We start from the raw sequence: 116,236 nt of genomic DNA on the forward strand, positions 1-116,236 counted from the left end.
ACCCGGATCTTCGGCGTGACAAGCGAACCACTAGGCTACCCCACCGCCCCTCCTGCAGGAAGATACATAATAGGTCTTCGATTTAAAGACGTTATTATATCTCTCATGTTGGCTCTCGCTACTTTTAAGACCTGTTAAGAAAGAATATATCATTTGTTTTCAACAATAGTGCCTATAAGTACTAAAGAATTATCATATCGTTTCAGCAGTTTAAAACGGGTTTTAAAATCGACCCCAGTACATGGTGTAGTGGATAGAGTGTCTAAGAAGATAGCGGTTCGATTCTGAGTTCGAATCTTACGAATAAAAGTAAACGGTGGTACTTTTTGTTACCGTGCCTTGCGCCACTGCGACATTAAGCTGATACAAGAGGTGGTGGGGGTGTTGCAGGTCAATAGTCAGTGAAATGTGGGTCGTTTAGTCAGTAGTCATTGTTTTCTTGGCTAGGTCAGTGAAAAAATTGACTTGATTGGAGGGCAAACAATAAAATTGAATCTAATGAGTGACTGAGTGAGTTTAATTTTTACGCCGCACTCAGCAACATTCAAGCTATATGGCGGCGGTCTGTAAATAATCCAGTCTGAACAAGACAATCCAGTGATCAACATAATGAGCATCGATCTACGCAATTGGGAATCGATGACATGTGTCAACCAAGTCAGCGAGCCTGACCACCCGATCCCGTTAGTCGCCTCTTACGACAAGCATGGGTTGCTGAAGATCAATATTCTAACCCGGACTTTCACGGGTAAAATTTGAATCTAAATGTGAAATATGCGCTTAGCAGTTATTGGTTGACATTTTACGGTAACCATTTATGATAAAAATTTGACTCATCTTATGTTTACGATATATTTGTTTTTATTTGTTTTACTCTACAAAATATACCCTCTCAGGGCCCACATGGAGAAGTACTGGTAGGCTATTGTAGTACTGATTTGTTTGGTTTGTTTGTTTCGAGCGGTGAGAATCCGGGGTTCTCACATCTGCTTCCGAATTGACTAGGAGTGGGTATTGCAGAGAATTTTCATATTGCGATATATTGCGACGCGAAAGCATGTATTGCGATTTGTATTGCAATATATTGCATGAAGTATTTTTAAACAAAAAAACTACTTATAATCGAGTTACTTCTTGATTTATAGAGCAAAAACACAACAAAATCACTAGGCTTGATTAAGCTTTAATAACAACTTTTAATCATGATAAAATAAAAATGTGACTAATATTTGGCACAAATGAAACAAGGACATATCCGAACATTTCCGAGTGTTACGAAGTTTTCCGAATGCAAGTCAAAATACCGGTTTTCGATCAGCGTATCGCAATACGTATCGTTTTCATGTCTGAACCGGTAAATACCGGTAAAACGGTTATATTGCGCAGCCCTAAAATTAACCAGGTTTCACAGTCTTAGTAATATTGTTGGTAACTCTATGTACAAAACAAACCGCATGCATTTATCCCGATATCATAAAGCCGTGTTTAAATAAGGTCTAACAGGCAATTAGACAGGGGACGCAATGTCTCTCCCCTTCAAATCTGTGCAAATCACCAATGGATAATGGCGATATACTTCGTCCAATATTTCATATTTCTTTGTTTTAATTTTATTTTATCAAACTTAAATATCTAAGCATATGAGATTTATATACTATTCACACTTTGCTAAGGATCAAATCATTGATCCAACAGAAAACTACGATGTGGGGTCACATTTGGTTTAAATATCTAAGCTTATTGTAAGCATGGATCCTAGGTTTCAGTATGTCACTGCAGCTTGTGGATCCCATACCTGCTATTGACAGGTGTTGTGTACTTGTTAATGACCCGTGCCATGATTTGCAAAATGGTTTATTGGTACCATGAAAACCATTTTTATGGTTACTCATGTATCAAGTGCATATGGTTAGCTTGAAGTGGCTGTTTTCCTAAAGATGTGTTACCATATCATTATTTGACTAGTTTTAAATGGATACCTTTTCAAATTGTAAATCTACGTTTAAGTAAAGTTGCGTATTTTTGTGATCCTTAGCAAAGTGTGAGTAGTATATTATAATCCAGTAAACGATAAATTGGAGATACACGATGAAACAGTAACTATAGATGATTTTTAATTTCATTATAAATTTTGAATTGTATTTTATCAAATTGAAATATCTAAGCATATAACATTTATATTATAACCCAGTGAACGATAAATTGGAGATACACAATGAAACAATAAATGAAGATAATTTTAAATTGGATTATAACTTTCTGATATTCTTATTTCATAAACGAAATCTGGATTAGTAAACAAGCAAAACATTGCTTATATGTACACCGCTCCAGACAAAATCATATTACAGTTGGTACTTTTAGATAAGCATGTTTATGGTGATTAAATATATATATATTAAGGGCACTATATATAAGGGCAAATCCGACCTTTGGGCGACAGTACCACACACACACACACACACACACACACACACACATATATATATATATATATATATATACATACATATTTGCACAATATATAAATATCATCTGTAACCGTAAGCTCGAATCTGTGGTGTCCTTAACGGTAAACGCCCTATCTCAATTTCAACATTTCATCCAAAAGTATTCCGCGGAATAATTATTATAGCTGCTATTCAAATACCTTTTTTTAACAATAAAATCGTGGCACTTCCTCACTGTACGAAGAGTTACGACATAAAACTGTTTTCAGGTCAGAACCATGGATATGAAAATACATATTGTTACAAATATTTGCAAAGTTTCGGCATGTAAATTGAAAAGGTAAGGCTTCTTCGAAATAATACCCCCAGTCTGCTCGACCGCCTCCGTGGTGTAGTGGTTAGAGCGTCCGCTCGGAGATCGGAAGGTCGCGGGTTCGATCCCCGACCGCGTCATACCAAAAGACGTTAAAATATGGTACTTGTTGGTCCCTGCCTGGCGCTCGGCATTAATGGGTACAAGGACTGGTCGGCTCGGAGTCAGTATAATGTGTCTGAGTGGGGTATTCATGCTTCACTGCGGTATGGTATCTCAGTGGGCTAGCACTATAAAACCAGCTTAAGTCTGGGCTAGTACAAGCAGCCGCACATACACATACACACGCATGCACGTCGTCATATGAGCGAAATATTCTCAAGCACGACATTAAACCCAATTTCACCTCACCTCACCCTCGCCTCACCTCACCCAGTCTGCTCTGTCTTATACATGTCGATTAAATTTATCAGCGTTAATTCGCTACAATTATTTTTAATTAGTAACAAATACTTGCCTCCCAAGTCCAGTCTTGTAGATACATGACGATGTTTGCAGGAGATGCATAGTGTCCTAAAACTAGATCAGAAAGTCGCTCCTCAGCGTATCAAGACGAAAGCAAAAAAGAAAAGTTAAATTTGAAAAACAATATACGGTCATATTGATATCACGCGGAAATGCCATTGGCCGATTCCGCTTCCCCGATGTTTCTTCAAATCTGAGTCTGCTTGAGTTGAGACAAATAATCGTTGAGAAACAAATGTTGCAGTTATTGTTTGATTTCTCAACGATTTTCTCTCAGCGACATGTCGTATGTTGAGAGAAGACACGTTTTGGCTCTCTGATGTTTGGTCGAGTAGTGTGTATTGATGTGGGAACAGGGGACTGCAGATGACACGGGAGGGAGTGGGGGATGTTGTACCTTGGGGGATGGGGGAAGGGTTTTACAATCGTGCCATCTTTACGACATTATGCCGGAAGCAGTCTCCATTCCAGAATGAATCATAGATTATTGAAAGCAATCATAGATGCGTTTGTTACCTCGTCTCTATTGTGTTAACGAATGCATTGAAATAACTTTGACAATGCATGCGTGCTTATTCATAATGTTGCTTTAAATTAAATGTTCAAAATCCGAGGCATATATGTCACCCTCGTTATATGTGTGTTCCGTATTCATATACAAACTTTGTTGAAACACGTGTGCCCAATTCAAAATCATTGCTGTTTAGTAAATGTACACAATCCGAGATAAAACGTATTTGTTTTCTCGTTTTTGGGGTGTTCCGAATGCACTGAAGACACTTTGGAAATACACATCTGTCCCCAATTCAAACTCATTGCTGTGTAAATGTTCACGCCGAGGACCCGGGTTCGAATCCCAACATGGGTACAATGTGTGAAGCCCATTTCTGGTGTCCCCGCCATGATGTTGCTGGAATATTGCTAAAAGCGGCGTAAAACCAAAACTCAGTCAGTCAGTCAGTCAGTGTAAATGTACAAATTCGAAACATGTTTGCTTCCTCCTTTATTATAATATTGGTGTGTTCCTTATGCTTTAGGGGCCATGTGGTTAAAGCGTTCGCTCGTCATGTTGAAGGCCTGAGTTCGATTCCCAAAATTGATTCAATGTGTGAAGCCCATTTCTGGAGTCTCGTGATATTGCTGGAATATTGCTGAAAGAATTGCGGCGTATAAACCAACTCACTCGCTCACTCAATGTGCATGAAAACTAACTTTGACAATGCACATTGTCACGCACAATAAAGAAGTTGATCACCCATAAAGACTTACATTCCTATAACTTTGACAATACATACATGTCCCCTATTCAAATTGTTGCTACCCAATTTGTTGGGGTAGCTTAGTGGTTAAAGCGTTCGCTCGTCAGACCGAAGACCCGAGTTCGATTCCCCGCATGAGTACTTTGTGTGAAGCCCATTTCTGGTGTCCTCCGCCGTGATATTGCTGGAATATTGCTAAAAGCGGCGTAAAACCAAACTCACTCACTCCAAATGCACTAAAACGTGTGGGAAAGTTTTGAGAAATGTTTCATGTTTTGTTTTTGTTTCATTGCTTATGGTGATGTTTGTTGTGCGACTCCACACTCAGCAATACTCCATCTACGTGACGGCAGCTAGGGTCATGTACTAGTACTTTGTTGTCATGGTTACGGAAAGATTGTTGACAGACAAGAATCGTCCTGTCATTAGAACAAATTTTAAGGGACGATTCTCAAACAAACTGGCATGTCTAAACAAGGGAATTGCTAAATCGATTTATAGTTTCAGAAGTTCCATTTACAAGTATCACGACGTGAAAGCTTTATGTTGTGAGTGAGTGAGTGAGCTGGTTTTAATTCTGCTTCAAAGGATCGTTCAGATGTATCACGACGTGAAAGCTTTATGTTGGAGTGAGTGAGTGAGTGAGCTGGTTTTAATTCTGCTTCAAAGGATCGTTCAGATGTATCACGACGTGAAAGCTTTATGTTGGAGTGAGTGAGTGAGTGAGCTGGTTTTAATTCTGCTTCAAAGGATCGTTCAGTTGTATCACGACGTGAAAGCTTTATCTTGGAGTGAGTGAGTGAGTGAGTGAGCTTTGTTTAATTCTGCTTCAAAGGATCGTTCAGTTGTATCACGGCGTGAAAGCTTTATGTTGGAGTGAGTGAGCTGGTTTTAATTCTGCTTCAAAGGATCGTTCAGTTGTATCACGACGTGAAAGCTTTATGTTGGAGTGAGTGAGTGTGCTTTGTTTAATTCTGCTTCAAAGGATCGTTCAGTTGTATCACGGCGTGAAAGCTTTATGTTGGAGTGAGTGAGTGAGCTGTATTAATTCTGCTTCAAAGCATCGTTTAGATGTATCACGACGTGAAAGCTTTATGTTGGAGTGAGTGAGTGAACTGGGTTTAATTCTGTTTAAAGGATCGTTCACTTGTATCACGGCATGAAAGTAAAGCATACAGCGATGTCGTTGACGAGTCAACGAAAACGGGAATGGTTTCAACAAACATAATCAGGGCCAACTGCGGCGCCTTAGTCCATAAGGCCACCCTTGCCCCCGTTAAATGAAGCAGATAGTCCCATAATGAGGTCGAAGATGTGTACCGGGTACAATGCGGGTGTAATGCAGTTGCGGTGCGGGTGTACCAAGGGTAAAAATCAGAACCATCCTTTGATTCGAACCCGTGAAGATCCGGGTTAGAATTGGTCTTCAGCAACCCATGCTTGTCGTAAGAGGTGACTAACGGGATCGGATGGTCAGGCTCGCTGACTTGGTTGACACACATCATCGTATCCCAATTGTGTTGATCGATGCGCATGATGTTGATCACTAGATTGTCTGGTACAGACCCGATTATTTACAGACCGCCGCCATATAGCTGAAATATTGCTGAGTGCGGCGTAAAACAACAAAGCAAACCAGCTTTGATTCGAATCCATGAACAGCGAGTGAATCACACCTGTCATACTGATGTATGATTATCTACACGAGACATTCTCTCCCCTCTTGAACTCGACTACTTACTACAAATAGTGACTACCCTGTCCTCACAGATGGCTGTTCGATTAGCCTCCAGAGATACTCGAGGCAGGCAGATTCGCCCATTTTCATCACTAGAAATTGTTTCATTGGCTTGTATTTAACGCCGCAATATTCCAGTCAACTCTCGTTAATCCGACACTTGTGGTCGCAGAGAAATATGTCGGATTAACGAAAATGTCGGATTAATGAAAATGTCGGATTAACGTATTTGTGTGAAAATATAAATGTTGACTAAATGTCATGATCGTCATACTGTTGCATGCATATCAGAAATGGTAGATCTAGTTATCTTCATCGTATGTAAAAATATTCACAGAAATAAAAAATACTAACAATACATACTTGTTATCATTTATTAACATTCATAGATGGCATAATGCGAGAATGTCGGATTAACGACAGTAATTATCACTGTTTTAAATGGTTCCCTAATTTTTGTCGGATTAACGTGATTGTCGGATTAATGAGTGTCGGATTAACGAGAGCTGACTAGGTTAAAATTGATCTTCAGCAACCCATGCTTGTCGTAAGAGGCGACTAACGGGATCGGGTGGTCAGGCTCGCTGACTTGGTTGACACATGTCATCGTATCCCAATTGCGTAGATCGATGTTCATGATGTTGATCACTGGATTGTCTGGTCCAGACTCGACAGTGAACAGACCGCCGCCATATTGTTAAACAACAAACAAACAGCAGAATGTATCAAGCAAGGATGATTGTATCCAAATTAAGTGAAGAAAAAAATTGAACACCACACACACACACGCACACGCACGCGCACGCACGCGCACGCACACACACACACACACACTTTGTGTAATCCCGCCACACTAATTTACACAGAGCGCACAAAGGTTAACTTTGTATACGGGGGCAGTAGGGTAGCCTAATGGTTAAAGCGTTCGCTCGTCACGCCAAAGACCGGGTTCGATTCCCCACACAGATACAATGTGTGAAGACTACCGCTAAAATATTTGTTCTAAAGCCTGGGCATGCGCAGACATTACATTCAGATCAATCAAAAAGCGGCTAAATGTTATCGACCCTTGCTGTCAAATGTACACATTCACAGTACAACACGTCCAACCACTCGCCATTTTCTCTTTTATCGGCGCATTCAAAAGCAAGCGTGATGCATTGTTTGTTCTGCTTTGAACCGGGTATTACTTACGAAGTGGGGCTCTCAGACGGACACACTTCGAGCTTTACCGTACGACCCGGAGTCACGGCTGTCAAACGAATCATCATGACTATAACGTCGATCTGCATACCGTACTACCGCGGTTATCTCCCTTCTTTATACAAATTACATGCTGATTATTATTTCAAGTCATGCTTGTAAACATTTGCATTTCTGAAGGTAAGAATATTTTTACTCGACCTCAGTTGTCTCCCTTTGTAGCCGTCGCAGTGCAAAAATGTAATCGTATGTGTCATACCTTATTCAGGTTACGATTGAAAAGGCTGTATATTTTCAAAGGTATATGAGTGTTCGTATTGAATGGGTGTCTGTTTTGAAAGGCACTGCATGAGTTTATTCAAGAGGCAGCTAGCCTATGCGTGTTTTGCTAGCAACGGAATACCGGTGTTCTACTCAAGAACAACTTGTCAATGTATGTGCCCTCTCCTCGTACTGGATAATTTTTTATGTCGAAGTGGACATTGAGAATTTGTTACAAAGTGTTGAAGACATTTGATCAGGTATGTTGTTATAAAATCCGTGTACCTCTTGTATACAGTTAGTGTTATTTGATAGCCTGTTGAAAAAATAATGTCAATAGGGTGTTGGATGTCAACAGTATGTCGCATTTGATAGTGTTAAACAGCAGCCTTGTTTGGGTTTTTGTTGTTAACAACGTTGAAATATTCGCGTTATATGAGGACAGTGTATGTAAATGGGGATCGACTATACAATCCAGTGACAGATTATGGTGTGTGGTCTTGTGTATGGAGCACAGGTCACGAATCAGCTGGGTGGCCGTGTTTGGCAACTTGACTCCTGAGAGTTTCTCGGACTTCTTTCCTGCTCCACAACGAAACACATGTGACACATGTGGTCTCACCTCAGGCAAGTGAGTTTGTTCAAATTTGCGACTGTTCACCCAGCAGAAAATGGGTACCCGGTGGGATACGTCATATGACTATTAACCTTGTAGCGCCTTACAGGCAGGTTGGGTTATCCGGAGTAATAATGTCCATTTTGCTTTATACTCTTAGAGTGTGAGTATGGTTTTACGCCGCTTTCACTAATATTCCAGCAATATCACGGCGGGAGACACCAGAAATGGGCTTCACACATTGTACTCATGTGGGGAATCGAACCCGAATCTTCGGCGTGACGAGCGGACGCTTTAACCACTAGGCTACCCCATCTCCCCGTATACTCTTAGAGCATGCCCATGTTTCGAGGGGTTTAGCGTTATACAAGTGGCATTATTATTATATCATTAGATCTAGATGAGCAACGATTCACGAAAAATGAGATGCATTAATTCATTAATCACGTAACGAACCTGACCATGATTCATCTAGTTACAACAAACATAGATTGGTGGGAATAAGTTGTGACCCAGAATCTCCATTAGAGAGTTTATTTCCCTTTGTAGGCCATCGGCCCATGTACAAAAGTATATACAATTCATATATACATATGTATGGCAATTGACAGGTATACGTGGATTACTATTCAACTAGTGCAGATTTACATTTCAGAGCTTCCTTCATAAACTGTGCACATTTAATCAGAATACTCACATCATGTGAGGTCAATAAGTTATGGAATTACAAATATTTGGTAAAGAATCCCAATTTGGTATATACCTCTTTCTTAAAGAAACATATGCATCACATTCAAACATGAAACTCATGTTCAATACTATTATTATTACACACTCTACATATTCTATTTATAGTAAAAGGTTCTTTTTGTCTAACATTACAACGTAAAGGAAGCTCATTTAATCTTAACAAACACAAGTATCTTCTTACTCCCATACTATTAATATTTGATACATAATATTCAACTGTATACAATGATTTAATAAACTTATAATGTACAAGTCTCGATGAAACATTAATATTGCTAAAAATGTTTTGTTGTCCACAATCTTCTAATCTCTGCTGAAATAACGACAAAATATATGTGATATCTCCAATATCTTGACTAACCCACGCATATCCAAAACCATACATATTCCACAATAACCTAACACAAGAAGCCCATGGGTGTGTTACAATGCAAGATAATGATCTGATGCTGAAATGCCCTGTCATGTGTTATGGTAACTGATATGTCCACACTGATATTGCTCAGGTTGGTTGTTTGTTGTTTATGCGTTTATTGTTTATTGACTGATCGCTAAGACCTACCTACTCTACCTCCTTCACCTATCCGGTATTGGATGGTAGAATTAATACCATCCTGGTCGACAATGCACGTGTCATCCTATCCCGATGACGTCACAGATCCTTACTGATCATAAGGGTAGATTTAATGATGATTAAAATGTATCAATAATGTCCAATTGCCAAGCATCCTGCAATTTCTCTCTTATTATGTTTGTTTGATTGACCAGACAATCCAGTGATTAATATTATGAGCATCGATCTACGCTATTGGAATACAATGACACAGGTCAAGCGAGCATTGCTTGCTAACCGGGATCACCGCTGGTGTTAACTGTGTACTAGTTAAATACCTATAAAAAGTTCTATGTATATGGCCCCGTGAACACCTGAATTAGAATTGGTCTTCACTAACCCATACTTGTCACGAGATCGTAAGATGAGAAGAAGAAAAAGGTTTATCATCCAAAACTGTGTTCCACTGGAGATATTGCTTGTGTAAGATCAAACGATTTATCATCCCAGACTGGGTTCCACAGGAGATATTGCTTGTGTGAGATATAGAGTTTGATACTAAATCTTTCACGAGTTTAATAAAAATGGTATTTCACGGAAGCGAGTTTATTACGCTCCAAAATAGATTCATAGAAACTGCCTACAGTGTGATGACTCTCAGCTTTCTGCGAGTCAAGCAAAGTTCTAAAACCATTGTGACTGAGGTATTAGCATTGTGACGTCATAATGTAAACCATTATGACGTCATAGGTCTAGCGGTATTGCTACTAGTGTAATATTGCCGTAAAAATATTACACTGCAGTATCCTATACGGGCGAGTAGTAACATACGATATCTCCAAGGAGTAGATTTTGTACAATGCCCTGACAATGCTATGACGTCATGAACTTCATGACGTCACAATGCTATGACAACGCTGCACTGCAAATCTAATGGTAGTACCGTGTTCAGATATGCACATTTTTCATTCAAAACTAATGAAGAGCGATTTTTTATGATAAATATATATAGTCTCGACCTCGTGTCTTCTGATATCAAATGTATAGACACTCGTTGATAAAAGTAAAAATATCCTCGGCAAGTCTCGGATATGTGTAACTCTATCAACTGATATGTTGATATAATTGATATCTGTAGACACTTGGGTGAGAATCTCTATTTATTGCCGCTTCACACACTGAGTGGTCAGGCTCGCTGCGAAGATCTGTAATCATGATGTCAATCACAGGATTATCTGGCCCAGACTCGAATACTAGTATTTACAATTACCTTAAACAACAAACACACCTGAGTGACAGAGTGGCAAAATATTGTCCCTCGGAATAACTCTATTTGTAAATTACTCATATTTATTTCAGTTGTTGTAATTGTTTCCTTTCTGTTAACACAGCCATGTCGAGGAGGTCGGACAAGAAACTCACCGATCGGACACAAACCAAGGTGACCGCATACAGTAAGTGAATAAGTTACTCCCATCATTTTTGGGGAAAACAGTGACAGAGTTGCGTCCCTTCGTTGAGTGAGGATCCGTTGATCTTTGGTTAGGATCCCATGTTAGCCTTGAGTATGATTTTTGGCAACAAAGTGGAATAAGGCGTCGCTATAAAAACTTATCTCCCTTCGCCATGCGAGAATCCGCTTATCGTGTGTTCGAATCGCCCTGGTTATCAACCTTTGAAATACACAATGCCATTTTAGAAAGTGGTCAAATGTAACATATGTTATATTTGGGATTCCACTTTCTTAGTAAAGTACAGATTCTAGTACTTTTTAGGTTGAGCCCCATCCTTTACTAAGAAAGTGTAATCCCAAATATAACATATGTTACGTTATCAACCTTGACTGACTTATTCAAACATTGACGGATTTGTTTTTACATATACAGCAAACATCTTCACACATGTGACAAGTTTTATTCGTAGGTAATATTACAATCAGCACTTTGTTTTATGAGTGAAATTTAGTTAAATAATACTGTATTATCCCCAGGGAAGGATAACAATATATGGATAAACAACTTCTCTAATGCTGTGAGAGAGAGGTTTCGGTGTAGGTTCTCACACCGTTATCAAGCAAGTGGACGGTGTTAAAACCTACACCGAAACGTCTCTCTCACAGCAACAAAGAAGTTGTTCATCCATATATTGTTATCCTTCCTTACTGCTCCAACTTCTAAATGGCTTTCAAAGAAGTTATCCCTAAGGAAATTCGAATTACATCGTTGACGAATATCTTGTTAATTTATATAATATACGTTATACATACCATTTCCAACGCCTTCTCTTTCAACATTATTTTGGTGAGTGAGTGAGTTTAGTTTTACGCCGCACTCAGCAATATTTCAGCTATATGGCGGCGGTCTGTAAATAATCGGGTCTGTACCAGACAATCCAGTGATCAACAGCATGAGCATCGATCTGCGCAATTGGGAACCGATGACATGTGTCAACCAAGCCAGCGAGCCTGACCACCCGATCCCGTTAGTCGCCTCTTACGACAAGCATGGGTTACTGAAGATCAATATTCTAACCCGGACCTTCACGGGTCATTATTTTGGTATTGATATGTATTCATCTCAAACAAACCCACAAGCACACGCACACATTCCCACAAGCATACGCACACGTGCCCACAAGCATACGAAAGCACATAACTACTACTCACAGATTAAAAGAAGTTTCCCAGAACTCGTAGACTTAATAATCCGATAAACAGGATCGGCAGTTTTTGTTAATTGCTTTACCCAGACGATTGTATCATTGGATATAATATCAATCACTGGATTGGCTGGTCCACACTCAAGCATTTACTAGCCCACGTCATATACCTGGAATATTGGAGCCGATTGCGGTACTGAAAAGAAAAGACAAAAAAGAAACATAACCAAGTTTTGTCAAACAAATATTGCAACAAAGATAACGAAATACCCAATTAAATACTCACCTTTCAAAGCACGCAAAACTGTAATCACTGACGATTGTTTTAACTTCACTGAAATAAGACAGAAAGCTCTTCGATGTCTTCTGGAATGTTGAGTGAGTGAGTGGGTTAAAATTTAACGCAACATCGGCAATATTTTAGTCATATAGTGACGATCAGGAATGGTTGGTTGTGTGTGAGGTAAATGGCTGTATATTGAGTGAGTATGGTATTCAGGCGCGTGGGCGTTATTTAAAGAATATAAAATGGGCTCCAATGATCGTACCCATAGAGAAAATCGAACCCCTGTCTTCGGGGTGACTGACGAACATTTAAGCGACTAAGTTACCCCAACGTCGCATACAGTATTGCAACCTTGATGATTGGTTCCGTAAACTCCTCAAATCTATCAAAAGGAAACGAAATAAAACTTAATATTTCACGCTGCATTTCGTTGTCGTGTTCAGTATGCCTACCAAATGAATATGAAGTGTGCAATTAAAATGTGATTTTATCTGATCCATAATTGTTAGCAATTCAGCTAGTACAAACAAATTAACGACTTGCATCTTGTGAAGGTAACAAAAGTAAATGAATTTGAGGCAAATCCATCATGGAATCAGTCAAAACGTTTTTGATAATCCTTATGATTCTAGATATGTTGCTATTTGTTTTCATTTTAAACTATTTTATCATAGAAGTAAAGTATTTAAACCTGCACAATAAAATTGCTTTGAAATGATTGTCGATCAAACCACAAAATGGCATTGTGTATTTCGATCAAACCACAGGTGAGTTGAAGGATGTGCAATGACTAAAACCCAAACAGGGCCCCTGACATCGAGGTCTCGTGAAACAAGGGAGGTAATTAAGAATGCATTCTCGCGAGATGTGGTTGCTAGGAAGCAATATGGCGGCGTTTTGAGAAGCTTTCTTCTGATGGAAAGGGAAATAGAACGAAATCAAGAATAACCTGATTGCGTATGCTGTGTCTATAAAATATTTTAAAATGAACAGCAAGCTGAATCTGAAATCATCGAAGAAAGATCGACCTAAATCATCTGGTGGGTTTTTTAATTTATTATTTTGAACGTATTCTTGAATGGCATCGATACAAAATGTATGGTAATGACTTTGATAAACTTTTCAGTGTTATTGTTATTAATTCTTTGTATATCTTTTCATGCGTGATGATACTAGTTATGATGTTATCAGTGACAACTAGAAGTATGAAACAAATTTCATTGTTTTGATTTGTCTGTCGACATTATTGACACCCAGGCACATCCAAGGGGTGTATTCAGTAAGGTGCTCCTTTTATTAACAGAGTTTGCGTCCAAATGTAATGAATATTGACATGAACTGATATTATTATTCTCATGAACTAGCTACTCATCTGCTGAAAAAAATAACCCGGATCCATGTTGATAAAGGCAGACCAATTTCATCTGCCTTTTTTTTACACATGCATAAAGCATAATATTTGGCATGTTTAGTAAGTTACTGCACTAAAATCTGGTGTTACTCACAGCTGATTGATGGTGATGTGAAAATATTTGTGATGTTATTTGTGGTTGTTTGCAAAATTAGTGCTCAATATTTTGCAGTTCCCTATTCTCTTTACCATGGTTACTTGTTTCCTGAATGTTTGGGGAAAATGCTACAATGGTCATAAGAATGAAACCTTTTTTAAGTATATAGCCTGTGACCTTGTTGTATCACGGTATTTGACATATCCATAATTGTAAATAAAATTGTGATCTTATAAGGCCTATTTTATTATGAAGTCCGAATCAACGACATTTAATCAACACATTTGTGAAAAAAATATTATTTTAACTTTGATAGTTTTTCAGCAAGAGCCATTAGATGAACGAAGCCGGTTAATATTTACCAAAGGAGAGAACTCCATCGTATCGCAGTTAAAACAATAAAATTTATTCCCCGGGAGATAAATATAGCTCATGACATCACTTCCGCTGTCTTAAATGGCAACCATGATATGCAGACGACCTAGTTCTGATTGAATGGAAAGGGTCCTATTCGAAATGTAAATATTATAGCAGGTACTTGATGGATGGTGGTCAGACAGATTTTAAAAGATTCCAGAGTTTAATGTTAATGTTTCTGCTGGACAATACATACAAAGATTCGATACATCCTGTTGGTTTCCAAAAAGTAAACAAGCAACTGACGTCTGGCTGTCGATTTACATATGCAAATTACCGCTAGGAGGCATATCTCGTGTGGAAAACTGGATATTATGAATGTCGTGAATCCGCTATACAACGAGGTCCGAGTATACATGTGTTAAAGACTCAATATGATGAGAAACAAATAACCATTATCGACTACCTTCATATACAACTTTCAGAGACGTTTACATTTAAATTGTAAAACCTGCTAGAAGTTTTACATTTGAATTGTAAGACCTTTGTTTTACAGCTGAATTGTATAAAAAGCCATTTAAAATGCATGTAAGGTTGATAGTGAAAATAACCTACATCCTTCATAATCTATTTAGAGCTGAAGACATAACTGCACAATCCATGATCATGAAACCTGATTGTTTACAACCGACAATAACCATCATGCTTGGGGGAGTTCACAGGACGTTTTAATAAGTCTCACCTGGCTTACACTTGGCCTAGTTTCACGGTGATCAAATTAATTAGGGTCTGCATAATAGGGATGTCACGATACATAAGTTTCATGAATCAATACGTATCACAATTCCCATGTCACAATTCGATACGTATCACGATACCTATTTTCACGGCATTATTGCATAAATTTAATTACATTTTGAACATTAATATTTCATATTCTATAATTGTCCATGAAAAGATCAACATTTTTTATTTTCAGAGATTAAAAAGTTCTAATTTCCCATCTTTGTGCATGAAAAACAATCATTTCTAACTCTCATAACATCAAAAAACAAGATACAATTGCAAAATGTAAACAATAGATAAACATATTTAAACCGATGCTTTCAAAACTAAATATTGATACAGTTTTGAATGTATCAATAATTGTATCATCTTAGAAAAAGTATCGATGTATCGTGGCATCCCTACTGCATAACACACCCATCTCACATTCAAGTGTGTCTGATTCTCATAGTCTTTCTCTTTCACAGTGTCAGCAAATTTGGTTTATACCATGACTCCTGTATTATTTCACAAATATAAAGGACATTTAAATGTATTCTTAATCTTTCTGGTATTTCTTGGATATGGATGGTTGATAAGCAAGTTAAAACACTCCTTGGGTTTTTGTCCTTTACTGGAGGTTTTTCAACATTTTTCAATCAAAATCAAGGAGGAGTGTTTTAACTGTAACTAAACCATCCAAATAATAATCTCATGTAATCTTTTACAATGAATCATTATCATTTAGAAAAATGGAAATTAATTTCAGGTTATTATGCTAACATATAAATTATCACCACCAATTTGATGTATTCCATGTCTAAATGAAATAACATTTTAATCCATAGTCATAGTGTCTTAAAATAAAAAGACCCAAGTACTTTGGTAACCTCCCATTAAATGACCAGCAATGGTATCTACCAGTGTTAGAAATTAATGTTATTAGTTTTAATTCCACTATTCTGGAAAGCATAGATACTGACTGACTACTGGCTGACAAAATTCAATCCCTTTTTTGCCAAAAAACTTAACTTGAACTCAAAGACTGTCAAACAAAGAATCATTTTTTTCTGTTGCCACAACTAATGATTCCCTTATTTCTTTTAGAATGTATGCAAACAAACTGAGCAGCACCTCCTTGAAAATCAAGAATAGAACTGGTCTTCATTTTCCCTTATCTTACCTTCATGTAAATTACATTAATTTCATTGGTCAATGACGCTTTAACAACTTTCCGTGTCACCCCTCCCAGGAGGGTAACAACTGGAAAAAATATTACCCGCTGCCACAGTAACCGCCAAACTCTCTGCCGAGACGCTGTATCGCTAACAATGGTATGACGTCATAAAAAAAACGCATGCAGTGTACAGAGTCCAAAACCATTCAATTAGCTGTTTTTGAGTTCACTATGTACACATTTATTTTACCGACTTTCACTGCTTTATTTAAACTATTGTATACATTGACTCTTTTCCAACTTAAACATAATTAACCATTTTCATAGCAGTTATAATCTTGTCAGAATAGGTTTCACTGATTTAAAAATCCAGTCAAGAGGCAGACTCCATTTTGTTTACATGTAATATATTGGGTAATGATCTTCCAAATAAAATAAAAAGACATTTTGCAGTGTTCACGAATGGTGTTTCAAAGTAACAGGACTTTTGGTCCTGTAAGTTTCAGATGTCTGTCTGACCCATTGAAAATTCACAGGACCCATAGAATAAAATTAAACACACATTTCAGATTTAATATTTCTTATATTGGCATTTCAATTATTAACAAACATAAGATTTATAAACAGCAAACAAGTGTCACATGTCACATATAACAACTTCAGTCAAAGTCATTGTGAAATATACTGTCAGAAACTGGGACCGGCGGGTTGTAGATTTCTATCGGACCGTTGGCGAATCTGCCGGATTTGTCAGAGGGTCAGACGCTCTTCGTGAACACTGCATTTTGTACATTTAACATGGCGGTAAGATAAATACATTGTATGCTTCTCCCTCAGGTAATATGGTCTCATATATACGCCTCTTTGTAGCAGCGTTATCCCTTGCCTACCGAGAGAAGCATACAGCTTATAATGTTTGTCTTCTTCAGATTTTGTTTGGCGGTGGGGTAGCCTAGTGGTTGTAGCGTTGGCTCGTCATGCCGAAGACCCGGGTTCGAATCCACACATGGGTACATTGTGTGAAGCCCATTTCTGGTGTCCCCCGCTGTGATGTTGCTGGAATATTGCTAAAAGCGGCGTAAAACCAAACTCAGTCAGTCAGTCCGTCAGATTTTGTTTGTGTGTTAAACGCCACACTCAGCAATATTCAAGCTATATGGCAGTCTAAAAATGTTGAAGTCTGGACCAGACTATCCAGTGATCAACAGTATGAGCATTGATCTATGCAACTGGAATACAATAGTCTTCTTAAGAGTTAACTAACATTAAAGGTTTTGAATCTTTCAACTGTTTAAATTCTAGATTAATTCTATTTTCACCTTATTTTATGAGATCCTCCCAAATGCAATCAACAACTTTGATGACCTGATAGCTTTTTGTCATAAGGCCTAAAAAAACATCAGACAGATGATGGAATGTAAATCACAGATTGCAACAGGTTGGGTAACAAATTACAACACTCTCTTCATAATATTTAAAACAGCCAATTACAATGTTCACAGACGTCGAAAAGATGTGAGGCAAAGCGAAAACAAAATAATATGATCAGACAATGTAAGTTATGACAATGTGGAGAAGCTTTATCAATTTTCAGCTGGTTGGCCTTGAAAAAATATATATATAAAAGGAAACTGTTTGGCGTAAAGTGTTTCGCCATCGTATTAGTTCTAATTGTTAACAACTGTTTCAGTTGGTGAACACACAATTTACATCACAAATATGATAAAGTGAGTCTTCACATGGATTAGTACAGTGAATTAGGATGTGTAACATGATGTTGCCTAGTTAGTGGTGCAGGTTAAATAAGTTATACATTTTTAGAATTTAGATAAGTTTAGAGTGAGGGCTGGCCTCAAACTGAAAAAAACACCAAAACAGAATGAAGGTGACACTTCTGATCTGAAAAATATTGAATTATTTACAAAATTGCTGGAATGAAAATCTTTGCCAGAAGTCTTTGCTTTGTAACATAGTTATCATTAGATCTTATTACCAATATATGGCCTATCATTAGCTCAACGTACCAATATATGGCCTATCATTAGCTCAACTTACCAATATATGGCCTCATTAGCTCAACTTACCAGAGATGGTAGGGTAGCCTAGTGGTTAGAGTGCTTGCTCATCATGCAAAAAAATCAGGATTGATTCCCAAGTGGGTACAATGTGTGGAGCCCATTCCTGGTACCCTTTGCCATGATATTGAGGAATAGCTAAAAGCTAACTCCTTGCAATGACCTGGCCTGATAACACTCAGCTTCGTGTTATCCTACCATAAACAATGGTAAATTTAACCAACCGTCACAAAACAAAATTGTAAATCATAGTCCACAAGGAGCAGTGATACAAAATTTTAAAAACAATGTACAAACATGCAGCCTATGTATCATCTGTTTAATGGGCAGCTATCAATTTGGTTGAATATTTTACTTTGTAGTCGTTTCTGTGGCAAGCCCACATTATGTGCATCACACTTTGGTGTAGCAATAATGGTGATGTCAGTTTAGTGACCAACTCCATAGTCCAACAGATAGAACGTCAGACTAGAGACTTTAAGGTCCATGGTTCAATCCCTGGTCAAATCATACAAAAAATACTTGAAAATATGGCACTTGTTGCATTAAGCTTAAGCACTATTAAACAAGGGCTGGTAGGCTCAGAGTCAGTATACTTTGTCTGAATGGAGTGAGTGAGTATGTTTTTACGCCATTTTAAGCAACATTCAGGCAATATCATAGCAGGGGACACCAGAAATGGGCTTCACATATTGTACCCATATGGGGAATTGAACCCGGGTCTGCAGCATGACCATTGAACGCTTTAACCACAAGGCTACCCTTGTCTGAATAGGGTGTCCGTGTCAATCAGCTGAATCAGGGCTCCAGATAATTTTTCAACATCAGGAGTACGTACTCCTTTTTTTTTAATATATGAGTACTGGAAAAACTAAAGAGTACATTTAGACAGTACTGAATGGAATTTAATGGAGTACCAGTAATCTTGTGTTTCGTTTCATATATGCACCACAACATTGCTATTCAGTACTCTTGTGTAAACAGGTAGAAAAACATCAAAACAAAACTTTTTCAGATAAATACATCTGTAAATGATTCTAAGACCGTACACCATTGCTGTTGCGCGTATCTGCTACGTTTTCTAAATTATTTCCTACAGTATCGTGCTTATATTGTATCCGTACATGAGCCGATACTGCCCTTATCTGGAGCCCTGTGAATCATGGTATCTCAGTGAGCTGGCCTTATAAAAACAGCATTAGTCCATACTAACACAAGCTGCCATACAGGTGCTTGCATATTGCATATGTCACTACAATAACCGTGACCAGGTCATTTAACCCTGTTACTTGACCTCACTCATCTTAGCTGATTGCACCCGTGAAGATCCAGGTTAGAATTGATCTTCAGTAACCCATGCTTGTCGTAAGAGGTGACTAACGGGATCGGGTGGTCAGGCTTGCTGACTTGGTTGACACATGTCATCGTATTCCAATTGTGTAGATCGATGCTCATGCTGTTGATAACTGGATTGTATGGTCCAGGCTTGATTGTTTACAGACCGGCACCATATAGCTGGAATATTGCTGAGTGCAGCGTTAAACAACAAAACCAAATACAGGTAGAAGCACACCTAGTCTCCAAACAAACTAACAAAACTTAGTTGATTGCACAGTGACAATGAACAGATTGTCCACTTACTGTATGATTGAAGCATTCATAAAATCTTTGATTGTAGACTATGTCCTGACATTTCATTTGCCAACCCTAAACTACACAGAACTAAACAAAGTTTGAAAAATGATTTCAGATGGTAATTTCAAATTCCTTCGTGAAATTTGCTTAAACAAAGATGAGGTTGTCCACAGATTCTTTCAGCTATTCAAGAAATTCCTATAGAATATTTTTTGTTTCCAAGGCAACATTTTTTCTGTCAGTCTGGACCATATCTCTAAAACTAATGCCCTTTCATGTAATATTGCACTAACCAAGACCAAATTGTCAACTGGTTTCCTTAGATATTTAGGGATTTTTAGGAGTTTATTTCCTATTTTCATGGTAACAAGTTTGACTCACAGACCATGTTTCCAAAACTGCCAGTTTTCTTCACACTATGACCAAATTATTAACTGAAACTTTTAATTCAGAATTTAACTGGTTGTCATATCTCATATCTTTACAAAAATGGACATAACACACAAATACAAAGTTCAGAATTCCAATTCATGGTGTTGTGACAGCTGAATAACTAGACCTGTGTATGGACAGGCAGATTAAAAAGAAATACTGTCATGATATTTTTATGATTCAGAATATATACTGAGGGAAACAAATAAGGGATCACATGAAAGGACAAGTGTTCCTTTATTTTTTTCCAAGGTTTCTTCACAAGCTTTGTATCGCATAGCTTGTAAGGAAACCTGGAAAAAAATAAGGGAACACTTGCAATTGTGCTTTCATGTGATCCCTTATTTTTTTTCCTCAGTATATCATGAAAGTGGGATCATGAAGAATTCAATAACTTTAATTTCATGAATAACAAGATAACTACATTTTGTAAGAATTCAGAAAAAAACGTTATTCACTAAATGGGCTCCAAAATTTATAGTCATTTAGCATAAATCATTAAAGGCTGGAAAACTACACTTTGTAACAATTGAGGAAAGTTTGATCATGAATAACTTGGCAACAATTGTTTTGTAACAATTCAGAATACATCATGAATAACTGGACAACTATAATTTGTAACAGTTTATGAAAGTTCATGAATACCCAGACAACTATAGTTTGTAAGAATTCGGAGGGAAATACAATATAAATGGGCTCCTATATCTATTTAGCAACTGATGAAAGTTTGATCATGAATGGCTGGACAGCTATAATTTGTGAGAATTTATAAAAACACCCAGAAAGTGATATTCTGTAAGAATTTGAGAAAAATAAGAAATAACTGAACAGCAATATTTTTCAGACAGGTCATGAACATTTGATCATGAATTCTCTGACAACTATAATTTGTAAGAATTCAGAAAAAAATGATAAATAACTGGACAGCAATAATGTTTAAAAATTGAAGAAAGTTTATATAATTTTTATAAATTGAAGAAAGTTTGATCCTGAATAGCAAGACTACTGTATTTTGAAACAATACTGACAAACATCATTATAACTTGACTACGCTATTTTGTTAGAATAAAGAAAAGTACAGGTCACTATAATGAAACTACTTTATTTTGTAAAAAGTAAAGTGTTCAAGTATGAGACTACTCACCTCCAGTTGAGCGAGACACTGCCAGTAGAACAACCTCCCATAGCCCAGTCTGGCAGACTGTGAAGCACCTGTCACGCATACACACAGGTATATAGGGACTCTAGACAGGACACAACATGATGTAGGCAGTGTGGCCACAGTGTTAAAACATGGGTACACATGAAGTGCTAGTGAAGAAAGTAAACTGCACTTTCTTCCTAAATTCTAGTTTAACTTTTTAATCCACTTATTGGACATAGGATGGGGGAGAAGGGCATTTATGGATGTGAACTTCTATATTGTGAGGAACATGATGACTCAGAGTATATTCTCACTCCTTCATCAAGTGAATGAAAGCACTGAAGCAGAGAGCATGTATAAACAACAACAATAAAAGCAACAATAAAAGTGACAAGATAACAAACAACCCATGCTTGTCAAAAGAAGGGGTGGTGGGATGGGTTAGTGGTTAAAGCGTTCACTTGTCAAGCTGTAAAGCCGGGTTCGATTCCCCACAATGTGTGAAGTCCATTTCTGGTGTCCCATACTGACTCACTCGTTCACTCACTCACTCATTCACTCATTCACTCACTCACTCACTCACTCATAAGTGGCAACTAATGGGATCAGGTTGTCAGGTTCGCTGACTTGGTTGACACATGTCATTGCGTCCCAATTGCATAGATTGATGCTCATGATGTTGATCACTGGATTGTCTGGTCCAGACTCAATTATTTACCGACTGCTGCCATATAGCTGGAATAGTGCTGAGCGGGGCATTAAACAACTAACCAACCAACAAACAAATCATGTTGTGCTATCACCTAATTTTGCAATGTCCATCATTGTGTCTACATATAGGTTCATGTTAAGTATCTATTCATAGGTAGTCTTCCAAACTCTACTGATAAGTGACATTAGTACCAAGATATTTCCAAGGCTCAATATCTAATGACTTTATGACTGAGGGATGTCAAGCACTACGCCCACACACCTTACACCCCTATAGCTTTAACGCTCCATTCCTACAACACAAGTGTTTGCTATCAACCTCTGTATACAAGCCCACTCACGTCTTTATTGTCTTCTACTAAAGGTGTTTACATATTAATTCAAGCTTATTTATGACATAGTTACTGCTTGTTTATGGAAACGTGGTTACCACGATAGTGTGATCTGGATGTATGTACAGCGGTTCAGTGGTATGAGATGTTGAAATTTAATCATGAAGCATACTACTTTATGAAGGACAACTTCTTGTTTTTTACATAGAACGACATTTCAGTGTAGATTCTTTGACCATTATCAAGCTAAAATTACTATCAAACAATTTGTGAAATTTGCTGTTCAGAGTTGTTTCCCTTGCTAGTGTCAGGAGCCATATAGAAAATTATGGACAAAGTATAAAGATACATATTTATCAGGGGCTAATATCATTGCTTGTAGATGTACAGACATTATTTTTAGTTGTTTATGCCACTTATAAGGCTTTTGTCTTCTTTAAACTAAATGACACATTTGAAACCATCAAAATTGCAGTATTCCTGCAATAAAACCTGATTTGGCAAATTTACATTAAATGACTGACTCTGTATAACAAGATGAAGAAGAAATGGTTTGGCCTGTTGAAATGTCTGATGTCATGATCCACCAAGTATCCCATATTCCTCTTCATTGAAAGTGAACGCCCTGTTTACGACCCCCCAGAGAACTCTTATCAAGCCCCTGATTGATACAGCTAAGTTTCGATGACCTGTGAAACAATGGCTATAGTTCTGTCAACAATGGGATACATTAGTTATAACAGCCTGGCTTGGAGGTATTCAGGACACAATCAGGGATGTTTGCAAACCAGACAGGAAGGAGGGACAGTTTGTGATAATATGGCTGGTCTTGATCAGATTTATTTGACTTGTTGATTGGAAAATAGCATTTGGTAAATATTTGGAATTGCTGTAGGGATGCAGGGCTTGTTGGATGGAAAATAGTATTCAGCAGAACTGAAGGTTGAGAAAGGCTGTTGGAGTTGTTGATGGAAAATAGTATTTGCAAGATGTTTGAAATTGCAAGAGGAATGTTGAATTTGTTGCACAGAAAATAGTATTCAACAGATCTGAAGTTGGAGAAGGGATCTTGGAATTGTTGTGTGGAAAACAGTAGTGAAATTGGCCAGACATGATGGACTTGTTGGATGGAAAATAGTATTGGACAGATGTCTGAAATTGCAGGAGGGATGTTGAGCATGGATGGAAAATAGTATTCAACAGATTACTGTCGGGATGAGATGTATTTCACAAATATTTCCATATGCAGAAGTACCTAGCAGTTGATGAAAAGTTTCTGATGGAAATATTTCTCCAAATCTTGGACTTCATTTCATGAAGATGATGGTTCCATGTGAAAAATTCAGCTGAATTTCTTTGACGGAAATGGATTAATCTGAACTGTGGGAAATCAACTCTTGGCCATGGATTCATATTGGTGTAGTTGCACCATGGGCATATTTAGGATCACCTTCCGATGGAGATAAGATTCGAAAGAAAGGGAAATGCCTGATAATTTGAATTGATACAACTGAATATTATTGCTTATACCTCCTCTCTGTCCATACATACAGACTATGCCTACATTTCTCATGTCAGCTTGTTACAGCTTGACATCTGGAAGATTTTTTCAATTAGTTTTCCTGAAATTAGTATATGTTGAATTTACTAATTAGTGGTTATGAATACTGTTTTGAACTGTAACCATCCTAAATTTGGGGAAACGTTTGTCCTTGTGGCTAAAAGCACAACTGTTGTGCAGAGTTACTGCCCTTTGCCATCCCTGGATTTGAAGGTCATCTGATAAAATCAAAGATTTACCAGATTTTCCCATAGTCTGTCTGAACCATATGACCAGAACTTCAACAAATTGATAAAGATCTGCCACCAATGACTGTTGTTTGAACTTCACAAGGCCTTCAATGTTCTGTTTTCCAAAATGACCATATAAAGACTTAAATCATTTAATCATTTGATGAGTTATTTGAAAAGAACTGCTCAAGATGTCGTCATCTGTAAACTATCGTAAAACATTTACACGATCTAAATCTGTGCCATCTGAAGCTAGTAATCAGGAGAAAAAATCTGTGCGGAGAAAGCGGAGTGAAGGGGCGTTTCCCCCTGATGGAGAAAGTCCTGGCAGTGTCACATCCAAGAGAAAGTCGACCCGACTAAAACTGAAGGGATCCTGTCACACAATCACAGCCATAAGTAGGTATTAAGGCTAATCACTGTTTCCATTTGAATAATTTTGTCCCCTGTGGGTTAAATGAAAGCTACCAAATGAAATGTGGTTTACAGGTAGGGCTTGGACGGGTGGGTAATGAGTTGGACCCGGGTACCCGTCTCAATACCCTGACCCGTTATTATTATCATGTGACTAATAGATTAAACAATGCAATACGTTATTCTTTCATGATGAAAAGGTTGAAGGTTGAAATCTTTGAAGATTTAGACATGATTACAGTTACCTCTTTTTGATATAATATATGTGTAAGATATTGAAAAACTCAATATTTTAGCCTCCGAGCTGAAAAATATATTGACATTTCTTCCAAATTTGATGTCAGGAATTAACATAACAGGTATCCGGGTAGAGTAGGGTAATAGAGGGTTGGGTACCCGGGTAGAATATCTGGCTCCATCCCAGCCCTATTTACAAGGTTTTACCATGATTCACAAACATGGGGTTCCCGGGGACCCCTAATTATTAGTTTTAAGCATCCTTGCAGGCAATATGAGGGTCCTGTGAAGGTAATGGTGTAGGGAACTGTATGTTTTGATCATTTCTGTAGAGCCTGGAATGAATCATCGATCATGTGGACTGATGGGTGAAATGATGCACGTAACTGCTCTGAAAGAAACAACCAAACACTTAGCCGAGTCATAGATGTGTTGTGGGTACAGTGAACAATGTTGTGGGTCCCTCAGTGAATTTTTGTTCTGCCTCCATTCTCTACATTTGTGCATACTGGACACAAATTTGTGAGTCACGTAAAACCCTGTGTTCAGAATCTGTCTTCAGAAACCCATGCTGTTCTTACAGTATGCAACTTACTGTATTGGTTGTTGAGGCTCGTTGATCCCCGACCGTGTCATACCAAAAAACGTTAAAATATGGTACTTGTTGGTCCCTGCCTGGCGCTCGGCATTAATGGGTAGAACAAGGACTGGTCGACGCTCGGAGTCAGTATAATGTGTCTGAGTGGGGTATTCATGCTTCACTGTGGCATGGTATCTCAGTGGGCTAGCACTATAAAACCAGCTTCAGTCTGGGCTAGTACAAGCAGCCACACATACACACGCATTCATGTTGTCATATGAGCGAAATATTCTCAAGCTCGACGTTAAACCAAATTTCACCTCACCTCACCTCAGGCTCGTTGACTTGAGTGATGCATGTTATCATATCCCTGTTGCATAAATCGGTGCTCATGATGTTAGTCACTGGTTGGTCTGGTCCAGACTCAATAATTTACTAACTGTTGCTGGAATATTCATAAATGTGCTGTAAACAGATAAAACAAACCCAAATGTTCTTTACGTTTGAAGGGCGGTAGGGTAACCTAATAGTTAAGGCGTTCACTCGTCACGCTGAACACCCGGGTTCGATTCCTCACGTGGGCACAATGTGTGCAGCCCATTTCTGGTGTCCCCCGTCATTATATTGCTGGAATATTTCTAAAAGCAAGCTGACATAGATAACCTCTTGGTCATGTGGACAAGGCATCCAACTTTGGATAAGAAGGTCTGTGGTTCGAATCCCAGTACCCAGAATCCTGCTACATATGTAACATTGTATCTTTTACAATATAGACCATAACCCAGTGATCTTAGGGGCTGCACTGGAAACTAAATATGAAAAACATATTTTCAGGGAGGTTCGAACCCTCCCCTTTTGACAATGTCTAAAGACCACTTTGAAGTTAATGTTTTGCATTGGCGGAGCCAAGTGGGGTTCAGGGGGTTGAACAAGTTGAAGGACACCAGGACCCATGTTACACTAGAGCACCATGTGGGAAATATTATTAAAAAGAAATATGTTAATTTTTTCATATCAAAAAACAAAATCTGTTTGGTTTAAACAAGGGTTGACAACATAGCCTGTCTCTTGCAAAAATGCCTTTGTGGAAACCACATCATAGATTATTATACTGCCTAAAAATTCATTCATTCATTCAAAATCACCCTTGTGAAACTGGTATGATTTATACCATTTATGATTTACCAAATTCATTCATTCATTCATTCGAAAACACCCTTGTGGAAATGATATGGTTTATGCCATACCTAACAAAATTCATTCATTCATTCATTTCATTCAAAATTCATTCATTCATTCATGATTTATACCATTTAACAAATTCATTCATTCATTCATTCATTCATTCATTCAAAAACACCCTTGAGCAAATGGTATGATTTATACCATTTATGATTTAACAAATTCATTCATTCATTCAAAAATATCCTGGTTGAAACGACATGACGGATTATACCATCTAACAAATTCATTCATTCATTCATCTGAAACTAATGACTGTCCATTTGTCTTCATTGTTCTTCATTTTCCTCTTCAGCAACGTTAGACTTAGAGATAAATCTTTATGGGCTAAAAAGTTAATTCACCATAAAAACAGACTTCAACACGAGAAAATAAACAACACCCCACTGTACCTGAAATGTTAGCGTCTATTCCTAAATGGTCATACTAAATCTTTATTGCCACTTTGCCCAGTCAGTCAAATATTATATTGTAGAGGTGACATTAGTATTGCTGTTGAGACAGACCACCCACTAGGATGTCAATATGGATTCTTCCTTCTTTAATGGAGTGAAAAGTTGTCATTCCCTTCATGGAAGTACAAGATGTCTCTAGTATTTTTACTGTTCAATGTCAACAGATTTTTGAATTTCTAATTTTAATCATCTTAAGTGTGATAAATGATTATTCTCGTCACGATATGGCTGAAATATTGCTCTCACTCACTCACTCACTCACTCACTCACTCACTCACTCACTCACTCACTCACTCACTCACTCACTCACTCACTCACTCACTCACTCACTCACTCACTCACTCACTCACTCACTCACTCACTCACTCACTCACTCACTCACTCACTCACTCACTCACTCACTCACCCTCACTCCACCACTCACTCCTCACTCACTCACTCACTCACTCCACCACTCACTCACTCACTCACTCACTCACCTCACTCCTCCACTCACTCACCACTCACCACTCACTCACTCACTCACTCACTCACTCACTCACTCACCTCACTCACTCACTCACTCACTCACTACTGAAGATTCTGGTTAAAATTGGTCTTCAGCAACCCGTCCGACCACCCGAGCCAGGCTAGATTTCTGACAGACGGTCTAAATTTACAGCTAGCCAGGCCGATGGTCTGCTCAAAATTTTAGATAACATGTTCCATACATCTGAGTAAATGTATTTTTAAAATTGAACATTACATTTAGACTTGACATTAGTTGACAATTATCTCAAAACACTGTGTTGACATATATTATCACTGAAACAACAACATCTATCAATGCGTGAAGTTCTGCTAACTCGAAGCACAGTGCTTACGATTCAATATCACTGACATGTGACACCTATCAATGCATAGAGCTGTACCTTAACAATATGGTTCAGTAAATTATTCATCGTAACTAAAAACTGAGTTATTTTCTTTGGATTGTCTGATCTGGTTATATCCATTTTGGGTTGGTAACATTTTGAAGTTACCAGCCCTAATGTCTGGCTGTGTTTTGGGTTTATTTCATACACTGTGTAACAAAGGAAACAAGATAATGAACATAATTGTCTAGGATAAAAATCTACCATTTTATTACAGCCTGCTGGCCACTTAGATATGTACAGACACGTAATGCCATGGTTATCCCAAAACAATATTTGATTCTTTAACCTTTAGACCACTTCAGTGAGTTGCTGTTAGTGTTGTCCAGATGATTGAGCAGGTCTGGCATTCGGAACCAACCTGAGGGTTTTATGAGCTCACTGCATTGTCTGGCTTTCATTAAAGTGAACTGAGAGGTGTGTGTCAGTCAATTAATGGTAATTCCTGCTGATAGACATATTGGACAACTCTTTGTGCTGTCGGGAGAGACTGGCTGTGTTATGTCTATAGCCAATATTAACACCAGGAAATGAAGGTTGGACATTGCTGGGGTGTAGGGTAGGGTAACAGGGGGTGTGGATGTGTTCGAATGTGAACCTGCTGGAAGGTCAGTGGCTGGTTCTGAGACTTTTGTCAATCCAGGAAAGTGAAGTCTTCAACCAGAGACCATATCGGTATATGGTTTCTGCTTCAACAGAGCTCCACAGAATGTTATGTGGGATGTGGTGAAATTTCTGAGAAGTCAGTGGTCTGGTTCTGAGATTTTTGTCAATCCAGGAAAGTGATGTGGTCTTTAACAGAACTCCACAGAATGATATATGGGATGTGGTGAGACTTTCTGAGAAGACAGCTGTGGTCTGGTTCTGAGATTTTTGTCAATCCAGGAAAGTGATGTGGTCAGCAGAACTCCACAGAATGATATATGGGATGTGGTGAGACTTTCTGAAAATTCAGGATCTGGTTCTGAGATTTTGGTCAATCCAGGGAAGTGAAGTCTTCAACAGAGCTCCACAGAATGATGAATGGAATGTGGTGAAAGTTTCTGAGAAGTCAGTTGTGTATTTCTGAGATTGTTGTCAATCCAGGAATGTGAATTTGGTGAACAGAACTCTGTAGAAGAATATTTGTGGATGTGATAATCCATTCAAAGGTGTCAGTGGTATTTTTCTGAGATTGTCGTCAATCCAGGAAAGTGGCGTGGTCAATAGAACTCAGGAGAACAATATATTGGATATGGTGAGACTTTTTAAGAAGTCTGTGGTATATTTCGGAGATTGTTGTCAACAGAACTCAGAAGAAGAAAATTTGTGGATGTGATAATCCTTTCTAAGGTGTGAGGATCGTTCTGAGATTGTTTGGAACCAAGAAATTTGAGTGGTCAACAGAACCCTTCCAGAAGGATTTTTAAGGGAGCGATGAGATTTTCTGATAAATCAGTGGTATGGTGGTAAGATCATTGTCAACTCTTACAAACCTGGTATTTATGGCAACATGTGGAGACATTAACTCCTATTAACACCTATTTGAACCCATTGGAGACTTTTCCAGGAATCCGTCATTTCAGACCAGAACAGTTAAAGCGGTTTGAAAAGGTTTTAGAGTAACCGTGTGAAAGCATCTTCTGGCGTTTTAGTGAGACTTGTGTTCAGAAGAATTTTAAAGGTAATTGTGAAGAAGTCAACAGAGGTATGTTTATGGAGATAGGTTGAGGAATCAATGGAAGGAGATCGTTGTTAACCAAAGGCGATAGTTTGAACCATTCACTGATGGTGACAGTGTCTGTACTGAAGTGAATGAGAAAGTCAGAATTGTGGGAAATCACCAGTATGTACTGGGAACCATCTGAGATTTGCCAGTGAAACTGAAGAGTTTGAGCAATTTGGAATTACATGAGAATTATATGGACATTATAAGACTTATATGGGAATTATATGAGAAGTTCTTAAGTTAGTGAAATCAACAGTGTACACAATTATGAATAAATCAAGAAAATGAACAGTCTCAACTATAACATGTTGAAAGGAAATGGAAGGTTAGAGTTGCTCTGGGTCAACACTGACTGAACAGGAACTGGACATTAGAGTGGTGACATGATAGCTTCAACTGTAACATAATAATAATAATAATGTGGGTATTTATATAGCCACATCCAGGTACTAATAACACAATACTATGTGAAGAACATAGAAAGTAGTAATGAGGAGACGATTTAAATGTGTCCAAAGATTCAGCCTGCACTGGCAGCTGCGTGTTTTGGAGTCCTTTAGGAATGACAAGTAGCTGGTGATTCTTGAAGATCTGTTTGGACTATAAACCGCAATTTGGACCTGTACTTGAAGATGTTTGGGAAACGTAAACACTGAAATGTACAAGCACATGTTGGATTCTTCAGTGAGATTCTTGTGGAATTGGCGGTATAGTTCTTAGACAATTGTTAATGCCAGGAATTCAGTTTGTAACAGAATGGTGATGGTGTTGAAAGGTTGAACCACCAAATGCCTGTTTTAAACTGTCCACAGACATTTTCAGGAATCTGGAATTTTGATGTCAGACTATGTGAGGCCAAGGAAATGAAGTTTGAACCAGACATAATATAACACTTGCACTGAAAAAACAACAGTTTTGATAGTCCAGCAACTGTTTGAAGGGATTTATTTTTATGTTTTGCCTCCTGCTGAATCCCATTCAAGTATCTCCAACTTTTTGTGAATTTAACAGTTTGCAATGCAGCTAATTTAGTAATCTAATATATCTCCTGCTGTTCTGTGTGTTGGCATTTAATCACACCTTCTCAACAGTCTCCAGTTTTCGTCATTTAATCAGTTCACAATGCATTTTCCACTGAAATGAACAGCAGACAATTTACCAATCACTATCCCCCAGGTATATAAATCATGTTTGAATATTTTATGCAGTATATGATTGATTTGGAAAATACAGGACTGTAACATTATAGGATAGACATTCTCTTCATGGATTCAATGTTAAGGAGTATAGGAATGTATCACAGTGTCATGTAGTTTTGAATCCTCTGTCAGCTTTGTTTGTCCGCTCAAACACAGCCATTATAGATGACAGTGGATCTGTTACCAAAATATGTTGAGATGTGTTTCCTGATTTCCTGCACAGAAGAGTTCTAACTGCACTTCCTTCCTCATGTTACCTTTGTTTCCATGGAAACAATAATTTTTGGATCTGTTGATGCTGTTTCATTCATCAATATTTATTAACCTGACTGTAGGACAGTGTGCATGGATTTCCTGTTTCATTGACTGAAGATTGACAGCAGGAGGGAACCAAGTTTCAAATATTTGTTCAGGGATGTGGATATTATTTCTGTGAAACATTACATAAAGAAGAAGCAGCTTGTGTGAATTTCATCTAAATTCTACAAATCCAAGATGGCTGCCAATTCGAAGCGCAGCATGTCTGTTCAGTTCAGCCAATCAGCAGTCAGCACACTGTTGGTAAAACACAGCACAGTGACCCCTGGTGGATTGAGGAGACACTCGTTGATGCCAGCCTCGGACAAACACAAACATGGAATGTCCCATCTTGCAGTTCCAGGACAGATTGGCCGACGAGGGTCCTTGTTTTCACGTAGGAATAATACCAATAGATTATCAATAATGTTTCTACCATTGCCTCAGTTCACCCAGCAGAAAGTGGGTACCTGGTGGGATGAGTCATATGACTGTTATGCATAATAACACATATTAATGGGCTTGGGAAGCAGGAAGTGACGCATAGGGCTGGCTATATCGATATATAGTGTAGAGATGGCATTGTGTCTTCATAGTGTTTTGTAAGTAATCCATGCATAAACATGTCACCAGTGATGTGAAATATGGTGATTATGTCTCCCCCCGAAGTGTCAGGAGACATATTGTTTTTGGTTGAGTTTCCATCGGCGTCGGCGTCAGTGTTGGCATCAACGTTCCCATTGTTTCCGGATCATAACTCTAAAACTACTCGAACAATCTTCACCAAATCTGGTATACTGCCTCTCCATATCATGTAGATGTACCTTTTGGGTTGAGGTTTGTTTTCAATGTTATCTTTTTCATGGCAACAATTTGGACTTTGTCTTTTTGAAGGGTAAAGTTCATTTCCAGAGCATAATTCTGAAACTACTTGACCCATCTTCATGGCAACAATTTGGACTTTGTCTTTTTGAAGGGTAAAGTTCATTTCCAGAGCATAATTCTGAAACTACTTGACCCATCTTCACCAAATTTGCTATACTGCCTCTCCATATCATGTAGATGTGCCTTTTGGGGGTTTGAACTTTTCTTTCAATTATATATTTTTTCTGTTTCAATGGCAACAAATTTGGACATGGTCTTTTTGAAGGGTAGGGTTTGTGTTCCATTGAAAAAGTTACATCCATAACTGAATGTGATAAAATTTGATTTTGATTTCAGCATTTCTTTAAAAATATTATTGACTAGAGACAACTCTGTGACTGAAAAACAACAGATTCATGCATGCATTAGAAATAGAATCATTCAGAATTCTGAATGTGTTGTAAAATATAACTGTGGAGTTGTTGATTTGTTGATAAGTAATTAAGTTCAATTGAATATAAACATATTAAATGAAGACTTTACAAACATAATAACATACTATCAATAATATGTATTTTCATACTTAGAGATTTGAAATTGAAGGAATCAAATGAATTGTTTGAGGTCTCAACGTTGAATTGGGGGAAGGGACATCTGTTTTTACGATTAAAACAATTTTCTAGTTTCTTTCTGAAATATTTGGCTCAATGTTGAATTGGGGGAAGGGGGAGACATCTGTTTTTATGAGTAAAACAATTTTCTAGTTTCTTTCTGAAATATTTGGCATTTTTGCTCAAAGTTACTTCTAAGATATTTCTTGATAATCAATCGATATTCAGTTAATGATAATCTATCTCTGTGCTATATATTGATAGCCAGCCCTATACATCACTTCCTGCTTTCCAACCCCATTAACTTTACACGACTTGATATAACTCATCCTCGATAATCTCCAGGGTATACGTTACGATAACTCTCCACTATACCCTGGATGCATCTATGGCTTGGCCCAATGATTTTATTACCTCCCTTCTCACAGTAGCAAATCAGATAAGCCACCGTCACAACCGAGCTTGCCAGTGTCAACAAAAATAGCTGTCGCAGCCACCAAAGTTTGTTCGCAGTGTGACTCAGATTTGGGGGGAAAACATACAGACAAATAGACAGGTCTGAAACCTTAAAAATATATATGCAAGAACTGCTTTTTCGGAGTATCTGCAATAAAATATTATTGTGTTGACAAGTTTAATCGGTTAGATAATTTAAAAAGCTAAAGTGAGTTGTGATTTGTACGCTCAACTTCCCAGCGTAGACACCTGATTGGATAAAAAGCCAGCCAAGGAAGGTAATAAAATCATCGGGCCGAGCCGTAGATGCATCCAGGGTATAGTGGAGAGTTATCGTAACGTATACCCTGGAGATTATTGAGGATGGATATAACTGGAATATGCACAAAGCAGCATTAAAACAAACTTACTCACTCACACACAATCACTCACTCACTCACTCACTCACTCACTCACTCACTCACTCACAACCCGTATTGATCCTTAACATACACATTCTCCCATTAACACAACTAAGAGGCAAATATAGACCCCCAGCTAGTCACATCTCATTCCAAAGACTAATTTCCTCCAAACTTTGCCCTTTACGGCAATATTCACACACAACAAAAGAAACTACATAAAATAGATTTTTCACTTAGGTGTGAATTCTCTTGGAAACAACAGGCTATGCAGTGTTATTGACATGTAATAGGGTGTGACTGGCCACACAATAGCCTGAATCTTATGCTAAGTGTTTTATATGCCATATCCTCACTTGTCAGATTCGCTGCTATTGTAAGATTGGATGAAAAGGCATTGGGTCCTCACTGCTACCCAAATATGTTTTACTTGAGTGAGTTACGATGGTCTCCTGTCAGATGGGGCTTATTGGGCTTAATCAATTATACATCATGCTGTGATTTATCTTGAATACTGCATGGAATTTCACAGTGCTTAAAGGGTGGTTGGGTAACTTAGTGGTTAAAGCGTTCACTCGTCACACCGAAGGGTTCGATTCCCCACATGGGTACAATGTGTGAAGCCCATTCCTTGTGTACCCCGCCATGATATTGCTGGAATATTGCTAAAAGCAGCACAACACCATTCTCACTCACACACAGAACTGTAGGTACTTTTTTTATTCTGGGGTTTACTTTTAACTATATTCCTATGTTTGAAATTAGTTTTTATTACAGAAGTATGTTTTATTCAAGTGATGCAAACCACTACGATGTAATCGTAATTGCTACAAATTTTAGCCTCAAACTACGCCAATACGATTGCACTAGAAATTCTATGAAATTTGAAGAAAATTCATTAAAATTCGGATATGTAGACAAAAATATATATATTCGTCAATTAATATACATTTTTGCCAAAAAGAGATGACAAGAAGGAATTTAATGCTGATAATTTGGAAATCTGGTGTTGGAGGTATGTGAAATTGAAACTTCACTCTTGATTAGTGTCATATTATCTTTCTCAGAATCCATCATGATTGTAAGTATTTGGTTGATTACTAATTTTATGGTCAAACTACTAATTTCGATCCTTGAAACTACTGTTTGCAACACTTTGGGGTTGGCATCTCTGGTGGTTTATCATGGTCAGTGAGCCTTGATTTCTTGGCTGCTGAATCAATCCTGTATGTATCTGTTCAGATTCTAGTACTTTACTAAGAAAGTGTAATCCCAAATGTAACATATGACCACTTACCAATTGGCATTGTGTATTCATAGCTTTCCCCGTGAGAACAGTGGCAATTTACACTTATCAGAGGGGTACTTCATGGTCTGGACTACCAGTTATCTGAACTCCATTTTGATTTTTTTTGTGGTAGCCGCATTTGCTGAGCGGATTAGACGTCTGACTTTGTGTGCTGGTGATTAGGTGCCTGAAGGTGTGGTTTGAATCTCGGATGGGACTCAACCCAAGAAAAGTACTCAGATTTTGTACTGTACTAAGAAAGTGTAATCGCAGATATGACATATTACAAAACACTGCTTGAACATAGTTTAGAATGAGTGCATGAATAAAGACGTAGCTTTGTGTATTGTGTGAGTAAATTAACACTCTATTTCATCACAATATTCATGTACAATAACAATGGCAAAATTTCCATATAATCCTTTATATAAGTTTGATAATCATTTGGGGGTGGTGGGGTAGCCTAGTGGTTTAATCGTGGGCTCATCATGCCGAAGACCCGGGTTCGAATCCCCACATGGGTACAATGTGTGAATCCCATTTCTGGTGTTCCCCGCCTTGATGTTGCTGGAATATTGCTAAAAACGGCGTAAAACCAAACTCAGTCAGTCAGTTGATAATCCTTTATAGTTCTTCCCATCAACGATATTTCCGATTATTAATCTCTCTATCCAGCCCTTGTAATGCAGGTGTCAGATGTTTACAACTTTAATGAAAGTCACAGATGTGTGGTGCTAATGAAGCTAGAACCATAATCTGGTCAAACCGGGATTCAAACAACTCAGTGTCACATATCTAGCGTGTCTAAGGGAGGCAACTCACCACAACGAATAGCGATGACTGAGACAATGAAGCCACCTCTGCCCCCCCTATATTCTTATGAACCCTGTATGTTTCCGCGTGTACTTATTATTATTCTGCATGTGTGTTAATCTTTACACTTTTTAACACAAATTGTTGTATACAGATGTATCCATTCACCCAAAGTGTTATCTTGTGTTATTCTCACAGATCAACTGGGTGCTTTTGCAAAGATTTGTATGATATCTGCAAACATGTATCAGGGCTGTTCATTCGTGTATTTGGTGAATTTAAATTTTTAATGAATTTAATTTGTTATTCATGTTGACAAGAATCGAATGTTAATTATTTTGTAAAAAGGAGTGTTTTGCTTGAATTTGGGTGTTATTTGTCAAATCTAAATAGGCAAAATGGAATATATCAAAGCTGGGCAGGATCATACCCAAGACATATATTTTGACCATAACGTGGTCATTGTCATTGTCATGATAAATGTCAAAACATGTCAAAGAATATATTTTGTTATTGTTTCAATGAATACACTGAATAATACTTCAGCTTCTAAATTTGTTACCAATTCTTCGTGATTTGAATCATATTCTCTGCCCTACCTCATGTTTAAATTTTGGTCCAGTTACATGTTTTAATTTCGTTTTCGAAACTATTCCATTCATTGAAAAATTACATTTTAAAAATATTGTTTTGTATTGTATTATTTGATTATCCACTGTCCCCATCTGTTGAAAAAAAGTATATTTTTTTAAACCAAGTAATAATAACTTAATGGTGCTGATTCTATCGATCACTGGTAGCCCTGGACCTTCAATAGCTTGAATATTCCTGTTTACAGCATAAACTCATTGACTGCAGCAAGAGTGAGGGTAGCCCAGTGGTTGGTGTGCTTGCTTGCTTCAGTGAGAATATTTGGTTTGATTCCAAACTGCAGTGAAAACAACTTTCTTTCTTAACTCGCTGTCAAATGTAGATGGGAAGTGGGCTAGCCCAGTGGTTAAAGTGGTTCGCTCATCACGCCGAAGACCAGGGTTCGATTCCCCACATGGGTACAGTGTGTGAAGCCCATTTCTGTTGTCCCCCGCCATGATATTCCTAAAAACAACGTAAACCAAACTCACTCACTCACTCAAATGTAGATGGCATAGCTGAGGGTAATCATTTTTGTTCCTACTACCAGGGAAACAGGTTAATACAAAGTCTGTGTATCATGAACATGTCTCCAAAACACGACCCAGTGATTTTTTGGTTGTCAGTGTAAACAGAATCAATGCTGCATGAAAACACACATCTTGTGTTACAGAGTAAAGAATTCAATCACAATTTAAGTTTCACCCCTGTCACCTGCCATGGAAGTTCTATTTCAATTGGTGATTTGTATAGAGGCAGTGAGTTGTCCCACTGCATGTCCTCAATACTATACACCGTAAACACTTCCACAGTGCTCTCTCTATCCCTCTACCAGGGCCAGTAGTCACTCTACCTCTGGGCTAATAATCACTCTACTAATGGGCCAATAATCACTCTATCACTAAGCCAGTAATCCCTCTCCTTCTGTGCAAGTAATCACTTTGCCACTGGGCCAAGTAATTGATCTACCTTTGGGCCACTACTCCATCTACCACTATGCCAGGAATCTTTCTACCACTAGTCCAGTAATTCATCTACCCCTGGGCCACTACTCCATCTACCACTATGCCAGGAATCTCTCTACCACTAGTCCAGTAATTCATCTACCCCTGGGCCACTACTCCATCTACCACTATGCCAGTAATCTCTCTACCACTAGTCCAGTAATCCATCTACCCCTGGGCCACTACTTCATCTACCACTATGCCAGGAATCTTTCTACCACTAGTCCAGTAATTCATCTACCCCTGGGCTCACTCACATGCCCATGTAATCAAGTTTATTTTACTTCCACCATTCAGATACACTTGAGTTGCTCATCACACTGAAGACCAGGGTTCCATTCCCCACCCGGGTAGTCTATGTGGACCCTATTTCTAGTGTCCAGTAGACGAGATATTGTCAGTATACAGCAGCTTAAACCACACACTCATTGTATTCTGTCTCAAACAATCAATACATTCCGGCTAAAACTTTTCCTTACAAATCTCCATTTCTTAATCTAGTTTGTTTGTTCCAATTTAATTAAAAAGTCAGATTTAATTTCAGAATCAGATTCTGTTTTCTTTATACTGACCAACTACATTATTCATGAACATGTCAGATAATAACCTCTATTTTAATCAAAGAATATTTCCCTTTGTGTCATGAAATAGGAAGTTTCTTGTCCAGACTCGCTCACCCCTGCTGGGACCAATATTAGATGTTTTATGGTAATGCTAATATAATTATTTCCAGCTAGTTTTCCAAGTGTTGTCCCATGGCTTGAGTGGTGAGCTGTAGGTGGGTTTACTCAAGGACTTTACGACAAGTAGGATTAAACAGCATTGACTTTGTAATGTTTGCTAATCCTTCGTATGGTAATACAAAAAGTTGGACTCAACATCAGGCGGACCGACAGGTGGAAGTGTGGATTGTGTGCATGGAAACATTGTTGTGATATTGGATAACGATCAGTCAGGTTTGATTCAGATCTCTTCCTATGAAGATTAAGATTATTTTATTGGTACATTTTTGGTTGCAGGCATGAGGATATGGGATCTTGTGGTTGTAATTGTGTCGTTATTGAGTGAGGTCTGTAGGTTCTGTCTTGTGATTGCTGGTGAGACATTTCCATTGAGATATTTCGTCAACTTGTCACTGTGAGCTTTACTGAAGTATTATGTATTGTTGTTTGTTCCTTGATACCTTGCTTGTACAAAGCTCAAAACATATGTTTATATATACCGGTATGCTACTCAAAAGGAGTTAATAAATGTTGTCATGTATTCATAAGACTAGGTTGCCATGGTGATACCGAAATGCTCAAGATTAAAGATCTCTTCATCATATAATATTTTATTACCTACGAGAACGAAAATATCGGGGTTCATATTTTTCATACGATGCCCTAGGGCAAAATATCACTTTGTCATGGTGACGCGACGTCATGAGCAATGCTATGACGTCACGTTCCTTCTATGACGTTGCGTTCTACATGCGGCAACGTCGGATAGCCAGCCTATGTTTGAAAGTAGATTTGGGTTTATTTTCCTCAATTTGACGACTTCAGTAATAAACAGAATATTATATTCGTGCCCATATCATACTATGTTTACGACACTCGTGACTAAATATCGGTATATCCCTCGCTCTCGCTCGGGAAATACCAATATCTAGGCACTCGTGTCGTAAACATAGTATGACATAGGCACTCATATAATATCCTCTATATACTTACAAATTGAAAGTTAGAGATGTAATTTTACTCAATTAATAGCTTTTGTAATCAAGTATGAATACATTTGATCAATACATAAATGTACAAGATCAATAATTTCATAATCATATAATCTTATTCTTAAAAAAGGGATGGTAAAAATGTAATTTCATGAAATGAAAGTTTTTAAAATCATGTCTGTATCAATACCTGTAAATTGCCCAATTTGTCATATGACATTTTTCACTACAAGAACACAGCGACAAACCCCTGTCTAGGCCTATTGTAACATTAGATTCAAGTTGACTGATAATAATGCTAAAATACATATACTGAAAGGAATTAATAAGGGATCACATGAAAGCACAAGCGTTCCTTTATTTTTTCCAGGTTTCTTCACAAGCTGTGCAATACAAAGCTTGTGAAGAAACCTTCGAAATAAATATTAAACACTTGTGCTTTCATGTGATACCTTATTTGTTTCCCTCAGTATATTTATGTGGCAAGAGCTCGGAGGATTTGGTCGACAATACAACATATGAGTGTAAAAGTGACAGCAGATGGAGGTTAGTAGCCAAGGGGATTGCATTGTCCTTACATATAAATTATAATATATTTGGATATAGTTTGCAACATAAAACAAATCTTCTTTTTTTTTGTTTGAAATTTTATGTTATGAGATGAGAATGAGATTACAATATGGATGTGATGCAAGAAAGATGTGATGTGATGAGATGTGATGATGATGTGATGTGATGTGATGTGAGATGTGATGTGATGTGATGTGAGTGAGTTGGGTTTTACGCCACTTTTAGCAATATTCCAGCAATTTAACGGTGGGGGACACTAGAAATGGGCTTCACACATTGTGCCCATGTGGGGGATCGAACGCAGGTCTTTGGCGTGACGAGCCAACACCTTAACCATTAGGCTACCCCACCGCCCCTGATATGATGTGATATGATCCTTAATTTTTAAAGTATTAGAAGTTTCAGATTTCTCTCTGAAGTGGTTTTACAAATCATGTATGAATACTAGGGCGTCAAAGAATCCACATGAGGCGACTACAAATAGTACAATACATATCATGAATAGAGGGCAATGAATGCAAATGTTTCAGATGAATACCTGAACATGTCACTCGTTGATGTCTTAATATTATATTCAGTTAAATAATAATAAAATATATACAGTTTCGACCGTATTGACCATGTTGACGGTGGTAATATATGACAGCAATATCCACTGACCACATTACTGTCAAACTGAATATATGACAGTGTTATCTATGTTTACTGTTATCCTGGCTTGATATGTAACATTTTGCATATCTCGCTTTGGTAAATAATAGACATACTCAAGTAAAAACATTCATTTAAAAAATATTCATGAATATTTGATTTTAGTGATCATGAATAATGAATTGAATTAAGAAACAAATAAACTTTAATTCACAAAATACACTTGTGAATCGTAAGCCCTAATGAATACCACATTGAATTGAATTGTCTAGATTATGTAAAGTATTAAATTATGTGTTTACACATGTGAAATCTTTGATCTACAGAAACATCACGACACAATGGAAAGCACTGTTTAAGCATATTTGGAATGTTAGATTAGGAATTATTGAAAATTTTGCTATAATACATGTTTAGGCATGGATTGGCAATAGTTATCTTCACGTGTCACTATGAAGAAAGTAATTAGCATGAGCTTACCTTATAGTCCTGTGAACTGTCCATACTCTCCAGTCTCAATCTGATCCAGCAGCCGGGAGACTCTCCAACATATGGAATAATCAATATAAACATATCGACTATCAGGAGTCCCCACTGTGACTTCATTCCAACTTCGCTGTGGGTACCCCAAGGTAGAATTAGTTCCAGGTACCAAATACTTGTTGATACTTTGTACTTGCTGTATCAGATGACTTAAATTCTCATTATGGCTCGGTATAACTTGACTCTTTACTTCACCATTCCAACTCCACAAGTTGTAATCCAAGGGAGAATCAGTCCCAAATACCTACCATTAATATTTGTTAACAAGCTGAAACTGTGGATCCCTGTAACTTGGCTGTTGTCATCATGCTAGAATGCGCTGGGACCTGATGATGCTTTTAGTAACTGTTTTTCTTGGACCAGACGTGATTATTTTTCAGGCTACCTTGATGGAGCAGAAATATTGATGACTGAATCAGGTAGAAAACATAAAAATCTCTTCCAAATAGTTTCCATAAATAACTACAGTTTGGGAGAAAACAGGTCCATCTTTTCCATCAGGTTTCAGACAAGTGGTGTTCTGTATGACCAGGTTGTATTCAGCACAAGGATTTTCAGTTAAGATTTTTCTACGTCACTATTTAAATAATTAATTCCGTAAAGATTGTACTAATTATGTTCACTGTCTGTAACTAACGAGAAAATTACTGTCATACTATCTTAGCACAGCAGTATCTGAAACCAGTTCAAAGTGAATACGAAAGTTTCAATGACTCCAGCTCTGTGTATCTATATTTGATGAGTTTGGGATACAGACAGGTAAATAATTTATACCTGTTGCAGTAGTTAATTAGCGTTGCCCTAACTCAGTCTGTCTGCAGCCTGCAGTAAAGATGATGGGGACGATCAGACAGCATTCAGTTGCGTTCGATTTGGATTCGGAAACATCTTCATCTCCCACAGGTTGTATAAGTATACAAAGATGTGTGTCTTTTCTTATCAAAAATGTTTTCATGTCAGCATGGATTTTTTAGGTCATCGTGTGGTTTAATGAGAGAAAGACAAATCCTCTATTTATCGTGTATTTTCATGAATTTTACTTCACTTTGAAACCATATTGTCACTGAGGAAGACTCAAAGTGGTTCACTGACTGACTGAATATGTTTTTACGCCAGCTTTTAGCAATATTGCCGCAATATCATGGCAGGGGACACCAGAAATGGGCTTCACATTGTACCCATGTGGGGATCGAACCCGGGTCTTTGGCGTGACGAGTGAACGCTTTAACCGGTAGGCTACCCCACTCAAAGTGGTTCAATGGTGGTGGTATGGCCAAATTTTTAAAGCAAGACCTGGGTTTGTTCCTCACATTGGTCTGGTGTGTGAAGCCTATTTGATGTTGATCACTGGATTGTCTGGTCCAGACTCTATTATTTACAGGCCACCATCATATAGCTGGAATATTGCTGTGTGTAGCTATTTTATACATTCAAACATATAAGGTATGTTTGTTGTTTAATGTCAGGGTTGGTATTAAACAAGCTGTCTGATAGTGGTCTTAAAATACTTGAGTCTCGATCTTGTAGACACACCCAACAGATCAGTTCATCAACCTCAAATTCAGGATAAAATGCCGTTCACCAACATCGATGATGGATCAAAAGTATTGCTCCTACTGACACCCTTAAATTTTAAAGGTCACATCTAAACATCATAACGACTGCCCAATGGAACATAAAAGGAAACAATTTCTATCCCAGATTCTAAATCTCAGATAAATCTCACACCATTTTCATTAGGCTGGTGACAGTTTAAGTGCCAGTACTATGTCATCCTTAATTTAGAAATCTGCTTTCCTGACTTCGTTAGCAACCGGCGCTAATCTCAAAGAAGCAGCCAACGATTAGGCAATAAAAGCACAACAAGGAATACAGCATGGCAGCAAGATTAATAAGTTTATTTGACATTCAAGGTAATTGGTTTAGTCCTATGGAGACTCCTGCCTTAGCGACCAGAGTCCACAGAAACAGCAGCAGATCAATAGCTATAAACGTTCAATAACGCTACATGCATGATCCCTATAGAGGGACTTGTGGTAAGGTATGCCGTACATGGTCAGTGAATATTATAGGCGGATTACCTCTGTCAGAGACCTGTATGTGCATATTGTATGTGTACACTGTTTGTGATTGTGGTTTGTGTATACTCTTTGTGTATCATGTGTTCAACATGCTTGGATCAGAGCTGAGGATTGGAATAGGATTTGTGGTATCAGGATATTCTTATTGGGTAAAAGTATTCATGGCTTTGTACATTTTCAGATGGATGCTTGATAATCAGATGGATTATGTCTCTGAGATGAATATTTGATAATAAGTTGTGTGGACACAGGATTATGTCTATCTCAGATTGATAATTAATAATAAGTTGTATGGACACAGGATTATGTCTATCTAAGATTGATACTTGATAATAAGTTGTGTGGACACAGTTGTGTGGATTGATACTTGATGATAAGTTGATTATGTCTATGTCTCTAAGATTGATACTTGATGATAAGTTGTATGGAGACATGATTATGTCTGTGACAGACTGATACTTGATGATAAGTTGTATGGAGACATGATTATGTCTGTGACAGACTGATACTTGATGATAAGTTGTATGGAGACATGATTATGTCTGTGACAGACTGATACTTGATGATAAGTTGTATGGAGACATGATTATGTCTGTGACATTGACTGATACTTGATGATGAAGTTGTATGTTGAGACATGATTATGTCTGTGACAGACTGATACTTGATGATAAGTTGTATGGAGACATGATTATGTCTGTGACAGACTGATACTTGATGATAAGTTGTATGATAAGTTGTATGGAGACATGATTATGTCTGTGACAGACTGATACTTGATGATAAGTTGTATGGAGACATGATTATGTCTGTGACAGACTGATACTTGATGATAAGTTGTATGGAGACATGATTATGTCTGTGACAGACTGATACTTGATTGATAAGTTGTATGGAGACATGATTATGTCTGTGACAGACTGATACTTGATTATAAGTTGTATGAAGACATGATTATGTCTGTGACAGACTGATACTTGATGATAAGTTGTATGGAGACATGATTATGTCTGTGACAGATTGATACTTGATGATAAGTTGTATGATTATGTCTGTGACAGATTGATACATGATATTTTGTATGGACACATAGAGAATCTCACCTGAGTGTCTTTTGATATCAAATATATCACTACAAGTTGATACAGTTGCAAATATCTGAGTCTTGCCAAGGATATTTTTACTCTTATCAACGATTGTTGATATGTATGTGATATCAGAAGACATGAGGGTGAGATTCTGTTTATCGTAAAAAATCACTCTTTATTAGTTTTCAATGAAAACTGTACATATCTGAACACGGTTCTGCCATTAGACTTGCAGTGCAGTGATGTCATAGCATTGTGATGTCATCAAGTTCATGACGTCATAGCATTGCACAAAATCTACTGTCAAAATGATATCTCCTAGGAGGTAATGTTTGTTCTCACACGAGCAATATCTCCTGTGGTACAGAATTAGGGATGATAAAGGATTATACCTGTGTCAGAATGATACTTAATAATAATTTACATGGACACAGGATTATGTCTATGTCAATAGATGGGGTCTGATTTGTCAACGCTTAGATGTGGTCGACTTGATTGGTTGGTATGTCTGTTGCTATGTGTCTGTATCAGTAGATAGGATTTGATTGGTTGCTGAAAATCAGTATCTTTGTCTGTGTCAGTAGATAACTTGATTGGTTGGTGTAATATCTGTTGCTGTTTCTGTTTCAATAGATGGGACTTGATCGGTCAGAATATCGGTTGCTATGTCTGTGTCAGTTGATGCAACTTCATTGGTTGGTATAATATCTGTTGCTATGTTTGTATCAGTAGATGCAACTTGATTGGTTAGTATAATGTCGGGGAGACGAGCTAGTCGCCAAGGAAACCGGAGATTATCTGTTCATTCGACCTCACGTAAGTCATGTTTCAAAAGAAATATTTTTGAAAAATGTCATTGATTTCTCTTTTCAATTTTACTTAATCCACTTTGAAATAACCAACAAGTCACTTCATTTATTCTAGATCGACTGAATAAAGGCAAAAGGAGAGATGGTACTCCCGAGAAGTCGGCCACGCCCTCCCAGGAGGAGAACAGTGAGAACCGACCACCATCACACAACGTCATCTGGAATGAGGAGATCGAAAAACTTCAGATCAAAGAGGATGAACTGCAGAAGGTGGGTCTAAACTAGTGGTGTTCCTAATTGAAATAATCGAAGATTGGTCGAGACCAAATGACCAAGCAATCGATCACATTTTCTCATAATCAAAAACAAACGATTTTGGAACTACTGTTTTTATGTTTGAAACACTTGACGATGGAACATATCTTAGAAGTTGTCAGGGCTTGAAAACGTGTATCATTCTTAGAAAACTCACTTCACTTGCTGAAAAGTCATGACTGAATATTTCTTGAAGACTCTAGGAAGTTTATGTTCATGATATATTAGTCATCACTTTAGCAAGTAGCAAGCTGTATCATTTTACATTTATGTGAAGTTCACAAATGCAATTTGCGCAGTTTCTAAAACAAAAACAACAGAAAACCGCGTCATACTTATCTGCAATAACAACCTGAATAGGAAAATCTGAAAAATGTCGCTAACCAATTTTGTTCGATGATTGCTCGTAGGTAATAAACCAATCATCAATTGTGAGATTTCAACCTATTCCCAACACTAGTCCAAACTTCAGGATGCTGGGCAGGGGGCCAAGGAAATCAGTGAAGAGGTTAGGGGATTGGTGGTTCAGATTGGGTAAGGATATCTGTAAATGGTGTGAGGGTAGGGATGTCAGTAAGGATGTTGGTTGGGGTAGAAGTGTCAGTAAGGAATTGTTGGTTGAGGCAGAGGTGTCAGTAAGGATGTTGGTTGGGGTAGAAGTGTCAGTAAGGATGTTGGTTGGGGTAGAAGTGTCAGTAAGGATGTTGGTTGGGGTAGAAGTGTCAGTAAGGATGTTGGTTGGGGTAGAAGTGTCAGTAAGGATGTTGGTTGGGGTAGAGGTGTCAGTAAGGATATTGCTTGGGGTAGAAGTGTCAGTAAGGATGTAGGTTGGGGTAGAAGTGTCAGTAAGGATGTAAGTTGAGGTAGAAGTGTCAGTAAGGATATTGCTTGGGTTAGAAGTGTCAGTAAGGATATTGCTTGGGGTAGAAGTGTCAGTAAGGATGTAGGTTGAGGTAGAAGTGTCAGTAAGGATATTGGTTGGGGTAGAAGTGTCAGTAAGGATGTAGGCTGGGGTAGAAGTGTCAGTAAGGATGTAAGTTGAGGTAGAAGTGTCAGTAAGGATATTGGTTGGGGTAGAAGTGTCAGTAAGGATGTAGGTTGAGGTAGAAGTGTCAGTAAGGATGTAGGTTGGGGTAGAAGTGTCAGTAAGGATGTTGGTTGGGGTAGAGGTGTCAGTAAGGATGTAGGTTGGGGTAGAGGTGTCAGTAAGGATATTGGTTGAGGTAGAGGTGTCAGTAAGGATATTGGTTGGGGTAGAAGTGTCAGTAAGGATGTAGGTTGGGGTAGAAGTGTCTGTAAGGATATTGGTTGAGGTAGAAGTGTCTGTAAGGATATTGGTTGGGGTAGAAGTGTTTGTAAGGATATTGGTTGTGATAGAGGTGTCAGTGAGGATGTAGGTTGAGGTAGAGTTGTCAGTAAGGATGTAGGTTGGGGTAGAAGTGTCTGTAAGGATGTAGGTTGGGGTAGAAGTGTCAGTTAGGGTATTGGTTGGGGTAGAGGTGTCAGTAAGGATGTAGGTTGGGGTAGAAGTGTCAGTAAGGATATTGGTTGTGGTAGAGGTGTCAGTAAGGATGTAGGTTGGGGTAGAAGTGTCAGTAAGGATGTAGGTTGGGGTAGAAGTGTCAGTGAGGATATTAGTTGAGGTAGAAGTGTCAGTAAGGATGTTGGTTGGGGTAGAAGTGTCAGTAAGGATGTAGGTTGGGGTAGAAGTGTCAGTAAGGATGTTGGTTGGGGTAGAAAGTGTCAGTAAGGATATTGGTTGAGGTAGAAGTGTCAGTAAGGATGTTGGTTGAGGTAGAAGTGTCAGTAAGGATGTTGGTTGAGGTAGAAGTGTCAGTAAGGATGTAAGTTGAGGTAGAAGTGTCAGTAAGGATATTGCTTGGGGTAGAGGTGTCAGTAAGGATGTAGGTTGGGGTAGAAGTGTCAGTAAGGATATAGGTTGAGGTAGAAGTGTCAGTGAGGATATTAGTTGAGGTAGAAGTGTCAGTAAGGATGTTGGTTGGGGTAGAAGTGTCAGTAAGGATGTAGGTTGGGGTAGAAGTGTCAGTAAGGATGTTGGTTGGGGTAGAAAGTGTCAGTAAGGATATTGGTTGAGGTAGAAGTGTCAGTAAGGATGTTGGTTGAGGAGTAGAAGTGTCAGTAAGGATGTTGGTTGAGGTAGAAGTGTCAGTAAGGATGTAAGTTGAGGTAGAAGTGTCAGTAAGGATATTGCTTGGGGTAGAGGTGTCAGTGAGGAATGGGATGAAAGTTGGTTTTGGGTAGAAGGTGAGTGTGGTCAGGATGATGTAGGTGGGGTAGAGTGCCGCAAGTGTCAGTGTCACAAAGGATGTTGGTTGTGGTAGAGGTGTCAGTAAGGATATTGGTTAAGCAGTAGAGGTGTCAATGGGATAAGTGATAAGGATATTGGTTAGAGGTTGGGAGTAGTAGAGGTGTCAGTAAGGATGTTGGTTAGGTGTAGAAGTGTCAGTAAGGTGTATGTGGTTGGGGTAGAGGTGTCAGTAAGGATATTGGTTAGAGTAGAGGTGTCAGTAAGGATGTTGGTTGAGGTAGAAGTGTCAGTAAGGATATTGGTTGGGGTAGAGGTGTCAGTAAGGATATTGGTTGGGGTAGAGGTGTCAGTAAGGATGTTGGTTGGGGTAGAAGTGTCAGTGAGGATATTGGTTGAGGTAGAGGTGTCAGTAAGGATGTAGGTTGGGGTAGAAGTGTCAGTAAGGATATTAGTTTGGGTAGAAGTGTCAGTAAGGATATTAGTTGGGGTAGAAGTGTCAGTAAGGATATTGGTTTGGGTAGAGGTGTCAGTAAGGATATTGGTTGGGGTAGAAGTGTCAGTAAGGATATTGGTTGGGGTAGAAGTGTCAGTAAGGGTATTGGTTGGGGTAGAGGTGTCAGTAAGGATGTTGGTTGGGGTAGAGGTGTTTATAAGGATGTCGGTTGAGGTAGAGGTGTCAGTAAGGATGTAGGTTGGGGTAGAAGCATCAGTAAGGATGTAGGTTGGTTTAGAAGTGTCAGTAAGGATGTCGGTTGAGGTAGAAGTGTCAGTAAGGATGTAGGTTGGTTTAGAAGTGTCAGTAAGGATATTGGTTGGGGTAGAAGTGTCAGTAAGGATATTGGTTGGGGTAGAAGTGTCAGTAAGGATATTGGTTGGGGTAGAGAGGTGTCACCACAGATATTTGTTGGTCAGTTGGTGTTGGACCTGTCAGGAAGGATATTGGTTGGGGTAGAGGTGTCACTACAGATATTGGTTGGTCAGTTGGTGTTGGAGGTGTCAGCATGTTTGGAAGGGACATAGGAGGATGAATGTGTCCTTAAGGTAAGCTGTACTAGTTAGTCTGCCAGACAGGGTAATGGTTTTATGATAACTGGGGAAAGGGCATTAGAGGTCTGGGTTAACAGAGAGGGCAAATAGGTAACAGACAAATGAAATCTGTGCTGCATTGTTCAGACTGTTGCAAGTTGACACCATTTATAAATGTTTCCTGATCATTCACTGCCATCATTTTGAACTCAAATCAAAATACAAAGAAGCGACCAGTTTAACATTGAAAAAATGGTTGAAAAAATGAGTGAAAAGTATCAACACAGGTAGCACTTGTGAAATATCAACAGTTAGTTACCCAAAATTGATGGAATACTATTATGATCCATATTGTTTCATCAGATCCATGAACCTCGTCCTCCAGCTGAGCGCAAGAAGACGCCTGTCTCATCAACAGTTACAGTCCGAAAACTGAAGCCAGCTGCCGAGCTCGAAAAGCCAAAACCTAGATTGTAAGTCCTGTCCCTATGTTATCAGCATTTCTTCTGACTTATGACAACCCATGAAGATCCACATTAGAGTTGGTCTTCAGCAACCCATGCTTGTTGTAAGAGGCAGCGAACTGGATCAGGTGGCTGATGCATGTCATTGTATCCCAGTAGATTAATGCTCATGATGTCAGTCACTGGATTGTCCGGTCCTGACTCAATTATTTACAGACTGCCATCATACGGCTGGAACAGGGCTCCAGATAACTTTTGGGGGTGCGAGTGTACTTACGCATCATATTGCAAGTGGAGGTGTACTGAGAATTTTGAAGGAGTACTGACATGTTTTTGTGTGAGCGAGTTGATGTGGTTTGTCTGGACGATTCATCGATCACTATTTCCAACCATGTATTTGTATTTGAAGACGCGGGAGAAATAACTGAGCGACCGTGTGATGCGCGAAATGTCAGGTCCGACTGGATATAAATAGGAACAGTGTAGTTTTTAGCCAATCGAAAAATAGTGACGCATATCATTGCATGGCAACGCAAGTGATTCCTACTGTCGGGGTTTCCTCATGTGTCAAATCGTGTTTCGCAAAAGAAACTTGACAAGTATTTATCCGAAATAGATTTCCATTAGAGGTACAAAGGTGTTTATGTGCGTACACGATACGCTTGAAATCTTATATTATGTCGTACTTAATTGATTTTGAGACGTACATTACGCCTGTACGCCCCTTATCTGTAGCCCTGTGGAGAATTGCTGAGTGTGGCATGAAACAACATACAAGACTCACTCTCTTAACACCCTCAGATAATCTGTCTAATGGTGAGAGACTGGGTTGTGAAAAAATTCCAGTTGTGAAATCTGTAATGAAAAATTCAATAATCTTGACAGGACTTAAATACATGTCCGCCTAATGCAAATAAGAAGACTGAGATAATATTTGGTACTCAAAGTCTGTTGCATTACACATAATATTTACTTTCCTCGAATGAAAATCACATTAATCTTGAGTGTTTGAAAAGGGTTTGGTTTGTGGAGTGTCTTCAGGATAAAAAATCTGTAAAAGCAGAACTTTTTGTTGTTTTGCTTTCATTGAAAACAAATATGGTACAAGTTTAAACATTTCAGATAAAATGTTTGTGCATAGTTTAGATTATCAGTCAAAGTAAATATTTTTTTCATTTCTTATGACTGCATTGGTAAACAGGTTTATTTGTCCATAGGAACATGAGAGCGTGAGTCGACAAAAGCTCAAACTATTAGAGTGGGTGAATGGTGGCTCAACTGCATGAGGCTCTGCAATTCACTGAGTTGTCTCCCTTTCCCATACTACAGTCAATCATAGGTTCAAATCTTGGAATCTCACCAATAATTATCCTTGGTGCAGGGATTTATGGGACGAGAATTCCTGCGTCCTATATGCACAAAAATTGACGATGGATGCAACATAATTTCTTTGCACTTCCACATGGACGCAGAAAAAATACTTTTTGGCGAAAGATCCAGTCAAGTCACAATTAGTTTATCACAGAGTTCGCTACTAGCCGGATTATGGTATTATTTGCAATTTAATTACTGTAACAATGTGATGATCATGATACACAATACAATAACAGTAACTAAATTACAACAATATTACAACATAGTATTAATAATAATATTTAAGTGTCTGGACCCCCATTTTGTTGTCCAGGCCCCCATGAAAATTAAGAGTATGAGTCCCAGGGACCCTCAGATACAGGAATCAAGGTAGATCCCTGTTGGTGTGCCAATTATACCAATGTTCATACCAGTACATACAGTCAACTGGGTTTTATCTCACATTATGTGAGAACAAAGAAATTTCAATCAAGTTTATTAAACAGGAACGATTTTTTATGCATAGACAACTTCTTTATTAATGGATGCCATGTTTCTGTGTAGATGCTAACACTGTTGTTATCAAGCAAGTGATGATAACAGTGCAAGCATCTAATAATAGTAAGTCCATTTGTATAGCGCGCCCTATATCCAATCACCAAGTGGTTGCTCATGGCGCTGACATATATACATATTTACAGCTGGAGTTCATTTATATGTTATAGTGCTTCTTGAACAGGAAAGGTTTTAAGTTAGACTGGAAGCTGGCTATTGAGGGGGATTCTTTGAGAGACCAATGCAGATTGTTCCAGAGGATAGCTGACAAGTAGGAAAAACGTCGATGTCCGTATGTCTTCAGACGTGTATTTGGGACGATGAGCAGCAACTGATTGGCTGATCTAAGAGTCCTGGTTGGAACCTACTCTCTGACAAGACTAGAGAGATAGGATGGAGCTGCATTGTTAAGACATCTCTACGTCATGTTAAGTATCTTGTATTCTATCCTGGCTGGGAGTGGTAACCAGTGCAGACGCATGAGGATTGGGGAGATGTGGTTCTGCAGATCAATCTGGCAGCTGCATTTTGGACTTTTTGCAACCTGGAGAGCAGGTCTTTGCCGATAATTCAAAAGGACAAGTACACAAGCCTGGCCAGAGTCTACCGCTCCAAGCAAAGTGTCCATTACATGAAGTAAAGTTGTCTCAGTGCTGTGACTGCTCCGATACGCTGACTGAAATTCATCATATACACTGTGGTTTTTCAAATAAGCAGTAAGGCGAGTCTTTACAGCCATTTCCAGCACCTTGGACACAAAGGATAGATTTGTGACGGGTCTGTAATTGGCCAAATCATCAGTGTCAAGGCTTGGTTTCTTCACCAAAACGTCGCATCAATTCCAATAAAGAAGTTGTCTATCCTTAAAAATCGTTCCTGTTCATCATACCAGCTTGTAAATGCCTCTTAAGGAAGTAAGAAAGTGATTGTCGAAGCCCTACTCTGCCACTCTTGTGGTGGGCCAGTGGTTGATGTGTTGCTTAGTGAATCATTCTAAAAACCAAGGTTTGATTCCTGACATTCATAGTGTGTAGCCTGTGCATGTTGCCCATGAAGAAGAATGTTCCCTACTACTCTGCATAATGTATCCAATTTATGCAATATTTCAAGCATTCATAAAGTCAAGCCTAGGATTCTTTCAGCGGACTGATTATAATATTACATTTAATAATAATAATAATAATAATACCTCCTGATCTCTTGGTACCAAATCAAGCACTCCGAGAACAACGGGGAGTCTGACAACAGTTTACCTAGGATGCAAGCTAGACATTTCGTCAGACTCCCTGTTGTTCTCGGTGCCCTTGGTTTGGTACCTCCTGAATTCTTGGTGCATATCAGAAGAGTGCCCGGGTTCTCATCTGGGAGTACAGCCCTTCTGACACTCTGGGTAATGCAGAAGGCTGCAGTGTTGGGGAGTCTACATATTCTCCAGAAAGTTCTTGGTGGGTTCAACTAGGAAGCGTTTCCTTGGAGAAGTCCCATTCGCTGTCTGGGCTGCATGCCCAGATCACCCGAACCCTCTCTGCTGCATTCTATCTTTAATCTGTAAAACATAATATTGGTAATGAGGAGGAAATTCTTTAACCACTAGGCTACCCCTAGCTGAAGAGGAAGACATGAAAAATTATCCAGTGTGCGTGTTTCTGTTTGCAGCGTGACTGTCGCAAAGCCAGCGCCACCAGATGCTCCAATCAAACCTATCGACCACTCAGGTAGGATAAACTCAGCTAGATTTCATTTTGAAAAAATGCATATAAGAGTTGAATAGTCTGCCATTTTGTTCGATTTTTAATCGGTCTGTTATTGCTTTTGGTAACCTCTGGTAAACTAATCAGAATCAAGTATTTTGCAAATTGATGCTATACTGACACATTTGTACTGCTTTCATATTTAATAATCTGAAACCAACAATTGGTAAAGCAGGAATTGTACAGGTAACACATGTACAGAGAAATATGGGTTCAAAGTTTTCTCAAATGGGCAATGGAAAGCTAGGTTCCCAACAGCCACTAATCCAATGCGAGTTTGATTAATGTTTTCAGGATTACATGTGGCTGCCAAATAAGCAACATTACACACACAGTCTTCAACTTAAGCCCTAGTCCAGCACCAGATTCCTGAAAACTTTGGTTTTTCAGCTTAAGCCTCTAGTCCAAAGCCAGATTTTGAAAAACTTTGGTTCTTCAACTTAAGCCACTAGTCCAAAGCCAGATTCCTGAAAAACTTTGGTTCTTCAACTTAAGCCACTTAAAGCCACTAGTCTTTGGTTCTTCAAAGCCAGATTCCTGAAAAACTTTGGTTCTTCAACTTAAACCACTAGTCCAAAGCCAGATTCCTGAAAAACTTTGGTTCTTCAACTTAAGCCACACTAGCCACTAGTCCAAAGCCAGATTCCTGAAAACTTTGGTTCTGAAAAACTTTGGTTCTTCAACTTAAGCCCACTTAGTCCAAAGCCAGATTCCTGAAAAACTTTGGTTCTTCAACTTAAGCCACTAGTCCAGTCCAAAGCCAGATTCCTGAAAAACTTTGGTTCTTGTACTTAAGCCACTAGTGGTTACACCTGAAAACTTTGGTTCTTCAACTTAAGCCACTGGTCCACACCAGATTCTGAAAAACTCTCCTGAAACTTGAGAGTCATGCAATGGAATTCAAACTAAAGACCTTTCGATCTGAAGTTGGACATCTTGCCCACATAACAAAAAGACGCCCATGAGCCTACAGGGTAAAGATGTCATCTGTGGATAAATCCACACCCTTCGGGGGGCGGTGGGGTATCCTCATGGTTAAAGCGTTTGCTCGTCATGCTGAAGACCAGGTTCAATGCCCTACATGGGTACAATGTGTGAAGCCCATTTCTGGTGTCTCCCGCCATGAATTTGCTGGAATATTGATAAAAGTAGCATGAAAATAAACTCATTCACTCACTCACTCACACATCCTGCTACATTAAGGCTAGTAGACTCTCAGGCTTCTCCTGGTATAATTTGAGGACATTCTGGCATTTTCTGTGTGTTGTAGGGTTTGCTGGACCTCGTTACAACCCTGATGGCAGCGTTATCAAGCACAGCATTCTGGGAAGCTACAACGATTTCCACAGGCAAGCTGTCAAGAAGGGAGACCTCATTGTAAGTGTCTGTGTTTTATGATTGATTGATTGGTGTTTTACGCTGCACTTAGCAATATTCCAGCTATATGGCGATGGTCTGTAAATAATTTTGGACCAAACAATCCAGTGATCAACATCTTGAGAATCGATCTACGCAATTGGGATACGATGACATATGTCAACCAAGTCAGCCTGACCACCCGATTCCGTTTGTTGCCTCTTACGACAAGCATGGGTTACTGAAGACCAATTCTTACAAAATCTGCCTTTCTCACTCGTTTTTCACTCGTTGCAGCTTGTAAGTGAAAGAAAGACAAAGGGACAGCCATTGATACTATGTGTGAAACCCATTTCTGGTGTCCCCTGTCGTGATCTTGCTGGAATATTGCTAAAAGTGGCATCACACCAAATTCACACAGTTTACATCTGAGCTTAGCATTCACTACAGCCTTGGACCAGTGAAAATCTGGGTTGGAACTGATCTTCAGTAAATAATGCTTGTGGTCAGACTCACTGACTTGGTTGACAACATGTCATCATATCCCAATGGCGTAGATCAATGCTCATGCTGTTGATCACAGGATTGTCTGGTCCAGACTTGATTACTTACAGACTGCCGCCATATAGCTGAAATATTGCTGAGTGCGGCATTGAACAGTAACCACACAAGCACAGCATTTTGGCCCATATATCGAAATATCCACATCATGATAATTGCGCACCCTTAAGCATCTACAGCCGGAACGAGCTGTTTTAGTTTGTTCTGAGATACAGAAATCAAATATACTATTTGAATGCTTCACTCACTTGCACTGATATCGTCATACTGGAGTAGTGGATCTGATCTTTATGTAATTGCTCTGTCATATTGAAATCTGACCAAGACAACTGACAGCATGAGTGAGTGAGTGAGTGAGTGACCAAAGTGATATGATTACATCAACCCCAATTCTGTGACCTCTGACTCTCCTGATGACAGGATATCCCGAGTCCACGTGACGCTGACACCCAACCCTCAGCTCCAACACTCAAGTATGAGAGGAAGAAGAAGATGGTGAAAGACAACATCCACTCCCAGGCGGACGAGAACAATGCACTGAGGAACTGGCACCTCAGGATGATGCAGAGGAAGAAGCAACAGGGATACATCTCAAGTGAGTTGCCCCATTCTGTGTCTCGGCAAATCACCATCAGATAAGAAGTTCAACTATAACAGTCTATACTGGTCCAAAATTAACATATGTCATAAGTCGAATAAAAATAATATGAAATAAAATGAATAAAAGTCAATGCATGGGGATATACTTTGCTGGACCTGATGTTGCATGTCTGGAGTTGGATCAGGTTCTGTTTTCAGGAAGTGATCTTACTGTGCAACTGTCGTAAGTCTTGATAAAGTATGGGAGTTACAACTGTTGTATCGTCTTGGCCTTGGCTACAAATAAATATATTTTCCATTAAAATCTGTCTAAACAACAGGGCCACGATTGTACAAAGCGATCTCAGTGCTACGACCATCGTAGGCCTATGTTAAGTATGGGAGTTACAACTGTCGTAGCGTTAAGATAGTTTTGTGCAGCCGGGCCCTGGCAACAAATGAAAATATTTTTCCATTATACTCTGTAAACCAACCAAAGCGGTCTTGTACAAAGCGTAGTCTCATGGTGCGATACCATCGTAAGCCTATGTTAAGTATGGGAGTTACAACTGTCGTAGGGTTAAGATAGTTTTGTGCAGCCGGGCCCTGGCAACAAATGAAAATATTTTTCCATTATACTCTGTAAACCAACCCCCTTGTACAAAGCGGTCTCAGTGCTACGACCATCGTAAGCCTATGTTAAGTATGGGAGTTACAACTGTCGTAGGGTTAAGATAGTTTTGTGCAGCCGGGCCCTGGCAACAAATGAAAATATTTTTCCATTATACTCTGTAAACCAGCCCCGTTGTACAAAGCGATGTCAGTGCTACGACCATCGTAAGCCTATGATAAGTATGGGAGTTACAACTGTCGTAGCACTAAGACAGCTTTGTGCAAGTGGACTGTGACATGTTAACCCTGCCATGATATATTTTCCTTAGATATATGATATATGTGCATGATATATCAGTGAGGTTGTTTACAGAGCTGCTGCAGAAGTCTCCAGAAGACCTGGCCATGAACCAGGCAGACAACTTCCGCTTCATCCAGGAACAGAGATACATCATAGACAGGACCATACCCGCCATGGACTATGGCAAGGGATGTAAGTCTTCCTTCTCATGGGCGAGCAAGCGAATGTAGTTGTACGCCGCTTTTAGCAACATTCCAGCAATATCACGTTTGGAACACCAAAATGGGGTGTACCTATGAGAGGAATTGAACCCGGGTCTTCAGCATGACGAGCAGATGCTTTAACCATTAGGCGGCCCTACCGCCCCACCTCATGGGATCCAAGCACTTGCAGCACTGCTACACATCCTGACCGGGGTCTGTTTCTCTAGGCTGTTTTAATGTTGTAAAGACGATCTGAGCTTCAGCACTTCAACACTGACTTACAACAGTCGGAATGCTGAGATGGCTTTGTGGAATGAGTGAGTGAGTGAGAGTTGGGTTTTAGGCCGCTTTGGGCAATATTCCAGCAATATCACGGCAGGGGACACCACAAATGGGCTTCACACATTGTACCCACGTGGGGAATCGAACCCGGGTCTTCGGCATGATGAGCGAACGCTTTACCACCAGGCTACCCCAGCGCCCCTTTTGTGGAATGAGCCGATGATGATGATGATGATGATGATGATGATGATGAGTGAGTTTAGTTTTACGCCACACTCAGCAGTATTCCAGCTATATGGCGGCGGTCTATAAATAATCGAGTCTGGGGTAACTAATGATGTCACAATGTGTTGCACAGTAAATCACTGAAGATTTTATTGCAGACCGAGTGGGCAGTGAGTACTGGAAGCAGCAGGAGAGGTTCGGTGATGAAACGGTTGGAATACAGTGAGTTCACCTGCTATACAATCCACGAATTGAACCTTATTTCACTTCTTATCATAATCAGCATCACTGGGACCAAATCTGACATATCAGCCCTTTTGGCCTAGAGGATCTACTTAAGTGAGGAGCTATTCGGGGGTGTTTTTTCAGTAACATATGTTAATTTCAGATAGTACATGTTAGTCTATCCTTCAAATTTTTTTTGTGGACTAAACAGGGCTCGATTTAGTGCTTTGTTACTTGCACTGGTGCAACCCAATATTACAAAGTGCAACCTAGTTTTATTAGTCTAACTTGCACCAGGTACAAGTCAATTTTTGAGTTGGTAAACTTCTGAATAAAACATCTAAATAATTCAATAACATATTTCTGATGTTACATATTGCAATAGAAACAGTGCAACTGGAATTTCACTGGTGCAACTAGGTTCTTATCTTAGGTTGCACCTGGTGCAAGTGGGTTAACATCTCTTAAATCGAGCCCTGCTAAGTCTCCTGACATGAAAATATCTGTAGGCATCATTTCCAGTCCATTGTGACTCATCGTCACATGAACTATTGGTATCTGAGCGTAACAGATGATACAAAATTTCAGACAACATGCCAAAGTTACTGACTGAAGAGGTATTGGAGGGACTTCCTATAAATTTGCTTCTTAACCTTCTGTTAAGACCAAGACCCATTTACTCTTGTGCTAAGCCAAACAGTGTTAGTGTAGGGTAACATTCAATGACAGATTTATATAAACTTGTTCCTGCTGTGTGGAATATATTCAAAGAGTCTTCACGGTACATGTTACTGAGCTTCATTTCATTGATATTCCTGATTTTACATCAAACCTGGTATTTGTCTTCAGTATGGCCTTGACCCAGACAGAGAAAGGTTACCCAGTACCCGTGGAGCATGTGGGACTTCCTCAGACCATTCGGAAGGAAAAAGGTAAAGTGGGGATGGAGAAGACTCCTTAAGCCTTGCCAGAATATTTCTTGTTTTGCGTCATTTGGTATGAAGAAAACTTATACTATTCTACTAAAATATTAACAGGTCTGAAGGACAGTCCCGTTTTTATAATGCCAGCCCTTTTGAAATTTTACTGGCCTCAGGCCTAATGACCAGCAGCACTCATGACATGGCGTATGGGAGGAATGTGCAGAGTGACGCGGGTTAAAAAGGAGGGAAGGACGCATTTAGGATGACCATGGTGAATCTTCGTTTTTTGTAAAGACCAGCAGATCCTTGTAGTTAAGGGAGGCAACTCTGCACATTCATTGGTGGAGTATTTGCAAACTGGTCCAACCATGAATCAGTTGATAAGATAATGTCATCAAGGTCATCAAGGGCACACAACTTGTGTGACATGTAAAATTATATTTTAAAACTTCCCCTTTCCCTCCTCCATGTGTTACAGGCTGCCCCTGGAGCCCCAGCTACACCGTCCCTGTGTTCTACCCCTGGCACAAAGCCCCCTTCTACGAGAAGCGGAAGAAGCAGCTACAGTCCGTCATTGACGAACTCGATCCTCATCAACCTGTGAGTTCACTTCCTGTACTGAACAGACAGGGGCGGATCCAGAGGCGGGGTGCGCACCCTCCCTCTACCCGTAACCTTTGGACTTCATGATTTATGTGCACCCCCTTTCTCCGAAATCCTGGATCCGCCCCTGAGAGACATGTTGCTTTTCACTAATTTCTTACATAGAGATTATTAACCGAGTGTGTTTCCGTATCATTAATATCATATATTAGGAATAAAAATTGTAATCTCATTATCAAAATTACTCTAAAGAAAGAGGCAAATTGTATGTGTATTTATATGAAGAGAATCGAGCATTTGCTTAAGAATACTTAGCGATACACCAAGGTGAAGGTCATTCATGACGGCGGCATATGGTTGTGACTAGTCACAGTGCAAACATAACTGATGCTTAAAATAAGATCTTTCTGTCTAAAAAGAACAAGAAAATCGGGTTTTCCTGGCAGTGTTTCTATTTTCATTGCGGGTAATCACCTCATCAATATCAGTTTCGGATACCTGATGGAATTGATTCGTCGTCTGTATTGTGATCGATAGATCGAAATCCTTGGTTGGTACCTTTCTTCGACGACTGCCTCTCAGTCGTGCCTCATAATCCGTACCTTCAATATGAACGAAGTTCTCCATTTCATGTTTTCCAAAGTCAGTTACTGCAGTAACGACTCCAGAATCTCTGTCATCAATTTTTGCAGAATCACCAATTTTGAGAATGGGGGCAGCCATCTTTGTTTACAAACTGGTCCACGCAATGTAAACTCACGACGATGTCATCAATGAAATGTTAACGTTTAAGGATTCGCATGGCGTGTATGGAGTTTTGTGAAAGTAGTTCCTGGATTGACGTAATTTGCATAGTTATCAGATTTGGATACCAAGTTTATCAGATTGCTTTATTGCACCGATAACACCCTCCATTACATGATAATGTGGGTTACAGGTGTCACTAGATTGGAGTAGAATGTTCACTTTCAAAATCCTGTAAACGCTGTTCACACTTTACAAGCACTGTTCTCGCTCAATGCTATCTGAAATGTCAATATGATCTGTCTTGACAATATGATCTGTCTTGACAATATGATCTGTCTTGACAATATGATCTGTCTTGACAATATGATCTGTCTTGACAATATGATCTGTCTTGACAATATGATCTGTCTTGACAATATGATCTGTCTTGACAATATGATCTGTCTTGACAATATGATCTGTCTTGACAATATGATCTGTCTTGACAATATGATCTGTCTTGACAATACGATCTGTCTTGACAATCTGTCTTGACAATATGATCTGTCTTGACAATATGATCTGTCTTGATGATCTGTCTTGACAACAACTGTCTTGATCTGTCTTGACAATATGATCTGTCTTGACAATATGATCTGTCTTGACAATAAGATCTGTCTTGGCAACATGATTGACAATATGATCTGTCTTGACAATATGATCTGTCTTGACAATATGATCTGTCTTGACAATATGATCTGTCTTGACAATATGATCTGTCTTGACAATATGATCTGTCTTGCAACTGTTAGTATGGTAACCTGAAGAATAATCACAGATTTTCCGACATCCCGAGCGACTAAATTTTTTGTGTGATCCAAGTTTGTTTCAACGCTTATTAAAATGAGGCAGATAATCTGTAGGTGGTCCAAGATATTTTTTATAGATTAAACTTCTTTTTTATTTCCCTCAGTTTAATCCAAATTAATTTATTTTATCCATAAAAAATATCTTGGACATCTGTATACAACTTCTAAATGCTTCTAAAAGACATCAGTCTGTACCGCCTCCGTGGTGTAGTGGTTAGAGCGTCCACCCGGAGAGCGGAAGGTCGCGGGTTCGATCCCCGACCGCATCATACCAAAAGACGTTAAAATATGGTACTTGTTGGTCCTTGCCTGGTGCTCGGCATTAATGGGTACAACAAGGACTGGTCGGCTCGGAGTCAGTATAATATGTCTGAGTGGGGTATTCATGCTTCACTGCGGCATGGTATCTCAGTGGGCTAGCACTATAAAACCAGCTTCAGTCTGGGCTAGTACAAGCAGCCGCACCTACACATACACACGCAAGCACGCGTCATATGAGCAAAATATTCTCCAGCGCGACGTTAAACCCAATTTCACCTCACATCAGTCTGTAAAATGTTGAGTAGGTTCTGTAGTCTTTTGGTAATGTCACACACTTGTAATTCCTACATTATCAAAAGGTAGTCATATCTGTGTAGCAAGGCATGGAGTCATCCCACAGGTGACATCCTTACCTTGTCAGCTTGATACATTGTCAGATAATTGTTTAGCCTGTATGACACTGCAAGGCCTACATTAAACTTCTTTCAGTCTTGCTGCTTTTGATTCAGCCTTCAAGAAGATTAGTTGGGTAGTATGTAATTGGCATGTATCATACAATGGTCACATATCTTCTTCCAGGATTTTAACCACTTGGAGGTGATCGGCACAAACAACCCCTTCAGGGGCAGGGCGGAGATAGAGTCGGACTCTGGGCTCACGGAGAGAGCTGAGTCGGAGGACCGCTACCTGGGTCTCGAGGATGGGGACGAGGGAATACAGTGAGTAGACCACACCCCAGTAGTAGTAATCAGTAGGGGGATTGGAGGATGCAGAGGGTTGGTAATTTACTGAACAGCCAAAGAAACACAAGTTTCGAAAAAATGAAATTTCATGAAAGGTAAGCGTTCATGTTTATGGAACTTTCATGGTAAAGTGACGTAATGATCCCAGATGAGATGATGTCATGCAATTTGACGTCCATACGAACCATTCGCACAAACACACCAACAGTGTTGCAAAACCATAATTTAAGCATGTGCGTCGACGGTTCTGGATGGAAAGCATGCATTTCACTCAGAGGTATTCTTTATATAGGCTTGTGTCAAAAAACAGTTCAGTATTGACGCTAGGAGGAATACACGCCACACAAACGATGCCTAGACTAACGACTGAGCAGAGAGGAATGGCCATTGGAAAGTTGCACGGAGGTAGTTTTGCAACCGCTAGGCAATTGGGCTGTCATCTTACCACATTACACGACTTGCTCAACGTCATCAGCAAACCGGGGTTGCTGCTGATCATCCCCGTACCGGACGGCAATGAGTGACAACTCATACACTAGATCGGTTCATCCGGGTCACTCATCTAAAGAACCCACTCAAGCAGAAACAGCAGCCTTAGTTCTAGGGTCAAGGGGAGCAGTGTCCAGCGATACGATTAGGCGTCGTCTTCGGGCTGCTGGAATCCACTGCCGACGGCCATATGTGGAGCCAATTGTGACACGTCAACAACACCAGCAGCAGCCCTCACACAGTAAGGGTGTTTATCATCTGGCTCAGAACAACGTTAACATTTTTCCATGACCGTATATAAACAAAATCTGATCAGGTCCTGATTTTCGAAACAAACTTAAGTCTGAGTTTTGACTTAAGTTAGAGTTTTTACTCAAATTCGAGAAAGCGCAGGAAAATGCATGTTCCCAGAATGAACTGAAATCGATATTAAACTCAAACACAGTAGACAATTTGGTTGGATAGATTTTTTGGTGGATAGATTACTTAAGTTGTTTGGGCTTTCTTATTTTAAAAATGCAGTTGAGTTAAAAGTTCAGCTGTTTCAAATTGTCAAACTCAGTTTGAAATTTTGAATAAAAACTTTTCTTTTTTCTCGAGAAATCGGGGCCAGGAACTTGTGGTCAGTGAATGAATACACAATGACATTTACACTTTCTCAGTAAAGTACAGATTTTAAGTAACGGTGACTGTGTGTTTTAGATGGCAAAATTTGTGTGCTGGCGATTAGGTTCCTGACTCTGGGAGTGTGGGTTGGAATCTGTACTTTACTAAGAAAGTGTAATTACAGATATAACATGAGTTCCATGGTCAGTAAATGGTTGAGAGATATTGTTTCAAATGATAGACATAGTTTGCAAAGTTTATAATGACAGCATGGTATGTGTCCCAAGACTAGGATCGTGTGAACTGTGTCCCAACTACATAGGTTTCAACATCAAGTAGATCAACCTAATAATTTTACTGGTCATAAGCGTGCTTGTTACAAAGCAAACATTCTTTTGAGATTTTATTTCGTGATGAAAGTTTCAAACATAATCAGAGGTATAAAATGCTAATTTTTGTGCCAACTCAATTACAGGTAATTACAAGCTTCCAGGATATAACTCATATATATTCCTTCCCTGATTGCCGTTCTCAACAAGATTCATGTGTTATTCCTCCAGAGACCCACTCAAGGACCATCCGGATGTCTACCCAGAACCGGTGTTCGGACCATCCTTGCAGATCGCTGGTCAGCCGGCCCGCTGGACAGGGGACAGTCATGGCTTCATCGGGCAGCCTGGTATCCAGGCCCGGATCTCGTTCGAGTCATACACGGGCGAGCGCATCACTTCCTACCTGGAGATCGTAAATGATGGGACCACATCTGTCTACTATGACTGGAAGGTAGAATGTTTTGAGAGTAACCTGTGGGATGAGATGAATTACAGTATATCTGTCCTAATGGAATTCATTTTGTAAGTTCTTGGCAAGAATATTTCACCATTAGTTCACGAGGAACTGATATTCTGTTACCACTATATGTCTGAACAAGTACAAGCAGTGAAAGACAGAAACGCAGTTGTTGCTGTAAATGTGCTGATCTTTGAAACTTTGTTAAACCCTATTTCACCTCACCTCACCTCACCCCACCCCACCACACCATACCACCTCATCATCACCACACCACCACACGACACTACACCTTACCCCACACCCAAACCACCTCACCTCACCTCAACTCACCCCATCTCACCACACTACACCTGACTAAACCTCATCACACACACACACCACACTCAACCACCCAATCTTACCTCACTTCCCCCATCTCACCTCACCACACCATCCAGACTCACCTCACCCAATCTCACCTCACCCAACTTCACCTCACCATCTGATCTCATCTTACCCAACCTCACCTCATCTCACCCCACCGTCCAGACTCACATCACCTCACCTCACCCAACCTCACCTCACCTTCTGAAATCATCTTAACCAACATCACCTTTTCTCACCCCACACACACCTCACCCCACCATCCGGACTCACTTCACCCCAGCTCACCTCATCTCTCCCCACACACCTCACCACACACACCTCACCACACCTCACCATCCACACCCAGCTCACCTCATCTCACCCCCACTCACCTGACCTCACCTCATCTGTGTCTGTTTCAGCAACTCCCCAAGGACAATCCGTTTGAGTTGGTACAGGCCACTGTCCAGAGGTTCTACTTCAACAACAGCAGCGGTCAGTGACACACACATACACACAGTCAGATCTGTGGGATGGAGTCTAAACATACAATCTGGTGTAGTTCCAGGTCAATGGGGATAATAATAAGGCTGCCATGTTATAACAGTAATATTGATGACAACTGCATAAAACAACAGTCGCTCACTTTTAAGGCTTGGGTAGGAAAATAAGGACATTATTATCTTTTTATTATTTTTACTATTGGATATTTATATCATATCCTCGCCTAGTGGAGTGCTGGTATTTTTTCCCTCAATCACTGGATGCTCAAAGGCACATCTTATTATCAATCTCAGCTCCCTGGGGATCATACAACTCTTCTTGCCACTAGGCGCACCGAGTTAATGCGGCTTTCCCATCCTTATGATGCAAGTGTTGTCACAGACTTGAAGCAAGACCTGTTGTCATATGAATTTACAAATTATTATTCAAAATCTGAGATAGATTTGTTTTTCCTCATTCCTGATATGTTCCAGATGTGTAAAAACCTCTGTAAATATTCTAGTCATTTCAGTTTCAAAATGTTTGTTTTTTTAATATTTCTTTAATATTGTTTGTTTGCATTAAACTAATCTGAGACATGATGTTCATGCTAGCATATTAAAGTATCAACATCTCCAGTCTATACAAACGTATAGTATATACTGTCACTAAGCATGCTGTTTTTACTGTGTATGCTTTTTCAGGTGTAATTCTGCCTGGAGAGACGATGAAGTTCCCGTTTGTCTTCAAGTCTCCCAACGCTGGAGTCTTCACGGAACAGTGGAAGTTTGAGACTCGCCCCGTCGTCTGTGGCGGTGCCGACCTCATCGTGTCCCTGAGAGGGGTGGCACTGCAGGAGGACATCTACCAGAAACAGAGACAAGAACTGGAGGTGAGAGTCTTGATTCCTTGAATTTATGTTTAGAGGTGTCTATGTTAAACCTTTTTATGGTTTAGTGCAGAATGTGAGTGAATCGGAGTGTGAATGAGTGTCTATGTGAGTGTCAAATCTTGGAAAAATATCGGAGGACACATCATCATATCTTTAATATGAACTTCAGTGACATAATTAATATGTATAACAATTTCCTTTTCAACAGGTATAATCTTGCTTGTTTCTTTTAAAGATGACTATCTGCTCTTATATGATTTGGGACCGCCTCCGTGGTGTAGTGGTTAGAGCTGTCCGCCCGGAGAGCGGAAGGTCGCGGGTTCGATCCCCAACCGCGTCATACCAAAAGACTTTAAAATATGGTACTTGTTGGTCCCTGCCTGGCGCTCGGCATTAATGGGTACAACAAGGACTGGTCGGCTCGGAGTCAGTATAATGTGTCTGAGTGGGGTATTCATGCTTCACTGCGGCATGGTATCTCAGTGGGCTAGCACTATAAAACCAGCTTCAGTCTGGGCTAGTACAAGCAGCCACACATACACATACACACGCATGCACGTCGTCATATGAGCGAAATATTCTCAAGCACGACGTTAAACCCAATTTCACCTCACCTCCTATATGACTTGGGCCAAGCACTACCCTGGGTGTCTGGTATTGTTTATAACAGGGACTCAGAAATGAAATATTAATTACAAAAAAACAAAACAATGAGTATCACTGTATGAAAAAGTTCAGGTCGACACCTTAAATATTCAGACATTTTCTAAAATGAAAACAAAGGGTTGAGTCAGTCATTAATGAGAACCCACCTCAGGAACTTATTACATGTCTTGAGCATATTTTCATCCAGAGCTGGACCCGTGAAGATCAGGGTTAGTATTGATCTTCAGTAACCCATGCTTGTCGTAAGAGGCGACTAACGGGATCGGGTGGTCAGGCTCGCTGACTTGGCTGACACATGTCATCGGTTCCCAATTGCACAGATTGATGCTCATGCTGTTGATCACTGAATTGTCTGGTCCAGACTCAATTATTTACAGACCACCATCATATAGCTGGACTATTGCTGAGTGCAGCGTAAAACTAAACTCGCTCACTCACTCATTCACTCACTCATCCAGCGTTGTCATGGTGTTTCCAGCAAGATCTGCAGGCGAAGCAGGCTAACCAGGTGGTCACGCAGATCCTGGACGAGCTGATAGATGCCATCAGGATGCCCGACCGTCCACAGTCGCCCGTCGACGCCTACATCACGGAGGAGGAGATCTTCAGGAGACACAACCAGGGGGTAGGTGCTAGTTTACCCATTCCGACATCATCTGTATTATTACATGTGTCACAGCAATAGAAATACATCAGATAACAGATGTGTATGGTTGTTTAATTTGAAAGCTCAGTTCTGTAATTAGTAATTAGTAAATGTCTACTACTAGTACTAGACGGAACGTGTTTCTAGGCATCATTTTCAGTAGAGTTTACTTTTGTTTTATGAACAACTATTAGCAGAGCTTGCAAGACCAAGATTTACTGGCTTTTGGAGTCTTAACTTAAAAATCAGCATTGAGATTCACAATAATATTACATATGCGTATTATTAGGGGTGGACGATAATACCAGTTAACCGGTATATTGCAATTCGAACTTCACAATACGATATATTGCAGTACACTTTTCATGAACCGGTTCACCCGATATGATCGGCAATTTTCCGCGACCATGATCGGTAATTTTCCTGATGTAGTCAAAAATTCTAATAACATTTGTATTTCCTTTATATTATTATACATTGACAGTTTTGAGAATGTTTATTGGTCGTATTATTGCATTTGCACGACTTCTAAACCATATAAATATAAGAATAGCTTGGTACAGGCACTCGTACGAAAACGGCGGACACCGCTGCAGACGCTTTTTCTCCAGTTCCAAACTTTAGGGCAAAGTCTTCAATTTGGAAACATTTTCAATTGCAATTCAATCTCTTGCACAATCACAACTGAGTCCTGACAGTGGCCAGTGGCATTGTTTCAAAAGAAAGGAAACATTTCATTACCTTAAACCATGTGTTACACTTTCAGAGGCCCAGATAAGCTGCGTATCTGGGTAAAATACGCATAGAAAATTTCCAATTACGCATTGAAAAATAATTGTTGCGTACCAATTACGCATTTAAAATGTTAGATACAAAAAAGTTTAAAACAAATGCGTACGGAATATATTTATAAAAATAGCTTGCGTAATGAAAAAGACATCGATTGCTATCAAGTTGTACTGTTAGTATAGGACTAGTGTTGTACTGTCAGTATAGGATGAGTGATTTTTATGAAATCATTTCCATTATATTTAAGTTGGTTTTGATTAGGTATGACATGAGGCAGAACATACCTGCTTAGTAAACTTACTCAATGACATAATACTTAAGTGAGTAAAATGACTGAAGTACGCACATATTTGAATCCAGTGGGTAACGGAAAATGAAATACCCACTCAACATTCATAATACCCACTCCAAAAAAATACAGTTGGTACAGTACCCACATGAGCTAAATCTTATCTGGAGCTCTGCACTTTCACAATATATCGCAATACAAAAATTTTGGTAATACCCAACGTATTATGGGATAAAAGTGACATGTTCAATCTTGTAAACATGTTTATCATCCAAATTGCTTCCACAGTAAATATGCTTGGGTGAGATCAAGGGGTATCTCACAGGAGATATTGCTTCAGTGAATTACTGTGCAACCCATTGTGACATCATCAGTTACCATGACATCACAATCAAATTATATCAAATTACATCTCATGCTGGTTAACTGTACTTGTATACACAGGTTATAAGTTGGAAGAATGATTTTGGATGATAAATAAAATTTCACACCCATTTCTTTTGATGTCAAAAGGACATTGGGTGACAGTCTCAACGTTCAGTGTTGTAGTGGTTGTGTTGACTCGGGTGACAGTCTCCACGTTCAGTGTTGTAGTAGTCGTGTTGACTCGGGTGACAGTCTCCACGTTCAGTGTTGTAGTGGTTGTGTTGACTCGGGTGACAGTCTCCACGTTCAGTGTTGTAGTAGTCGTGTTGACTCGGGTGACAGTCTCCCTGTTCAGTGTTGTAGTAGTCGTGTGACCTCCTCCCCGTGTTGCAGATGCACTACAACCATGAGACGGTGGTGGAGCTGAAGCAGATGTACCTGCAGCTGTTCCCAGAGGAGGAGAGAGTGGGCAAGTTCTGGGACCTCTGTGTGCAGGACCTCAAAGACGTGAGTCTAACTTGCAAGTTATCATGAGAGTCAAATCCGTGCCCTCTGGTGCCGGACCTCAAAGACGTGAGTGTCACTTGCAAGTTATCGTGAGAGTCAAATCCGTGCCCTCTGGTGCCGGACCTCAAAGACGTGAGTCTCACTTGCAAGTTATCGTGAGAGTCAAATCCGTGCCCTCTGGTGCGGACCTCAAAGACGTGAGTCTCACTTGCAAGTTATTGTGAGAGTCAAATCCGTGCCCTCTGGTGCCGGACCTCAAAGACGTGAGTCTAACTTGCAAGTTATCATGAGAGTAAAATCCGTGCCCTCTGGTGCTGGACCTCAAAGACGTGAGTCTAACTTGCAAGTTATCATGAGAGTCAAATCCGTGCCCTCTGGTGCTGGACCTCAAAGACGTGAGTCTAACATTTGCAAGTTATCATGAGAGTCAAATCCGTGCCCTCTGGTGCCGGACCTCAAAGACGTGAGTCTAACTTGCAAGTTATCATGAGAGTCAAATCCGTGCCCTCTGGTGCCGGACCTCAAAGACGTGAGTCTAACTTGCAAGTTATCATGAGAGTCAAATCCGTGTCCTCTGGTGCAGGACCTCAAACATTTCTCAAACCAGAATAGAATTTAATTTTCAAAGTAGTGCAGTAAAGATGGTTTCTGATTTGTTGTCCTTTCATTGGTCAGTCAAAGTTTGCAAAAGGTCACGCTGACATGACCTGTAATGACATGACCTCAGATGTTTGTGCAGCGATAGCAAGGGTTAAGATCTGATGTTAAAGAACTTGGCGTAAAATGATTGAGCCATGACGTGTTAGAACTGTTTACTGTCACTGGTCCTGCAGCTGGTGATGGACCTGGATGAAGATGACGAGAACAAAGAGCCGTACTTGCATCGTATCAACGAAGCTGTGGGGAAGATGTCGTACACCCCCAACCACCCAATACAACAGCAGCTGTACAAGATAGGGTGAGTAATAAACAGGGACTGTCATCAGGAGACTAGATGTGCTTCTACCTGTATGTGGTTTGTTGTTTAACGCCGCTCCAGGGATTTACAGGATTTGAAGTCCTGCATCCTATACACATAAATATTGACAATGGGTGCAACAAAATTTATTAGCGCATCGACAGGGACATAGAAAAAGTCCAAATACTTTTTGTTTAAATTCCAATCAAGTATCAATAAGTTATCAAAGAGTTTGCTAGTAGCTGGATTATTGTACAATTTGCACTTCAATTACTGTAGCAATAATGTGATGATCATGATGGACAATACAATAACAGTATTAATAATAATATTTAAGTGTCCGGGACCCCCATTTTGTAGTCCAAGACCCCTGAAAATTAAGAGTATGAGTCCTAGCAGAGACCATAATATTATATGGTCTCTGGTCCTAGGGACCCTCAAATACAAGACTCAAGGTAAATGTGTGGTGCTCCCAGCAATACCATGTGTGCAAATCCAGAAAGAGAGTGTGTGTGTGGGTGGTGTGTGTGTGTGTGTGTGTTGTGTTTGCAGGTGTGCACCCCCTTTGTCCTGTTATTTTATTAAATGACCATTGAAACAAACGCTCATGAAAATGAAGTGTGCACCTTCCCTTTCTCTATAGTGCCCCCCCTTCTAAAAAGCTGTATCCATCCCGGAATATTCCAGCTATATGACAGCAGTTTGGATCAGAAAATCCAGTGATTTACATCTTGATCATCAATCTACGCAATTGGGATACAATGACGTACATCAACCAGGTCAGCGAGCCTGACCACCTGATCACCAATTCTGAAGACCAATTCTAACCTATATCATTTGCATTGAGAATGTAGGACCTAAGCAACCCATGCTTGTCATAAGAGGTGATTAAATGGATGAGGTGGTCAGACACCAGACTTGGATGTAAGTCATTTTATGCATTCCATGGATTGTTGCTCATAATGATAATCACTGGATTGTCTGGTCCAGACTTGATTATTTACAGATCGAAGTCATACAGCTGGAATATTGCTGAGTGTGACGTTAAACAACCAACAAAACAAGCTTTTGCAAAGGAATTTGAGTTTAGCAGTCAAATGGTTAAGTGTAAATGTATTGATATGTTTCTCTCATCAATCTGACATCATATACAAGTAACAGATGTAGAATTGTGCTTCGTAAAGTATGTGTGTGGTGTGGAGGGGAGAATATATCATGACATAGATGCAAGATTTGGATATTTATAAAGAAACAAATGCCCAAAAGGAAAGTCAAACCTGGGAGATTAAACCTAAAAAATATTGATATTAATATATATGAAAATTAGAAAGTGAGTTACCTCCCCTTAACCACATTGCTCTTCCCAATTTCTCATGACAATCTTTTCTGATTGTATTCTTCCCATGATACTAAGTATAATGTCTTCATTAAGTGTGTTATTTGTTTTTGTGACAGGTACGAGTATCTGATCGAGGCCGTGGACAGTATTGTTGGGCAATCCATGTTAGTCCGTCAAGTTCTTGGGATGCCTGAAAAAGAAATAGAAGAATTTCCTGAAGGCGATTTAAGTAAGTTAAACAACATCATGAATCATCATTCAACGTTATATATCTTACATGGGTATCAATTTTCATCTGTCTTCAATCTTGCTTTGATTGTTTGCCGGCAGCTACAAATTGTCACCAGCACTCTTATCACTTATTGAAAGAGGCAACCATGCTGGCTGTAAAAAGATGACTAATTTCAACTGGTGGTCTCGGTCACTTGGTCGACTAGGTCGACTAGTTGTCATCGTACCCGATAGCTCAGACCTGCATCTTTATTTTTTCACATGGCTAGAATATTGCTGAGTGTGCCATGAAACATTTATTCAGTCAGACTGACCATTCTCTTCCTCATTGTCTTACAATGTTCTCTATCTGAGACGCTCGTCTCCCACTTGTGTCTTTTCCTTATTTTTGTGTATTTTATTCAGTTTCTATGTATTTTAATTTGTTTCATTTTGTCTCCTTTTGCACTCATGTATTTTAAAATTCAAAATTTCATACAGAATTTCATTTCAGTGTGATTGTTTTTTTATACATTTCACCAGATGTCACATGTCTTATAAAAGAGTGGTTTGCTTATCACGCCAAAGACCCGTATTTGATTCCACACATAGGGATAATGGCCCATTTCATTGCTGTGATATTGCTGGAATATTGCAAAAAGCGGCTTAAAACTTCCCTCACTGACATTATCTAAAGCAAAATGCATCTCATGCATCTCAGATCCAAGCATGAGGTACATACATCCATGTATAGGACATTCTGCTGACCAAATCTTTAGCAACTATGATACCACAAAAATTTCATGATTCATGAAGATTTTGAAAAATGTTCAAATTACTTCATTCAAATGCATTTTGACCATTTAAATTGACACCTAAAAGCAACGTTTCAATCAAACTGATATTCAAATTATGTATCTATTTGTGAACATGAATCTAACAAGGGCCATAACTCCACAGGACACGACCGAGAATACTCCTGGGCATCTTGTTCCTCCACTGGTAGGATCATCATGTAGAGTTATCCCCCCTTGTTGCAACCCGCTGTTTGTTGTATTGACCCTTCACGTTTTTGTCACATTGATTTTCAGAAATTGTTCATAAGAAAATGTGTGCACACATTATTGTTTTTGCACATGTTCAATATTGAAATTCACCACGTCACTTCTCCTCCCTAACATGTCAACCCGCTTCTTCTTCTCCTCTTCCTCCCTCTTCCTCTCCTTGTACGTGTGATATCTGCATGGCTCCAGTAGACCGGCCACGTGATCTATATCTGTCCCAAGTTATTACTGATTTGGAGTGTGGGTTGGTACAGTGGGGAGGCAATTGTCGTACGTTTGGCATGGCAGAAATCTGTGGTTGTCAGTTAAAAATCCTAGAATTGGCTTGATTATGTTTCTTGGTTTGTCAACACTGTACCAGTGCTGAGAGATTCAAAAACAAAATAATTCCAAGATTTTATGACAAGAGGTAGTCAACTTTCCTGTATCTCAAGCAATATTCCAAGGGTGATGAGGTGTGGTGTTTGGCTGCTTGACTCCTGATAGGGTTCTAGGACTTTGATCCTGGCCCACTACGAGTTTGTTCAAAATTGCCTCTGTTCACGCAGCAGAAAGTGGGTAACCAGTGGGATAAGTAATGTGACTAATATCCTTCTAGCGCCTCACAGGCAGCTTGGGTTTTCCGGGGTAATAATGTGTTAGCGTTTTGAGCATGCACAAGTGTGTGGAAAAGGTGCATTATAAATGGCCATTATTATTATTATTTATATCAATCACTGGATTGTCTGATCCAGATTCAGCAAATTAGCTTACATGTGCCGTTGCACAAAGTGATCCTAGTGCTATGATGGTCACAAGTCTATGTTGAAGTATGGGAGTTACGATCACCTTAGTGCTGCGATGGTCACAAGTCTATGTTGAAGTATGGGAGTTACGATCACCTTAGTGCTGCGATGGTCACAAGCCTATGTTAAGTAAGGGAGTTACGATCACTTTAGTACTACAATGGTCACAAGCCTATGTTAAGTAAGGGAGTTAAGATCACCTTAGTACTATGATGGTCACAAGCCTATGTTAAGTAAGGGAGTTACGATCACTTTAGTGCTGCGATGGTCACAAGTCTATGTTGAAGTATGGGAGTTACGACTACAATGGTCACAATACGATCACCTTAGTACTACGATAGCTTTGTGGCACCGGTCCCTCGGTCATACAACTGAACATGCAGGTATCACATGTACTAGTATATTGAATCCCTCCCAAGCAGTGTCAGACATTCAGGAGGTCCTGGGGTCCTTGAGGTCTTCTCCAGCGGTATTTGAATCTATGGACCTTTAACTTGTTTATTAGGTTGATCACAAGGACCCTTGACCTTCATGCTTGGTGTTGAACTTCCGGGTGTGCAGACTCATATCACGTTTCCATCCCATTTTCACATTGTGTTTATGATCATGGCTTATGAATATGGGTAAGGCTGGCTGACTTGGTTGACAAATGTCATTGTATCCCAATTGTATAGATCAATGCTCATGATGTTGATCACTGGATTGTCTGGTCCAGACTCGATCATTTGCAGACTGCCGCCATATAGCTGGAATATTGCTGAGTGCAGAGTTAAACAGCAAACAAAGGCATGACTAATGTTTACAAAGACAGTCCATGTTGTTGTTGAAGTTCAGACATAGGTTTACTCTTCTATCGTTAATTCAGTCGTACCACCACAAGATCCTGCAAAGTTAGCCGGTCCACGTAAAGGTGCAGTCAGATCAAGCAGTATTGGGGAGGAAGGTATACCAGATACATAGTTAGGGCTTGTGATAGTTATATCATTACCCATAATCAGTATTTTATATCACTGCACTGAGAAGTGTGTGATATACAGATTTAGTTTTAGTGACTTATTGAGTTGCCTATTGTGGTATACATAGTAAGGGCTAGTGATAGTTATATAGTTGCCCTTAATCAGTATACTATATCACTACAGTGAGACATGCGTGGTATACATGACTAGCTCTAGTGACTTATTTAATTGCCTTTTGTAGTATACATAGTTAGGGCTTGAGATAAATATATAGTTGCTTTGACTCAATATATTTCATTATCTGTACTTCATAGAAAGAGCATGATATACATCTTTAGAGCTACAAATAGTTTTAGTTGCCCATCATTTTCATGCATAGTTAGGGCTGAGGATAATATGTAGTTGCCCTGAATGAGCATATTTTATTACTGCAGGTATCTGGGTGATAGTCATTAGATGCCATAACAAGGGTATACTAGATGTAGTTTTGTATTTCAGAGACAGCATATCTTCATTCATTCACAGTTAAACGGTTAACAACAGAAAATTGTTAGACCCATTTTGTTAAAATGTCTCAAGATCACATACTTTGTGTATGCTTCTGACAAGTGTAATATGACACATTTTCCATAGCTGAAAGCTATAAACACACACAGTGTGCAAAATATTTTCCAAATTTGGCTAGACAGTCAGGCTAGCTATGCAGGAAAGTTACTAGCCCACACAATAATTCACTAGTCCGAAATTTGAATGTAGACATGTGTTTCATCATTAGCTGCTAATATGATGAACTTTTTTATCAGGCCATACTTTTGCATGATTTAAAAGTGTGTTATAACTTAACAAGATGGAGAGAGTGATATATTTACAAAATGACCCCATGAAAAATCACTAGCCAGTCGGGCCTGTGATTGCAGAGATTTACTGGCCCGTCTGGATTTTTACTAGCCACAGGCTAGCAAGCCAGTGGCTATTTCCCGCACTGAACACACAGTGCCGTTTAGAAAGTGGTCAAATGTAAAATCTGTTATATTTGGGATTACACTTTCTTTGTAAATATAGACTCAAGTCATCAGACTTCCATTTTCATGGTGCCGTATAGCTGGAATATTGCTGAGTGGTAGTGTTCACGAATAGCGTCTGACCCTCTGACAAATCCGGCAGATTCGCCAACGGTCAGACAGAAGTCTACAACCCGCCGGCCCCAGTGTCTGACTGTATATTTCACATGACTTTGACTGAAGTTGTTTTATGTGACATGTGACACTTGTTTGCTGTTTATAAATCTTATGTTTGTTAATAATTTCAATGTCAATTATAAGAAATATTAAATCTGAAATGTGTGTTTAATTTTATTCCATGGGTCCTGTGCATTTTCAATGGGTCAGACAGACATCTGAAACTTACAGGACCCAATGTCCTGTGACTTTGAAACACCATTCGTGAACACTGAGTGAGACGTAAAACTCAGCTCCATTTTCATGGAAGCCGTGGTGACTGAGTGGGTAGATCACTGACTTTGTGTGCTGGGAATTTGGTGCCACCCTCCAAGAGTATGGGTTCAAATCCTAGAGTGTAATCACAAATATTGACCACTTTCTAAAAGGTATTGTGAATTGGAAAAATGTTTGTGATAAAATTCTGTCATGTACAACTTCAGCAGCAAATGTGCAGCAATTGTGGCTAGAATGATGCTCATTATGTCAATCACTGGATAGTCTGGTCCAGATTCAATCATTTACAGACTGTCATGCAACTGAAATATTCCTGGGTGGGCCATAAAACCAGAAACAGAAGCAATATTTAGCATGGATGTTTAGCTGTAACACTTTTAACTTTTAAACTTTTTTTAGGCCAGACCAATTTTATTTCTTGTTTTATGGATTTTTGTCCTCAGAAAACCTAAAGGCAGGAGGGAAAAAATAAAAATTAAAAATCTCTAGTCAAAGAAATATTCATTTTAAATACTAAAAGTATTTTATTTTTGTCAATTTATGAAGTGTATATGGGTTACTCTCATTAGAGACTTGTTGTTTCAGTATGGATATGGTTTTATTTGGTTACAACAGAAATTGACTCAAAATTGTACAGGATTTATAAGTGCTTTTAGACAAAGGGTTATTGATATACATTCACAAATGTGGAAAAATAATATAAGTTCACTTAGTGAAACAAGAATATATTTTCTTATCAAACCACACTTACCATGGAAAAGTATTTATCTCAAATTGATATCATAAACTATAGGGTAGCCTTGACATGCCTACGATTATCTTCTCATTCACTTATGATTGAGAAAGGAAGATGGGCTCGACCAAAATTAGCTTTAGAAAATCGATTATGTCCTTTTTGCAAAATGACATAGAGGATGAATATCATGTTATCATGGTTTGTCCTAAGCACTTGACATTTAGACGTCGCTACCTACCTCTGGACGTATACAAGTCTCCAAATATGATGAAGTTTATTAGTCTTTTACAAACTAAAGTTGAAGTATTAACCTTCAACTTAGCCAAATTTGTTTATCATATATTTCAGGTAAAGCAAAACTATAATCTGAATTATCCATGAATGTTGATCTTCTTTCTAGTGCTATCTTTTGTCACAAAAGGTCTTTGTAAGGGGGTTGGGTGGGGGGAGGCAGATGTTGGCAATGCGCTTTTGAAAGTATGTTAATTGTATTTTTCATGTTGGCCGTTGGCCTATTAAAGAAATAAACATATATATATGGAGCAAAAAAAACAATCAACAATATTTTCTTTGTACGTTTACATTTTTGGCCAATAAAAACATGAGGATTTCTTTTTTGAGCAGGGAGAAAAAAATTTCTTTTATTTCTTATTCTTGAAAAAATACGACCAGTGGATCTGTAAAACAAGACATAAAATTGGTCTGGCCTTAAGCACTTTTAACAGCCACGCTGTACTTATTCCAGAATTCACTGCATCAGGCATTCAACATTCCTCAGTAGACAGTAGTTTGACCCAGTTTCTCTCTGACAGGATATAAATGGACATTTTATGAGTTCATCTATTTTACAGCCACAACATTGTGTTTTAAGTTGTGAAGTAAACAGGTGGATTGTCAGGAGTCTGGTATGTGTCGTAACACCTGCTTGTCAGATTGTAGAGTCGTAACACCTGAGTCAACACCTGCTTGTCAGATTATCTTGTCAAATGGGATTTCAGATTTGCTAGTTATAAACAACGTGACCTCACATCCCCATTCAAACGTCACAGGTGTGCTGGGGTTATACTAAAAGTTACACCCTGAAATAAAGTTATCTTGTTTCTCAAAATATATAAAGATAACCTAACTGTACAGAGAACGACATAAAATTGAAGAGCTGAGGCAATCTAGACTTGCAAAATCATGCTAGACTTGAGTTGGATGAATCTTGTAATATATTCCCTGGGTTCTGAGAGACAGACTAGGGCAGGGTGTGTTAATGTGTTTACTCACTCAGGTCACAACTGATCCACAATTCATTCTGCCATGATAGTAATGATAATGATGATGATGTGCCAATTTATGACGCACCAAGTCCACACCTTAATGTATGCTCAAAGAATCATCATCCCAGTCAATGGATCACACCTGATGGTTGTCATACCATGCTATGTATATTTACTTCTCATTGTTTGGTTTCACTTAAAACTTGAAACTGTAAGAATCTACATCGAAATATCACTCTATGCAGTAAACAGGAAGTTGTCATCCATAAAGTTGTATGCTAAATCAATGGATCAATGAACTAATCTTTCATTCTCAACTCCATGGAAAGTACAATGACCTAGTGCCTCTTAGGTGCTAGAAGATTAACAGTCACATTTTATTTAATCCTACTGGGTACCCATTGACTGATAAGGCTGAAAAATTGCTGAAAGAGGCATAACAACATACTGAAATACTAAGATTTTGTCAATGTTAGTATCAGTATGCAAGTATAGTTAAGATAACGCATTTCATGCAAGACTTCATAATGGATCAGGGGTGGTGGGGTAGTACAGTGGTTGAAGCGGTCTGCCTGCCATGCTGAAAACTCGAGTTTGATTCCTCATGTGGGTACAATGTGTGAAGCCCATTTCTGGTGTCCCCCACTATGATATTGCTGGAATATTGCTAAAAGCGGCGTAAAACTAAACTCACTCACTCACTTAATGGATCATGTTTGTCTGGAACCGATACAATCATTTATAGGCCCCCATTTTACAGCCGGAATATTACTGAGTTTGGCATAAATAACAAACAGACATGGACACAAGATGTAAATTAGTGTGAATATTTATACAGTTGCTCGAACCCCTGCCAAACCAGAAGTTAAGGAGAGTAAGTTAGCTAACATCTGATTGGCTCATTGTGTTGTAAAAGTCATATCATTGGCTGAGTGTGATGCTACATGCATAATAATGTGTGTATTTACATCAACAATAATAACTTGACAGACTGCATAATTAATTATTAACACAAAAAAATGACATCAGTACAAAATAAGGGACCTTGGTCAGCTCCATATTGCAACGCAAGCCATGACCCCATTCCGTTGTCAACCAATCAGGAAAGAGTATTCCATTAGTGGGTGTGGCCTAATAATTTTTTCATAAATGGATTTAAATGCAAAACGGAATTGAACATTTAGACAATCAATTAACATTTACAATATGTGTCTGGCATAATATACCTTACTACAAAGAATGGCAAACTCATGCGAAAAGCATATTTTTGACAGGTGTTATATGAATACATGACACTGTTTATGGATAAACTTCTTTTTATTCTTTATCACAAAGTTTCAGAGCTAATTAAAATTATAACAATGTAAGGAGGAAGGCAATAAGATTAACATTATAACAATGTAAGGATGAAGCCAATTAGATTAAAATTATAACAATGTATGGATGAAGGCAATAACATTAACATTATAACAATGTAAGGGGGAAGCCAATAAGATTAACATTATAACAATGTAAGGAGGAAGCCAATAAGATTAACATTATAACAATGTAAGGATGAAGGCAATAAGATTAACATTCTAACAATGTAAGGAGGAAGCCAATAAGATTAACATTATGACAATGTAAGGAGGAAGCCAATAAGATTAACATTATAACAATGTAAGGATGAAGCCAATAAGATTAACATTATAACAATGTAAGGAGGAAGCCAATAAGATTAACAGTTTAACAATGTAAGGATGAAGGCACTAAGATTAACATTATAACAATGTAAGGATGAAGCCAATAAGATTAACATTATAACAATGTAAGGAGGAAGCCAATAAGATTAACATTATAACAATGTAAGGGGGAAGGCAATAAGATTAACATTATAACAATGTAAGGAGGAAGCCAATAATATTATCATTATAACAATGTAAGGAGGAAGGCAATGAGATTAACATTATAACAATGTAAGGGGGAAGGCAATAAGAGTAACATTATAACAATGTAAGGAGGAAACCAATAAGATTAACATTATAACAATGTAAGGATGAAGCCAATAAGATTAACATTATAACAATGTAAGGAGGAAGCCAATAAGATTAACAGTTTAACAATGTAAGGATGAAGGCACTAAGATTAACATTATAACAATGTAAGGATGAAGGCCAATAAGATTAACATTATAACAATGTAAGGAGGAAGCCAATAAGATTAACATTATAACAATGTAAGGGGGAAGGCAATAAGATTAACATTATAACAATGTAAGGAGGAAGCCAATAATATTATCATTATAACAATGTAAGGAGGAAGGCAATGAGATTAACATTATAACAATGTAAGGGGGAAGGCAATAAGATTAACATTATAACAATGTAAGGAGGAAGCCAATAAGATTAACATTATAACAATGTAAGGAGGAAGCCAATAAGATTAACATTATAACAATGTAAGGGGGAAGGCAATAAGATTAACATTATAACAATGTAAGGAGGAAGCCAATAATATTATCATTATAACAATGTAAGGAGGAAGGCAATGAGATTAACATTATAACAATGTAAGGATGAAGGCAATAAGATTAACATTATAACAATATAAGGATGAAGGCAATGAGATTAACATTATAACAATATAAGGATGAAGGCAATGAGATTAACATTATAACAATGTAAGGAGGAAGGCAATGAGATTATCATTATAACAATGTAAGGATGAAGCCAATAATATTATCATTATAACAATGTAAGGATGAAGGCAATAAGATTAACATTATAACAATGTAAGGATGAAGGCAATAAGATTAACAGTTTAACATTGTAAGGATGAAGGCAATAAGATTAACATTATAACAATGTAAGGATGAAGGCAATAAGATTAACATTATAACAATGTAAGGATGAAGGCAATGAGATTAACAGTTTAACAATGTAAGGAGGAAGGCAATAAGATTAACATTATAACAATGTAAGGATGAAGGCTTTAAGATTAACGGTATAACAATGTAAGTTAAAGCCAATGATTATAGCACAATGGACTGCACACTGGAAAGGTAGATGCCTCGGTCTCGGTTTATAGCTGCCTCCTTTCTTTGGATTTTGATGCTTTCTTAAAGTTTCCTCCTTTTCCCTTTTTAGCCGATGAAGAACAAAAAGAAAAAGTTATCCATAAAACATGTCATGTATTCCTGTTTGTCCCACTTCTAAATGCCTTTATAAGAACTTCAGGTGTAATATATGTGTGTACGTTACAGTTGAAATCATAACTAATGATTATATATTCTGATGTAACTGTTGTGAGTAAATTTTCCTAACATCTAACGTTTCTATAAGCTGAATGTGGGTGTTTTGTTCTCTGTTGTGGGCTAATGTAAGTTTGATTGTCCCATGCTTGTTGAAACACCAGGGCTGGAAATGTGAGTTACACAGGAATTGGTCGTTTAGACAATCAAATAACATGAAATCATTTGCAATATATTTCTAACATAATGGAAGATCCGGGGTAGAATAGGTCTTCAGCAACCCATGCTTGCCACAAATGGCAACTATATGTTTGTCGTAAGAGGCGACTAACGGGATCGGGTGGTCAGGCTTGCTGACTTGGTTGACACATGTCATCGGTTCCCAATTGAGCTGATTGATGCTTATGCTGTTGATCACTGGATTGTCTGGTCCAGACTCGATTATTTACAGACCGCCGCCATATAGCTGGAATATTGCTGAGCATGGCGTAAAACTAAACTCACTCACTCACTCACTCTAACAAAATGATTGGCAGACTCAAGTTCAGAGCATATTTTGCAGGTGTTATGTGTGTTTACGTTACAGCTGCAGTAACTAATGATTATAAATTCTTATGTGACTTTTGTGATTAAATTATCTAACATTCTAAATTGTCTGTAAGCTGAATGTGGGTGTGTTTGTTCTCTGTTATGGGTTAGTGTAAGTTCAATTGTCCCAAGCTTGTAAGACCCATGCTGGAAATGTGAGTTACAATGGATCCTCAGCAACCTACGCTGGTCGTCCGAGTCGACTTGATGGATTGAGTGGTCAGACTTTGTGGCTCATGTTATCAATCACTGGAAACTCAAATTATTCACAGGCCTCTGTTAAACAGCTGGAATAATACTGTTGTAAAGCCCATTTCTGGTGTCCCCCGCCGTGATATTGCTGGAATATTGCTAAAAGCGGCGTAAAACTAAACTCAGTCAGTCAGTCAGTTGATAACATTTAAAATAATACCAAAATGAGTCAATCTAGTCCTAGTCAATATCAGAAGAACTGACCAATAAATAATGATAATTAATTAATAAGTTGGATTTTGATGGCTACTTAAGGTTTGAAAATGGCTCAATCAATAGCTAGCGGAATTCATTTTATTTTAAATTTTGTTGTTTTGTTTCTTTCAGAAAATATTATTTGGTGTGAATCGTCAGCTAGAAATGCTAAGTGTCTTTGTACTTCAGTCTAATTGGGTTTTTTCGTGGTTACGTTTGATCAGTGATGTTTATTTTATTTATTTGGATTACATTTGGTTGGGTTTTGTTTGATTTTGTCTGAAGACATGAAATCTTTACGTACTATCATCATTTAAATTTTGTATGGGTTTCTATGTTTCAGTTTTGAAATGTTTTAAAATATTTAATGAAATGATATTTGATAACAGGTCTACAGTATTTTCAACTTGGAATTACATTTTGTGAAATTGTATTGTTTTTTTATTTTGTGGAAACAAAATAATTTATGATTCTTGCTTTTATGTTTATTACAGGTTTTCATTTTTTTTTGCATTTTATAAAACCAATTATTATTTTCTGTTAAAATCTTATACCTCATTATTTCATGGTTTTGTGTAGGCTTTTGTTTCTAGTGGGTTTGATTTAATTTTCATTCTAAATGAGACTGATTTAGGTGAGGTTAATGTCAGGTTTTATTCATAATTTGAATTTAATTCCCCCTGGTTGTCTGTTTACAAGTAGTGTCCCAAGTTTCAGCATGTAACAGGTGGGGAGATACTACTAAAAACGCTCAAGCAAGGATGAGGCTCCAGAAGGGTTGAGTTTGGGAAGCAAACTGTATTTTGTTTTCAGAACGGTCTGAAGGAGATATGAAACACATATATGAAAGATAATTTTACTGTTATCAGGTGTTTATTTATATCTTTAGATGTTCATTAGTTTCTTTGTTTTTATTAAAGCAAAATATGAATTTATATTTTGATGGAGTAGTTGTATACCATTAAGACCCTCACATGTCAGTGTCTGGAAAAGATATGAGTCACAAGGCTGAATATTTGAATTTGCAATTTTATTCTCTCATATCCAGGTTTGCATTACTCTTTGGTAGTAGGTGGGATAGATTACGACTGTCATAAGGCTGAATTTGTATTCCTAATGTGGAAATAACTTCTGTTTCATTGTAAAAAAATTTAGTTTTTTTAAATGTTTGCATAATATTTTATGTGCCTTTCCCTTACCAAATTTTGCTGTTAACATTTTAAATTTACAATACTGCAGTTAGTTTGCAATTAACCTACACCTAACAGTGTTAACAGTACAAGAGCTTTGGGGTCAAAATTTGATCAACATTTGTCGGTTAAAGATTCACAATGCCTGTCTCTTTTGACCTTGTTTAAATCACATCAAGGTTTTGTTTTTATTTATTTTGCAGCGAAAATCATTTTGATTGATCATAACAGCAGAAGAGTCACAGCCGATCTGTGCAATACAATCTTGGTGTTTGGTAAAGTTAACATTCATGAAACATGATCTATGGATATCAGAATACCAAAATTCAAAATCTGATTCCAATATATTTTAACTTATTATTAAAAGGCATTGATGAATTGTACAGTTCTTTAGTCCTATCAAATTTGACCCAATGGTGTGTGACCGATATTTGTATGCCAGTATGTATAATGCATGTTTATATTCATTTCATAATTCTGATTATGAACATGGTGTTTCTTGTAATGGGATTGAATATATATTTTACAATTCCTTAATTTTGTCTGTTTTGATATTTGCATGATAAAATTTCAATGCTTACTATTCTATTTTGCATTTGTTTACGTCTTTGTCGTACATTCCTGATTTGCACATCAATATTTAATTTGTTTCATACTGTAATGGCACTGTAGAGTTGTCTCCCTTTGACCATGGTGTCTTACCTATTGAGCATTGCACAGGTGACAGTCGGAGGGGAAAGACAGCAGACAAGTCAAAAGCAGATGGGAAAGATAAAAGAGGAACACCAGGAAAGGATGCTAAGGCAGTCAAAAGCGGGAAAGAGGTAAGGAATTTTGCAAAAAATCTGTTTGTTCCATGTTAGTACAGTATTTGATTCCTTCCACGAGCGTATCATCACATTTTCTACTCTCAGGGTGGTTTAGTGGTTAAAGTGTATGCTTGTCTGGTCAAAGGTTTAGGTTTGATTCCTTACTTGGTCAATTGTTAATGTGACAGCCGTTTTTGGTTTTGTTGTATAACTCCTACATACCCTCTATTTGATATTGCTGAAAAACACATCACATCCACTCACTCATTCACTCACTCTTACCAAAAACACATGTTTACTCTCATTAACTCACTCACAACGACCCTCGCACTCACTCTACCACTCAATCAAAACACCAACCGTCACACTCACTCATTCACATACTGGTCACTCACTCAATCAAAACACCAACTCATTTACTCTTACCCAAAACAGATTCAGCCATCTCACTCACTCACTCACTCCCAACGACCCTCGCACTCACCCTAACACTCAATCAAAACACCAACCATCACACTCACTCATTCACATATTCACTCACTCAATCAAAACACCAACTCACTAACATACTCTTACCCAAAACACAGATTCAGCCATCCACCATCTCGCTCGTTCATACACTCACTCACTCACTCACTCAGCTAAGTGGCGACTAGTGGGATCAGGTGGTCAGGTTCGCTGACTTGGTTGACACGTCATTGCGTCCCGATTGCATAGATCGATGCTCATGATGTTGATCACTGGATTGTATGGTCCAGACTCTATACAATTATAGACTGGTGATGAGGTCAATACCTGTTTTTATGGACACGCGAAAAGCAATATTGACCGAGGACAATTGCTTTTCGTGGGTCCATAAAAACAGGTATTGACCGAATTCGCCAGTCTATAATTGTTTTATTATGTAATTACCGAAAAAAAGCTTCTAAAATCCAAAACATGTCCATTTAGTCAAGAAAAGTAATTTTATTTTCATTACAAACCAATAACGTTATGTCAACAATGCTGTGACATGTAAACAATAAAATGACGTCATAGCTTGACGTCATAGTAACTCAGGTCAATATGACTTTTGGTCGGACCTGGGTTGGAGTCAATATGCTTTTCTGTCGACGGTCACGTGACCGCCTCTAGACCAATCAGGTAGCCGGAAAAATATGCTTGCATAATAAAATTATTTACCGACTGCTGCCATATAGCTGGAATATTGCTGAGCGGGGCATTAAACAACCAACCAACCAACAAACAAACAAATCATATTGTGCTATGACATCATTTTGCAATGTGCATCATTGTGTCTACATATAGGTTCATGTTAAATATCTATTCATAGGTAGTCTTCCAAACTGTACCGATAAGTGACATTAGTACCAAGATATTTCCAAGGCTCAATATTTAATGACTTTATGACCGAGGGATGTCAGGCAGTACGCCCACACACCTTACACCCCTATAGCTCTAACGCTCGCTCGCTCACTCACTCACTCACTCACCCACTCACTCACTCACTCACTCACTCACTCACTCACTCACTCACTCACTCACTCACTCACTCACTCACTCACTCACTCACTCACTCACTCACTCACTCACTCACTCACTCACTCACTCACTCACTCACTCACTCACTCACTCACTCACCCACCCAAATCAGTTGAAGTTAAGCAACGTCAAGCTCGGACAATCCTTGGATGGGTGACCGTGTTTGGCAGCCTGACTCCTGAGAGTTTCTAGGACTTCAGTCAACGAAGCACATGTGATGCATGTGGTCTCACCTTAGGCAAGGGTGTTTGTTCAAATTGCCTCTGTTCACCCAGCAGAAAATGGGTACCCGGTGGGATAAAGTCATGTGACTATAACCTTCTAGCGCCTAACAGGCAGCTTGGGTTATCCGGGGTAATAAGAATCAGATTCTGATTAAGCGCCGCGAGCAATCACTTGGTGTTTGGAGACTGTGCGCTATAGAAGATGACTTATTATTAAGAGAGATTCAACATTCATCATCATCATCATCATCTAGAGCATAGCAACATAATCAGAACTATCATCACCACTATCATCCACTATCATCCTACGTATAACATCTCCATTCTTTTTGTCAAAACACCGTGGAGCTGTTAACTACACTGGCTTCACTTCAGAAATGATGCCCTCTGTTATCTCAATCTCTCTTATCACCACCTACAGAATTTATCTCGCTGTCAGCTTGAATCAACAGCCAATCAAAATGTTTATCCTGTACATGCGTCAGGCGAAGATCTGTATTAAAGGCCCTGTCTCATCCGAGTGGGCGTGACATATTGGTTTAAATCTAAAGATGGTTGATCTCCTATGATGTTCCTATGTATTTCAGCCATGATGCTTTGATTTTTGTCAGCATCCTGTCATGTGACCCATAAACGAAAAGAAACTATGGTCGTAAATGGGTTTAACCGTGACCTACAAAACTGGGATCCAAGGGGCTCCAATGATTCATTTCAAAGTCACAGGAAATATTAGGGTCATTTAAAGTAATGAAATGGTGTAATGTACTTTAAGTTTTTATAACTATTGAAAATTTACGCCCTTTTTTTTTCTTGCCAAGAAATTGGTGAATTAATATTATTGAAATCTCTTTTTTGTGCATTTAATCTTTACATTTGAGCATACTGGAGGAAAATTTCTGTCTTGTTTGGAATCAGGATGTATGTCGATCTAACTAAAATGGAGATACCTTCGATAATCGCGGATGAAAATACATGCTTCAACCTTATTTCAGTGAATCACAAAATTTTCACAAAATGACAATCTACTGGTGTCCATTTCAGTATTTTTATATTACATAAAATATATACTGTATTGTTTTCAGGAAGAGATTGAGCACATAGCGGTGATTGTTTTATACCATCCATGTTTTTGTTTATGTAGGTAGTCATAGCAACATTTCCATGATTCATACTGCACCAAACATGTTAAATTTTGGGTAGTCTTTATGATATGCCTGTGTGGATCAGGTTTCATTCTTATCTGTTTCAAGTTTTACATTTTCTTATATAAGGCCAGACCAATTTTATTTCTTATTTACGGATTTTTGTCCTCAGAAAATCTAAAGGCAGGAGGGAAAAGTGCTAAAAATTAAAAGAGTAAAGAAGTAAAATTCCTTTTAAATACTAAATATATTTTACTTCTGGCAATTTATGAAGTGTATATGGGGCAAAAAACAATTTAAAAAAAATGTTCTTGAAAGTTTACATTTTTGGCCAATAAAACATTAGGATTTATTTTTTGAGCAGGGAAAATTAATTTATATTGTTTTTTCTTATTCTTGAAATAACATGATCAGCGGATCCGTAAAACAAGAAATAAAATTTGTCTGGCCTAAAAGATTATTTTTTTAATGTTTTGCTTTTGTAGTTCATTGAAAATTAAGATTCAGATGCATAATTTTGAGTCATTGATCTTTTAAATGATTAAATAGAAAACTTTATGTTATATTCTATAGTTTATTCATTGTACTGCTACAGAAGCCAAAATACATGATCCAAAACTTTTTCTTTTTAATAAAAGATCATTTATTTAACTTATAATTTTAGATCATTTTAAATAAATAAAAGAAATGCATGTTTTTGATTCAGTGTCTCTTCTTGTGATATTATTCATAAACATATTTATTTTAATAATTCACTTTATATTATCATTTGGATATTTTGATATGTACTTCAGATTGATTGTGGAGCGGTGGGGTAGTCTTATGGTTTAAGCTTTGGCTCGTCACGCCGAAGACCCGTGTTCAATTCCCCACATGGGCACAATGTGTAAAGCCCATTTCTGGTGTGTACCCCGCCGTGATATTGCTGCAGTATTGCTAAATGCACGTAAAACCATACTCACTCACTCACTCAGATTGATTGTATGTATAAGCATGGTTTATCAGGTGGTGTTTTCCAGTTGACAAAACTGCTTTGCTGCGGTGAAAATCATGGTTGTTGCAATGTAGGTTAATAAGCAGACTGCACTTCATGAAGTCTGTAAAACATTCCACACAAAAATAAATAAAAATCACTCGCTTCAAATTTTTAATGTGAATGCAGGATCAAAACCTTTTGAAATGAAATTACTTTCCTCCGTGTGATGCTCGCGTTTACATCCTGTTTACGTGGTCTACGGATCGTCAACTTCAATACATCCTGTGAAGTATGTGATGTAGACAGTTTATCTGTTGTGCACTCAGTTGGTAAATTCCCCCTGAACTAGCTAGGTGCAAGGAGGAAAATACAAAATAACGCCCTGCTAGACTAACGCTTAGTCCTTGAATATATATAACTTTGATAGTAACAAATAATCCCATTTAAATTGAAAAGGAGCCACAGTGAGTTGGGAGATTCAGAACCTGGAAAATCTAGACTTGCTTCATTTAAGTCTTTAGCATTGCAGAGAGGGCTAGGCAGTAGGGAAAATAATGTGGTTCAGGGACTGTGAGACAGACTACATTTAGGGCTTTAGCATTGCAGGGAGGGCACGGCAGTAGGGGAAAGTAATGTGGTTCAGGGACTACGAAACAGGCTGTCGCCCTGCCGGCAGTATGGTTTCAAGTTGATTTGTCCAAGTATCTAAGACCCCATCTTGGTATTAAGTTAGTGAAATTTGAAGGTTGCTATTTGATTATTAATTTTCAGATTTATTCCGTATAAAATTAGTGAAAATTTGAAGGTTGCTATTTGATTATTAATTTTCAGATTTATTCCATTCGTATTTATTCATCATTTTGTATTCATTTCTTTTAAAGTCAACCTAATATTATTTACTCATGGTATTAAATGCCCACTACTTGACCAGCTCCTTGACCACTTCTCTGAGTGGCATTTTAGAAGTTGGGAAGTACAATATTGAACAAACTTCATGGATAACAACTTCTTTTATTTCATGAGTGTGACGTTTCGATACAGATTCTTGTTCCATTGTCACGCAGGAATTTGTGAATGACAACGGTACAAGAGTCTGTATCGAAACTTCACACTCACAAAACAAGTTGTTATCCATAAAAAATTTTCATTATTTAACTTCTTGACCATTCTGTAAATTAGAGCGACAAACCCTTTTCACATTCACAAAACAACTGCCAATTGATTGTACGATTTTTAACTTTATTATGAGCATGTGTTTATGTAAGTATTCTTTACAAGCATCTTTACTAAGGTGGACTGACTGACTGAGTTTGGTTTTACGCCGCTTTTAGCAATATTCCAGCAATTTCACGGCGGGGGACACCAGAAATGGGCTTCACTCATTGTACCCATGTGGGGATTCGAACCCGGGTCTTCGGCATGACGAGTCAACGCTTTAACCACTAGACTACCCCACCACCCCAAGGTGGAAAATGTATGTGACAGCCTGTAGTATGTCATGAATAGTACAGTCAATTACATTACTGCTAAGTGTTTACTGAAATGGATGTGGAATTAAGTAGTGTTGGGAATTAGTTAAAATCACACAATTGATGATTGGTTCATTACAACCCATCAATCATCGAAAATAATTGGTTAGCGTCATTTATCAAATTTTCCTGTTATTTTTGTTAATGCACAGAAAAATAAAAAAACAAACATGTAGTTTGGGGGGGTTTGCAAATCGCACAAAATGCATTTGCATATCTCACATCTTTAAAGCAGGACTAGTATGTTAGGAACATAAATTTCCTGGAGTCTTTAAGATAAATTCAATCATGACTTGGAACGACCTTGTAGTGTTTATGAAATGTAAATTTAATGCACAGATAAAACCAACCTTGCAAACAAGATCGTTAATGCAAACAAGTGTTCCAAAATTGTTTGTGTTCGATTATGAGAAAACATGATCAATTGCTTGGTCGTTTAGTCACTGCGACCAATCTTCAATTATTTCAATTAATCGGACCCCCACTGGAATTAAGTATGTTATCGTTCCCTCAGTATCGGACATCAAATTTAGCTTGTGTAATAAATACTCTAATTGTTGGTTTCCTAAGCACCTCGGAGTCAGTATAATGTGTTTGACTGGGGTATTCATGCTTCACTGCGGCATGGTATCTCAGTGGGCTAGCACTATAAAACCAGCTTAAGTCTGGGCTAGTACAACCAGCTGCACATACACATACACACTCATGCACGTCGTCATATGAGCGAAATATTCTCAAGCACGACGTTAAACCCAATTTCACCTCACCTCACCTCCTAAGCACCTACAGTACTAACTGTGAAATATGGCAGGCAAGATTCTTTGTTTGTTGCAAGTTGAAAGAAAGATAAGCCATTTGATAAGCTGATAGAGTATATTTCTTAAATGTTCATGCAGTTTTAAAATAGTTTTGCAAAAGTAAACATTTTGTGTTTATCAATTCCTCCTTCACAATGAGCAGCACAGGCGTAATCTTTGCACAATTTTTCGTTTGTCATTTTCTTTTCTTCTTTTTTATATTCATGGTGATGGGTTGTGTGAAGATGTGACTTGTAGTCATATTTGTCAGACTGAAAAACAATTTCAAATAGTTTGTTTCATTATTACAAAGTCTGAGAGGTACAATTTCAATTTTTAAATTATTTACAATGTGATCCCTGATACTCGGAAACCTCGCCTTCTGGTCAATTCTCATTTTAAAAAAAATCTCTTACGTTACAAAAGTGACTGTCTGGAACGGATATGCGGTTTCCATTCCTGGACGGTAAATTTTACAAACCAACCAGTTTAATCGACACAAAATTGACTCACTTCTCCGCACGAAGCCTTGGTCTTCTGCTGACCGTGTGAAGTGAAACGCGAGTGTCCCACGTGTCTTGACACGAGACAGGGTCTGCTAATCCGGATTAATGACCGATCAGCAGGGTATTGGTGGTGATTAGTAGGCCTATCTGACACAGAGTGAATTGTAATTGGCAAATCAAAACAACAAGGCTGTTTTTAAAGTGTTTTTAAACCAGAAGTGTGTGCTGGCTATCATTTCAACACCTAAGCCTGGATGACAGAAGTCCAGATATCTGGATATTCAGTTATCCGGACGATTTACGCAAAAAACGAATGTGTCCGGATAGCCGGGGTCTCACTGTATATGGCTTTAGCCTTACCATCAACATAAACTGTTTAAATGTGCCTGGGTTTCTGTCCTCAAGTATCCAGTTTTTAGAAGGATAAAAACAAATAAAGTTGGTTTTATTTGCAGAAACTGTTTTCTTGATGAATGTTTCCACCAATCGCAGATAGTTTTAAAATGTTAAGACAAATTGTCTTGGTCAGTATTTTTTATGTCTGGTGAAATATCATCCAATCTGTTTCAGTGATAAATCGGCTGGGTTTCCACCAATCACAGAAAGTTTTAAAATCAATTATAGCTAATGTCTAGAAGAGCTGGGAGCCACATGTATTTGTTTGTGTAGGAACATGATGCCAAAACAATCTACGTATATGTATATTTTAAGTAGCGTTTACTGCACTTGATCTTGGCTTCACTTCTTAGCCTGCATTATTTTCTTGCATACTGGCTTATCAATCATTTTATTTTGTCTGAGATGCGGCGAAAGAGCTTTTACAACGAAGACTGCACTGCTTTGTTGCAAAGATATATGTTTTTGTACTCAGTTTGTTTCATTTGTGCCTTGCATAAATTATACGTCTTTTCATGAACAAAAAACAATGTTAACAAAATAACCATCATTCATATGAATATAAAACCTCTGTAACATCAGCTGCAGGAATCATGTATGTTGGCTGTCATCACAATACAGTCTTCAGATATTCAACAGACGACCTCTTCTCTCTCAGTTATCCATGACCAGTTTATGTATTAATAGTATCGCCCTTCTTAATCCTCTGGTTCGGTGGGATAGCCTAGTGGTTAAAGCATTCGTTCATCACACCGAAGACCCGGGTTTGATTCCCCACATGGGTACAAAGTGTGGGGTTCCTCGCCGTGATATTGCTGGAATATTGCTAAAAGTGGTGTAAGACTATACTCACTCACTCACTCACTTTGCTCATGTTACAGTTTAATGGTGCAAAAATGAAATTTAATTTATTGGAATATTAGCAATTCTGAAGTTAAATCATAAACAATAAGGATCATTTAGTGGATGGACAGTAGCTGTTTCAGTTGGAAATGCAGTTCGCCTCATTGAAATTTTCTTGCTGTACCTGAGGCTTAGCGAGGCAAATGGTTTTGAGAATTGGTAACTGTGCAGTGACAGTTGTAACTGTTTAATACTTTTGGTTATTCAGTATATGGTTTTGATTTTGTGTTTATCAGGGTTAAGGGGCTTGGTTGCAAGTGATGAAGTGGTGTAAGGCTCAGCTCGGCATTTCACTTTGCAGAGTTAAGGCCCTTTGCTGTATTGGGATCAGCCGATGTTGTGTTTGAATACCACATTTACCATTGTTCTGTCAGAAGTACTCACAGGTTGAGTTCCAAGATTAAGCTGTTCGCTTTGATACAAATCACTCATCTCTCTGATGAGAGAGTTTATTATGAGTGAAATTACATCTTCAATGTTATTACATGAATGACAGTATTTGATAAAGAGATTAATGCCTTACCATAATAGAAGTGACAAATATAAGGAAAGAAAAATATGTAGCTGTTCACCCAAGGCTGGCACCAAACAATATTTGTATAATATTTATGATATGGAGGTACACTCAGGTTTATAGTCTCAATGTCACATGTCAGTGTTGAGAAATATCTTTCATCTTATCACAGACCCCCAAGCCAGATCCAAAGAAGGCACCACCAGGTCCTAAGAAACCTCCCAGTCGAGGACCTGTAGCTACCCCAGGGCCTGTGGAGAGGGCAGTCACGCCCGTCAGTACACCGTCCAGCCCCGCCCCCGACGCCGATCCAGTGCTGGAGAGGAAGTACAGGGAAAAACTCTACTGTCAGGTAGGGACGTTGTTCTAGAAATATGGAGGCTAGCCTGATTTGATATCAACATGGGAGGTTTCTAGACAATTACTCATTCTACTGTCAGGTAGGGACGTTGTTCTAGAAATATGGAGGCTAGCCTGATTTGATATCAACATGGGAGGTTTCTAGACAATTACTCATTCTACTGTCAGGTATGGGCTCGGGGACGTTGTTCTAGAAATATGGAGGCTAGCCTGATTTGATATCAACATGGGAGGTTTCTAGACAATTACTCATTCTACTGTCAGGTAGGGACGTTGTTCTAGAAATATGGAGGCTAGCCTGATTTGATATCAACATGGGAGGTTTCTAGACAATTACTCATTCTACTGTCAGGTAGGGACGTTGTTCTAGAAATATGGAGGCTAGCCTGATTTGATATCAACATGGGAGGTTTCTAGACAATTACTCATTCTTTTGTCAGGTATGGGCTCGGTCAGCTTGGACCTTTTTCTAGAAACAAGGATGTTAGCCTTTGATATCCATTTGGGTGGAGTTCTATACGAAGATTCAATCCGTGCCAAAATCATTTTACCAAACTAAATGTTCAGGTGTATAAAAAAACATGGCCTCTTCTAGCTGACTTGACTAGACATAAGTTTACTAGCTCTACAGGGTATGTCATACACAGACATCTTATCTCAACATTTTCTGGTAATACGGTTTCAGAACCAATATTCTGTGGCATGTTTAAACACTTCTTAAATTATGCTTCAATTTAAAAAACAACAATTTGAGTGATATGATTAATATTTGATGGAGTGTATGCTTCAAAGAATGTATTGCTTCAAAGAATGTATTGCTTCAAACTATGTAATGCTTCAAATAATGTATTGCTTCAAATAATGTGTTGCTTCAAAGAACATCTATTTTCATTATGTTGGTAGAAGTGAAATTGCGATTTTAATACTTACAATAGCTTCTTTAGAAGCTTGTATGATGAAGAGAAACAAATGTTATGGATTGACAACTTTTTTATTGCAATAGATGTGATACTTTGGTGTAGATACTACATGTATCAATGTCTCTTGCAAGATAACCATGTTAGCATCTACACCGAACCATCACATCATTTGCAATAAAAAAGTTGTCAATCCATAAAATGTGGTCCTCTGTAAAAAGTAGCTGCCATGTATTAAGCTCCTTGTTTAAATAAGTGTCCCCTTCCAGTTTCTAGACCAATATGTAAGTAATGTTTACAAGCACCCTACTAACCTAAAGCTCCCATCACAGATGGTATTTTTCTGTGTGTTACGAACTGTTGACAAAAAGTTCTGATGTAGAAGTGTTGTGTGGGTGCAAGTAACGATTTGTTTCATCAATGTTTGAAGGAAGTTTGTTCACTACCATTTGATCTCTGAAAACAAATTTTACTTGTTGTGTAAGACTGTAACAGGTACTCCCAATCAGGCACGTAAGCAAGCCATTTTTCATGTGTAAACCCGATAGGTTGCAAAGCTTTATGTTTAGATAGTATTGAGGGCTTGCCCAAATTTCATAGCTAAAGTCAAAAGGCTTTTTATCCCCTGCCGCACGTTTAGCGCGAAACGGGGAATATAGTATTAGGCTCCGTCTGTCCGTCCATCTGTCCGATTGTACGAATTGGAATATCTTAAGAACCGCTAACTGGATTCTTTTCATATTTGGTACCTAGGTTCATCACAGTAAAAGAAAGGTCCCAGTCAGGCTTGGTGACCTTGGCCTTCATTTCAAGGTCACAAGGGGACTTTAACGTTTTACCCTTGTCAGCGAGATATCTCAAGAACCATTCACTGGATTTTCTTCATATTCAACACCAAGCTTTATCTAGGAAAGGCGCAGGGCCCAGTCGATTTTGGTGACCTTCACCTAATTTTCAAGGTCATGGCGACACTGAAGATTTCAGCATGTTAAGCTGTATGTTAAGCTTGTCAGCGAGATACCTCAAGAACCGTTCGCTGGATTTTCTTCATATTCGACATCAAGCTTCATCGAGGGAAGGTGCAGGGCCCAGTCGATGTTGTTGACCTTCCCTTAATTTTCAAGGTCACAGTGACACTTTAAATTTTTTTAAGCATGTTAACCTGCATGTAAAGATTCTGAGTGAGATATCTCAAGAACCATTCACTTGACTTTCTTCATAATTGACAAGCTTCATCTAGGGAAGGTGCAAGTTCCAGTCGATTTTTGTGACCTTCACATAATGTTCAAGGTCACGGCAACACTTTGAAGATTTCAGCATCTTAAACTGCATGTTAAGATTGTCAGCGAGATATCTCAAGAACGGTTCACTGGATTTTCTTCATAGACTTTCAAGACTTCCCTTGAATGTTTTTCAATAAGCAATTTCTTTATTACTATTTTTGCATATTTCATACACTAAGACATTCATGTCAAGGTCAAAGTGAGTCTTGAAAATATTTGTGCGTTTGAACAACTACAGAGCAAGATATCAAGAGAGGTTGACTGGTCATGTTTTTGTTCATCTTAAATTACGACCTTCACTTTCATTACTTTTTTTAGTTTGATTTGATAATTTGCGGAGGGGGGTTATGTCACCTTAGTGACAATGCTTGTTTTTATAATGGTAGGTACGCCCCTGCCCACAATGTCATGTTTATATTGACCAGAACACTTATTACAGTAAATATGGTATGTTGATAACTGTAAGTTCTAGAACACTTTCTTCTCATGCCCAGAGCTCTGATTACAGTTAATATGGTATGCTAATAGCTGTAGATTTCAGGACAAATTCTGCTTGCATTATGATTACAGTGATTAGTAATGGTAGTTTCTCATACAATCTGAATAAAACTCGCATTATATGGCCATATTTGCTTAGCTTCTTCAGAGTTTCAAAATGGCTACTTCTAGTTCAGACTACGCGATTCAGTATTTCAAAACTGAATGACAGAACATTCCAGAATGCCTATAGCTTCAGAGGGCTATGGTAAGTTTCTACCATTATAAATTCAAGCGAGACAATGTTGAGAATTTGGAATCAATTGTACAGTCCGTATCTGTCGTCCAGAATGCCTCATGTTAACCATTTCCAGGTTGCATGAATGGGAAAAAAATCAAGAGAACCTCTGGTCGGATTAAAAGTCATTCTGCCCTAACCTATGTTGGAATGTCCTCAAATCTTTGTGAAGAGGTAGTGAACACTGTCAGATTTCATGAAAGAGAATGAGTTATCATGTCTCTGGAATGTATACCTGATTATACTATGAACTATTGGTTTGCTTTGGCCAGACCAATTTTATTGTTTTATGGATTTTTGTCCTCAGAAAACCTACAGGCAGGAGGAAAAAAAATAATAAATCACCAGTCAAAATAATATTACTTTTAAATACTAAAAGTATTTCACTTTTGGCAATTTATGACGTGTATATTGGACACAAAAAGGCAATCCAATAAAAACATTAGGATTATATTTTTTGAGCAGGGAAAATTAATTAAATTTTTTTTCTTATTCTTTAAAAAATATGACAGGCGGATCCGTAAAACAAGAAATAAACTTGGCCTGGCCTTAGCTTAGATTTTAATAGTTGAAATATATCCCAGCTGTGGTACAGTTGGAATAGTGTTGATGATCTGACAGGAAGTTGTAATGAGTTGTCTCCCTTCTTTTTCAGGCATACACGGTCATTGGTGAAGCCATTGACAGGATGGATCAAGCTTTTGCAGATAAACTGAAAAACAACACTCTCGACAGACTACAACCAATATAACTGACAACGTTAACTTGTACAACATTTCTTCATTAGGCTTGAATTTCAGTGATTTAGTGGGTAAACTGAGAAGACGTTTTACCATCCCATTCTTGATGATAACATAAGAAAGCTAAAATTAACGAGCTGAAACTAGGAAAACATCTTACAATTTTTTTATTTCATTTCGTTTGTTCTAAAAATTTATTCAGAAAAAATATATATGTAAAATGTACACAAATGTATTTGTAATGATTTGCAAATTATATAAATTTAGCATGGTTTTGCTACATAATCAGTAAATATACCACAATTTATGAGAAAATTTTCATGGGTTTGAATCCCATTTTGCCCTCATGTTTCTTGGTTTGTGGGCACCATACCCTTGCTTGTGGGTAAACATCCGAGACCTGCATCACATGAATACAGTTTAAACCCAGTTCACTCACTCACTCACTAAATCCACTAGTAAATCTAAGCCTAATGAAGACAAAGAACGCTGTGATAATAAACAGTCAAAAATGTGATTTTAATTTTATAGTACAATTATCTGTTTAAACATGTATGTACATGAAACAGGCTTAAAATATATATTGAGTAAATTAAATTTTGTTTGTGTAATTGAATGTTTTCGTTTGATACACATCTCAACTACTTTTTGTTTTGATTTTTAAGTTTGATTTTGTTAAAATTCTATTAATGTAAGATATTTGACCACTTCAATTATTTCCAAACGTTTGGGTTGATTCTGACTGGAATTGTTACTAATTGTTACATGACCATAAATATCCACAATCATGATAATATATTTTGATATATGATAATGTTTAGGTACAATTATGAATTTCATGATTTTTGTTTTCAGGAAAGTATTATTTATTGTCTGATCATGAATGTACCATCTGGCAACAACTTTCACTATTTACATGTCTGTTGAAAATTAAAGCAATATTATGCCAAGTTACTGGTTTTGTTTTACCTTTTGCTGTAGTTTGAAAGATCCTGAATAATTCCAGGTCAAGTGTCTGGTGAGGTGAGATGTGGTTCAACTTCGTGGTGTTCTAGATTATTGCACATATCTAGAGTGAGTGAATGAGTTTAGTTTTACGCAGCACTCAGCAATATTCCAGCTATATGGCGGCGGTCTGTAAATAATCGAGCCTGGATCAGCCATATAGCTGGAATATTGCTGAGTGCGGCGTAAAACTAAACTCACTCACTCACTGTTGGGGTATGCTAGTTTTACATCTTCTATCAGTTCAAGCCAATAACAATAATGGTCTTATGTTCAAAAGAACAGGGTCACCCTTAGTAAACAGGTGTAACACAAAACAGATCAGTACTTACCAGCCCTGACACCTAAAACAACATGCAGCAAATGGTTGTTATCAATATTCATTATTCCCTGTTCTCAACACCACTGATTTTTTCTAATAAAAAAGTACCAAATAAATTTAGAAAATCCCTGAAATTGCCACCTGATGTTAAATCTTTCTATCCAATAATTGTTTCAAACACTGAGGCTTCCCAAGTTTGTTTTTTTTTTTTTTAACTTTTAATGACAATGATTAAAAAAATTCATTACAAAAGACTCTTGGATGAGAATCAGTTTTCAGGTGAGCTTTCAGTCAAAGATACAGCTAAACAAAGTCAGTGTTAGGTTAGTGATGTCATTTCATTGTGACATGGTGGTAACATGACATCACAATGGCCTGCAAGGCATTGTGTTGCGACGTCACTGCAGCAATATTTCCAAGGATGTGTTGGTTAACACTTATCTTACCTTCGTGTGAAATACTTTAATTTCATGGGTCAATGACACTTTAACAAGTTTCCGTGTCACCCCTCCCAGGAGGGTGACAACTGGAAAAAAATATTACCCGCCGCCACGGTAACTGCCAAATTCTCCGCCGAGAAGCTGTATCGCAAACAATAGTATGACGTCATAATATGACGCATGCAGTTTCCGGAGTTCTAAAACCATTCGATTAGCTGTTTTTTAGTTCACTATGTACAGATTTATTTTACCGACTTTCACTGCTTTATTTAAACTATTTTATACACTGAATCGTTTGCACACTCAACTTAAACATAATTAACCATTTTTATAGCAGTGTTAACCTTGTCAGAATATGTTTCACTGATTTAAAAAATCCAGTCGAGGGGCAGACGCCATTTTGTTTGCATGTCATGTAGTCTGTAGCGATGTTTAAAATAAAATAAAATGATAGTTTGTACATTTAACATGGCGGTATGATATATACGTTGTATGCTTCTCCCTCGGGTAATACGGTCTGATGTACGTGGGCCGGTGGGGTAGCCTAGTGGTTAAAGCGTTCGCTCGTCACGCCGAAGACCCGGGTTCGATTCCCCCCATGGGCACAATGTGTGAAGCCCATTTCTGGTATCCCCCCGCCGTGATATTGCTGGAATATTGCTAAAAGCGGCGTAAAACTAAAGTCATTCAGCCAGTCAGTCTGATGTACGCCTCTTTGTAGCAGTGTTATCCCGTCTACCGGCTCGGGTAACACTGCTACAAAGAGGCGTACATTAGACCGTATTACCCTCGAGAGAAGCATACAACTTATAGAGCATACTAAACGACCTTCCGTGTGATACCCTTTTTATTAAACGAGTAAATGATTTGGTATCAAACGGGCGAAAGCGAGTTTGATGCTAAATCTTTCACGAGTTTAATAAAAAATGGTATTTAAATAGTTTAGTATTCTGTTTATTACTCTCCAACATAAATTGGTAGAAACTGTTTACATTTTTTTATTACAGTGTGATGACTGAGCTTTCCGTGAGTCAATCAAGGCCTAATGCCATTGTGACAGAGGTATTACCATTGTGACGTCATAACTAAACCATTATGACGTCATACGTCTAGCGGTATTACATAAGTGTCAAGCGGCCTTCACACGGCAAACTAAAGTTTGACAACACATGTTAAAATTTTAAAGTTGTCAAACTCGCTTTTTCAAACGTCAAACACATGTTGGTCAAACTTTCGTGTCATTTGAGCGCAACGTCACATCACGTGACAATTTCTTTGACTGCGATTGGTTGTTTCTGAACAACTGGAGTTTGACAGCACTTCACACATCAAACTCGAGTCTGACAACACCGAAAGTTTGATGGAAAAGTTGGTGAGAATAGAGACCGATCCTATTTTTCGACAACAGTTTGACAACTCTGAAATTGGTGTTGGTGGCGAGTTGTTGGAATGTTCACACACTCAAACTCGAGTTTGACAACATGTGTTGTCAAACTTTAGTTTGCCGTGTGAAGGCCGCTTAAAATATTGACGTAAACATATTACACTGCAGTATCTTCCATGGACGAGTAATAATTCCAAGGATGTGTTGTTTAACACATGTCATCGTCTCCCAATTGCGTTGATGGATGCTCATGCAGAATGACCTACAACCTTTGATGCAATACAACAACGAAACTATTCTTCACACTTTGGCCATTTTCACAAATTGCAATGAATAAAAAGCAGATTAGGAAGTGCATTCACAAGGCCAAATATTTTTCGCTTGCAGGTGAAAATTTGCAAATTCTGTCATAGGCTGTCTGTTTTTTATCTCAGGTTCATCTTGAATTTTCATTCTCATGCAACTTTTTTATAGATTTTCTTATCTCAATTTTCCGAAGAACTGTGGAAATTAATGCGCTGATGTCATGAATAATACTCTTACCCCTGTACACGCATAAATAACTCAGGAAAGATAGGTTTTTTTCTTCATCGAATTTTTGTAAAAACTTTCCAAAGCAAAGGGGCTCGGTTTACATCTTAAACTAATTTAAATTTGGTCGTAATGGGACAGTGTTACAAGCGTCCACAAGCGACCCCAGTTCGATGCCCCACTCGGATACAATGTGAGAGGTTCATTTCTGGTGTCCTCATCCTTGAAATTGCTGGAATATTGCTGAAAGCGGGATAAACTGACTGACTGAGTTTGGTTTCACGCCGCTTTTAGCAATAATCCAGCAACATCACGGCGGGGGACACCAGAAATGGGCTTCACACATTGTACCCATGTGGGGATTCGAATTCGGGTCTTCGGCGTGACGAGCCAACGCTTTAACCACTAGGATACCCCACCGCCCCGAAAGCGGGATAAAACTAAACTCACTTACTCACTCATTCGTTGTAGTGTATTTATAGGCTACCCTTCAAAAGTTGAAATATTGCTGCCACAAGCAACAAACAAACTTATTTTTTCATCATTTTTCGATGGTGGTCTGGGATTCGAACACATATCACGGTTTCCTGGAATATGTAGGCGACGCAACTCTTAACTGTTGTCCTTTATAGTAAAACTCCAGCTGACTATGAAATAGCATCTTTTCCAGGGAACATTCATTAAGTTTTTCGAGGTACGTTTAAAACGTAATGTTTATTATTCAAAAGTGTTAGACCAGCTTCGAAACTGAAGACTGTTTATGTAAACACGGATGTGTTGCTTTTAAACCTACGTCTCTGGAGCACCGGGACGATGAAGCATACACTGTACGGACAACGTGGGGAAGGCGGCTTGCCAGCAGGTTTGGTACAAGTGGTTAATAGATTTAAGGAAAAATACGCCACCAAGTCCGACCTCTTGCAAAATACCGCACCGCCGCAACTAAACACTGCCGCGATGTGTGACAAGTGAAAAGCCAACTTGTGAACGCTAATGAGGGCACATTTTCAACCATTAACATGGCATTACGAAACCGTCATTCATTCGTTCGTTCGCTCATTCATTGTTACACCCCACGTCCATATAGTGAGTGAGTGTGTACGGTTTTACGCTGCTTTTAGAAATATTCCAGCAGTATCACGGCGAGAGACACCAGAAATGGGCTTCGCACACTGTACCCATGTTGGAAATCGAACCCAGGTCTTGGGCGTGACGAGCGAACGCTTTAACCACTAGGCTACCCCAAAGCTGAGAGTCCACACATCCAAAGTCAGCCTTAATGAAACAATAGACCAGACAATTTACTGATTTTTGTTTCTTGTTCAACACCACACCAAACAACGATATTTCAGCTACGTGGAATGAGTGATTAAGTGAGTTTGGTTTTACGCCGCTTTTAGCAATATTCCCGCAATATCACGGCGGGGGACACCAGAAATGGGCTTCACACATTGTACCCATGTGGGGAATCGAACCCGGGTCTTTGGCGTGACGAGCGAACGCCTTAACCACTAGGCTACCCCACCACCCCTACGTGGAATGAGAGTATTTGACCCAGATATTCCAATGATTCAATTCGCGCGTCACGCGAGTTCGAAGACATCCAATATACCAAGTCACGTAAAGACCCGTGCCAGTTAAATTCGGACACTTGACGTAACTTCCATAGACTGACATGTTAATTTAGTGTAGCATAAATAATTTTCAAGAATTTAATTTTCGTATGATCCAAGTCAAATTTTGTACATTTGTGAGAAATCATCTTACCTACAATCACATAATTTCTGTTTAATTTTCCGTTGCTTATTTATTGAATGGCAACAATTTAATCAACATATGAACAGTGCCGTGAACTCCTTTAACATGGCGGCCTATGGGATTGTGCATTGTGGAACTACACCTAAGTTGTCCAAGATATTTTTTATGGATTAAACTTCTTTTTTAATTTCTCTCACAACGTTTCGAGACCATTCCAGGTCCCTTCATCCCTGATGAAGGGACCTGGAATAATCTCAAAAACGTTGTGATGAAATTAAAAAAAGTTTAATCCATAAAAAATATCTTGGACATCAATGTACAACTTCTAAATGCCACTGAAAGACATTACACCTAAGTTGATAAATGTGATGTCATTAGTTAATAGTGGTAGGGAAAATGAACTGAAATTCTGTGCGCAGAGCAGAGAGAAGTTGCCTGTCAAATTTTACAAAGATCTATCCTAAACTCACCTCATGAAAATTATTTATGCTACACTGAAATAACATGTAAGTCTATGGAAATTACGTCCAGTGTCCGAATATAACAGGCACGGGTCTGTAGCTGACCACCCGATCTACTCAGTCGTCTCTAGCGAATAGAATAGGTTGCTAAGGACCTACTCTAACCAGAAATCCACACGTGATGAATAACTGATGCATTATTTGCTGGTAAATTTATGGTATATGTAGCCAGCAGCTATGACAATATTCACTGGTACGGATACATTCGTATATTCACAGAGTCTTACGACGGAGGGTTCGAATCCTAGATTCGTCGTCATAATAATTCATGGATTTTGAATGAGAGAGTATACACCGCTCTAACCAATACCCTCAGAATGGGCTTGACACATTGTATCCATGTGGGGAATCGAACCGGGTCTCCGGCGTGACGAGCGAACGCTTTAACCGCTATACTACCCCACCGCCCAATTCATGGACTGATTCAGCCATGACGGTTTCACAAGAACCTCTCAGATCAGCCTCACTTAGGGTTTGTTCCGACAACAAGTTCGCACTCCGTGATATTTATAACTGAACTACTGTCCAAAACTAGCTTTAAAAAAAACAAATATCCCAAATTTGTCAGCTGCTGTTTTGATCTGAAGCAAGACTTTAGCACTATCAAAAGACACTTAGACATATAGATACCATTCTTTACGGCGACCCGGCTCTGCCAAATACTATTGATAAAAAATATCTTTAGTCACGTGCATAAATATATTGTAAGAGGTAAGCGCTTCGATTATTGAATATGTCTTAATATAATTATGTTCATTCATTGCGTCCATTCATTATTGTTCATGTTTCTGCTGGGAGCGGGCGGTAATAAGTTACATAACTTGTGCCCAGTCCCTTTCAACATTGAATAAAATATGTTCTAACAAACCAGCTCATTCAAATAAAATGTTGGGCAAAGGTAAGCATATTCTTTAAAACTGGAATTGACCAAGGACTTACAAACATTCTCGAAACATTACGAAGCTGAAAACATTTGCTGAATCACTCTAAAACACAACTGTGACAGCCTTGCTAAAAACTTCACCAACGAATAACCAAGAACTGTCATGTGTGCGTGCGTGCGTAGATATTTTAAGCCTATTAGTGCCTTGAAGAAATTCTAAATAATATCAAGTAAATTTAACGTCGAGGATGTGTTGAATTTTCAATATGCGTTAATATGTTCAACAAGTACTCAAGAAAACTACCCGACTGTCAAGAAACTATAAATATTAAATTTTCAAGATTTAGATATGTATAGTTTCGGTGTGAACTGATGTGGGTGGACATCACAAAAACACGATACTTGGCCAATTCCGTCGACTTTCCAATATTGTAAATATACTTACGGATATATTTCTGGACACATTTTTTATATGAGAAATGCTGTAAATGTCGTAATTAACGGAAGTCGCTGACAGCGACCGCTACGATATCAACGGTGATACACTTATTCGCGCCATCATCGCTGTCAAATAAACGTTTAGCAGGTGCCAGATTTATCAATAAGTTTACTAATTTTGTGCAAGGGTGTGTTTAAAACATACACAGATGACGTGGGTGTTTCAGTGCTGAAAGGTGCGAGAACATCATTGTTTGAGACACAGCGTGTCGATTTAGACAGTTGCTATGGGTTGCGAGAGTTCAAGTTTATCGTCTGCCGATGAGAACGCACGTGCTGCACGCTTTTATTGCAGACTAAGTCACGTGTCAATCACTAGCTCGGGCCGGGTAAGCTGCACACACTTCCTTCAAGCAGATATTGTCGGATATATAAATTGTGAATGTTGTTATGAACGTGTTTTCAAAACACATTCACAAGCAATAGGTAAGCATGTTAAGGCAGAATACTGATTCCACTTAAGATTAAACCCTCAGGCTACGTTGTTTCTTGACACTATAGAAATTTGCCTCAGAATGAAAGAGGTCGTTGTTCATTCGTGACGCATTGTTCACCCTTTAATCTATTTGAAGGGGCGGTGGCCGAAGACCCGGGTTCTATTCCAGACATGGGTACAATGTGTGAAGCCCATTTCTCGTGTCCCCTGCCGTGATGTTGCTGGAATATTGCTAAAAGCGGCGTAAAACCATACTCCCTCCCTCACTCATCTATTTGAAAATGTTGAACACGATACGGTGAAGAACGATGATAATTTTATGGATGTACAACTTCTTTATTCTGCGAAAGGCGACGTTTCGACATAAATTCTAATGTCGTCGTCAAACAAAGGCCATTGTTGTATGTCCATAAATTTATCATCATTCTTCATCACCTCAACTTCTAAAAATGCCCATCAAAGAAGTAACACGATACGGTGATTGAAATGCCAGAGGTTTTTTGTTTTATTTCGTTTGTTTTTTGTTGTTGTTTTACCATCTCGTTCGGTACTAAATTAACTGTCGATGTATGTTATACACTAATATTCATGATCGAGTTTAGGTTCTGTCTTTGACTTAAAAAATATAAATGCTGCTTCGCATTTTTTATAGTTCTCGCGAATGCAAATATTTTCTTGTGTAGTAACTTGATCTGCTAAAGAAAAAATACCATCGTGTTTGTCAGCCATGACAAAAGTATTAAATTCCGAAGACAAAACTGTGCATTTGAAGTGAAAGTAATAACATAACAAAATGGAACAGATGCGAACCTAGTAATAGTTTTCCTCGCTGTAGGTTCATTTGTTTGTTGGGGCGGTGTGGTAGCATAGTGGTTAAAGCGTTCGCTCGTCACGCCAAAGACACGGGTTCGATGCCCTACGTGGGTACAATCTGTGAAGCCCATTTCTGGTGTGATATTGCTGGAATATTGCTAGAAGCGGCGCAAAACTAAACTCACTCACTCATTTGTTTGTTGTGTAACGCCGCACCAATATTCCATCTATATCAGGCCTGGAGTACTGTGTGTGTGAATTCTCTTAATACGGTATTTTTGGTTGCATATACAGACTTCTGAATTCGAGAGGCAGTCTAGTGGTTAAAGCGTTCGTTCGTCGTGCCGAATACCAAGGTTCGATACCCAGGTTCGGTACCCAGGGTAGATTGAGTGAAGCCTATTTCTCGTATCCCAAGCCGTGATGTTGCTGGAATATTGCTAAAAGTGGCGTAAAACCTTGAATTCGAAATTCATAGCATTACATTTATTTTCATGACTGTTTGGGTGTGTAAATATTTCAATTATTCATTTTTTAAAAACCACGAAGTTTTATTCACTTCACCCCCTGGATCTATTGTCCTGCAGTGGTGAAGTGATAGGGTGACTGTCCGCCTCCGTTTGCAGCGATCGCGTGCTTGGTTTGGCGGTGAATGTACGTTCGGTGTGAAAAATCTAATCACCATTTGTGAAAGACGAACAATATCATTAAATATTAACATTACACGAATGTAAATGTCCTGATGGTTATTTATAGAAAGTTTCAATTTGCTAGGTTAAACATGAAGAAAGCAATCAGCGATTATCGGCAGAACATACCTTTTCACGTAGACAAATACTATGTTTGTTTGAAATGTAATTTAAATTTTTCTTATGAATGACATACAGAGTTAGAAATTGTCACCAATAGTAGTTTCTGTGAAATGAAGTCATTTTGCTGAAAATTTCAGTTATTGTACAAAATGTAAACTTGATATTCAGTGAAGTGATCGCAGGAGTACAGTGATCACAGAATTCAGTGATCGGAAATTTGGAATATGCAGTGATCGGAATTTTTCTGTACACCTTTTCTGAAAGTTTATCGAAAATATGAAATATGCGGTGTAATTATGTAACAAAATATATTTTTGATCAAGATATCATCAGACGATTTCCATCTTCTTAACCCAATTTGCATATGAATTAATTGCATTTTTTAATTGGTAATGAAAATGAAATGTATTCTATTACGATTATTTCGAGGGATTAGCGTTTAGGTTTAGGGTTTAGACTTAGCATTGTTAGTTTTAGGGTAGGTTTTCTGTTAAAAAACCCCATCTATTCTAAGGCATAGAATGATAGAAAAAGAACAGGTTGTTACTTCCGAAAATCTTCCCTTTTAATTAATAATGATATTCACGTTTATTTTATTTCAGGGCCCCTTGAATATCGGCATTAGAGTTGAACTTCAGCAACCCATGCTTGTGGTAAGAGACGACTAACAGGATCGTGTGGTCAGACTCGCTGACCAACTTGGTGGGCGGTTGGGTAGCCTAGAAGTTAAAGCGTTGCCTCGTCACGCCAAAGACCCGGGTTCGATTCCCCACATGGGTACAATGTGTGAAGCCCATTTCTGGTGTCCCTGTCGTGATATTGCTGGAATATTGCTAAAAGCGGCGTAAAACCATACTCAGTCAGTCGTATCCCATATGCATTGATCTATGCTCATGTCAATCACTGGATTGCCTGGTCCAGACTCGCTTGTTTACAGACCGCTGGAATATAACTGGAGTGCGGCGTTAATTTTTTTTAACCCAACCATTAAAGTACTGTTGGAAATAGAAAAATAACTGTTGTTAGGCTGTTACTGTATCCCTAAAATTTACACAATTGCAAATGCATATGTCGAAATAACCCACTTCGGCCTAATTGAGCGTTCAGTGGGATGCGTAATAGGATATCCAGAAAAGCATGCTTACTCGTAAAATCGGGCAAAACTTAAAAAAACCGAATCAGACTATAGATGGCAATTAGGTTGCTCAGCCAGGTATGACGGACCATCGACTCACCTGGCATGAAATGCACGTGCTGCCTACAGGCACAAGGGGTCATTTCAAAGATATTTGATGCCTTTTGTTGTGTGTTGAATATGTCACATCTATTGATTAACATCTTACGTGTATTTCTTTCATAGAGTTTATGTTCAGATATGTAAAAGAGTATGATACCCGTAGAAAAGCATAATCAGTCATCGTGTTAAATGTCTCAAAATATATAGATGGCATGACCACCCGAAGATCGACAGGACTGGATATTATTTGTAAATTGTTATGGCATGCCGTTTACTTCCCCAGTTTAATTCCCCTGAAGGATCATCTTATCTTAGCTGATATCTCTATACCCTAGCCTGACCCCAAACCACCGTCTCCGACACCCGTCCTTGTTTTGCTTTTGAGACGATCCCTCCTACCTGTTTCATTTTATATATATAGTGATAGTGACACTCCATGGTAGATACATCCTTATATAGTTTCACAATTAAAATTATTATTTTTAACGTCAGCTATTGTTTATAATGAAGCTAAGTCTAATTTCAAAATGGGTATTTAAAAAGTGTATTTGTAATACAATATCATCGCCCTCTAATTTGCATAAAGCCATGGCCTGTTCCAAATAAGTCGATTTGGACTTAGAAAAATAACGCATTGCTCATTTCTGCACTGATCTCTCCTGAGTAAAGTCCAATCTTTACGTTTCCTATCTCCCTACCACTGAGACTATAGTTAGGCCGAACTTAGTTTAACAAATATTTCACACTTTCACATATTAACTACCTAAATTGTAGATATAAATGTGAAATAACAGTTTTTTTATTTCTATTTCCGACAGTACTTTAGTTCCATTCATGTCGACCGCATCAGTGGTGTAGTGGTTAGAGCGTCCGCCCGGAGAGCGGAAGGTCGCGGGTTTGATACCCGACCGCGTCATACCAAAAGACGTTAAAATATGGTACTTGTTGGTCCCTGCATGGTGCTCGTCATTAATGGGTACAACAAGGACTGGTCGGCTTAGTCAGTATAATGTGTCTGAGTGGGGTATTCATGCTTCACTGCGGCATGGTATCTCAGTGGGCTAGCACTATAAAACCAGCTTAAGTCTGGGCTAGTACAAGCAGCCGCACATACACATACACACGCATGCACCTCGTCATATGAGCGAAATAGTCTCCAGCACGACGTTAAACTTAATTTCACCTCACCTCCATTCATGTCAATCCTGATAGACCCATCAAATGATGGGTTGAGTTCTAACCGTGACAACTGTTGCTATAGCCGATCACTGTATTTTTCTCTCTATTGATTTGCCAAATACATATTCTACGAATTATCATAATTTGATTCTGTCCATTGCTCTATCTCCAGATGTTGCCAATAGGCTTTACACGAGAAGTCTGTTTGGGTAGTTATAGCTGGCTTTATTTGCAAAATACTTCACCGCGAATTATTTTTATTAAACTTTTTGATTAATGGTTTTCCACAGCTGTCATTCTATCATAGGGCTGGAGCTGAGATTATACAAATCTGAGATATATGTTGTCGTTTGAAGGATTTGTTTGGTTTTGGGTAGGGGAGAGAATCTGTAAACCTTACATTCCCTCCACTGTCTAGTTAGCGCGCGATGTACACCCACGGGTTTCTTATCTCTTTGAACTTTCTTAGATGGATGTGCTCGTAATGTTTTATCTACCGTGGCGTCTAAAAACACAAGAAATGTGATATTATTTGTGATTGCTATGTGATGACTGAAGGCCACGTATATATTTTATACGTGTTTTATAATTACTCCGAACAGAAATAAGTATGAATGCTTCATCAAAACAAATGATAAATGACGATAAAAGGCGGTATGTTGTATAATTACTAGGAACAGAAATAATGTTTGGGACTAATTACGTGTAATTATACAAAATAAATATATTGAATGCATTAAAACATGCTGAAAAAATGTTTTATGTTTGTTGTGGTTTTGTTTGTTTTTGACGTTTTCATGAAATTATTGGTTGAGACTTACCTCTAACTGAATCCCCAAAAATATTCACGATCCCGTCCAGGATCAGAATAAAATTAAAACGCTTTGGAATTTAACTTACAAACTCAGTGAATTACAGCGAGACAAAATCCCGAACAAATGTTGAAAAAATATATATATATTTAACTCGACTTATTTTGGGGCCCAAAATGTCCAATAACCAAAAGAGAAAATGCAGTGGTCTATTTAATTAAAGTTTACGAGTAAATTCTTAGCTACATAATCATTCAAACTTAATTAAGTAGTGAAGTCACAGGTAAAGCTTTATTTAACATTATTGATCGTGTATTTCCTTAAACGTGCAACAAAAATATATATATAAACAAACATTAACTGTTCATACCTTGAAACTGTCGGCAGTGTCCAAGTTTTTTCTTTTCAAGAGTTTCTGGTTTTTCTTACAGGTGACAGGGCATGATATGAATGAAATGGTGTCCATAATTTAAACATGACTGTGGGAACAGTCTGACATTTAACCATGAAAATACACGTCTGGTACTGATGGTCAATATAAATAAACAAGTTGAATATAAATAACGACCTATACCCGTTGAAAGGTCGAAGGGGATAATGGCCCCATAATAATCTTAAGTTTCAAAATTGCAGAATTTTTTTTATTGGGTCTTTCAGGTTTAGTTATATGCATAAAATCTCTTAAATTAGACATTTTTACAAATGTTGGGGGACCGTTCTCTATTTATGGCTAGGGGGGTGATCATTTTAAGGGGATGGGGGTGGATGATTTTAAAGGGGGGAAGGGATCATTCACGTTATACATGCTTCTCCATAAAAAAATCATCACACACACACCCCAGTCATAAATTATGAACTGTCCCTTGCCCTATCTCTTTGCCCAGTTGTTGTAATAGTTGCAAATATAGCCGTCATTCACAGGAACCATTCTGATAGCTTTCATACAATTTTCTAAACGTTTTGCTCAGTTCTTGAATTATGCGGATCCTGCTACACAAAAAAACACCCACATACCTTCCTACCCACACACGTGAAGACATAAGAATTGCTATCTCTAACCCATAATGTACCCGTGAAGGTCCGGGTTAGAATATTGATTCTCAGTAACCCATGCTTGTCGTAAGAGGCGACTAACGGGATCGGGTGGTCAGGCTCGCTGACTTGATTGACACATGTCATCGTATCCCAATTGTGTAGATCGATGCTCCTGCTGTTGATCACTGGATTGTCTGGTCCAGGCTCGATTATTTACAGACCGCCGCCATATAGCTGGAATATTGCTGAGTGCAGCGTAAAACTCGAATCACTCACTGTAACAGACAATGGAGTATAATGCTGCCAAAAAAATTAAATTGGATGAACTGACAGAGCTACAGATAACCTTTTTGATCATAGTTATGTACTCGCTTGTGTTCATCTTAATTGGGTATCCTCATTTTCCTTTGAGTAACAAAATAAATTGTACACACCACTCAAACAAAATCGGGTATTTTGCCATTTTCCAGTGATTGTTAAAATATAAAGTCTAAATGTTGGTTTACGTGTTATTTATATGAGAAACCATAAGAAAGACCAAGTTGCCAACGACCATGTCCTGAAATAGAATCTCAATATACCAGAAGTTATGTTGTCTATCCTCAGTAACCTCCATCTGTAGCACATGGGTCAGCTTACTCCAACTTCTAGTTGGATTGGGGCGGTGGGGTAGCCTAGTGGTTAAAGAGTTGGCTCGTCACGCCGAAGACCCGGGTTCGAATCCCCACATGGGTACAATGAGTGAAGCCCATTTCTGGTGTCCCCCGCCGTGATGTTGCTGGAATATTGCCAAAAGCGGCGTAAAACCAAAGTCAGTCAGTCAGTCAGTCTAGTAGGATTGGTGACCGGAACTAATTCACCGGTACCGAGCTAAGATTTGACATTTTGTGTGTATGCATGTAAGATCAGATTTATTGAGTATTTACCAAAATTCAAGCGTACTTGTATGCAATAAAAGGAACGGACTTTTCACATGTATATTTGAGTAATTTACGCAGATAATTCTGAAAACCTGGCGTCACGACCTATTGCAAAAGTTGTCATCTATAGCAGGAACTGCTTCTAATAAATCTGTGCATCTGCATGTGATGTACTTGCATGTGATGTAATTTGCATAACATTCCACACATAAATTAAGGTCTCCTGATGCGAGTGCTTATGGAAACATATGGCTGCCAGACATTTGGTACCACATGAGGGCGGTGCTCAGGCAGTGTATTCCCAATTCTTGAGTTACTGCAGCCATTGAAAATACTTCTTACAATTTGATTACTGTAAGAACGGCATATGATGAAACGATCATTATCTGTTTGGGTTTGGTATCGGGTAGGGTCGGGGTTATAGGTTGTAGGGTTTGCGGCGGGGTCGGGGTGGGGTTATAGGTTGTAGGGGTGGGGGTGGGGTTATAAGTTGTATAGGGGTGGCGGCGGGGTCGGGGTGGGAATAAACAGTAGGTTGTATCATTATACTTATAGTCCGTGTGGCTCAGTGTTTTATCTAGTATTATATGTTTAGTAGTTTTTAAAGTAGATTGCAATCAGCGGTCCGCTTTTGAGCCAATCGGACTATAATATATAATCTTCAACATACGGAAACAGTCTCTTTCTCACAGGTAACTCCCTCTCAGGAATGGGGGGAGTGCGATTCAAACATGTCTCACAGCTTGTCTCAAACTGTCACAAAGAGTAATTGACATTTTATGGCAAAAGTACAATTTTCCCAGTGATATCCGTATTATATTTTTTGGGGTATTTGATATATATTTTATTGCTGAATCCCTGTTACAGGCGGGACAAGGAGCCAGGGAACGCTTTGCCCGGTTTGAGAAAAAGACATAAAGGATTTAGTTTGTTTTTGTTGCCAAGATACAGCTGTCACACATACACACAGAGTAGGTACAGTATAAACATGCAATACCAAAAATTTCACACGAACAGTGACAAGCTGCTGATGTTAATACACACATGCATATCAACTTATTATAAAAATGGATTTATTTGGATTCACATAGAAGTAGTGTAACACCCCCTTTAGATATGTACTTATGTATCGCATGTGTAACACATGTCTGTATGCTAACAAAAAAAAAGGATTATAAAATATTGCATATATACATGTATTACATATCTGGGATAAAAAGTATGTCGTACACTTGTTATTCCTGGTGTAACATTTACCATACCAAACGCAGTCTATACGTCTCAAACTAACAGAGTTGCACGTTTGACTAATATGGCTACTCTTACATCACAAAAATAAATATTAGTAATTGATCTCAAACCTATAAGTGTATTAAATTCAACCGAGAGACCACCTGCGCTTCTTTCGCCATTTTCGGTATTTAACTTGCGCTATAATATCTTCACCAGTCCTGGGGTATATCGACTGTTATTCAATGTCTTGTAACAGGACGAGCCCCTTTGTCTACAGCAGGAACACTAGGCGCGTGTCTCGGGTTAGATCATAATGATTCTTCCGTGGTTAACGTGCTCAAAGATGTGAAGACTATTTCATGGTGTCTTTTGTTTCATTCTATAAATATCATACTATTATTTTCTATTAATTACCAATTTGATATTGCTGCTCTTTTCGTTCGGTTAGAACAAGATATTTCGGCTTTGATATTAATTTGTAAGAGATTTTATCATATGAATTTTTTTGTTTGTGTTATCTGATGCCGTTATCATTGTTATCAGGAAAGTTGTGTATGCCGAAGTATAAAGGCGACTTATGTTTAAGGTCATAGGTGTCCAGTTCGTTACACAACGATTAGGCACTGTGGTGATTAATGCCGAAGGTGTATCTTCAACCATGGCTAATTCCTGGGAAATGTGTGGGGCGGTGGGGTAAAAGCGTTGGCTCGTCACGCCGAAGACCCGGGTTCGAATCCCCACATAGGTACAATGTGTGAAGCCCATTTCTGGTGTCCCCCGCCGTGATGTTGCTGGAATATTGCTAAAAGCGGCGTAAAAAACAAAGTCAGTCAGTCTTGGGAAATGTGATCCATAGAGGTCCGGGTTAGAATGTACCTTCAGTAACCCATGCTTGTCGTAAGATGCGACTAACGGGATCGGGTGGTCAGCGTCGCTGACTAGGTTGCCACATGTCATCGGTTCCCAATTGCGCAGATCGATGCTCATGCTGTTGATCACTGGATTGTCTGGTCCAGACTGTTATTTACTGCTGAGTGCGGCGTAAAACTAAACTCACTCACTCTTAGGAAATGGGGCGGTGGGGTAGTGGTTAAAGCGTTCGCTCGTCATGCTGAAGACCCGGGTTCTATTCCCCACATGGACAGAACGTGTGAAGCTCGTTTCTGGTGTCCCCCCGCCGTGATATTGCTGGAATAATGCTGAAAGCGGCATAAACCATACTCGCTCTTGGGTTAAAGTACCAAAGTGTAACTTACAACCTACGGGCAGAAACCCTATATAGTCACGCAGCTCCTCCACGATGGAACAAACCTCCTCTGGACATCAAGCTTTCATCATAATTAACTGTATTCAAATAAAAACTCAAGACGCACATATTTTCAGGCTATTATTCACAGACGTTATTTCACCCTATTATTCATAGACTTAAATTCGTAGACATTATCCCCTGCTATTATTCATAGGTTTCATTTCATACCATTATTTCATTACGTTTACCTCACATTTTATTGCTTTTGAGCATGTACCTTGTGGATGGATACAGCGCTATAGAAATACTCATCATTAGTACTATTGTTAAATGTTAGTCCATATACCCGTGAAGGTCCGGGTTAGAATGAGTCTTCACTAACCCATGCTTGTACGAGGAGAATAACGGGATCGGGTGGTCAAGCTCGTTGGCTTGGTTGACACATGTCATATCATCGGTTCCCAACTGCATAGATCGATGCTCATGCTGTTGATCACTGGATTGTCTGACCCAGACTCAATTATTTACAGACCGCCGCCATATAGCTGGAATATTGCTGAGTGCGGCGTAAAACTAAACTCACTCACTCACTGTTAGTCCATAGCAACCTGGGCTGATTCAGAGAAGCATCCATACAGGTCGAGTGGTAAGACTCGGTAACTTGGTTGAAATCGTATCATCTCATCCGATCATGACACATGTCATCGGTTCCCAGTTGCGCAGATCGATACTCATGCTGTTGATCACTGGATTGTCTGGTCCAGATTCGATTATTTACAGACCGCCGCCATATAGCTGGAATATTGCTGAGTGCGGCGTAAAACTAAACTTACTCACTCACTCACTCACTCTCATCCGATCACCTGAATCGTTTCTCACAACATCAAACACTGGATTGTCTAGTCCAGTTTTACAGGACAGTTATGTCGCTGGAGTATTGCTGAGTTAGCGTTAAGCAACCATGCAAAACATACTGAGACATGAGATACGGAGTGTTCCCTATCAAGTAAACAAAATCAGGAATTGGTCTGCCATTTTGAAAAGTTTCGCATCGAAACGGGCTACAAATTCCTTGTTCATGCGTTATATCAGAACAGACCGCACACTGATAGATGGACAGTGGAAGTTGGCAGGTTTAACTAGTACTGCGTCATACCAAAATACGAGAAAAGGAGGATACTACTTTCCTAACAAAGACTGGTTGGCTATATATCAGTCGGTATACTGTCCGAGTGCAGTATATACGTATATGTTAATCACCCTTACAAGGTAGTTCGGACTAAAGCCCTCGCATATTTAAATATAACTACCGTAGTGAGGGTGATTAAACGGCTTACACCACGAGGGCATACTTATTTAATACGCGTGTAATGTATTAGGCATGAAGATTATCAAAATGAGTACAATTTTATTGTTTATAAATAGAAATAATTGCCCTAGGGCAGTTATTCAGTAATGCTAATAAAGCACTTCCAAGAACAATGGACATAACTTAACCTGGTGTTACGGCATGATATCGCTGTGTGCTACTACTAAATACGGCGTTAGTTGATTAAATACAGCCTTCCAAACCCATGCATGTCGTTCTGTCTGTAAGTGCAGTATACTAAGAAAATTTAGTCGACAAAGACTCGTACATGCCGCGCGATTGGGTGGTCAGGCTCGCTGACTTGCTTGATACATGTCATCGGTTCCCAATTGAGTAGATTCATGCTGATGCTGTACATGTTGATCACTGGATTGTCTGGCCTAGACTCGAATATTTACAGACCGCCGCCATATAGTTGGAATATTGCTGAGTGCGGCGTAAAACTAAACTCACCCACTCGTACCTTCCGACTCTCGCGCATTTGGCTTGAGACTCACGCTTTCATGACTCGTGTCACGGTCTCGAAGCAACTGATAACTCTCACGCTAAATTGGGTGCATATGAAAGTATAAATTAAAAAATTAAAAAACACACAAATGAGACTGAGTACATCGTTTTTAGGGACTTTTCTGAAAAGAGAATTTGCAGTTATGGCGTTGGCGTCATGTAGGGTGGGTTCAGGATTTCTGAAGCTTTTTTTCACTCAAGGTTTTTTTCTCTTAGGGTTGGAAGTTCTGTTTGAAGACGACCCATACACCAAGAGGCGCTACTTCCGGCAGGTGAAATTATATCTTGATAGTTTGCTATGATATTTTTTGTTGTTGTAATCACCCACCAGATAAGCATACAAAGTTTAATCACCGCTCTACCATTACGAAATTAAGAGCTCTTGAGCGAACGCCAAGACAACCAATGCAGCCGTCACCATGTACGAGTCCCGTCCTGTATCGAATAGAGTTGGTTGATTTGTTGGAACGCCGCGCTCAGCAAGTATTCCAGATATATCTATATGGCGGCGGTCTGTAAATAATCAAGTCTGGACCAGACAATGCAGTGATCAACATCATGAGCATCGATCTCGATAGTCAGCGAGTCTGTCCACCCGATCCCTTTATAGTCGCGTCTTTAGACAAGCACGTGTTGCTGAAGATTCTAACCCGGATCTTCTCGGGTGTGTCGTATAGAGGGATTCCGGGTGTGGTAAGAGTCGTAAGACGGACAAGGCTCAGTGGCCGGGCCGATGCATGTCATCGCGCTGACTGTAGTCTGTTTGCAGTGAAAACGTACCGATGAATTTCACTTTAAACAAAAAGTAAATCAAATAAAGTGAAATTAAGATTGCGAATCCTCATAATTTTACCTTGCCAATTAAACATTTAAATTTCAGAATTTTATTCAACTTAGGATAAAAGTTGTTAACAGACGATCATAGTTTCAAATCGCTATTATTGGTTTGTATTACAAGGGAGTAAACTTAGCAATTGGAACAGTGATACAAACGCACGTGCGGTACGTGATGAGCGATAACTTAGACCAACCCTACTTGTTCTCGGTGTTTCATTTAATGTGCATACCCCCTTGTGATACAAACTAATAATAGCGATTTGAAACTATGATAAGGTATAATCATGAGGATTCGTACTTCTAATTTCACTTTATTTGATTTACGTTTTTGTTTAAAGTGAAATTCATCGGTACGTTTTCACTGCAAACAAACTATAGTCTGTTCGGGACAAAAAGATGATGATAATAGTAATTATCTGTTTATAAAGCGCCTAATATCCACCGTAGAGATGTTCATGCAGTGGCGCGGTGACAATATTGGGGAAGTAATAGTTCCTATGGGTTTTAGAGAAAGGCAGCAGTGATACCGATGAATCACAATCTAACTCCAAATCAGTTCATGATCAAACATTCATTTCAACTCGGAATGTAATGAAAACATCGGACAAATTCAGGAAAAAAAGTTTCATAACGTTTGTCTC

General features: G+C 38.7%; 1 protein-coding gene and 1 long non-coding RNA gene across 5 annotated transcripts; both read left to right on the forward strand.

Moving 5' to 3' along the window:
- Window positions 1-13,494: 13,494 nt before the first annotated feature.
- LOC124288292 (MYCBP-associated protein-like) lies at window positions 13,495-96,764 on the forward strand. 4 transcript variants are annotated; one of them, XM_046724808.1, is made up of 23 exons: window positions 38,396-38,430; window positions 45,029-45,115; window positions 45,224-45,378; window positions 49,082-49,191; window positions 52,747-52,805; window positions 54,112-54,218; window positions 55,179-55,353; window positions 56,323-56,442; window positions 57,119-57,182; window positions 58,035-58,117; window positions 58,587-58,708; window positions 61,147-61,286; window positions 62,966-63,188; window positions 63,965-64,037; window positions 64,730-64,917; window positions 66,062-66,208; window positions 68,067-68,180; window positions 69,014-69,138; window positions 70,594-70,706; window positions 71,648-71,689; window positions 83,122-83,225; window positions 91,912-92,091; window positions 95,730-96,764. In XM_046724808.1, the coding sequence occupies exons 2-23, from the start codon at window positions 45,055-45,057 to the stop codon at window positions 95,823-95,825; spliced, it is 2,601 nt and encodes an 866-aa protein (XP_046580764.1). In that variant the 5' UTR covers window positions 38,396-38,430; window positions 45,029-45,054; the 3' UTR covers window positions 95,826-96,764. The 4 variants fall into 4 exon arrangements, with proteins under 4 accessions (XP_046580766.1, XP_046580764.1, XP_046580762.1 ...); XM_046724806.1 differs by having other exon boundaries at window positions 38,417-38,608; XM_046724807.1 differs by having other exon boundaries at window positions 38,417-38,608; window positions 45,032-45,115.
- Window positions 96,765-103,456: 6,692 nt separating this feature from the next.
- LOC124288295 lies at window positions 103,457-115,050 on the forward strand. The gene is made up of 3 exons (XR_006901413.1): window positions 103,457-103,582; window positions 105,820-105,870; window positions 114,975-115,050. It is a non-coding gene; the product is annotated as an uncharacterized LOC124288295 (long non-coding RNA).
- The last annotated feature ends 1,186 nt before the right edge of the window (window positions 115,051-116,236 follow it).

The sequence above is a fragment of the Haliotis rubra genome, unplaced genomic scaffold, assembly GCF_003918875.1.
Source record: "Haliotis rubra isolate DU_JTF1 unplaced genomic scaffold, ASM391887v1 Scf414, whole genome shotgun sequence".
Classification (NCBI taxonomy): Eukaryota; Metazoa; Mollusca; class Gastropoda; order Lepetellida; family Haliotidae; genus Haliotis; species Haliotis rubra.

Bases quoted from the DNA above. Each gene is read 5' to 3' on its own strand.
- LOC124288292 (XM_046724808.1), top strand. From the start codon at position 45,055: ATGTCGGGGAGACGAGCTAGTCGCCAAGGAAACCGGAGATTATCTGTT. The intron at 45,116-45,223 runs GTAAGTCATGTT...CATTTATTCTAG, and splicing joins ATCTGTTCATTCGACCTCAC to ATCGACTGAATAAAGGCAAA. The intron at 49,192-52,746 runs GTAAGTCCTGTC...TTCTGTTTGCAG, and splicing joins GAAAAGCCAAAACCTAGATT to CGTGACTGTCGCAAAGCCAG.